The sequence below is a fragment of the Chaetodon auriga genome, chromosome 11, assembly GCF_051107435.1.
Source record: "Chaetodon auriga isolate fChaAug3 chromosome 11, fChaAug3.hap1, whole genome shotgun sequence".
In the NCBI taxonomy this organism is placed as follows: domain Eukaryota; kingdom Metazoa; phylum Chordata; class Actinopteri; order Chaetodontiformes; family Chaetodontidae; genus Chaetodon; species Chaetodon auriga.
In genome coordinates, this window is record NC_135084.1 from 1,444,804 (window position 1) to 1,575,871 (window position 131,068).

The 131,068-nt window shown below is 41.7% G+C and overlaps 1 protein-coding gene across 1 annotated transcript; it reads right to left on the reverse strand.

The window, feature by feature from the left end:
- Positions 1-14,399: 14,399 nt before the first annotated feature.
- Positions 14,400-84,419, reverse strand: zswim8 (zinc finger, SWIM-type containing 8). The gene is made up of 26 exons (XM_076743967.1): positions 82,797-84,419; positions 68,866-69,019; positions 63,296-63,390; positions 62,256-62,428; positions 54,118-54,225; positions 53,911-53,992; positions 53,519-53,639; positions 52,803-53,004; positions 51,389-51,564; positions 49,866-51,195; positions 48,321-48,452; positions 47,862-48,041; positions 44,110-44,293; positions 43,288-43,386; positions 42,965-43,089; positions 41,992-42,313; positions 40,840-40,995; positions 39,849-40,071; positions 37,283-37,572; positions 36,905-37,128; positions 34,301-34,798; positions 25,544-25,721; positions 25,162-25,335; positions 18,838-18,957; positions 17,958-18,136; positions 14,400-16,979 (listed from the first exon to the last, which is right to left on the reverse strand). Exons 1-26 carry the CDS (start codon positions 82,972-82,974, stop codon positions 16,776-16,778), a joined length of 5,907 nt encoding a protein of 1,968 aa, XP_076600082.1. The 5' UTR covers positions 82,975-84,419; the 3' UTR covers positions 14,400-16,775.
- Positions 84,420-131,068: the final 46,649 nt, after the last annotated feature.

Sequence of the window (131,068 nt, forward strand, 5' to 3'; positions counted from 1 at the left end):
AAGACACGGCATAATTTAATGGGGGTACCTCATTTTGATCATGTGTTACATTGTAAAGTAAATATTAAGTGGCTGTTTGACTGTGCAGTTGTTTTATCACCAACATAATGCTGCGCAAAGAAACGCAGCGCAACACACAATATCTGCTGGGATGTGAGGGCATGACTCCGGCTGGTAATGTTGCAAATGTAAGAACGGATTAGGTTGTTTATGTAGATGATGGACTGTGACGTGAAACGGTACCGTTCAAAAAGATAATTGTCTGGAAATGCCAGAACATCTATGCGCGGTCTGATAACCATCTCCCGATGAATATTTAATTACCTGCGCAGTAATAGAGCCCTGCACTGGAGCCCGAGGCCCGAGGGGCCCGACAGCCCGACAGCCCGAGGGCCGGGCTTCGGGCCAGTGACTGTAGCATTACCTCGGACACGGGCCGGGTTCGGGCTCTCTTTTTTTAACCTGACAATTAGAGAGATGTGTTGTGTTTGTGTTTAACGAATTTAAATGGCAATGCTTGAACGCAGCACCCGCTCTGCCCCCTCCCTCCCGCCTACGTCACTCACATCCCAGTCATGCGTCCCGGCAGACTATGGTCCCAACTCCCGCCACAAACATGGACAACATGAAGAAAAAGATTGAGAATGGCGAACTAAAGACAGTGAACAACACCAGGGGAAAAGCTACATATTGGACAAAGTTTAAACTCATTACAACCCTTCAAGATGAGCCAACTGGGTTTGTTCAGTGTAGCGTTTGCAATGTCATTCTGGCATATGACAGCAAAAAAACTGGTTCATCACATCTCCAGAGACATTTTGATCGTTCCTGTGGCGGCGGATCCAGCGGCAATGAGCAGAATATAAATCATGCAGCAGCCTGAACTTTGCCGCATCTGTGAACTAAAAGTTCATCTCCGATCTGTCTCAGTCTGACTCAACAGCCTCAAAGTGATATTTTACAATTCTTCAAATTATAAACTAACGAAATTCGTTAAGGTATGTAGTTTGGTGCTTTCAAAGTCAAGGTTTGAGCCCCGAAAAATCCAATAATCCGCTCGCATTCAGACGCTGTGGGTGCGTCAGGAGACAGGCACGGTGTGCGGTGCGGTGTCAGACAGTCGGATCAATAAAGTTACTCAGCTAAAAAGCAAAGCTATAAAACGCATCCACTATCTTGGTGTGAGTTTTCTGATGGATTCTTATTGAGATTTTTCTCTCTTCATTCATATTAGCCTTCCCTATCTTCAGTCTCATCCGCCGCCTATGACTGCACCTATGCACCATTTGTCATTAAATAGGAGAACAGTCATTAAGTTAAATAAATTCATATTTAACTTTATCCTTTAATCAAAAATTATAATGAATATAGCTTAATACCAACCCCACAATTAAACTATTTTAATGTCTGCAACATTAACAGCCTACAGGTTGTTATGGGAGGTTTAAAAAAAAGAAAAAAAAGTCGGGCTTGATCGGGCTCGGGCCTGAGAATTCTGAAAACCTGTCAGGCCGGGCGGGGCTCGGGCTCCACCACCTCGGGCCAGGGCCGGACACGGGCCCAGATAATAGGCCCGTGCAGGGCACTACGCAGTAATGCTGCACCTTCATCCACGGGATCGTTGTCAAAAGGACATGCCATGTTAGTGAAAAAAAGTGCCTACTGACTGATTTTTTTAAATAACAGACTGTTATCCCAAAACTCGCCTGCTGACGAATGAATGAGGAAATCAAATACCGTGTGTGGCTGACAGAGGGCGGAGACAGAGAGAAACTCGAGGTTCATTGAGAAAAACCTGGTCCCGACCAGGTTAGGTTCATAGAGTCTGTTATTATGGTAACTGACCGAGAGCTTAAGTTACCTCTCTCTGTGAAACAGGCTAGAGTTACCCCTCTTTCTCTGGTTTGAGTTATCTCCCTTTGTGAAACGGAAAACTCAGAGTTTCCTCCATTTCAGGCTTAACAAACTCAGAGTTTTCACTAAACCTGCTTTGTGAAACGGGCCCCAGGACTGCACGGCGTCACTCGAACAACAAACCCTGATAAAGCCAGGGTAGTCAAAAAAGATTTCTAAGGGTAAATATGTGTACTTGGGGGTTGGAATTAGTGAAAACATGTTAAGGAATCTAGTAGACAGCATTATTATTGGTAGTAGACAGCCTTGTCCCATTAAGGTAAAGTCAGACCAAGACAACTGCCAAAAGTCGCCAGAAAAATGAATCGGACAATACAGCTCAACTGTGCCCAACATATGGGAAGTGAAATGTCATCTACATGCCTAATGGATGGAATTTAGCTTGGTGGCTCAAAGTTGCACATTGGGTAATTTGAATGCAAGAGATATCACTAAATTTGGATGGGAGATTGGTAATGGAGGGGCTGTCATGCCTGCTCTAGCTACCCAGGCAGTGGCTCCAATACAGCTGCTTGATGTCACCAGCTGTAGCTGCAGCACACTGAAGGCCTGCAGTAAAGGAAACTGTAGCTGCCATGCTGCAAGTATCAGTTGCACTGACTACTGCAACTGTGAAGGGGATGAGGTCAGCTGCTGCAACCCATTCACAATTCATACACATGAGGATGATGACACAGGGAATGAAGAATCAAATTGTGAAGATGGTGAAGGCTATTGAGGGGATGGTGTGGTTGCATAGGCTACTATATATAGTTATTTAACAGCTTGTTTGCACATTTGCCGTTCATGTACATAGTTATTTTGTTATTGTTCTTTTGGATTAGTTAATGTGCGTTTGTGCATGTTGCATACTTATTCTCCATACAATAGTCCACATTGCCACCATATCAGATTCCTCTAAAGTACTTGTCATCTTGTACCCCAAAGTAGTCATGTTTACCGTAAGTAAAAATTATTTTGACTCAGGCTTTATCAATTAATATGATTTTGGGTGAATGCAAATGAGCACATATTTGGTGTTTCATGGCCTCATTTGCATAGTCCTATATGAACATTAAATTACAAAACATGCAATTCATTTTTTCTCATCTTAATATGAGTAATCAACTGATAGAGTTTCATGGTGATATTTATTATTTGACATTTTCGGCCTATTGACTATAATCACCTATTTATGCTAATTATAGGCCTACAAATTACCCAAAGTGCAACTTTGGGCAGCCAAGATCAATTCCATCCATCAGGCATATAGATGACATTTCACTTCCCATGTTGGGTACAGTGGAGCTGTATTGTCCGATATCTTTTTCTTGTGACTTTCCACAGTTGTCTTGGTCTGACTTTGCTTTAATGGGACAAGGCTGTCTACTACCAATAATAATGCTATCTACTAGATTCCTTAAAATGTTTTCACCAAATCAGACCCCCAAATACACATATTTACCCTTAGAAACCTTTTTTGACCCTGGCTTAAGCTAATGGATTTAGTTTAGAGTATATGCTAATTAGCATATTTTTGTTGATTTACGGCCTCATTTGCATATTTAAACAGAAAATTTCAAAAACATCCAATACATTTTTTTCTCATCTAGATATGAGTAATCAACTGAGAGAGATTCATGGTGATATCTATTATTTTATTTTTTTTTGCCTATTCACCTTTAATAATTTCAACTTTATCGCCTATTTGTGCTAATTAGGCAAATTGCTCAAAGTGCAACTTTGGGCAACCAAGCTAAATTCTATCCATTTGACCTATAGATGATATTTCTGCAATAAAACTTTAGGGTACTCAACATTTCTGGGTTCATGAAATTACGACTAGACTAATATGATCAGCAGAGGTTACAACCTTGTTAAACAACAACCTCAACAAAGGATCAGACTCTTGTAACATCCCGATATTTTCTGGTATTTCCCATTGAACAGAGAAAGCATTGTTTGGGGTTTCAACAGATTTGGGGCACCAGCATGTTTCTCTAGCCGCCATTGTCAAGGTGTCTTCCTGGGCCCTTTGGTCCCGGCCTCACACAGACTACAAGCTTGGCCTGGGACCATGTCATAGGAAAACAAGAGACATTAATCTTTAGCTCTAATACCAGTTCAGAAGTATTGCAGGTACTGTTACCATTACTGAGGAGATCATAAAAGACAGGCAAATCCCACCCCAAGAGCATCTCCACAGGTATATTCTCCACCACACACACACTTTCATCAAATATTTCTGTTCATCCACCTCCACAGTGAGTTCAACCTGTGGTTCTTTCTTGCAGTCACCATGTACACATAAGACCAAGATTTGTTGGCTGTAGTCAACAATACAAGGCACGCATTGTTTCCTGATGAAAGACATGGAGCTACCCATATCTAGTAAGCAGTCAGAGCTTTACCTTTAACCTTAACTTGCACAGTTCTGGACTTCCCTCCACTGTCATGGCTGTCACCCTCCTCATCGTTTCTAGGCACATAACACAAACCAGTCATTTTTGGTCTCTTTAGGGGTGCGTGCACTCAGCACAGAAACAGTGGGGAACTATGTGTTTTCTGAACTAGGAATGTATGAAAGGCCGAGTGTCAGCTTCACCAAGTGCCACCTTTGTAATCTGACGAAGCCTTCATCACATATTGGTTCTACAGGTTTCTGAAAAGTCTCGAATCGAAGTGATATTATCAGAAATCAACCCGCTGGGTACACAGTAGGTCTGGTCACAGTGGATGACTTGTTCAATCACTTTGCTCAATCTGGCTGGTGTCAGACTTCAGGCTGTGAATGAACCTCTTCTGTCCAGTCATTTCCGGTATGTAGCATTAGCGAGGAGTAACACTTCCAGCCTCCTCAATTTATTTTCACGTAATGCTGTAAATGTGATGAATTTATTTTTTTTAGACATTTAATGGAGTTGAAACTCTTTGCATTATTTCTATAAGCTTAAATGAGCTCAAGCCTGCGAAGCAAAGGCCCAGTGACCGACAACACCATCTTGCCTCCCACGTGCAAATGAAAGACCAAACAATCCAAACTGACAATGGCAGAGTTAAAGGAGCCATGAACGCTATTCGGTCTGGGAACGCATTGTCCAAACAGATATCTGGACAAATAGGTGACCGGGACAATTAAAAAGTGGCCCTGACAACTCGAGTTGAACAAGCTAAACAACGAATTGGTGCAGAGGATACCAAGTCCCATGGGCTCAAATTACGGCTGGAAATAGTGGAGAATGAACTCAAAAAACTCCGCGAGAAAAATAGAGATGGAAAGAGGAAGTCGGAATTACAAACTGAAGATTGTTGGTCTAAAAGAAGAGAGAGAGAGGGAAGCAATGCAACAGCCTTTTTTTTAAACTTTCTTTTTTACATTATTTGGTCTGTGCGAACCAGGATGCGTGGATCTCCAAGTCGCTCACCGTTCTCTGTTGGCCCTGCCAGAACCTCCACCCACAGGTAAACCTCAATCAGTGTGGGTCAGATTCGTCCGTCTCCAAGTTAAATCCAAGATCCAACAGCTGGCACAAGAAAGGGGACCTCTCACCTTTGAAAATTGCATCGAAATATATCCAGATTACCCTCAGGAGATACAAAAGAAGAGGGCTGAATTCATCAACGCCAAAGCCATCCTGAGACAACACAACATCAGATACGGAATCATCCACCAAGTGAAACTCCAGGTGGATTACAAGGGGGAACGTAAGACTTTTCAATCCAAAAAAGAAGTCGAAGAGTCGATTGAAACCAGCAAATAAAGGAAAAAGTTAACACAGACTCAATAAAAGAAAAATAAAACATGGTCAACAGGTTTGAGTCAACTTGAAATTTGGAAAGTTTCCTAAGACAAAAGAGGCACTGCTGGCTTTTTTTTTTTTTTTTTTTTGTAGATCTTGTCACTATTGCTCTCAAATGTCCGCTTATTATCTAGTATGTTCCCAAATATTTATAGGACTGTATAATTTCTACTTCCTGTCTGTCAATCACTGTGCTGTTCGGAGGGAGCCTTGAGTGTCTAAAATCAATGCACATGTCTTTTGTCTTTGACACATTCAGACTTAAGAATGATTCTTGACACCATTTAAAAAAATAATCAACTACAGGACCATGAGAGTTTTCAACACTGTTTAGCAGGCTCAGTATGACTGTATCATCTGCAAAGTTCAGGATATGATGGTTATCAAATGTGCTACAGCAGTCATTGGTATACAGAATAAACAGCAGAGCTCAGGGTTTTTCTCAAAGCACAGAGAAAACATTCATTGGTCCTCACATGCATATGCACATGCACATATACAGTACATGTACTTGTTTGTGGAACAGAGAATAAGGAACATAACTTTGACTCACTGGACATCAATGTTTTGAAGTTGAAAAAACTGTAGTATATTTAATTTGAGCAGAGAAATATAGTAGTCCTATCAACTATACCATTGATCAATGTAGATTGTATTTTGCTAATGTTGCATTATCAAGAACCTCTTTCAGCACTTTAATTAATGCATTTTCTCATCAAGGGAATTTCATTTGCATCCACTTCATCAGCAACAAAGATGTATGATATCTACTGAAAATGTGGGTTGGAAGTTCATAACAGCAAATGGAAAATGTCCAACTCACAGTTTCCAGTTCTGAAGTTCCTTGAAATGGCTGAGGATGATTTCTCACATATTACTTCCTTGTGATGACAGGGGAAAGTATAATCTTAACATAAAAGGCTTATGTTATTGAGATGTCAAAGTAATTATTTTGTGAGGAGCAATGTGTTGAAACCAAGGAGTAAACACTGAAGATAAACGTTCATTGAAATATTTGTACAGGATGTTTGTTGTGTCTGAGAAAAAAAGCATTTGCACTTGACACATAACACAATGATCTTGTTAACTCATGTGTAAGTTTTTTTTCTTTAAAGTGTGTCTACACTGGGAAGCATCTTGTTTTCCTAAACAACCACAATAAATAGATTCTTGTGTCAATCAATCAATCAATATTCCTTTATTTGTCCCGCGAGGGGAAATTTCAGAATACAGCAGCATCAGTAAAGATTAGTAAAGATTAATATAAGAAGTGCAATGCAGATTAGAAACAAAACAGTATATACAAAAGAGTGAGGATTTAAATAAAAATAAAAAGAAAGAAATTGTAAAAAAATTGTAAGAAATTGCAGATCGTATTTACAGATTGTTATGTACATGTATTATCGCACAGCTTATTGTCCAGACTATTGCACTGATTACTTGGGGTTGTTTTTATTGTACAATCTGACAGCTGCAGGGAGGAATGACCTGCGATACCGCTCTTTCACACACTTTGGATGTAGCATCCTGTCACTGATGGAGCTCCTCAGTGCAGTGAGTGTGTTTTGGAGGGGGTGGGAGTCATTCTCTGTCATGGAGGACAGCTTGGCTGTCATCCTCCTCCCCCCCACCTCCTCCACCAGTTCCAGAGGGCATCCCAGGACAGAGCTGGCCTTCTTGATAAGTTTGTCCAGCCTCTTCCTGTCAGCTGTAGTGATGCTGCTCCCCCAGCAGACTACACCATAGAAAATGGCAGGGGCCACAACAGAGTCATAGAAGGTCTTTAGGAGTGCCCCACGCACCCCAAAAGACCTCAGCCTCCTGAGCAGATAGAGTCTGCTCTGTCCTTTTTTGTAAAGTGCAGTGGTGTTATGAGTCCAGTCCAATTTATTGTTCAGATGAACACCCAGGTACTTATAAGATGTCACCATCTCAATGTCCCTTCCCTGGATGTTCACTGGTGTTGGTGGAGAGTGTGGGCGCCGGCGAAAGTCCACAACCAGCTCCTTGGTTTTACCCGCGTTAATCTGGAGGTGGTTCTGCTGGCACCAGTCCACAAAGTCCTGGATGAGTCCTCTGTATGACCTGTCGTCCCCATCTGTGATGAGGCCAACAATGGCAGAGTCATCAGAGAACTTCTGCAGGTGGCAAGTGGGTGACAGGTGTGAAAAGTCTGCTGTGTAGAGGGTGAAGAGAAACGGTGCCAGCACCGTTCCCTGGGGGGCCCCCACACTGCAGAGGACAGTCCCTGACACACAGTCCTGTGTCCTCACATACTGTGGGCGGTTGGAAAGGTAGTCCACTATCCAGCATGTGAGGTGTTGGTCCACCCCTGAAAGCTCCAGCTTGTGTCTCAGGATGGCTGGCCTGATGGTGTTGAAAGCACTGCTAAGGTCCAGGAAAAGGACCCGAACAGAGCTCCCAGGTGATTCCAGGTGAGATAGAGCTCGATGGAGGAGGAAGTTGAGGGCATCGTCCACTCCGATGCCAGGCTGATAAGCGAACTGCAGCGGGTCCATGGACGAGCAGGTGGGGAAGGACCAGCCGCTCCAGGGCCTTCATGAGGTGGGATGTTAAGGCCACCGGCCTGTAGCAGCTAGGGTCCTTGGGATGCGGGGTCTTTGGCACAGGTACCACGCAGGACGTCTTCCAGAGGCGTGGCACCCTTCCCAGTCTCAGGCTCAGGTTAAACAGATGTCCAATGATCCCGCTCAGCTGATCAGAGCAGGATCTGAGGAGCCTGGGACTGAGGCCATCCGGTCCTGCGGCCTTCCTGGTCTTTAACCTCCTGAGTTGATTTCTCACCTGGAGAGGTGTGAGGGATAAGTTGGAGCAGGGGGGCTGAGTGTCTTGTGAAGTGGATGGGGGGCTGGGAGGAGCAGTGGGGGGTGGCGTTGATTGCGGTGAGCTGAATACTGTGGGGGGGGGGGTCAGTGGGGTACTTGGGCCGGGTGCTGGCAGATCAAAAGAGGGCTGCTGCAGTGCTGGTGCAGCTGGGGGAGGGGCAGATGTTTCTTCAAACCTACAGAAGTAGGTGTTCAGCTCATCTGCCCACTTTGGATCCCCAGCCGCCTGGGAGTTTGGCTTCTGGTGACCTGAGATGGTTTTCAGGCCTCTCCAGACTCCCCTGGTGTTGTTCTCCTGCAGCTGTTCCTCCATTCTCTTTCTGTATCTGTCCTTCCCCTCCCTGATACTCCTTCTTAGCTCCCTCTGAACAGTTTTCAGCTCCTCTTTGTTTCCTGACTTGAAGGCCCTCTTCTTCTCCTTTAAGAGAGCCTTAATGTCAGGATTGATCCAGGGTTTGTTGTTGGAGTGACACCGTATAGTCCTGGTGGGTACAGTGTTCTCCACACAGAAATTTATGTAGTCCGTGATGCTGTCTGTCAGACTGTCAATGTCCTCCTCATGAGAGTCGCTGAATATATCACACACTGTTGTATTGAAGCAGTCCTTCAGAGCCTCTTCCGCCTCATCAGACCACCTCTTCACTGTGCGGGACACAGCTGGTTGCCTGTTAACAAGGGACTTGTATACAGGCAAGAGATGAACCAGGTTGTGATCGGCTCTTCCCAGAGGGGGGAGTGGTGATGATTCGTATGCCTCCTTGGTGTTGGCATAGAATAAGTCCAGTGTTTTATTGTCTCTGGTGGCACATGTGACATACTGGATGAATTTGGGCAGAGAGGAGGACAGAGAGGCATGATTAAAATCCCCAGAGATCAGTAAGAGGGCCTGCGGTTTCTGAGTCTGCAGCCTGCTGATCACGGTGTTGATGACGTCACAAGCTGCATCGGCGTTAAGCTTGGTTTAGGCTTCTGCGTCGCGGCGACGCCGTACCTACGGCGTACACCCTACGCCGTCACTGAGCATTCGTAGTTCTGCGTCGAGGGAACGCGTTGCTCCGCAATTCACCGCCAAGCCGCTAGGGGGGTGCGGCTGTGTCTTTGTATGGTTTCGGGGGGCTCTTGCTGCCGCGAAGAGGAGTTGTAGAGGTGGTCGTACTTGCGTACCTCCTCGATAATTCTTTCTTCGGCTTGGTCCAGTTTTTCTTGTAGCTCTCACCACAGAAACTTTGAAAATGGCGGTGTTGTTGTGCTGCGACCATAGGGCTGCGACTGAACCGAAAATTACGTTCTGAACGGACCAATCACAGTCCTCGACGTTCACGTCACTACGCGTCGACGCGACGCGTAGTCAGGATTTTTTGGAGGCGCGCGTCAGGCTACGGCGTAGGGTCCGCGTAGGGGTCTGCGTCGACGGCGTAGGTACGGCGTCGCCGCGACGCAGAAGCCTAAACCAAGCTTTAGCAGAGGGAGGGATATACACAGCCACCACGATGACATGCGAGAACTCCCTCGGCAGATAGTATGGCCTCAAACTAACAGCCAACAGTTCAATGTCCGGGCAGCAGTGCTGCTCTTTAATAGTGATGTGCCTGGAGTTACACCATCTATCATTCACAAACACTGCCAGCCCCCCTCCTTTCCTCTTACCGCTCCTCTCTGTCCAGTCTGCCCGTATGAGTGAGAATCCATCCAGCGCTACAGTCGCGTCTGTGTGCTGCGTTCCCAGCCAAGTCTCAGTAAACAATAGCATACTGCACCGCCGGAATTCCTGATGATGCCGGGTCAACGCCGCTAGCTCGTCCATCTTGTTGGATAGAGATCTTACGTTCCCCATGATGACGGACGGGAGAGTCGGTCTATAAGCTCTCCTCCTGTCGCGGCGTTTGATCCCAGCGCGGCACCCCCGTATCCTCCTCCTTAACTCACGGGGGACATCAGGTCGCTCCTCCGGCCGCACAGCTGTGTTACGCAGGGCCAGCAGCTGATCCCTACTGTAAACAATGGGGGCCATTGTCTCACGGACCCACAGACGTGGAGAAAGTTACACGAGTTGTAAAAAGTGATGAAAAAGTAGCACCAGAGTTACCGTGCTTGATGTCTCTAATGCACCAAAGATTTACAATCACGCAGAACTGAATGGAATAAAAAAGACGCACAAGAAAACAATAAAGAGAGGAAAAAACTAGAGAGCTGCTGTAACAGGCTGCCGCTCGTACGGCGCCACTGAACTTGAACTGCATGTGCCTCATACCTTGTACAGTAATGTATTAATTTCACTCTTCTTAAATATGCTGAAAGGTACACATTTTTTGATGTTGTTATGTAAATTTGACCTGTGTACACATTTAGTTTTTTGTCATTAAGTGTGACTCATACTGCTATAAAGACAGTCTTTGATTCATTGATGATTTTTAGCATTAATGTAATTGCTGAACATAATTTCATATTTAATAACTTAGAATATTGGATCATTTGCATTTCAGTTAGTTACATACCTATAATATAGCATTTATTTTCTTTTTATATTTTCTTCATTAAAATCTTCCAAAATGTAAATCATTTACCTTACCTTACCTGACTTGTGAGATAGTAGACACATTCTCAGTTTACAGCTACAGTTGAATCATTTGGAAAATCACAACAAGACTACACTTTTTTTTTGGGGGGGGGGGGGGGGGGGGGCAGATCTGCTCTGGTGTAGATATAATGGTAAATGGCTACAATTACATGGTTGAATGCCTAATTTGGTTTGATTTGAAAAATAAAGACTTAAACTTTGCAGTGGTGTTGTCTCCCTCTTTTGTTGTGACCGCCTGAGCCAGGTCATGACACCATCTGAAATTTACCAGGGAGCATAAAACAAGACACAGACACAAACACAATGTTATTTTATGACAAACAGCATGCATGACAACCATGCTCTTAATGGGAGGATTATTGATCACCTGTTTTACATTTCAGGAAAAAGTAAAGCCTTGAGAACACATACACACAGGTGATATAATTAGCCCTGTAGACATTCTGTGGCCATGCTAAGATGTACAGGAATTGAAAATGTCCTCCCTGAAGGACAAAAAAGTAACATAAGAAACAACTCCTCCAAAAAGAACAAGATTGGACTCACCTTTAAACTAAGTACAAGTCGAAGTACAAGTTTAGCAAGGCGGTGAAAGAGGCTAAACGGCTATACTCTGGGAAGCTCCAATACCAATTCTCAGCTAATGACTCTGCGTCTGTCTGGAAATGGCTCAGGCAGATCACTAACTACAAGCCTAAAGCCCCCCACTCCATCAACGATCGACGCCTAGCCAACGACCTGAACCAGTTCTACTGCCGCTTTGAAAGACAAAGGGACAGTCCAGCAACCATCCCCCACGACACCTCTGAACAGCTCCAGCTCCAGTCACCTCCACCAATGCCCACCTTAAAGGCCCCCCCCTCCCCCTCCCCACCCACCTCAGTGACAACTCTTTCCATCCATGAAAGGGACGTCAACAGACTCTTCAGGAGACAGAACCCCCGGAAAGCAGCTGGATTGGATTCTGTCTCCCCATCTGCCTTGAAGCACTGCGCTGATCAGCTGTCTCCAGTGTTCACAGACATTTTTAACACCTCATTAGAGACATGTCACGTACCAGCCTGCTTCAAGTCTTCAACCATCATCCCTGTTCCCAAGAAGCCAAGGACCACAGGACTTAATGACTTCAGACCCGTCGCCCTGACCTCTGTGGTCATGAAGTCCTTTGAGCGCCTTGTGCTGTCACACCTCAGAGACATCACTGACCCTCTCCTGGACCCCCTGCAGTTTGCCTACAGAGCCAACAGGTCTGTAGACGATGCAGTCAACTTGGCCCTCCACTTCATCCTCCAGCACCTGGACTCCGCAGGAACCTACGCTAGGATCCTGTTTGTGGATTTCAGCTCTGCCTTCAACACCATCGTCCCAACTCTGCTTCAGGAGAAGCTCTCCCAGATGAGCATGCCTGACTCCACCTGCAGGTGGATTACAGACTTCCTGTCTGACAGGAAACAGTGCGTGAAGCTGGGGAAACACTTCTCCGACGCTAAGACCATCAGCACCGGATCCCCCCAGGGCTGTGTTCTTTCTCCTCTGCTCTTCTCCCTGTACACGAACAGCTGCACCTCCAGTCACCAGTCTGTCAAGCTCCTGAAGTTTGCGGACGACATCACCCTCATCGGACTCATCTCTGATGGCGACGAGTCCGCCTAGAGGTGGGAGGTTGACCACCTGGTGACCTGGTGCAATCGAAACAACCTGGAGCTCAATGCTCTAAAGACAGTGGAGATGGTTGTGGACTACAGGAAGAACTCAGCCTCACCCGCCCCCATCACCCTCTGTGACTCCACTATTGACACTGTGGAGTCTTTCCGCTTCCTGGGAACTATCATCTCCCAGGACCTCAAGTGGGAGCCGAACATCAGCTCCCTCATCAGGAAAGCACAGCAGAGGATGTACTTCCTACGGCAGCTGAAGAAATTCAGCCTGCCAAAGACAATGATGGTGCACTTCTACACAGCCATCATTGAGTCCATCCTCACCTCCTCCGTCACTGTCTGGCACGCTGCTGCTACCGCCAAGGACAAGGGCAGACTGCAGCGTGTCATTCGGTCTGCAGAGAAGGTGATTGGCTGCAATCTCCCATCTCTTCAGGACCTGTACGCCTCCAGGACCCTGAGGCGTGCAGAAAAGATTGTGGCTGATCCCTCTCACCCCGGACACAAACTCTTTGAGCCACTCCCCTCTGGCAGGAGGCTGCAGTCCATCAGGACCAAAACCTCACGCCACAAGAACAGTTTTTTCCCGTCTGCTGTCAGCCTTACCAACAAGGCCTGGAACCCCCCCGACACTCTTCACATTCCACCTCGGACTCATTCTGTCACATTGATTGATATAAATATAACTCTATGCGTTACATTAACGCTCAACTTGGACTTCTTTCTGGAAAACAGACTGTGTTTCCAGTAAATAGCAACAACAAAAAACAGACTTGTGTATATATATTTAAACTGTTATATTTCATGCTCTTATTTTAGTAGATGTGTCATGCACCAATTTCACCAGAAAAAATTCCTCATATGTGTAAAAGCGTACTTGGCAATAAAGCTTTTTCTGATTCTGATTCTGATTCTAAGCCCCCAAGCCTAAGTGAAGAATTCTACATTAAATCCTTTTTTTGATTTACAATTCGATGGTTTCCCGTTTCTGATACATGTTGTTAACAATGTATTACATTAATGTATTACATTATTGTAATATTATTTTAAATATGTGTTAATGTAGTGATGATTCCTATGATTGTAACCAGTCTAAGTTTCATTGTGAACCTATATTTAGATTAGAATTCCCTTTTCCTAGTTACATACCTTTTGATGTTGTTCTATTTCACATTTTGATTGCTTTTTAAGTGAATTTATGTAAATCTTTAGAACTCATGACTTTGAATATATTACTTTTATGATTTGATTATGTACCCAGTGTAGAGAGTACTAATTTAAAAATACATGTGTGTATACCTACCTAGTTCTGCCTGAGCAGTTGAGGAAAAAGTCAGTGCACAAGTACAATCTGGGACAAACATGATGTAAACTAACACAACCTGACTACTGCTGTAATGAAAGCATCTTTTTTTTTTTTTTTTTTGTATACAAATGTGGAAAACCACATATGACTTATGCGGACATTTTGTTCCCCACTGATTATCTGATAAATCATCCTTCTGCTCCCTCTTGTGGCCACACCTGATAGTGTGCAGGCAACCTCAAGAGCAGAGCGTGTCTTGACCTCTATATGGAAATCAGAGAACTCCCACTGCCCCACACACCACTCACAGCAAGTCAGTGTTTTGAATTGTCTTTATTAAGTAAACTCTACACTTTTAGTATTGCTTTTATCTTTTTTTTTTTTTTTATTCTTTTCACTCTAAATTAGAACCTTTTGCAATCAGCACATATAGAACTTTTCAATCAAGCTACACTTTTTGAGGAATACAAAAATATCACAGTACATTTTCTACTAAGTAACCTTCACCTGTTAGGTCCAGAGCCAATCAGAGAGGCAGGTTCAGAACCACAGCAGCTGCCTAGACAGAGTTGGAACGTCAACATGTCTTAAAGTAACAGCACCATGGTCTATGAGCGAACCACACTGAAGAAAGGCGCCACTCAAACACTGATTTCTGACAGGTCCAGTTGAGTGTTTGGACTCATGTGCATTACACAGCTCAGTGAAACAGGGGTTTCCAGAGCCAAACCATGGCTGTGTTTCATTTCAGGGTCTCTGAAGGTGTGGTCTTTGGAGGTGAATAGTGTGCTATAGCTGCAATCCCCCTGTGAGACAATTGGCAGGGGAATCACTGTAGTGGCACAGCAAAATCACAAGTGCAGCCTCACAGAAACAAGTGAGTGACAAAGTGAATTTTGGGTTACTAAAAACCTCAAGGAGCCTCCAAATCCCATAGAATAAGATGGCTGGAAATGAGAAACAGCCTCTGTTTTGCCCTGTATGGGACCATCTCTGACATGCTTCCCAATGAAAACATACATTTGCCAAACCAACAACTTAATTCTCAACCATCTTTTCTCTCTTGTAAATCCAAGACATATTCTTTGAAAAGTAGTGTTTTATCAGCAGTTTTCAAATTGTATGTTTTGGTTTTATAAGATGGAAAACCTGAAAAGAAAAGGATGACCACTAACTGAGTAGTTGCAAATGTACATCTAGTTAATTTCATCATGACAAATTAAGAGCAGTGCAGCGCTGCTTTTAAATGGGATGCATCTTGGACTGTCTCTGAATTTGAACGTCAGTAAATAGGATGCTGAAGGAAGGCTGGGTACGCAATCTCAAAATTTTCTGTGTACACACTAATTAATGTTTGTATTACTGAGTATCAACAAGTGGTGGCACTGACTTCAGTGTCTTGTCATGTAAACTGGATGCAAATCCTAATTTTGTTTTTACTGTACTTCCATTTTAGCTGAGATTTTGCACAGTTGTGTTATGACAGCATTAGAGTGAGTATTTCTCATTTTATTAAATGTTTAGAAATATTTTGCATAAAAACATTTATATTCAGCAAAAAAGGTATTGAAAAACACACTAAGATTGGTACAGAAAATCCGTGGAGCCTCTAATGGGACATGAGCGAACAGATTTTTTCCACAACCACTGGATTGTGGCAAGCACTACAATCTACTTAGGAAAAAAACAAGAACAGTTATTAGTCATATGGTCCTAAGGAGGTCCAAATCAAAAAATTTAAAATGATACCCAACCCTATTAACACTTATACCAAAAGACTGATCCAGATGTTCTAACTGTTGCACACTGAGTGCTGGGCCCAGCAGTGGTTAGGTGGCCTCTGGTTCTGAGCTGGAGCTGTGTTTGCATTACTCCTCAGGCAGACTGAAATGCAAATATGGATCCCACATAACACAACAGCACCGGTAACAATCTGTCATTCCCTTCCCGTTCCTCTCTGCATACATGTCATTCTATACAAAGTATCAAAAAAACAAACAAACAAACAAAAAAAAGATTAAACAACATACTGAATAATCCTTATCTGTACTCACAATATTTCTCATATTTAACTTTTTTTCCCCCTGCACGAATCTTTCTTTTTTCCCCATTCTGCAAAGATTCGGATCCATAGTGACAAGCTTTTGGCAAATGAGGCCTCACAGTACCTACCACTCTGGACAGGAATGTTGCAGCAAGAAAATAAACCACAGAGTGGACTCATTCAAAACAAAACTAAGCAAAACTACAAAACACAGGAAAGGAGGTGAGAGATCCCTGTCAATGTCTTCAGTTTAGGACAAATGGAGGAGATGAATTAGATGAAGAAAGGAAGGAGTACAATTTAACTCCACAGTTACACAAACATGAACCATGATAAAAAGAGTGAAGAGTCTGTCTAGAATGGAGGAGAGCAGGCAGTTGACCTGGCTTCTCCTCTAAACTCTGGGTGAGTGAACACACACAAAAAAGGAAGTCTGTGGGTCGGGGTATGGGAGCTGATTGTACTGCCTGTGTGCTGTGTTTGTTTTTAAGTCCACATAGCAGGGAGCTGGGTCTCTGACAGAATCAAACAGCATTAATGTGGCCAGCTCAGTGCAAATGGCAGTAGTAATGCTGGAGGCTGAGTTGGCGCTGAATGGGACTCATCAAGCCCAGGCCCAGAGCCAGCATGCTCTCCACTGAGCAGCATGCTCAGGGGGAGAAGGTTGCCATCTCCAGTGAGATGCGCTGCCACAGCTCCTTGGTCTGCTTGCCTCTCTTCAGGTTCTGCAGCACGTCATTAAACTGCATCATACCCACAGGGGTCAGGCAGAAAGCACCTCGAGCACTGCGGATGATGTTGACAAAGTCATCGTAGTCAGCAGGGGTCAGGTGGATGAGCCGGTGGTGGATGTACTGCAGAAAGAAGGAGGAATTATTCTACAGGCAGCCTAGATGGACATGAAATTTCTGAACTCAAAGTGCACCGAGATGGAACAGCAAGGCATGAGTGAATTATAAGAGGTATTATACGATGCAGAAAATTCAAACATGGCAGCCCATTCATTCTGAGAGCTATTCACAAAATGGGCTGTATGGTAAATGGTATTTATATAGCGCTTCTCTAGTCTGACAACCACTCAAAGTACTTTTTTTTCAAACAAAAGTCTGCATTCACCCATTCACACACTCATTTGTATGATGGCCACCTACTAATTATGAGCATTAACCATTCACGCACATTTACACACCGATGGCACAACATTGGGAGCAATGTGGAGTTCAGTATCTTGCCCAAGGACACTTTGACATGTAGACTGCCGAGGCCAAGAATCGACAAGTGGACAACCGCTCTACCTCCTAAGCCACAGCCGCCCCCCATAACCCGAAAAGGTAACTCCCTGTTCCAACTGTACATACACAGAATTTTTGAGTATTCAAGTCTTGATACAGAGTTTGGACCTAATAGTTGTGCAATTAATAAATTAATTTATTCTTAAGTTTCAGAAAAATATCTCAGGTGGTAGCCTGGTTCCTGGTTTTACGGCCTGAAATTAAAATTTGTACATGCAAATGATGCCTGATCCTGACTACCTATTATATTAACAGCTCTACGCCTTGCCCCATCTAATAATTTATACACATCTAAAGGACTTTACTGGCTTCGATCAACAGACAGTTATGCACTGTTCTCGCATTTCTGATGGAACACAAAAACATAGCAAAGCAAAGACCACCTGGGGAAAATGGTGGGCTTTTTTGCTGTATTTTATAGAGAAAGCAAATTTTGACTCAACACTTATTAAGACCAACTCAACTGCTGCAATCCTTTTTCACCAGCTACCCCTTTCTGAATGCAGCTATGGTTGCAGTGTGGATGTACGTGTGTTGTACCTGCAGGTAGGCCTGTTGGCAACGCTGGACGAGCTGATGGAAAGCAGGTGTTCGGAGGTGGGCATGGATGTGGGCGGGGTTCAGCCTTTGCAGAGCCTCCATGATAATCTCCTGCAGGACAAATGGACTAAGGACACCTTTTGCTGCTCCAACACAGAACTGGTACACATAATTGACTCCTGACAGGATGGACAGCCGAAAAGAAGAAAGAGAAAGAAACAGATTGGATATGTAGATAGGGAAAAGAGGAAGTGACAGTTAAGGAAGAGAACAGAGTTCATAAGGTGTATTTTGTGTGTCAATTCAGATTTAAATTGAAGTTTAGACATTATTACATATATATCTGAGACTCTACATTTGACGTCATAGTTATTGCTTCATTTCTAATCCAGTCTTGGAGTACAGAGACAACATAAACAATAACAGCCACTGTCACACTATGACTTTCTGACTATATTTGAGCTTTGACATGTTGTCATCAATTCAATGGAGTTGGCAACAAGGAACCCTGCAATCTCTTCTTATCGTACACAATTAAAATATTACTTTTTCTTCTGTTATGATTCAGTAAATGTCTGTTTATCAGCACAGCACTGTCTCCATTCCACAGTAAGTGGTGTATAAAGGTCTCTGCCTTTTGTTCATGGTGCTTTATTGTAATACTGACAGGCATTAAAAGTACTGTTACATCAGTTCTTCTTTTGTACATTGTAGTTTGTTTGCTATAGCAGGCAGCTGTTTTGAAGATGTGTGTTTGCAGCCCTACTCAGGTATGTACTAGACGTCTTAACAATCCATAATCCAGATAACTAAATAAGAAATTCCAGCATCAGCCACGTCATCCCTTCATTATTGTCCATTCTGTTTTGTGCAGGCTCACCTAGTCTTGCAGCCAGTCCCAACAGCCATTTAACATCCTCAGTATAAGGTGGGCTCCTGGAGAAGTTGTTGGGGTGGTCATTGTGAGCCCTCCTGCCCAACATCTCCAATGCCAGCATGCCTTAACACAAAAGAACAATAGAGATTACATTTATTCAGTTAATCTGCTGAACTATAGTCAAGTGAATTTACATTTCATACAACAGGTGAAGACTCAGACCCCGTTTATACGAAGACGATTGCGAATGAAAGCGACAAAATATTTTATCGGAAGTGCCTTTCGTTTACACGGCGACGGCGCCGTCGAGGTCTGAAACCGCAAAAATCTGAAGACGCCTTCCAGAGTGCAGAGTTTTGAAGACGACTCGGGTTGCGTCTCCGTCTAAACGGCAAGAAGCGCAAAACCACGTCGCGTCACGTCACTTCGCATAGCAACTACACCTTACGTCACACTCAACGCGCCAAGCCGGTAAAACAACAACAAACAATATGTCTGACTATGTGGATCCCACCGATGTTCAAGCTGTGCTAGCAGCTGTAGTCAACGTACAAGAGTCATTTCAACAATTGTATAGAATGTGTACGGATACTATAGGCGAACAGAGACATGTATACGATTACATGTGTCAAATTTTGGATGCCCCAACACGTCATAGGCGACAGAGGCGGGACATACTGCCACTCTATCACAGTACCATCTAGCGGCCTGGCATGCATATCCAATCGAATTCGCCCACTTTTGCGTCTTCATATAAACAAACAATTCCTGCTGAGAACGCTCGTCTAAACGCGGATAAAAAATTGAAGACGACACGCCACTTTTGCGTCTCCTGTTTTCATCGCCTCCGTATAAATGTAGCATCAATGTCCTTCAAAATAAAAATGAAAAACAACACACTATTTGCCAACGTAGTCCCAACTTTTTTGAAATGTGTTGCTGGCATGTGTTGCTATCCTCAATTTTAAATGAGGATATAATTTTTAAAAAACAATAAAATTTCTCAGTGTCAACATTTGATATGTTGTCGTGCTATTTTCAATTAAATATGAAGTTACAATGCTTTGCAAGTCATCACATTCTCTATTTACATTTTACACTGCTGTAGCAGAATGTGCCGTGTAACTGACCTTCTTCCCCCGCATTCCTTCAGGAGAGCTGGAGACAACAGACATTTGAACTTCAAAGGGTTACCTATCACTTATACTGTTCTCATGGAGATGCTAATTCTTTCTTTATAGCTCCACACCAGATGAAGGCATTGAATGGACAATCACCAGGCCTCAGGGAAACCTCCAAAATCAGATAGTACTGACAAGTTGTAAATCAGACATTCCTGTAGCAAACTGTTTTATGTGTCTGTGTGCCTTATTTTCTATCACATTAGGATGCAATCTTTATGTTTGATTCAACTTTGGAGGTTCCTACAGCACTAAACTCATAAATTGTATGGTATCAATGCTTTTCCTGTGTGTCTAGCTTGTAAAATGACAAGACTTTGATCTTAATTCTCATAAACATTTTTTGCCCTGGTTTCTACCACGGAACCATACTGCCATCTAGAGACTAGTAGCAGTTAGGTTTAAGATAATTGACATGAGACAATTATTATAATAATTAGTAGTGATTAATTTGGCAAATATAATCTGCCTTCACTTGTTTCTTTGTTCTATTAGTTAGTTATACTATTAGTTATCATATATGTTAGTATGAGTATTGAAGAATGTTGCCATTAATCATCAAAAGGAGTCTGACGCATGTTGTGAACAATGTTGAAATGGGATTGAAAAATTGATCATTGAGACTATTTAACTGACCATAGTGAGAAGCAGATGAGTCCATCGCACACAATCATTAGTTAATGTTTCCTCTCTATAGGATGAAATCACAGCGTTCACTGGAAAATCATTCGAAGTGTGCGAAGGTCTGTTCGTCACAGACACGCCCCGGAGTGCCAGTATGTCCCCCGCAGCGCGCAACAAGCGCTAACTCACTCTTTTACCTCTTCTTTGTTACTCACTTTTTACTTTTTCTTTGTTTTGTACCTTGAGTTGCGTTTATACACGTTCAGTTGCTGTACTCTTTTATTCAGAAAAACATTTTTTTCTAGGTATTTTCAATCTTCGTGTAACTTCTATTTTTGCTTGCCACGTTAAACCGCAGAAATTTAAAGTTAAAGTTAAAGCCGAATCACGTAATAGTATTTTTGTAAATACTTTCGACAGGCCATCGAAAGTGTTCTCAACTTTATTATTCGCCGAGACGTTTTTGCCATACGACCGTCAGCCGCTTTGGACTGAAGTCCTGCAGCCAGCCTCAACCGATCTGTCTGGGTCAAACAGCCATCGAAAGAGACGCTCCTTGTCTGTTGCTGGCGCCGAAGGTCAAACCACTGAAGCATCTCTGTCCAACACTGGCTATCCACTGGGGTTTGACTGGTTCTCCCCTGTTGGACCACAGTGCAGGTCGAAGCCGACAGTCTGGGGCCCCCTCCCTTTGTGGCCGTTCAGGACAGGCCGACACCGGAGCGCCGCTGGCATAGAAGTAGACATTTTCATGCTGCATTTGAATAAGGGCTGGTGTCACAGGTTATAACCATCTTACCTCTCATTAGACTTGCTTAGTCATCCAGTTAAGAAATTAACAATACATTTGTGTCCTCATTTTTACTCACTATTGCCAAACTCATTCTTTTATTATTTTGCTACAGTTTTTTCATCCAGTTGTTAGTGTTACATCATATAATCCATATTATTTGTTGTTTTATTATCATTATTCATATCCATTCTCATTATTGTGTCAAATAAATAATACTTTTCATTAAAGTCATTGTTAGACGGTGTCCTTTTGAGCTGGAAATAGACAATCACTTACGCTTCAAATTATTAGACTGATCTACCATTAATTCATTAATTGTTATTAAATCAGCATCAAAATAAATAATAAATAAAATCCTTCTGAGATGAGGAAGGTTGGTGCCCCATTTATATTAACGAGTTCAACATTAAACCAAAAGGTTTAATGACCTGATATCCCTACACTGCATCCCAACTTTTTGGGAAACTGGGTGGTATATTCCAGGCCTATTTATACATTGCTCAAAAGGGAACACTTAATCATCACAGTATAACACCGAGTCAGTGTCAATCTGTCCATTTAGGAAGCACAAGTGATTGTGACTCATTTACACCTGCTTTGGTGCAAATAAAGCGACAACAGGTGTAATGGAGAGGCAAAAGCAATACAACCACCAAAAAAGGAATGGTTTTGCATGTGGTGGCCTCAGACAATTGCTCTCTCCTCATCCTTCCTGACTGATTCTTCTCTAGTTTTGAGTTCTGTTAATGTCCTTTTCACTACTGGTAGCATGAGGCAGTACCTGCAGCCCAGTCGCGAGAAGGTTTGCTGTCTCCCAGCACAGAGAGATGGCAAAGAGCATGGAGGAGATACCAGGAGACCGGCTGTTACACAAGGAGAGCTGACCAGGGCCACAGAAGGGCAGAGAACACCAGAATTGGCAGGTCCACTGCTGGCACCCCATTCTCTTCACAGATGAGAGCAGGTTCACACTGAACACATGTGACAGGCGTCAAAGGGTCTGGAGATGCTGTGGTGAACATTATGCTGCCGGTAACATCATCCAGTATGATCAGGTTGTCGGTGGGTGAGTGATGGTGTGGGGAGGCATATCGTCGCACAGACCTCCATGACATAGCCAATGGTACCCTGACTGCTGTTAGGTACCGGGATGAAATCCTCAGAGCGATTGTCAGACCTTACACTGGTGCAGTGGGCCCTGGGTTCCTCCTGGTGTAGGACAATGCCCGGCCTCATGTGACCAGAGTGTGTAGACAGTTCCTGGATGAGGAAGGCATTGATGCCACTGACTGGCCTTCACATTCCCCTGACCTAAATCCAATTGAGCACCTATGAGACATTATGTATCGTGCACCCGAGCCTGCGAAGTACCCCCACAGACTGTCCAGGAGCTCACCGATGCCCTGATCCAGGTCCGGGAGGAGATCCCTCAGGACACCATCCGTCGACTCATCAGGACATGCCCAGACGTTGTTGGGAGTGCGGGGGGCCATACACACTACTCAGTCACATTATGAGTTGCTGTGATGAAATTCATGCAAGTTGGATCAGCCTGTGATTTAATTTTTTTACTTTAATTTTCGGTGTGATTTGGAATCCTGCTGAGTTGATGATTTTGGTTTCCATTGACCGTTGTTAGATCTTTCTGTTCTCAACAAATTATACAATGTACATCAGTAAAGATTTTCTTGCTTTGAAAGTTAGTTCAAGGGCCCAATAGATATAATTAGGGGCTAGGTCATGTAAAGCCTTGAAGATCAATGATACAACTTTAAAATCAATGTGAATATGAAGGGGAAGCCAATGCACAGAGGCCAGAATTTGAGTTATGATCTCAATTTCTTAAACCAGTAATAATCCTAGAAGCAGCATTTTGAACCAACAGAAGGCAATAGTGGGAAGCCTGCGTAATACAGGGCATTACAGAAATTGGGACAGGTTACATTGGTGTAATCTGCAGACCACATTCTTTTGCAAGTAGTTGGAAGTTTAGTACAGAAACAGAAAGAGATCTTTCAGTAATATAGGTAGAAAGTCAGTTAAAAACTGTTCGATTAAGAAGGCCTTAACAGTGTTTAGAATTAGGCGTGGTTAATATGGCCAAAATCTTCTGTCACGGCATAAGTAATTTTATATCATGGCAATGGTATATATCACAGTATAGTAATTGCTATGTAAATTCAATTAAGAATTTATTTAAAATAACCTTAATGTACCTTACTTGATCACATTTGATTATATTTCTATTTTTGAAACTTGCACACAAACAAAAACAACAACACTTGATGTAAAAACAATAGCCCCAAACAGAAACAGAACTCTCTTTCAAAGTGTTTGCTTTAAGGTTTCAGATGAGAAAAACAGAGATGCATTGGAGGTACATTATTGCCACCAATTGTCACTCTCAGGTCATGTGAGAACATGGTAAGCAGCCCTGCCACCAAAATCATGTGACTTCATGAGGCATTTAGAATACTACATTGTGCAACCTTATATAAGAAGAGGCACCAAAGCCATTTTCTCATATGAACTCCAGAAAATGTCCGCAGAATTGGGTCCAGACATTGTTCAGAGTTGCCCATGTAGCACATTTGTCCATTACAGACACGTTTCACTTAATGAAAAAACACCATTTGGTTTGGGTGACTGGTGGCCTGAGTAGGTGCCACCCCTGCCATGCCTACAGCTTCAGATAGCTGAACGGAAAGACGAGTGAAAAACCAGCAGCTTCTTCTCAGCCACAGCTACTGATCTGGGTCTTTTCATTTGTTCCATTCTCACACGATTTATTAGTGCTTTTTCATAGGACTTTTGTTTTTACTCTGTAACTGTTACGGCTTAAAAAGTAGTGGCGCACAATTCTTGTGATGAAAAGTATGTGGTTGACAGTAAATTCAGTAATTTTAAAAAATACTCAAAAAAGTACAAGTACACACAAAATGACTTTGTTATAGTAATGAGAGTAAATGTAATTTGTTACTTCCACGCCTGAACATTAGACATCTTCCCAGGCTCTCAATTGTGCAGCAAAGGGACCCCGGGTCTGCATGTAATTTGCTGGAATTGATAGACGCATTTGTTTCTATTCTATTGTGGGATGCACGTCAATAAGAGCTGGAACAAGTTCAGTTAGATCAACTACCTTGCCACTGACAGACAAAAGGTTATAGCATCCAGTTAAATGCCTAATGACAGAATCACCTGGATTTCTAGATTGCTGCTTACCACACAGCTGTTGAAGATGGCTAGTTATGGTGGAAGTGGGCACACGGCACTAACCAGGCTAGCTGGAGTAACTTCAGTGTGAGTCATCCCCCTGGACCAAGGCAGTGCAGCCCCTGCCTTGGTACAAGGGGACCAAGGCTGGGCAAACACTACAGGAGGCAGTGCTCACAGCAAGAAGGTTGCTGGTTTGATCCCCGGTTCAGGCAGGGCCTTTCTGTGTGAAGTTTGCATGTTCTTCCCGTGCATGCGTGGGTTCTCTAAGGGCACTCCGGCTTCCTCCCACAGACCAAACATGCTCATTAGGTTAATTGGTGACTCTAAATTGTCCTTAGGTGTGAGTGTGAATGGTTGTTTGTCTCTATATGTTGCCCTGCAATCGACTGGCGACCAGTTCAGGGTGTACCCTGACAGCTGGGATAGGCTCCAGCCCCCCGCAACCCCGAAAGGGATAGTCGTATAGAAGATGAATGACTGAATGAATATAATCATATGGCACAAACTCACCAACTCTGTAGGCAGAATGCAGGTAGTGCAGGCCCTGTTGGCTGATTGGTTGGCTGTGCTGCTCGTCTTCTGCTGGGAAAGGAGTGCTGACCAATGACCCGGGCTGGGAGGTGAGGGAGGGAAGAGATGCTCCCTGTATGGCCTGGATAGTAGGGCCTGAGTGGACACTGCCGACTGTAAAATGTTGCACATCATACAGTTAAAGATTGACCAACAAGTACCAATTGAAGTACCAATTGAACCCACCCCATAGTACCAGAACATTTACATTTACATTTACAAAAGTACAATATATAATGGAGAGTAAATTTAGAAGAACATTGATAATTGGTGTGTTTTGACATAGACAAAAACACACACACACAAAGTGTGCAGTCCTGACCTGCTACAGTGGTGTTCAGGGGCAGGCCAGTCTCAGTGTGGTAGGGATGGACGGCGATCTGAGTCATGGACGGCACAGGAACACCAGGGAAGGTCACAGCTGTGGCTGCCATAGGTGGCTGGGGGCCAGCTGCCACAGAGAACGGGTACTGGGCACCAATGAAGGCTGGGTGCATTCCCTGGGGAGTTATACACACACACACCCACACCCACAAACACCCGCACGCACGCGCATGCACACACATGCACGCACGCACGCGCGCGCGCGCGCGCACACACACACACACACACACACGCGAATGAGTTGTGTTTCACATTAGAGGACATTGCATTGACTTACATTAATTTTCTTAAGAATTACCCTAAACATAACCACAACAACTAATTGCCTAACCGTTACCCGAACCCTAACAAACTTTACCCGAACCCTTAACCAAAATCTCCATCCTATAATTTACATTACAGGGACTTGCATTTTGTCCCCAAAAGGAAAGTCCTCCCATATGACTGTGTCATTTATGTTCCTACAGCTTGATTGATACATTTGAGGAACTGATGTCTGAATGTCTTTGGATTTTGGACTGCTAGTTGGACATCAGAAGACATCACCTTGGATTTGCAATTATAGTAGCCATTACAATAGGCTATTCTGTAGGCTGACTGATCAACTGATTATCAAGGAAGAATCAAGGAAGAATCAGCATACTAATTGATGATGAAAATAGGCATTAGTAGCAGCCCTAACACTTCCCCGAAATGCACTGCCAAGTGAGTTTTGTATTTTGAAAACTGGTCAAATGGACTTCAGTGCGGAAAACCGCCAAGATGGCAGCATAATTAAAACTCTCCTAATTTTAAACCCTATAAAAATCTTAGTAAAAAACTGTCGCAGTAGATATCAGGCTATAAAGCAAGAAAAGCACACAGCAACCAGAGATACATGACAAAGAAACTGGGCAACTTCGAAGCTATTCATGAGCTAGCAAACATGCAGGCGAAGTAATGCTCATACCTCACGGTGAGACTGCCAATTTGGAGTTGATTTTTCAGGAGCTGAGGGGTTTTTGCTATGATAATAAAGAGCAGCTTGAGGACATTAATGCAGAAATTGTGAAAACAAATAGTAAAAGCTGAAGATAGGATATATTCTGTTTTGGATTCTAACAGAAATGCTGAAGGTACAAGTCAAACTAGATGTGAAAATAACTGACTAGGAGAGCTGCTCATGGTGTGAGAACATTAGGAAATATGAAGTTCCTGAGGGCGTAGAGAAAGAGTTGCCATCCATGATCTCCTTTGTGTAAAAGTTACTCAGAGGAAAATCTTGGTATACTTAAAACAACTCCTCAAATCGAAGCCCATCGTGCACTCAGACCCCAAACACCAGATGATGCACAACCAAGATCAATCCGGGCAAAATTCCACAGTGTCAGAAGAAATACTCAAAAAAAGAAGGTGTGGAGCCATTTTTAAGAGGCTCAGACACGGTCATAGAAGAGACTTCTGTGCTGGAAACCATGTTTTTTTTGTTCAACATTAAGCTTTTGTTTATGCTGTTATTTCCTATAGGGAGGGGAAAGCTTTTTAAGTTTATGATTTTTAAGTTTATGTATATCTATCTTCCTACAAATCAGGATGCTGGAGGAGAGTGACCATACTGTTATCAAGCAGAACTCAGGGACAAAGAAGGCAGATTTGTTTTGATAATCAATATGTATGTTCCACCAGTTAGTGAATGATCAGCAATTATTTGAAAGAATGACTACCAAAAGCAGGGGGATTTTAGTCAGATGTCAAAGTATTCTTGGGCAAGCTACTGAACGCCAAATTGCTCCCAAAACTGTGCGAGTGTGTGTGAATGGTTAACACTCATCATGAACAGGTGGCTTAGCCAGGTGGCACGTGTGTGTGAATGGGTAAACGCAGATTTAAGTTGAGTGGTCGTTAGACTAGAAAAGAGCTTTATAAATACAGTCCATTTACCATTTCTTCCTCACCTCATGCAACCTGTTCCAGGAGATTATTTTTTCATTTCAGTAGAGATCTTCAAAGAATAGGACAGGGTGATCCTGTTCCAATTGTTTTTTCAGATTATAGTCCTATACTGTATATGTCACTTTATCTCAATAGTAAATCAAGATCTACACTTGGACACTGAACTCAAATATTCTAAATAATCCAGGGACCAAAGAAAGTTAAAGAATGAAACTACAAACAGATATGAATGACAATGGCATGACACCATCAGTACTTTGAGACATAAAGGAAAAGCAGTTACAGAGAGACCATGTAGCATCTGAATGACAAAATAAGATAATCTTTGATTAATTCCACAGCAGGGAAATGTGCAGTATTACAGTAAAAAAGATAAATAGTACAACCCTGTTTCCAAAAAAGTTGGGACTGTGTAAAATGTAAATAGAAAAAGAATGTGGTGGTTTCCAAAACATTGAAACACCACATTTAACTGAAAATAGCATAAAGACAACATACACCGATCAGGCATAACATTATGACCACTGATAGGTGAAGTGAATAAAACTGATTATCTCTTCATCATGGCACCTGTTAGTGGGTGGGATATATTAGGCAGCAAGTGAACATTTTGTCCTCAAAGTTGATATGTTTGAAGCAGGAAAATGGGTAAGTGTAAGAATTTGAGCGAGTTTGACAAGGGCCAAATTGTGATGGCTACACAACCAGGTCAGAGCATCTCCAAAACAGGGTCAAGGCTCACTGATGCTGTTCTGCTGGGAAACCTCGGGTCCTGCCATCCACGTGGATATTACTTTGACATGTACCACCTACCTAAACATTGTGGCAGACCATGTACACCCTTTCATGGAAACAATTCCCTGATAGCTGTGGTCTCTTTCAGCACAAATGGTTTGTGGAGCACAACAATTAGTTTGAGGTGTTGACTTGGCCTCCAAATTCCACAGATCTCACTCCAATCGAGCATCTGTGGGATGTGCTGGACAAACAAGTCCGATCCATGGACGGCCCAGCTCGCAATTTATAGGACTTGAAGGATCTGCTGCTGACATCTTGGGTGTCAGATACCACAGCACACCTTCAGGGGTCTAGTGGAAACCATGCCTTGACGAGTCAGGGCTGTTTTGGCAGCAAAAGGGGGACCAACACAATATTAGGCAGGTGGTCATAATGTTATGCCTGATTGGTGTATCACAACATTGAAACTGTGAAATTTCATTTTTTTGAAAACGATATCCTCATTTAGAATGTATACCTCATGCCAATTGCACTACCTGTATGTATTTATATTTTGGATATTATGACTATTTGCGCTTCTGGTTAGATGCTAAACTGCATTTCGTTGTCTCTGTGCTGCACTCTGACAATGACAATAAAGTTGAATCTAATCTAATCTAAAAGAATTTGATGCTGAAACTGTTGTCTATGAACACAGTTTGTCACTGCATCAACAAAAGCAAGTTGAAACTCCACCATGCAAAGAGGAAACCGTATATAAACCAGATCCAGAAATGCTGCTGCTGCTAAAGAGGAAAGGGACCATCTGGTTTGTTATCAGCGCACACTTCAAAAGCCAGCATCCGTGATGACATGGGGGGGCATTAATTTACGTTGCATGGGTAACCTGCACATTTGTGAAGGCACCATTGATGCCAAATGATATATACAAGTTTTTGAGCAACAAATGCTGCCAAGTAGCTGATGTCTTTTTCAGGGAAGGCCTTGCTTATTTCAGCAAAACAATGCCAAGCCACACTCTGCACAGATTATAGCATGGCTCTGTAGAAAAAGAGTCCGGGCAGCAAACTGGCCTGCCTGCAGTCCTTAATTGTCACACACTGAAAATGTTTGTTGCATTATAAAACGTGAAATGCGACAAAGGAGACCTCAAAATTTTGAACAGCCGGAAATCATACATCAAGCAAGAATGGGAAAACATTCCACTTTTAAAATTACAGCAACTGGTTTCCTCAGTTCCCAAATGCTGCATGTCTTGCAAATGATAACATTCTGTTTCTATTTACATTTTACATAGTGTCCCTACTTTTTTGGAAATGGGGTTGAAAGAATTATCAGTTAAAAACAAAAAAGCAAGGTATGATCAAGGCTGATGGCTGCCCACCTAAAAGGAAGTTTTTTCTTACCACTGATGGCAAGTGCTTGCTCATGAGGGAATTGCTGGGTCTCTGTAGATAAAGAGTATGGTCTGTACCGGCTCTATATGGAAAGTGTCCTGGCATATAAATAAAATTGAACTGAAACTAAATAAGTAATAATAATTGCACTAATAAAAAAACTTTATTTGCATAGAACCTTCAGACAAGAAATGCAGCAAGTGCTTCATATAAAAAAGACAGAACAAACATAAAAAGAAGGGTCATTAAGGGCTTTGTATACAAGGCGGAGGTATACAGTGTTTTTTTTCTGGGAGAGCTATTTCAGCTATGTTTATAACGAACAGGATTTCAGTTTTGTCCTTGTTTAACTTTAAGAAATTGTTTAACTTTAAGAAATTATTACTCATCCATTTACTTATTACTTAAGTCTATAGATGCAGCATCATTTGGTTCAGCAGAGATGTACAGTTGTGAGTCATCTGCATAACTATGGAAACACACATTCTAATGAGTGGCAGCATGTATAGTGAGAATAGTAATGGACCAAGGCAGGTCCTTTGTACAAGCCCAGAAGGGATGTCATTTTGCTCAGACACATGATCGTCAAGACTGACGTAAAACTTTATCCCTTTGATGCATGTTTTGAACCAGTTTAATCCACAGAAAGGCCAATCAAGTTTTCAGGATGGTATCATGATTAATCGTATCAAATGCTGCACTTAGTTCAAAGGGGACAAGAATTGAGAACTTATTTTCACCAGAATTTAGTTTGAGGTTGCTGATTAATTTAGTAAGTGCAGTTTCACTTGCAGTTGTGGTTTGTTCTACAGCCCAATTGAAATTCCTCCAGGATATTACCCTGTTTAAAAAAGGCGTTGATTATCGTATCTTACAGTAATTACAGTATTTTACTGATAAATGGAATGCTGGATATCGGCCTATAGTTGGTAAATGTATTACCATCTCAGTTTGGTTTCTCTAGTTAGGCTTTTACAAAACCTGTTTTGAAGGCATCTGAGAGTATGCCTGTTTGAAGAGATGTATTTAGAATCTTCAGGATATGACTTGAAAAACTGTTGAACACCTTTCAAAATGCAGTAGGTACCGGATCAATACATGAGGTGGAGGAGTTACATTCAATGACAGTCTTGTCGAGCTCAGTTAAATGTAATACAGGTGAATTTGCCCATGGTTCGATCTTTTTTTTTTCCCAAATGATTTTGCTTTGGTCATCTGTGTTTACATCAGCAACAACGCTGGCTCTAATTTAAGTTATTTTGTGATTGAAGAATGAAGCAAGTTCTTCACAATTTGATGTGGAGAAGTGCAGATGGGTGGGGGCAGTGTTGAGTAGTGGAGAGAAACATTCTAGAGTTCCAAGCATTCTCTGTAAAAATCTTGGAAAAGTAACCCTTTCTTGTTGGATGTATTGCTTTATACACAGTCATGGCTTCTTTGTACGTATTAGAATGAATTAAGCCTAGCAAGATTCATGCTGTGAAGTGGCGGTCCACCCCTGTGCGCTCTAACTTGTCTCTCAGAAGCGTGGGCTGTATGGTATTGAAGGCACTGGAGAAATCAAAGAACCTGATTCTCACAGTGGTCCTCATCTTTTCCAAGTGAGAGAGAGATCTATGTAGGACACAGATGACAGCATCATCCACCCCAATGACAGGTTGACAAGTGAACTACAATGGATCCATTGATAGACAAGGGCCAGCCTTTCCAGGAGCATTGGACAGGAAATACAGTGGATATGCAGAGTGGCTGTGAGCTAAATATTGTGGTAAGGGGGTGTAGGTGGGAGTGGGGCAGTGCAAAGGGGCTGCTGCTGATGGGGTTTGCTGGGAGAGAGGACTGGACAGAGGGAAGGGCAGATGACTGATCAAATCAATTGAAGAAAAGGGTAAGATGGGATGATTTTAAGGCCCCTTTAGATTCCAATGATGAGGAACTATTCTAAATCATCCTCCATCTTCCTCCTGTAGCCGTTTTTTCTAGGGTTTCTCGCTGGAAAACTATTGTACAATCTTGGTGGGTGCGGCACTCTGCACACAGAACTTGATATAGTCCAATATACAGTGTGTGAGACTGCAATGTCCTTCCTGCTTCCCACACAGTTATATCAAAACAGTATTTTATTGTTTCTGGTGTAGCACGTAACATATTGAGTGGATGAGGGCAGAGTGAACGAGTGAGAGGCATGATTAAAGTCACAAGAAATAAGAAGGAGGGCATGACAATATTGTGTCTGCAGCCTGCTTATTGCTGAGTGGGTGACATCACAGGCCATATCAGCATTTGCAGAGGTGGGAATATACACTAAACATGATAACATGCAAGAATTCTCTCGGCAGATAGTATAGCCTCATGTTAACAGCAAAAAGCTCAATGTCCTTACTGCAGAGTTGTTCTTTAATAGTGATGTGACCAGAGTTACACCCTCTATCACAGTGCTTCCCAACCTTTTTGAGCCACGGCACATATTTTACATTAGAAAAATCACAAGGCACACCACCAAACAAAAATGTCACAAAAAGTATATTTATTGAAATCTAATGAAAATCTAGTCTCAATTTATTCATTTTACTTAGTGTGAAACCTGGGCCTGTTTAGTTGAACACTAAGCTGATGTTCTTGCAGGAATTGAAGAGAGAGACACAGGAAGATTTCACCTGATTGGTGTTCTAAGCCTTACAGCACCAATCAGGTGAAACTGGATAATCTTCCACGGCACACCTGATGAATTCTCACAGCACACTTATGTGCCGCAGCACAGTGGTTGGGAGCCACTACTCTATCATTAACAATACTGTCATCCCTCCTTCCTTCTTCTGATGGCTCTTCTTTGTCCTGTCTGCCCATATCATCTTGAAACAGTCCAACACAGCGTTTGTGTCAGTGAACAGCATATTGCTCCACTCCCTGTATTCCTCCGTTGCTACCTCAGCGCTGCTGACTGCTGCTGCGGAGCTCTATCAGCTGATCCCTGGTGTAAACAATGGCGCCATGGCTGTGTTCGGGATCCCCAATGCAAAGACCAGTAGAAACATCTGGGTAAACTCAATGAGTATAGTGTCAATGGTGCAATTTACTTCAATGAAGTTAAAGTAAAAAAGCAAAGTAAGTTAGAGAAACTAGAAATAAAGCTCAACATTGAGCGAGAGCTGTTTTAACAGGCTATCACAAAGCTTCATAAATTACTATACTCGCAACTACAAATTAATTAAGACCTTCAGATCAAGTCATTTCTACCCTCATTGAATCTACATACTGTGACTAATGAACAAAATTAAAAATTGATAGCTGAAATAAAAAAGAATATTACACTCAGCGTTTGGGAGACTAAAGCAAATAAATACCTGGACGTGGTTTCAAGTCTGAGAGGTATATATCAATGTAGGAACTGTTGGGTCCAACATAACTAAAAGTCTTTAAATAGGGGCAACAGAAAAGGGAAATTCCACTGAGGGATGCTGTCAGTTTTGTCATATCAAAGGACAGGAAAGACAAACCAGATTCTGCTAATTATAGGCCCCTTAGTGTATTAAATGTGATCTATAAATTATTCACATCCATACTGTCTTGAAGAATAGAAAATATTCTACCAGAACTCATCTATTAGACCAGACAGGTTTCATCTGACATAATATCATGAGGATACTGCATATTATTACATATATCAAAATAGTGGCAGCCATCATAAGTTTAGACACTGAAAATGCATTTGACTTTGACTTAGTTAGATGGTGTTATCAAAATCTGATTTTCCCAAATTTATTATTGAAACATTTAAAGCATGATATGACACAGTCAAACTACATGGATTAGGTGATTAATCTAAACTGTTATTGTACCGTGTATATGATACAAATTTAGCTCCAAATACATCTGATGATGGATTTAAAAAATGAATCGCAAAATGCCCTACTAATTATCTTACATTTATTCAGAAGGGCTCTTTCCTAAGCTCTAAATCCTTACAGAAAAAATATGATCTGTGATGAAAAGATTTCTATAGATACCTTCAAGTTCAGCATTATTTCAACCACGACCTAGGTGTAGATTTAGAAATCTTTAGAAATTTTAGGAATCATGAAAATACTTTTGTCAATATTCAAATCCAAAACTTGTAAGAAGTTTATCTCCAGAATGTAAAATGGCATTTTTTCTGGATTTGGACCAAGTGGACTGAGTCCAATAAGCCTTATAAAGTCAGATTTTAGTTGACTTGATAGAATAAATGAGTGACAATATAATATGATCTATATTTAACTACCAGCTTACCCTATTTTTATTTTCTTTTAACTTATTTTTCTTTTTTGTAGTATCTAGGGTGAAAGCTTCCCATGTTCAATTGTAAATAACCAAAACTAATGTTAGTTACATAGTGTTACTATGTAAAATAATGAATGTGAAATGAATGCTTTTCAAGAATAAAAATAAAAATAAAAATAAAATTGGTCAAACATGTCAGGTGATGTACATTGACTGCCTGCAGCCTTTTATGAAGTTTTCAGTCATGATGTGAAGACAACAACAACACTGTACTTTTAAATTCCAGTTGTGGACATCCTCTTAATTATTTCAGAATAAAACGGAAATTCCACAAAAAGCCCAATGACTGTAAGAGGAGGAGTTCTGACCTGTGGATATGCAGCTCCAGACACAGGGAAGACAGTGGGTCGGGGGACATGCTGCAGAGGGTGTCCCAGATACTGGGGGGTGCATACAGTGGGGAGATGGGCCTGGATTGTGGTGTAGGGGTGTAGGCCCTGGCTGTGGGGGTGAGCCATGGCCTGCCCAGGCATGGCGTGCGATTGGTAGATTGTAGAGCCCACTGAGATGACGGGTACAACAGCTGCTGCAGTGACTGAGGCTGTGACTGTTGCCATCCCCTGAGACTCCATGTTGGCTCCGGGGTCAAGGACACCACAGCTGGACTCCGGGGGTCTCCTTCCCGAACCCCCATTGGCTCCACAACGCCCAGAGGTCTCTCGCAGCTGGCCTGAGCCCCCACCCACTGACTGCTCATACAGCCAGTACCACTGGTGAGCCACCTCAAAGAGAACCTCAGGGTACACACCTCCACCCTTGGCTGCTTCCTCTACTGCCATGCAGGCCTTCTCCAGCATCATATTGTCCTGGAAAGAGACAATGACAGAGAGACAGAATTGTGGGGATGAGAATGTATGATGAGTGAGAAGGCAATCAGTATGGATCATTTATTTACTTTATTTATGACAATAAATCATGTATTGTCATGTATATTGGTTTCTTTGGTTTGGTTTCTCTGGTTTCTTCTATCAGCAGTTTTTAGAAAGCTAAATACCTTTTTAGACTTTCATTGATGTTAAGACCACTTCAATAAAAAAGAAACAAGTATGTGTCTATGGGCAACAGTATTTGCCTGCATTTTGTCTTTTCTTTTGCAATTTTATCATTGCAATTTAATCATATTCTGAAATTACAAAAATATTCAGTGTACTAAATTTGAGTTCATTTTGTGATGTCAGAACTAATTTCAAATTCATATTAATGTAAGATTTAACTTTCTGACACCCTACATGGTCAAGAAGAACTAACAAGCACAGATTCAATCAGTTCACCCATCTCCATTTCCTTTTTCAAGTCACTTAATGGTAACAAGTCAGACATGTCACATTGTGCTAATGATGTGTCACTTGAAACTTGGCTTGTTTACTTTCCTACACTGAAACAGTTTTTATTCTACTAAGAGCCTTATCGGCAAAAACACATTTCTCTACAATGCAGCAGTAGACTGGAATTACTTTACATTTTTCAACTTCAGATTTAATCTTTCATGACCAAGAAAACATGAGCATATGTACATAGTCCACCTGTTGCGTGTTTTTTCTATTTATATGTTAATTGTATTGTATTTGCTTAATTAATTGTATTGTGTGCACACATGCGCGCAAACACCAACATAAAACCAACACAACACAGAACAGCTAAACTATGTAATGATTTTAATGTTCTTTTTACTCTCGTCTTTCAGTTCTTGTCTTTCTCTGACTGTTATGTCAGTGTATTGCCTTTGGTTCAACAAAGAAAAAAAAGAAAAAGAAAAAAGGGTTCAACTATACTATATTATACTGTGTTTTAATTCTATTTTAATGCATGTAGTGACTGTAGTACAGTGTTCAATGTGTTTTTTTCATACCACTATTGGACTTGGATAGAGTTCAACTCTATGTCCTCAGGTGCCCTGCTCAACTAGAGGCTGACACTGTTTCAGCCCCAGGAACATGATCATTTTGCCTTAAACTGAGTTTAAGGCAACATTTAGATTCCATTCTATCAAATTGTGTTCAGTCAGACCTTAATTCTAAAGGTTTGCTATTCTTTTATCAGCCTGTATATCCTGGTAAAGAAAGTTCAGAAACTAATGTATTTCTGAAGGAAAAAAACAAAAATTCCCATGCCAAGTTCTTGTCAACTTTTACAGAGGAGTGATAGAAAGCATCAGGTTCAGGACAGGAGGGCTCTGCAGTGGGTGATTAAAAACAGCCACAACATCACTGGTACCCACCTTCTGAGGATCAGTGATTTCAGTGATGTGAGGTGCCTGAGTCTGAAGGAAACTAAAAGACAATACCCACTCCTGTAAGAGCCTGTTAACCCTGCTGCCGTCTGGCAAACCATACAGAAGTGATCTGATGCTGTACCACCAGACAAAAGGTCAGGTTCTCTCCTCAGGCTGTAAGACTCCTCAACTTATCCTCCACACCCCACCGTAAATAATAGTTCTTCATTTTGTTGCAGCATTAAGGGACTACAGCTTGCATTTACAGTAGACAGTAGACAAGTTTGCCTTTCTGGTTTTTCTCTGGAGCATGACATTCAATGTCACAAAACATGCCGTTAAACAGGGAATGATAGAAAGCAGCATGGAAGCCAGTGACAATATTGGTGGTTACTTTTTTATATCTTTTGTGAGATGACGATAATGACATGGAAGAATGCAATGAATTCAAAATTCTGTCTGTTATTGGGCAATATCCAAGTGCCAACGTCCAAATCAACATCATAATCATGTCAGAAAAGGGGCAGAAATTGATTAAGTTGATTGTACCCTTTCCTACTGAAGACAAAAGCTAGATGTTACTGGGTGTTTGTGGGTTTTTGTCTAGTGTGAAAGTGTGAGAAACAAATTCAGAAGTACCTGACCTGCTCAGCAACATGTTGACCAATTATCATGAACTGTAAACCCTCTTCCACATTACCTGCTCTTTGCACTGCACCAGGGCTCTCTGGATTTCATTAGGATTGAGGGCGTGAGCATGAGGCAGGCAGCTCAGGGCTAGCTCTGCTGCCGCTCTAACCATGTTGGGGTCCCTGGCCCGTGACGCTCGGTCGGCCAAGGATGCCACCTCTGGAGGGGTGAGGTGACCGTCCCAACACTCAACCAAAATGTTGAGGGCAGCGCTGCCGATCTCCATGGCCTGGCCTGAGAGAAGGAGAGAAGATATAGTATGTGGGCATGAAGGGAAGTGTGTGAGTGGATGGAGGAAGGAAAGCAAAGAAAGAAAACACTGGATTTGAAAATCTGCATCTTTATGTTTTTGTTTAACTCTTTCACTCTGGCACATACTCCCCCTCACCAGTGATCCAGGACACATGGGAGGAGTAGGTCCTGGACAGCCAGTTGGGTGACACAAAGTTGTGGAGGCCAAGAGCATATAGGCCAATCTCAAAGGCACACAGGTGCAGGTTTCTGTGGGGCCCTTGGTGGCCACCGCTGGCTGAGGGCTGGGTAAAAATAGAGGTGGAGGAGTTTCCTCCAGCTTTGATCAGCACGGTCTTCGCCAGTTCAAAGTAAAAATGGGCTGCTGCCTCTGATGGCTGGTTGGGCACATGGGGCGCATGGCACTCAGGACGTCGCCCTTTGTACCTGAACACATGGAAATATACAACATTCAATTAGAATTCATCTATGTTAAAATGAAGACGCAAACAGAGCTATTGTAAATCGGATTTGTTTTCAAGAAAACCTGCTCAACAGAACGGGCTGATCTTTCCAGGCCCGTCTGGTTCTAGAACTTACCTTTACCCAATCTCCGAAGTATATTTTTATTGTTAAACTGTACCATTTCCTGAGGCCTCATGATTATTGTAGGCCTCTTTACGTTTGTATTTTCTGCTGCCCTCTTGTTTGCTATGCTATCTGTCTCTATCTGTAAGACAAGCAGTATTTTCATCATTTCCTTTCCCTTTAAATGCTAGGTAAATAACTGGACATCACATGCAACAATTTACCAAAAGTATGAGCAGCAGACAGTCAATTTAGTATAATAATTTCCATCATATGGCAATTATGTCACAAAACAAGGTCATTGGGCTGTTCACCCCTCCTTGTATCTCACCACATCACAATACTCTAATGTGTGTGGCTCCAATTCTTTGTCATTGTGAACTGATGTGATCTGTGTTTGATATCTGATGACTGTATTTTAAGAGTTCTGGACATGTAGCTAATTGACTGTTTTGAAGTAGCCTTCTGAACAGTTACATCACAGATACATTTGGCAGTTTCAAGTTGGCCTTCAAACAGTGAACGCCACAGGTGGATAATGTGAACCTCCTTAAATATGCATTACCATTCAAATGTTTGGAATTATGTGTTACATTCATGTTCTTTTCTTTCCTTAAAAAATGGCTATTTCAACAGAGATAAAAAAGAAACAGTATAATTCAATTCAATGTATCACTTACATTTGAAATTGTTTGGGCCCTAAAAGAAGAAAAATTAAATTATAAAACTTCCACCACATGGTCAATGTTCCCACAGTGTTGCTTTACAGGGCAGAATACTGTTATCACCATCTTTTTTCTCTATATATGTTTACTCTTTTGAATTTGTTTTCCAGTCCCGAAAAGCATAAATGACCCTAGATCATTAATGAACCACAATGGTGCAATTGGTCTCTAAATATTATGGGAACCGGTTTTCTTTGGGCCCTCTACTCAGTGGTTAGATTGAATAGGTTTAAATGGTGATTTGTCAGTCCGTATTATGTTCAGCTGATACTCTGTGATCCAATTCCAATAGTGCTAAACCTAGACTAACCTTCTATTTCTATTTTGAAGCTTGAAGAAATGCTTTGCTAAAACAACACACCTAGGCATGACTGTCCATTTGATTTGGAAACAGGAACCTAAATCTGTGCAGAATTTTATGCTCATCTTCCAAATTCTTTTAAATGAGTCTTAAATGATTTATGGTTCTTGTATTTTTGATTTAACTGCTGCTCAGAAGTATCTTTGTCTCTTTCTGCCCTTTCAATTGATAGTCTTATTCAATCATTGTCCAGCGTTTTGTTCTCCAAGTACAAAACATTACTGTTGAGCAAACCTTTTATACAAAATAACATCTACTTGTAAAGAGGACTTTATACAATCCAAAAGCATAAAAGGCCACTACAAACACACAGCAGTCCCCTCAGTCATCTGACTGTACCAAATCAAGCTTTTGTGGCAGGCAATTCCTAACTTTTGAGCTATAATGTAACTACACATTGGGGCTATAGCAACTACAGATAGAGCTGTGACTGGTCAGCTTGTGCTGTTTGTGTTTTCTCTTTCACATTTCTGATGGTGGAGGAGATTGTTGAGAGTGAGGACAATGTTAAGGAAATTGAAATGGCCAAGTAGTACAACAATTTTTTTTCAGTAACACACATCTAGGAAATATATTTCCACCACAAGCCTTCTTTTCACTGCAACCTCCACTTGACCCCATGTGTCAAGCATGAACCCAGCTTCAGCCTCCTTTACAAAACCAGTGCAGTGCCGTTCAAAATGCTTTTGACAACCGCTCATCCAAACTCCATCACACTCGACACTGCACTTCCTTGGGTCCTCAGTAATATAATCAAGTGTGAAGTTGACTGAAGGGATGGTTGTCAGGAAAACTGAGGGACAAACATACATACCTATGTCGACACAGACTCATTTACAGAGATTCCTTCCTATATAGTTAAATATCCTACAGGGAGTTCACTGCCTGAGACTCAGCAGATTCAAACTGATGAAGAATCAGTCACAATTACACTGGTTAACAAGCAACATTTGTTTTTAGCTCATCTCTTTTAATTTAATTTACTATTAACCCAGCTAGTTTGCTTTTACTTGTCTTAGAGAGCTGATAAGGGAGAAGTGTGTGTTCACCTGCTGGTGTCTGTGCTCTTGGCCCTGGCCCCACCCCCTGCTCTGCGAGAGCCGCTAGAAGATGAGGAGCCCAGCGAATCAGATGATGAACTGCTGATGCTGTCACTGTCCTGGCCCCGTCCCCAAGATGTTGCTGCCCAACCACCCCGGAGTGGCCGTCGGCTGAGAGTTGGGGAACTGTCTGAGGTTGTCTCCGGAGCACTGCTGTCAATACTCGCCATGCCTGTCCAAACAACATACACATCACATTCACATCACTATTATGTGTGTTGGCTAATTTTGGATTTGAAGCTGTTTAAATACATTGTACAACCCAAATTCCACAAAAGTTGGGCCACTGTGTAAAATGTGCTTTAAACAGAATGCAATAATTTCCTAATGCTTTTTGACATACACTCAACTGAAAACAGTAGAGTGACAAGACAGTATATTTAATATTTTACCTCATCAATCTTATTGATATGCTCATTCTGAATTTGATGCCAGCAACATATTTTAACAAGTTGGGACAAGGGCAACAAAAGACTGGGGAGGTTGTGGAATACTAAAAAACAACTTTTTGAAACACTCCATAGGTGGTTAATTGATAACAGATGATAGTATCATGATTGGATATGGGCTATCCTCGAAAGGCGTAGTTGTTCGCAAGCAAGGATGGGGCAAGGTTCACTGCTTTGTGAAACACATGACTATATAAAGGATATGTAGTAACATGGCTGGGGAACATTTCTTAAAAGTGTTGTTGGTAAACACAGTCCGTTTGCAAATTACATTCTGCTTTCATTTATGTTTTGCACAACATCTCAACTCTTCTGGAATTGGGGTTGTACATCTGATATAAACTGTATTCTATATGTATGCATGTGTGTGTGTATATTTCTTCACACACACACACACACACACACACACACACACACACACACACACACACAGAGTAGCGACAGTGTTGAATCTATCTTCCGTGTAAAAAACATAGCCTTTAAGTGTTTACCAGTGTGTTTCTTCTTCTGCCGGACAGGTGAGCCCCAGCAGCGTTGGCTGTATCCACAACGCGCCCCCAGAGCCAGTCGACTGGGCACTGTAGCCTCCAGCTTAAATGGAGCCGTTTCATTCGGCTGTTCGCTTGATGAAGGAGGTCCATCTGATACTGCAAGGAAAGAAAATAATCAGACATCTATGTCTATCAAACAATACTGCGTTACCATAAAGTGATAACCTAATGTAAGGTAGCACAGGATCTAGGTCTAGGTTTCAGAAATGTAAATCAAATCAAAAATCTGAATTTCTCACCGACTGCTACTGGAATACAGCAATTTTGGCCATCAAGTGATACTAACAAATTCGAAGAGAAATGATAATGCCAGCCCTGTTCTGGAAATTCTCTTCATTTGTTACCTGACAATTTTCCATTTGACTTTACAAATGTTTTCAAAGCACTTCATGGACTGGCTCCGAGTTATATTACTACTACTACTACTATTCCCTTCTTTTTGTGTCTTTTTATGTAATGAAGGTGCTGAATATATGTAATATACAAATAGAGTTAACTACCTGTATGTTTTCAACCAAGACAAAATATGTAAAGACACCTATTACTCTATGGTGAAAACAGAACAAGTCTAATTATAAGCTACAGCACAAATATAACCCTGATTCCAAGAAAAAGTTGTGTCGCTGCATAAAATATAAACAGAATGTGATCATTTGCTCATCCTTTTTGATACATACTCAATTAAAAATGGTATAAAGACAATATATGTGATGTTTTACCTCATCAACTTCATTGATTTGTGTAAATATATGATTATTCTGAATAACAAGGGACTGTGCAAGTTGTGGAAGAAAACAAACAATAAAAACACTTGTTTGGAACATTCCATGGGTAAACAGGTAACAGTATCATGATTGTGTGCGAAAGGGGCTTGAAAAAGGAACGGAGAAAAGGCCTCAGAAGGCTAAGCCGTTCACAAGCAAGGATGGGGCAAGGTTCACCACCTCATGAAATGCACGATTTTGTAAAGGGCATTACTGCATGAATTCTTCGGACAACTGCTGTTAGTAAACACAGCTCATTTGCAACTTACTGCATTCTGTTTTTATTCACGTTTCACATGCCACCCAGAGAAGTGGTGGGTGTTCTCACCGTGCTCTCTGGTCTCAGTTGTATTCTCCCCCGCTGAACTGTTCTGCACTGGGTTCAGTTCAGCCTGATGAGCCACCTCTTCACCAGCCAGTGCTACAGCAGAGGAAGAACTGGAAGAAGAGGCCGCCATAGTGGTGGCAGATGAGGATGAGGGTGTGTGTTTGGAGACACCCCCTGTGGCCCCACTCACTCCACTGTGGCTGGTGGCAGTATGTTTGGATGGGCTGCGCTGGCTGCCAGCTGCTGGCTTGCTCGAGTAGAAGGAGCTCAGGGTCTGGGGCTTGTGGGTCTGACTCTCTCTATCCAATAACTTATCTAGTATCTAAAGATTGGAGGAGTGAGAGGAAGTGTGTGTGAGAGAGAGAGAGAGAGAGAGAGAGAGAGAGAGAAAAATTCATTTTAACATAGAGTAGTCAATCGATCCAAATGCTAATTAGTGTAACTTAGCATTCATATTTGTTTTGTTTTGTTTCCATATTCATTTTTTTCCTAGCATTAGCCATTCAGTGTATTTGTGTTCTGTAAAAAGCTCTCTATATAGCATTTTCCACTGTTTCTGATTGCTACTGTGTAGGCTTGCCCAGGAACTCAGAGGGTTTGAATCTTACACACAATGCACTGTGCATGCCGGATAAAGAGAAAAGAGAGAAAATCTGGTGATGAGCTCACAAACTGTTGTCTCTAGGGTAAATAGTGTGCCAAAAATAAAGTAAAAGTATAGAGAACAGTTTGTAAACATTGTAAAGTGTGCACTGCTCCCCAGGCACAGTCTTTGTCTCATCCTATTTCTAAAGCCAGTGGGCACCTCTGCTACAGCAAGAAGAAAATGTGGGCACTGTTTTGCTTTGCCTGGCTTACTGGAAGAATACATCTCATAGCTCTCTCTCTCTATCAGGCATACCAGTCATATTTGAAATGTTTGCTTTTTTCTTATCAAATTGACAAAATGGTCACAGCAGTGATTGATGGCTACCTTTTTGAGTTTGCTCTGATCATCCTTATAGGTAATCATGAGAGCCAGAGCCAGGTCACCTTTCACCCGTCTAGTGCCTTCACATAGCAGAGGATGCTCCGCTTCACTTACTGTTGTCTTCATACCTACAGACACACAGAGGATGGAGACAAGAGAAGGAATTACAGCAAGTGAAGATAAGGTACAGTGGACAGTATACACAAAGTCAGGGAGAAGTGAGATAAGTGGTGAGGAGAGAAAAGGAGATATTGAGAAACGGAATGGACAAGGTGACTGAACGTAATCCAGACAGAAATGAAGGAAGAGGACAAGAACAAATTTACCGAGTGCAGCAACAGCAGCCTCGAAGCCCAGCTCCTCATCACCAGGCATCTCATTATTACGGTTGCGGCTTGGTGGACGGGAACCCGTTGGGGACACAACTGCACAAACAATATGGAGAAAAGTGAAAGGGATGTTAACTCTTGAAGTTCCTATTTGAAATGTCTTAATTTAGGCCTTAAAAAATAATAGTGTAAGTCACTGTGAGCAAATCAGGCAAGCAGTATATTCCAAAGAGTGCAGCATTACACTTCAACAATTTAACAAAATCATAATTCTTTCATTAGGATAAGTAAATCTTAAATTGTTGTATCAAAAGATAATCTTGTCAAACTTCATTTGCATTAGGTTATAAAACTTGTTGGGGACATCCACTGGCCTAGTGATTCAGACACCAGTTATAACCACAATGTCTATGGTTTGATATTGACAACGGACCTTTGTTGCCTTTCAGACCCATCTCTGACCCTAAATTTCCTGTCTGCATCTAAACTGGCAAAAACTGGCAAAAATGCCATGAAAAATAGTCTTTATTCAAAGACAAACAAATAAAAATGATAAAACTTTAAGAGAACTGATTTCTCTTTGTAGGTTATCTGAACTAGTTTTTGAGCTTGAGCTGACAAGAAACAACTGTGGAAAAACCCTGCATGTGAATTATATGACCAAACACCTATATAGAGAAAAACAAATGGCTAATTGGATAAAAGACAGTCTTCACCGCAAAAAAACAAAACAAAAAACACACACCCAAGTAAACTGAGTTCAACATTTTAAATCTTATACTTAAAATGTCCAACAATCAAACAATAATTGGTGCTTACCTGGGGTACAGAGTACATCAAAGATAAAGCTAGCCAACATGAGAGGCAGCACAGGTCTGTAATCACAGAAGTTTCCATCTCTGAGCTGCTCGGCTCTCTCTCTGATGGTCGACATCTCCACCAGGCCCAGAGGAATCTTCTTCAACAGAGCCACCACCTCCGACTCCTGGTAAGCCAGTTTCACCTGGTCAACACACACATGCAGTCAGTATGACACACATTTATGTCTCCATGTTGTATAAGCATGTATACTCATAGTATGGATACACAATTTACATTAGACATTCTTGGAGTTTATACGGGAAGCCCATCACAAAATGACAACTCTTTATCTACATGTAAAGCATTTGGCACACTACAATTTTTTATTTAAGGGTAGGGAAAATTAATTTGATGTGGGCAGACCATAGCTGAAATGAAAATAAAAACACCCCCTGAATTTTTTTTGAATGTTGAATGTGATACCCCAGGTGATCTCATTGTATAAACTTGAAATCTTTGGAACACCTCACCAGCATGTATAAAAGTGTGTATTTATTTCTGCGTTCCATGTGTTCTCAATCCCTATCACTATGGGTCAGGTTGTGCATCTTACTCTATAAACTGCAGGACTAATTAATCAGGCAGTACATTAATACAAACACTACAATCCAAAACAATAGGAATGGCCTCAAATTGTTTATTTTAGATTTTAAAAAATGGCATGAAATTAGGGTTGAATTGGTTAGTCAATCAATAGAAAAATAATCAGTAACTATTTTGATGACTGACCATTTCATTCTGTAGTTCGAACCTCTCATCTGTGAGGATTTGTTGCTTTACTCAGTTTCTATGTCAGTGTAAGCTGAATATCTTTGGGTTTTGCACTGCTTGTTGGACAAAACAAGACATTTGGGCACATCACCATTCGATTAATTGAAGAAATAATTGGTACATTAATCCATAATCAAAATGACTGTTAGTGGTATCCCTACATAAAATGAAAATAAATTAGCCAACATTGCTCATTAAGCACAACCTGAAACCACATAATTGCATTGTTTGGGAAAACTCTCCACAAATGGCCAATCACCGTATAGTACCCAGCAGATTCTGTCTTCAACGCTAATGATGCAAATGGATCATAATCAGAATAGGAATCAGAATTGGCTTTCTTGGCCAAGTGTGTGAGTGTCCATACAAGTAATCTGACCCCAGTTTATACATTGCACTCAATGTACTTGCATAGGAAAAAAAGACATAAAGATCAAGGAAGACAAAAGACAAAAAAAGAGACTAAACAATAGATTAAGTAGTGCAAAAAATAATAAATAAATAATAAATGATATATACAAAGAATGATGAGGCAATAAACAATATGCACAATTAAATTAACAATACGCAGGTATTTACGTTGACAGTGACAGTGAGTGAAGAAAGCACATAGAAAAACTGTGCATTATTGGATGATAAATGGCCAGTCAGTGGATGATTTGTTGTAAGAATTACATTGTAATACTAGCTAACTTTTCATCATAGTGACCGGTTGTTGAAAGACGCTGTTTTTGTGCCTGGATGTTTTGCCAGTCAGTGATCTGCAGCGCCTACCAGAAAGGGAAGTTGGAACAGGTTGCGTCCAAGATCCAAGAGGTGTCTGTCGTGATGCTTCCTGCCTGTTTCCTCAGTCTGGAGATGTTTCATTCCTGAATGGACGGCGAACCATCAGTAATTTTTCTCAGCAGTCCTTCTAATCCATTGTAGTCTGTTCTTGTTCTGTTTGGTGGCAGTCCCGAACCAGACGATGATGGATGTCCATATAACAAACTGGATTATTCCTGTGTAGAACTGGATCAGCAGCTTTTGAGGCAGGTTGAACTTCCTGAGCTCATGCCAGAAGTACATATTCTGTTGTGCCTTTTTGACGATTGAGGCTATGTTTGAAGACCACCTTAGGTCCTTAGGAGATAGTGGATCCCAGAAATCTGAGGGTTTCCACAGTGCTGTTGAGGATGGTGATAGGGGGCAGTGGAGCTTCTCCTAAAGTCCACTGTCATCTCCACAGTTTTGAGCATGTTCAGCTCCAGGCTGTTCTGACTGCACCAGAGGATCAGCTCTTCAACCTCCTGTCTGTCTGCAGACTTGTCACTGTCTCGGATGAGGCTGACGACCGTGCCGTCTGCAAACTTTGAGAGTTTAGCAGATGGGTCTCCTGTCACCAGTCATTGGTGTAGAGAGAGAAGAGCAGGGGGAGAGCACACATCCCTGGGGGGCTCCAGTGCTGATGGTATGGGTGCTGGACATCTGTGAGGAAGTTTGTGACCCACTGACAGATGAAGGCTGGCACAGTGAGCTAAGGTGAGTTTTGAGTGGAGGATTTCTTGGATGATGGTGTTGAACACTGAGCTGTAGTCCACAAACAGGATCCTTGCATATGTCCCTGGGTGGTGAAGTTGCTGCAGGATGTAATTCATTCCCATGTTGACTGCGTTCTCCACTGATCTATTTGCTTGGTAGGCAAATTGCAGGGGGTCCAGCAGGGGGCCTGTGATGTCTCTCCGCTGAGTCAACACCAGTCTCTCAAAAGATTTCATGACCACAGAAGTCAGGGCGAGACAGGATCTGAAGTTACTTAAGCCTGAGATGGAAGATTTTCTTGGCACCAGATTTATTATGGAGTGTTTCTGCTGTCTGTATTTTTGCAATTCGTGGCTGAGATTTGCTCTGCTGAAGTCCCCAAGAACAATGAGCACAGAGTCTGGATGTTTCTGCTCCATGTTAGTAATCTGGTCAGCCACGTGTTGTGCATCCTCACTAACGCAGGCCTGAGGTGGAATGTGAACACCCACCAGAAAAAACAATAAGAACTCCCGCGGTGAACAAAAGGGTTTACAGTTCATGAATATGGTCTCCAGGTGAGGGCTGCGTGATATCTTCAACACTGTGACATCTATACACCAACCTTCTTTAATGTAGAAATAGATGTCACCTCCCCTGGCTTTCCATGAAAGTTCCTTTACGTGGTCTGCTTGGACAAGGTGAAAGCCGGCAGATGTAATGCTGTGTCTGATGTGTGCTCACTGAGCCAGGTGTCCATGAAGCACAAGGCAAAAGATCTGCAAAAGTCTGTTTGTTCTGTTTAGGAGCAGGAGTTTGTCTATCATATTTGTCAGAGAGCGGACACTGACCAGATGTAAAGACACAAGTACTGTACAAAATCTCTGCTGTCTCATCTTAATGAACGCTCCGGCTTGCTTCCCCCTTCTGCGTCTTATGCAAATCCCATACAGAGCTGCTGCTCCTCCAACAAGAAGTTCAGAAAAACTTTGCAGCTTGATAGAAAGAGGAGAAAAGATCTGACCAGTAGATTTACCAGTGTTTAACAGTTCTTTCTGACTGTATTGTATTGGAGTGGGACAGCACAAAATGAGACAAATAAACAAAAACAAAGCAAGTACTAGAGAGTGCAGTACCAAGTCTGCTATCCACTGTGCCATCTTGGATAATATGATGCTATGGATGGCGCCATATGGTACAACCTTTTACAATGCTTGGCATACACATGATTTAATTTTCCTTCATTTGCACTTTTGCATTAACTGCATATCATGTGATAAAGAATACATTAAAACCACAGTGGTTTACAACATGATGATCTGTTAACAGACACAATAAATTTAACTCTACAACCATTTAATGCGATTGACTTCCTCAAGGATTTTTCAAGTACCTGTGTATACAAAGCATGTGTGTGTATTTATGTGAGTTTGAGAGACCTCCAGAGCTTTGGTAGATGCCGGTGGTCTCTGGAGTTCAAGGGAGAACATGCCAGTGCTGAAGGCCAGGTTGTGTAGCTCCAATCGTTCACTGAGGACAGTGAGGAGGAAGGCGGCTTTTGACAGTGTGTTAGTGGCTACCTGCGTCTGACGGCTGGTTGACACCTTGCTCTTCTTACCCTAAATCCAACAATCAGGGAAATAATAATGTTAGAACATGAAACAAAACTGTACTGCTTTGAATTTCTTATTATTTGTGAGAAGTTATATTTGTTGCTCATTTACAAATTGGCACAGTAACAATTTGGTAGAGTAACAATGCAAATATCAAACAGCTATTCAAAAAAAAATTATGGTTTTCCTTCATAAAGGAAGGCTCAATGCTTGACAATAGCTCAAGATGCTGACTGAACATAGGAGAACGTGTTTCAGGGTGCTGGGACTTGTGACTGTATCTACCTTAGTCTGTGGTTGCTCCACTTTCAGGTCAGGAGGGTTAGCTAACAGGTCTCTGGCCAGCTCCACAGCCAGTCGGCACGCCTCATTACTGTAGCCATGTGCATAGAGGGCCTCGGCACACGCAAACAGCACCTGCGCATGCATACAAACACTATTCAGATCAGGAAGAAGAGTACTTGGGTTTTCACATGCTGCTGAGCCTTAAAGTATTTTTGTCCAGTGGCATTAGGTCCAATTAGATGTCAACACAAGTGAAAATGAAAGACACTATGCCAGTAGAACTACAATGAGCAAAGGAGTTCATTCTCCAGTAGTCAAGACATTTTCATCAGTTTGATTTAATAATCACACATTCTCTTCACTAGTGGAAAATTCATGCATCTTTTACAACCCCGATCTTAAAGTGGCACTCTCAAAGATTTCAGTCCTGGTTGATATGGCAACACCTGAACCAGTGTGGTTTAATATGGCAGATTCCATAATTTTTGTGGCAGCAAAACAAACTGTTGTCTTTTCAGGTCAGGCAATAATTGGTATTTTTCCATCATTCTGTGATCAACTGTCATCTGATTTTCTGCTGCATGCATGAGTCTATAAAAAACAAGGCACAGTTTAAGGAGTTAGTTACATCACAGAGAAGATGGTGTGCAGCCTATCTCCTGCAGTTCTTCATCTAACAGCTCACTGTGGTTGCTCCTTGTTCCATTACTCCCAACAATGTTTCATACTGACCTGCTATCAAAAAATGCCAAAATTTACTCTTGTCTGCTTTTGTACCTGCATTTTTGATCAGTGATAGCGGTCGGTATCAAACTCAGACACACACATTGCATTTCCACTGACTACTTCATAGTAAAGGTCAACTTGCGTTTGGCCAGTTTAAATGCCTTTAATGTGAATGTTGGGTTTGCATTAGCAGTAACTTAATACAGCATTTTTTGGAGGAATGTCACTACAGAGATCGTAATACTGAAAATATATAAATATCGCAATCATCAGTGAGCCATGGTGATAGATAGTGACTCAACAGACAACTATTTAAATAAAAATCTTCAAGATTATAACTTTTTATCTTGTAGTTTGTAATCATTCCCATCACATAAAATAACATTTCATTCACAAGCTATGCTGAAGAGGCAGCTGGACACTAACAAAACTAAAGGAAAGCAAGTCCACATATGGTGATGGCATGTAACTAGACTGTCAAAACTCAAAGCTGTGACCTCACCTGTACATTGCTCTGTGATTTGTGCAGAATTATTAAGTAATGGCTCCATGACAGCTCATGTCTGCCTATTTTTACTGCTCACCCACACAGGTACTGCACCAATCAAATTACAGTGCCAACATTGTCAGTATGTACCAAACTGCCAACTGGAGAACACCAATATAGGTGGCACTGTCACAGCAGAAGATAAATTAAATTTTATGGATTTTGGTAATTCAAATTTTGACAAAATTGTTTGAAGGTGTGTTATAACAACAGACATTTTATGTTCAATGGCATGACAATTCAATGATAAACAATTTGTCTTCCTTCCTTACCTCCATACGCCCCTCCTGCTCCAGTGGTTTCATGCCTGCAAAGATGTCTGGCTCCTCGTCCTGGTGGTTGTCACCCTGCTGTCTGTCTCCTCCCTCCTCTGAAGCAACACTCAGGTAGTATGCCTGATAGTCATCCTCACCCACAGCCTCGCCTCCTGCTGCTCCACCTGCTGCCTCTGCTCCTGGGTTAGCTAGTCCACCTGCAGCTGCTGCCCTGCTCCCTGCTACTGCTGCTCCAGCAGATGCTGCTACTCTACAGCCTTGCATTGGCTTGGTAGACATTTCAGTGGTACCTGATCTTGCCATAGCGGTGGAGGTGGAAGGCTGGTTATTACCAGCTGAGTCTACATCTTCATCTCTGTTCTGGACAGGTTCCACCTTCAGTACTGCTTCCTTCTCTGCAGTGCTAGGCATGTCCATAACAACCACAACTGTTTCTTTGGAAGGGAAGCAAGATGGAGCAGGCTCTGCAACAGGAAGTGCAGCTGAGGCATGGTTGACACGCTTTGTTTCAAATATCTTGCTCCCCCCACTGCTGCTGCTGTACTTGCGTGAGTCTCGAAGCAGTGGGCTCGGAGAGGGCAGCATCTCTGGCGGTGGGGGGAGAAACTCAAAAGTGTTGCTGGCCTCAGCCCCCAGGGCCAGACTGCAGCCATCATCCAGGCTGAGCTCAGCCAGGTCTGGTTCCAGGGAGCTGTCCTCACTGCTGGTTCTTCTCTTGGCACTGGCATGCTTTCCACCTCCTAACCCTCCACTTCCTCCAGGTCCTCCTACAGATGCACCCTTCCCACCCCCCTGTGTCAGTTTCAGCTTCCCCCCAGAGGAAGAGGCTGGCCCTTTGTACATGCACTTGCCTCCTCCATCCTCCAGGGACAGAGAAACACTTCCTCCCAAACGGACCAGCATCCCTCCCCCTCCACTCACTGACAGACCCTTCCTCTTGGTCAGCATGGTCTCCTTGGGTCGCACTGCCACTTCCTGTTGGGACGAATGACCACTTCCTCTTCCTTTATAGTCTCCCCCTGCTCCAGCTTCAACTCTCGCCCCTCCCCCTGGTTCAGAAGGCTCTCCACCCCCTCCTGCAGCTGCTTTGACTCCTCTTTGGAGCTGTACTGCCCTGGACCAGCAGAATGTGGCGCTCTTCTTATCAACGCTACAGTAGGTGATGCCGTCCAGTGGGTAGGCCACCTCCCAGTTGAAATAGCAGGACTCCACAGCAGGCTTGAAGCCCTGGAACAGTTTGTCTAGGGACTTGCGGTGTTGTCCCCGCTTCACTATCTCTATAACTTTCAGGTGCCACTGCTTCAGCTGGCCTGCCAGTTCAAGACGCCTGGAAGACAGCATACATAATTAATTTGGCAACTTAATATTTACTCCCATCTTAAATATGTTGTCTAATGCAATCTTTTAAGTGAAAATGTGCTATATAACTTTCCCATGGGATTTATCATATTTCATGACCAAATTATGTGGCACTTTAAGAAATCCATAAACAGTGTGGAGCTTGGTGCTACTGGGCTGACCTGCAGGGGCTCATAGTGGGGTCTAGCACTGCCAATCTCCATAGTACCACCATCTCATCACACATGCTGGCACAGGCATGAGCTGCCACCTCGGACTGGCCGTTGCTGCGCCCGGTGTGGCCACTGGCGCTGCTGTGGGATGCTGAGGTTCGAACACTATACCACCAGCTGATGATCTGAACACACACACAGACAACTCAGTAAGTAATGTGTCAAACTTTTTTTAAATAAAGAACAACATATCGAACATAACATTTGCAACATGCAGACATACAGTAAATAAAAGTCATAAAGTTGTCCATAATGTAACAAAAACAACATGCATCCTCAGCCCATCATAATATAACATGTACTTAATAGTGAATTAGAATTGGCCACCTGTCAAAGACCACTCCAAACAAATACAGGGAAGCATATTACTGTATCACAACATATGGCATATCATCATGTCTTTCTTGTTTAATAAGGAAAACAAGTGTATGAATATTTCCATTCTTTACATATTGTGAATTTACTTTGTTTAATTTTGACACAAAAAAAATCGAAGAGAGCTTGTGAAATGTAGCAAACTCGCTGCTGGTGTACATCTACCAGCTGAAACTTCGGGGGCTGTACTATCATATTATCACCTCTTAAAATCCAAAGTGGTATTACGAGACAGGAGGGCCGGGCTAACTGGTTAGCATGCTGACTTCACAACACATAGGTGTCTCTGATGTAATGTCAAAACTATTATTCATTCACATTCTGTTGATATTTTTAGTTAGTTTTAGTTTATTTTGGAAAGTTTGCACCTTTAATAAGTGGCACATTGTCTAGTCAATGCAGATTTACAATTCAGTCCAGATCCAGACCCACCCTGTATACTTATAATGCAATTGGTGGAATCAAAGCATACAAAATGAGTGTGTGTGAATATATAATGAGTGCGTGCAGTAGACAGAGGGGTAAATGAGGAGAGTATGTGGTGTTGGCTGGTACACAATATTAAAGGAACTCAAATCAGGTTATGGGACAATAAAGTGATAGGGACATCTTTAGTTTTGGTTGTGTGAGCATTTGCAATATCTTCTGACAGCCCTCAGATTTCTAAGCATTACCTCATTTTTTCCTCGCCACTGTCGCCAAATGCTTGCTCATGAGTTAGGTCTTTGCTGATAAGGAGTATGGTCTGTACCTGCTCTATATGGAAAGTGTCCTGAGACAACTTCTGGTGTGATTTGGCTCTATACAAATAATATTGAATCGAACTGAATTACAATTCAAAATATATGAATTGTTGTATGGAACATTTTTTTAATTTTCCCACTATTGTCAACTCTCACATGAACACCAACATGTTCATGTCAGTAGTTTTTAATCTTTGCAGTGGTTTACTTTCAGCAGCTGGAACTTCGTATTATTGGGGATGTACCTGTTCATAAGTGAGGCACTGCTCAGTGAGGATCTCAAGCAATGGGGCAGCATTGCTGTCTCGTCTCTTGAACATCTCCCTGACAATGGACAAAAGGTTCCAGATGCCTTCTGGCTCTCGACCCCTCAGAGGTCGTAGCAGACATGCCCATTCAGCAGCAGCTGGCGGCTCAGTGGATGACAAGTACATGGAGTTTACATCACTGCAGATAACACACACAGCACCGATTTTAGCGACACTGAGGTTCATCAATGAAAAAGAAGCAGGGAGTAAGAAGTAAAAGTAAAGTTGAAATATATTAACAATAAATCAGAGTTTCTGGACAACACTGGAGCTCTATAACACAGAGGTACTATCTATATTGTGCTTTGGACATACAGAAAATGCTAGTTGTTATTATTAGGATGACAAGTATTCCTTTAGCCTTCCCCCAATGTGACTGGATTCAATTCTGACTAAATATGTTATGGATATGTTCCATGGTCTTATTAACAGATTGCAAGTGCAACTTTTTTCTGGACTTGTGTTGTTCTCAAAGAAATAGTTGACATATAAATTTGACACAAAATTTACAGAATAAAGTGCAAGTGTATTTGAAGGGTATGTGTGAAAGGGGTTAGAGATGTGTTTTTGTATGACCCTGAAGATTAGAATATTTGTGATAAGGCCTTTAAGAAATGTGTTAAGGAACATTTTGTGAGACAAGTAGTGTGTACCTGAAGACAACAGGTGAAGGGCCACAGAACTTGTGCAGAGTCTTTTTGATGTTGTCACTGAGAGTCGACTCATCCAAGTACCAGGTACTCTGATCAGATGCTGAAGGGCCTGCTGTGGGGTCTACACACACACACACACACACACACACACACACACACACACACACACACACACACACTCTTTCTTTACATCCACAACAGGGACACCTTAGGAGCATCTGCTATTTCCTCCTCTGATACTATAGCATGACATTACTGCCACCTGGCTGCAGAAAAAAGCAATAATGTAAGCTGAAACTTATCCATTTTCTTATTTTCAGAAAAAAAGTTAAATGAATGGTCAAAATTTCTCCCCTGGTTGGTCTCTCGCTGTTATGTTACTGCTACTGTACCTGGAGCTCCACACACGGTGTTTATGGCAGTAGACTGAGAGGACAACAGCTCATCCAGCAGCCGCTGAGCTGTCGGTAGGATCTGGAGACACAAAACTGAATGAACACCAAACTTGCTTTGTCATATACAGCATATACCATTTGCATCATAGAAATATACATTTTGTTTAATAGTTTGGTCTATGATCAAATGGTTTAGGATGTTACCTGCTGAGGAAGCTCACTAATGAGATACTGGGCAAACTTTTGGAGCTGGTCTCTCTGTAGCCTGGACAAAGACTCAGAGACGGGAGCCCTCAGACACACTGCAGATGCCTGCATGCACACACAGACACACAAAGACAGACAGACACACACAACATGAGTTACACATGTCCACGCACACACGCTGCAACGGGTGCCAACACCAAATAACCTCAGTTATTAACCTCAGTAAAATATGTAGCAGTCACAGAACTTAAGGTGGGGAGTCATTCTGGTGAAAGACTGCTGATGGGCTGTGTGGCTCAGTTCGAGCCACCTTTTTGTATCTCCTTTACATCATTTTGGTACAAATTTCAATTTTATGTCACCCATCATACATGCTTTCTAGTGAGATGGACACCTGCAACGTCCCACAGCAGGGTGTACTTAACCCAGTGACAAGTCGAGGGGTCTTTAAAACAGACACTAAACATGTACGTGTCTACAAAAGCCAAAAATGGCGCGTGCCAAAAAATAATCAGACTTATAAAACTGTGCATACACAAACCTGCATGCAATGTTCCCTTTATAAGTCACAGTCCACATGGAAAAGTGCCCACATGGATCAGCCTCATATCCCACCCTCACTCTTAACTGCAGCAATTTTAAACACAAAAACTATACAGTATAAGACCTATTATAAGATGTTATTAAAAACTGTTGAGGCTCTTTTCTGCAATGCTTTAATGCTATTTGATATAATCTTGGATTTCTACGACTGATGATGATAATTTCATCAGTTAGTTAACACAGTCTGACACTCTCCTCTGCAGTCCGGATGTGGGGAATGTCATGGTGTCACAGCATTGATGAAATAATGAGGGGACTTCAATTTGAGTTAGTTTTACAGTTAAAAGGTGTTTATGGAATAGTGAGAGCTCACTACAAGCGCAGGTATAAATAACATTGCTAGTTTAAATGTTTATGATAAAGTTGATGTACAAAATTTGATATGAAGTGAAATTGAATGTGTGAGACGCATCATTAGTCAATCTGGTTTCAATTCACCACTTTCAACACCTTCGTTGCCAAATTTCCCCAGTCTTCAAAATGTTCCTACACATGGGTCAGAGTTTATGTACAGGTGAGCACATTTTCCTGCCAAGTTTGTGTGCATACAGTATCAGCCATTTAGAATTGCTACCTCCAACTGGAGGCTCTTTGGATGCCTGCCCATTTTCCAGCCACTGGGAGTCCCCCCTCCTCCTAGGGTGTGTCTGGATTCCACCGTAATCATGTCCCTTCATTCAATTGCAGAGTGTCACCATGAGATGGCACATTCTTCACAAAAACACACTCTCATATAAACCAATGACACCCATGGTACACAGCAGAATCATGTTTATTTACTTAAGCTACAGTATGGACAGTATGTTTCCCCACACTTACAGTAGTTTGTGGAACTTCAACAATGTTTGTCACCCATCTAGTTGTCAGTAGTTAATAATAATATATTTAACAACATAAACCCTGAAATTACTCTCACATTTCACCTTAGTGACTTTGAAGTTCAATGCATCATTTGAGACAGACTTCCCAAAATTCAGCAATATCATTATTGGTAGTATTTTTTCCAGCTACTAGTATTTAATTGCTGAGCAAGGATCACATTGATTCTTTTTTTTTTTTTTAATTTATACTGTATTAACAGTGACAGTGAAATAGATTTTGATGCTCCAATCGCAAAACACATTTTTTCTTATATGGGTTTGTGTTTGTTTTAAAATAAAAATGTAGATGCAGCCAGAGCTGCTTGCTTTTGTAAGGTGAGGATTTGTGTACATGTTTGTGTGTGATGGCGATTGCTATTGCTATATGCTATTCTATATACTACTTGGTAGCCAAGCTGACATCCATCATGGACAACTCCTCCCACCTGCTGCACCACACTGTGAGGACCTTGAGCAGCTCCTTCAGCACAAGACTTTTACATCCCCAGTGCAGGAAGGAGCGCTGCCGCAGGTCATTCCTGCCCACAGCCATCAGACTGTATAACAGTGCACAATAACATCAACTCAAATGCAAGTTGTACTGATCACATCTCAAATTTTTCCTGTTTTCATGTGCAATCGTCATTTTTAAATGAGTCCAATGGACACTGCACACTGCTGGGTTCCAAGGGTGCAGACCAAAGAGGACGCCACTTCTCCAGATAAGGCACACAACAGCCCGCTTGACCTTAGCAAATGCTCATCTGGATAAAGAAGACTTCTGGTCTTCTGTTTTATGGTCAGATGAAACAAAAATTGAATTGTTTGACTACAATGATTTATCGTTCATTTGGCGTAAAAAAGGAGAAGCCTTCAACCCTAAGAACACCATCCCCACTGTCAAACATGGTGGTGGGAACCTAATGCCTTGGGGGTGTTTTTCAGCCAGTGGAACCAGGGAACCTAATCACAGTAAACGGCACCATGAAAAGAGCAATACATCAAGATTCTCAACAACATCAGGCAGTCTGCAGAGAAACTTGGCCTTGGGCACCAGTGGACATTTCAGCATGACGACCCGAAACGCACAGTAAAAGTGGTGAAGAAATGGTTAGCGGACAAAACCATTAACGTTTTGCATAAAAAATATTCTGAATTTGAGGCCAGCAACATTTTAAAAAGCAGTTGGGATCGTGACAACAAACGATTGGAACAGCTGTGAAATGCTAAAACACCTGGTGAAACATCTCAGTCAACTGGCAACAGGTTAGTAACATGATTGGGTATAAAAAGTAAAATGGGGAGTGGTTCATCACTCTGTAACAGACTGTGCTTTTTCTCAACCTAAAATTGCAAGAATTTGGGGATTTCGTTATCTACAATGCATAACGCAGTTGAAAGATTTAAAGAATCTGAAGAAATCTCTGTCACGGGGCAAGGTCAAAAAAGGACATGATATCTTTGGGCCTTTATTCCGTATCAAATCAAATGCATCAAACTCTAAATGAGGATATAATGAGGAATGAGGAAATTTCTCAGTTTCAACATTTGATATGCTGTCTTTGTGCTATTTTCAATTAAGTATGGGGTTTCCATGTTTTGCAAATCATCATACTCTGATTCTATTTACATTTTACACAGGACCATGTCTTTGGCTAGGTGGATAGTGATTTGTAAGTTGTGTGTGAGTTTGTAATCTCAATCCACCGTTTGCTTTTTCTGACGTAGAGAATACCTCGAGGAAACGTGTCTCGAAGTAACATTTGGCTGGATTTTTCTTTTGCTTTTCCCGTGTTACCTGCTGATGTGGAGGGTGCTGATCTTAACTTCATGCATTCTTAATATTCCACGACATGCTTGCAGCTAAGGTGGTGGAGCAAATTGCTTGTGTTGCAGCCCCCAGAGACAACTTTAGCCCGACAACACTTTTTTCTAAACCAAAAAACCTCCAAAAAAACAGACGGCTCCTTTTTGACAAAAGTTCTTCTGTGTCATCATATTCTACTAGTTCTGCAGCTTTGATTTTGGAACTTTCAATGTCTATCCCATCCATTTTCACCGTAACGTAACACCAAAGCACTACAGTTTCCCCTCACCACACCTTGCACAATGCGTGTTTAGAAGCGCAACATTGAAAAGGTTCCCGTCTGAAACAGAGTCACACTGGGCAGCGTTCCGAACATTGTGTAATCAAATACACCGGTATGGCGGAATATTATACAAGGATACAAGCGGCTGAAATGAGTTTCCTTCGCAGGGTGGCGGGCACTCCCTTAGAGATAGGGTGAGGAGCTCTGTCTCCCGGGAGGAGCTCAGAGTAGAGCCGCTGCTCCTCCACAGTCAGTGTCCAGAGTTTGTGGGGGCAGAGGGCAGGGAAGGAAGGGGGAGGAGAGCTGGGAGAGAGTTCAGCATCCTGATGGCCTGGTGAATGAAGCTGTCTCTCAGTCTGCTGGTTCTGGCCCGTAGCCTCCTCATTCTCTTCCCAGAGAGCAGGAGGCTGAAGAGGCAGTGGCTGAGATGGGTGGAGTCACACACAATGCTGAGTGCTTTGTGTGCCAGGCGTGTGCTGTAAATGTCGTGGAGGGAGGGGAGGGGGGCACCGATGATCCTCTCAGCTGCTCTCACTATACGCTGCAGAGTCTTCTGGCAGGATACAGTGCAGCCGCCATACCACACAGTGATGCAGCTGGTCAGGATGCTCTCGGTGGTTCCACGGTAGAAGTTGTACATGATGGGGACAGGTGCTCTGGCTCTTTTCAGTCTGCAGAGGAAGTAGAGGCACTGCTGAGCTTTCCTGTTCCCACAGCCAGTGAAGAGGTGTTGCTGCTCCAGGAGAGGTCTTCAGTGAGGTGTGCGCCCAGGAACTTGGTGCTGCTCACTCTCTCCACAGCAGCACCATTGATGGTCAGTGGGGGGTGCTGGGTGGAGGCTCTTCAGAAGTCGACAACAATCTCTTTCGTCTTCTCCACATTGAGAGATAGATTGTTGTCTCTGCACCACGCGGCCAGTTGGCTCACCTCGTCCCTGTAGTTTGACTCATCATTGTTATTGATGAGCCCCACCACAGTAGTGTCGTCCGCAAATCTGATGAAGAGGTTGGTGTTGTGTGTTTGTGTGCAGTTGTGGATCAGCAGGGTGAAGTGGAGGGGGCTAAGCACGCATCCTTAGGGGGCCCCTGTGTTCAGCATGATGGTGCTGGATGCGTTGCTGCCGACCCGGACTACATGTGGTCTTCCTGTCAGCAAGTCCGGTGGGGACAACAGCTTGGCTCAGGGAGGTGTTGAAGATGTCTGTGAGGACATCTGTGAGCTCCTCTGCACATGACCAGGAATGTTGTCAGGACCTGCAGCTTTGCGAACGTTGATCCTGGAGAGGGATCTCCTCACGCTGACTGGAGACAGGGACAGCACCTGGTCATCTGGAGGGGGTGTTGTCTTCTGTGCAGGGGTGTTGTTGTCAGCTTCAAACCGTCCAAAGAAGTTATTTAAACAATGTCACTGTCACAGGTCTGTGGTCGGGGTTTATAGTCCGTGATGGTCTGTAACCCCTGCCACAGGCTCCTTGTGTCTCTGCTGTCAGTGAAGTGGAGGGTTATGCTGCTGCTGTACTGCCTCTTTCCTAGTCTGATGGCATGGGACAAGTTGGCTCTTGCTGATCTCAGACCAGCCTCATCACCCGCTCTGAAAGCAGCGTTCCGGACTCTCAGTAGCCTGTTGACTTTCCCCATCAGCCATGGTTTCTGGTTGGCCAGTACTGTGATGGTCTTGGTGTCCGTGACATCATTGATGCATTTGCTGATGTTGGCAGTAACAGTGTCTCCTGGATGTTGATCTGGTGGTTGTAGGTGGCTGCCTGCTTAAACATGTCCCAGTCTGTGGTGTTAAAGCAATCCTGAAGTTCTGAGGAGACACCCTCTGGCCACACCCGTACCTTCTGGACCGGTCTGGTGACTCTGACCTTTGACCTGAATGTTGGATTAGCATCACAGTGATGTGGTCTGAAGCACCGAGATGGGGGAGGGGTAAGGCCTTGTATGGTCCTCTCAGTGTTGTGTAAACCAAGTCCGGTGTGTTGTTTCCCCCTGTTGGAAAGCAAATGTGTTGGGACAACTGAGGAAACACTGTTTTGAGATTTGCATGGTTGAAATCTCCAGCCACAATGAGAAGTCCCTCAGATGGGCTGTCTGCTGGTCACTGATGGCGCTGTACAGTTCACTCAGTGCCTTGTCTCTATCACTGTTGTTGCAGCAGGGAGGGATGTAGACTGCAACTAGCAGGATGGCAGAACAGGCTTTAACTTGCAGATTGTTGTGTTGCCGATGTCAAAAAGAGTCCCACGGCTGTATGTGCGCATTAGGACAGACAAACGCGACAAAAACATAAAATCACTCAGGCACACAGACGAAGGCAAACATGTAAACACCACATTATCGGGACAGAGAGGAGACACTGCGCCCACACGGACTGCCAGTTCAGTATTAAAAATTCATATTATAACAAAAATATACACCAGTATTTGGTGTGAACCGGTACACTGCCCAGCACTATCAAAGGCCCAGCAGGAACCCATGGAGATTTCCTAAAGATCTGTAAATGCCCTGTCACGGACCAGCTGGTAGTTCTAGGTGCCTGTATCTGTAGATCACAACAAGTGGCAGCTTGTTACAGCAGCTCTGACGGTCTTCCTTTGTTCTAGTGTTTTGTTGTGCATTTGTTGTGTTTTTTTCTGTCACTAGTCTTGGTCAATCGTGCACACTTATGGATGTACAACTGGTGAGACTTGTGATTTGCTTTTTACTCTTTTACGGACTATTTAAAACAACATCAGGAGATCCATTCAGCCACAGCTCTATTGTTTACAGGAACAGCGGTGGGCAACATGAATGTACTCCCATTGGAAAGAACAGAGATCCCTACAGAAGGAGAAGGCGAAGGGGATGTAGAGCTGGGGCAACGTGCTGGGACAAGAAAAGACGGTACAAACCATCCACACCATCTCTTATTATGGGGAATGTGAGATCCCTCCCTAATAAAATGGAAGAGCTAATGGTGCTAACCAGACTGGAGAGGGAGTACCGTGAGTGTAGTCTCTTTTGCTTTACAGAGACTTGGCTAAACGAACTCTACTGCTGAGAGTGGACAGGAGAGAGACGGAGAACGGTAAGAGGAAAGTTGGGGGCATAGCCATGTTTGGGAACAACAGATGATGTAATCCAGGGCACATCACTGTAAAGGAGCAGTGCTGCACGAGAGACATTGAGCTGTTAGCTGTTAGCATTGAGCCATATTACCTTCAGAGGTAGTTCTCACACATCATCGTGATAACTGTGTACATCCCCCCATTGGCCAATGCTGCAGCAGCATGCAAGCTCCTACATGCAGAAGTTTCACAGCTGAAGACATCGCACCCCCAGGCACTCCTCCTCAACTCTTGAGACTTCAATCATGCTTCCCTGTCCTCCACTCTCCCCACCTTCACTCAGTTTGTTAAATGCCACACCAGAGACAATAGAACACTGGACCTACTATATGCAAAAGGTGCCTACAGTTTGTCCCCCCACCCCACTGGGCCATTCTCATCACAACCTGGTTTATCTGCTCCCTGCATACATTACTTTGGTGAACAAATAACCACCAACCATCAGGTGTGTGAGAAAATGGTCAGAGGAGTCCAGTATGGCACTGAGGGACTGCTTTGAAACCACTGACTGCGAAGTGTTGTGCAGTCCACACGGGGAAGACATTCACGGTTTGACAACCTGCGTCACGGACTACATCAACTTCTGTGTGGAAAACACTGTCTACCAGGAAGGTATGTTGTTTCCCAAAAAATAAACCCTGGGTGTCCCCAGAACTGAAAGCCCTATCAAATGACAAGAAGAGGGTCTTTTGATCAGGGGACAAAGATGAGCTGAGGAGGGTGCAGAGGGATTGACAGGGCATGCTCGGATCATCAGCAGCTGCAGCAGGATGAACAGCGGGGAGACAATGCTCCCCCCCTCTTTTTTTGTAAAGAAGGTGTGTGTGTGTGTATATATATATATGCTTGATTTTTCATTTTCTATCTTGCATTTTATTCACTTCTATGTCTCTTTTTATATTTGTGATACTATTGCTGCTGCCTGTAACACCCCGCTAAGGGGCATTTATAAAGGACTGCAACTTAATTGGGCTCAAGAATCAACGAATATTCTAAATTCCAGTATATATTCAAATTGTAGAATTATGCAGATATTTGATTGTGAAAATTAATATTCAATAGTGGGTAAAAAACAAAAAAAACAGCAAACATCATTTTGACTCATTGAAAATGAAATGTAGCTCAAGATGAAATTAGCAAAGTATTATTATTAGTAGTAGTAGTAGTATTAATAATAATAACAATAATAATAATAATAACAACAACACAGGTAGAAATATTGCGCAAAAATTAGATACTCAAATGGGTCGAACCTCTGTGGGACTAATTGAATGTCATTTTTGGCCAATGTTGACAGCTCTACAATTTTGTGTTAGATTAAGTGTCCATCACTGTCTTGATTACTTTTTCAAATAACTGATTATTATACCTTTTAAAAAAATGTTTGGGTTTTTTTTGATAAAATGAGATGGATTGGTTTGATGATAATGTGATACAGTCTGTTAGAATTCCGTTGTGTAGACAAAAACTCACATTATGTATCCTGAAGAGGCAGAGTGCCACCACATGGGCACACCATTTGGCTCCTGCACCACAGGTGCAGCTGCAGGAAGTGATACGGCAGCGATCAAACATGACTGCAACGTTGTAGGCTCCTTTAGATTGACCAGCCTGACTGGACACCACTGTAGCACTGAGATGGAACCCTGGTTAAAAGGGACAGTCACAGAAAGACAAACACAATTAGAGAACACAACAGGAATGTGTTGGACAAGAAAACATAGCTCTAGACTATCTTTAATCTAACTCAATTCGGATCTTATTACTAAAAGGTACTGCTATTAATGGAAATTTTCATGTATGAATGAGTGATTTATACATACAATAGAAGTAATTGATGTGCCTTAGAATCACATGATTTACTTAAGCTGTACATGTCATTATTATAAGCTGAAGTCGAGTTGATTTGATACTGGGCAAACTATACTGCATACTGCTGTAGTTTACAATAGGAATGAAAGCTGTCTCTGTGAGTCTATGTATGGTAAAGCTTGGTTTACGCTTCTGCGTCGCGGCGACGCCGTACCTACGCCATCGACGCAGACCCCTACGCGGACCCTACGCCGTAGCCTGACGCGCACCTCCAAAAAATCCTGACTACGCGTCGCGTTGACGCGTAGTGATGTGAACGTCGAGGACTCTGATTGGTCCGTTCAGAACGTAATTTTCGGTTCAGTCGCAGCCCTATGGTCGCAGCACAACAACACCGCCATTTTCAAAGTTTCTGTGGTGAGAGCTACAAGAAAAACTGGACCAAGCCGAAGAAAGAATTATCGAGGAGGTACGCAAGTACGACCACCTCTACAACTCCTCTTCGCGGCAGCAAGAGCCCCCGAAACCATACAAAGACACAGCCACACCCCCCTAGCGGCTTGGCGGTGAATTGTGGAACAACGCGTTCCCTCGACGCAGAACTACGAATGCTCAGTGACGGCGTAGGGTGTACGCCGTAGGTACGGCGTCGCCGCGACGCAGAAGCGTAAACCAAGCTTAAGAGTGATAACTAAACCCACCAATCTGCAGGGGGTCTTTGACAGCTCTGATCCTGTAGAGCTGCTCTCCACGTTGGAATTCATCGGGACTCCCATTAGCCAGACAGGAATATAACCTGCATCAAGAGGACAGACAGAGGGACAGAAGAACCACAGGAAACAGACAGGGGGTGAGAAAGAGGGACAGGAAGAGAAAATGACAGAGGAAGATGTAAGGAAAGATGAAGAGAAACAAGTAATCAGTGAATCACAAAACTGAGTATATCTGCACTGGTGAAGCCTGTTTATTCATCTCTCCATTTTCTAAGCCTCTTATACTGTTCAGGGTTTTTGATGGTTTAGAGCCTATCCCAGTAAACTCCGGCTGAGAGTTAGGGTATACCCAGGACAGGGCAGGAGTCTATCTGTGTTGTTTAGCTGTTAAAGTCAGAATTAATTTCCAGATAACATTTTCTCAAAGAAGAAGAAGCCAAAATGTTAAGAAAGATGCTGGGTAGCCTTGTTCACCCATCAAAATTGCACTGAAGGTGGAAGCTTCCTATGTGTCCCTCTGGATAGCTGTACTATGTAAAAATGTCAACTTCCCACCTAGGAAATGCCAACTGTTGCTTTCTGGTACACCTTATTTGTAAGAGCAGCAGTGGACAATCATTTTTCTGCAGGAACGCCTACTGAGTCAGTGTGTCTTGTTTGTGTGAGTGTGGGTGTAACAAATCTGAGAGAAGTCAATGGTAACACATGGTTGTGTTCTGATAGCTGGTTTACGTTTGGATCTTCTTCCAATTTGGCAAAAGACTCTGATTTGATAAACTCAGAAACTAAAAGGTCCATCAATCATATATTGATCCTTTTATCTCTCTGAACAATTCTAAATCAGAAAACAGCAAAATACAAAATATTTAGATAACATTAGAAGGCTCCTGCAATTTAAAACAAATGGTGCCTCAGCAGACAGCAAACGCTGATTACAGATTAAAAATAACCTTTGAGTTTCAGTTGTTTGTACATTTTGACACTTGCAAATGATAAAACCTGAACTCACCTGGATTTGTTAAGGGGTTTGAAAGGATTAGCACTGGATCAGCACATTATGATTGATTAAATGGAGATTATCTGGATCAACACCTCTGGTATCTTAATGCCAATTTAATCACTACCTGTATTACATACAAAATGCTATACAAAATATAAACGCAACACTTTTGTTTTTGCTCCCATTTTTCATGAGCTCAACTCAAAGAACTAAAATATTTTCTATACACACAAAAGACCATCTCTCTCAAATATTGTTCACAAATCTGTCTAAATCTGTGTTAGTGAGCACTTCTCTTTTACCGAGATACTCCATCCCATCTCACAGGTGTGGCATATCAAGATGCTGATTAGACAGCATGAATATTGCACAGGTATGCCTTAGACTGGCCACCATAAAAGGCCACTCTGAAATGTGCAGTTTTGCGTTATTGGGGGGCCAGAAAACCAATCAGTATCTGGTGTGACCACCATTTGCCTCACACAGTGCAACACATCTCCTTTGCATAGAGTTGATCAGGTTGTTGATTGTGGCCTGTGGAATGTTGGTCCACTCCTCTTCAATGGCTATGCGAAGTTGCTGGATATTGGCAGGAACTGGAACACACTGTCGTATACGCCGATCCAGAGCATCCCAAACATGTTCAATGGGTGACATGTCCGGTGAGTATGCTGGCCATGCAAGAACTGGGATGTTCTGAGCTTCCAGGAATTGTGTACAGATCCTTGCAACATGGGGTCATGCATTATCATGCTGTAACATGAGGTGATGGTCGTGGATGAATGGCACAACAATTGGCCTCAGGATCTCGTCACGGTATCTCTGTGCATTCAAAATGGCATCAATAAAATGCACCTGTGTTCGTTGTCCATAACATATGCCTGCCCATACCATAACCCCACTGCCACCATGGGCCACTCCATCCACAACATTGATATCAGAAAACCGCACACCCACACGATACCACACACGCTGTCTGCCATCTGCCCTGAACAGTGAAAACCGGGATTCATCCGTGAAGAGAACACCTCTCCTCACCCCAATGAGGACGACGAGCAAGCAGATGACTTTCCCTGAGATGGTTTCTGACAGTTTGTGCAGAAATTCTTTGGTTATGCCAACCGACCCATGCAGCTGTCCAGGTGGGTGGTCTCAGACGATCTTGGAGGTGAACATGCTGGTGGGGTTACACGTGGTCTGCAGTTGTGAGGCCGGTTGGATGTACTGTCAAATTGTCTGAAACGCCTTTGGAGACGGCTTATGGTAGAGACGAACATTCAATTCACGGGCAACATTCCTGCAGTCAACATGCCAAATGCACGCTCCCTCAAAACTTGCGGCATCCGTGGCATTGTGCAGTGTGATAAAACTGAACATTTCAGAGTGGCCTTTTATTGTGGCCAGTCTAAGGCACACCTGTGCAATAATCGTGCTGTCTATTCAGCATCTTGATATGCCACACCTGTGAGGTGGGATGGATTATCTCATCAAAGAAGAAATGCTCACTAACACAGATTTAGACAGATTTGTGAGCAATATTTGAGAGAGATGGTCTTTCGCGCATATAGAAAATGTTTTACATCTTTGAGTTCAGCTCATGAAAAATGGGAGCAAAAACAAAAGTGTTGCCTTTATATTTTTGTTCAGTGTATATATTTAATCTAACAGTGATTACTGGTATGCTGACTGTATGGGAATCAGTTCAGATAATTCCGCTGCATAAGGGGGTCCCACTGAAAAAATGACTAAATCTCACCCGTTGCAAGGACACAGGCTATCTGTACTGATGTTCTCACACCAACTGCTGTCTTAATAATCAAGATAGTACCACAGTGTTCTGTGCTTGGGACATTGTTATTCACAATCTACATAATTAAGTTAATAAGACAAATCAAGTCCTGGGTCTACCAACATGCTATCCTGCCCAGGATCTTGTGGCCTCTGCTGGTATATGAGGTCCCTATATCAACCATAGAGTCAGTGAAAAGGAAGATCAGCAGTTATCTCCAGAGATTTCGCCTTCCCCAGAGTGTAAGCAGTACCGCATTACATGGCAACAGTTATATCTTGTAGCTCCCTTTCAGTGGTCTGAAAGGGGAATTTATGGTATCACAGACAAGAGAGGTGCCTTTGCACAGAGACTCAAGGGACCACAAAGTGGCAGTTAGGTCAGGACAGGCAGGAAGTGGAGAGCAGCAGAGGCAATACAGGTGGCGACCATGTTGGAGCTCACTCGGATGAAGTGCATGATCGTAAACGTGCTAAGTACCAGGAGCTACTGTAACATTGTGAAGGCAGGAAAACCTGTGAACCTACTGAGATGGGATGTCAGGGCTTTGCAGGCTGGTCACTCTGCAAAGCAAACCAAACTCAGGCAAGCAGGATTGGCAAAGAGGAAGGCCATCACTGGCACTACAGAGAAAGCCACCCAGTGGCTTGGCTGAAGAGGGAGGCCCCATGGTCAAATGCTGCTGGGATGCAGGCCGGGGACTGATCACCCTGGCTGAATTGCCTAGGTGTCTGATGATCACCTAGGTGTCTGATGTTGAAAGACCCAAAACACTCAATGATCCCAGGTTACATCACTGATGATGCATCCCTGTGCATCCACAGGATGTATTTTTAAAGAAATAATATTATTATGCAAATATAGACTTGAATAATCTTTTGGGCAAATTGATACAATTTCTACATAGCCATGTGGCATCCACAATGCCTGAAAACAGAGTTACCAGAAGCTCCAGAAGAGAGAAAGAGACATCAACCAGCCAAGCTGCTACATGAAAATACCCAAGAGAAAACAATGCTTCTCCTCCTCCCCTTCAAAGTAACCTCCTGCCGATCATCATCAGAAGCACCAGGTGAAACAATACTTTCCTGAGGTACAAGGTTGTTATTATAGATTCATAAGAACACTTGGCTTGGAACGTAGCTATGATATCTAATTACTTCAGATAATTAGGGTTCAAGCCACAAAGGTGCAGAACCCAAGTCTGTATGTGCCTGTTTAATTATCATCATTTGTTGTCTTATGCTGGGGTTCAAATTGCCCTGAGCTGGAATGAGTTAGAAACATGAAACTTGGTCCAATAACTGGAAGTGATGTGCAAATGTTTCCCAAGAAATATATATATATGTTTTATTATATGTTATTGCTAATTTTCTTATTAAGCTTGTGGCAATAATGCACTGTATTTGGCTCCAAACCGCCAATTACAAAAAATTGAATTTTGCTTCTGGCAAGTACAAAAAGAGCTTGAACCCAGAACCGCCATTTGCGGAAATATTTAAGGATCAACCCCCAAGGCACAGGACCTTATTGTGTTTGTGCTGGCTTATTATTATTATTACTTATTTTTGTCTTTGTTCCCTGCCGCATTGGCTCGACTTGCCATGAGATGGAATGAGATAGAAATTTGAAACCCATGAAACCAAATAACTGGAAATTATGTGCAAATGCTACACAAGAAAAGTGGATAATGTGATCATATATTAACACAGATAACAGTTGTGCAAAAAACAGTAGGTTTATGATGAAGAAATGGGAAAAACATAACTTCATTCATTTAGTCATTTATTATTTAATTGCTCCTCATTATATTCTTTGTATTTATTCATGGTAACATTGAGTCTTTCCGTGGTCACATTTATTATTTCGTATTTATTAGCCGTGTCTGTATTCATTGTAATGGTTCATATTCATTTTACTCATAGTTACATTTTTCCATTCGTTTATATGCTGAGTAGTTATTAGTCATGTGTAGTTAACAGTTCATTGTGTCTTCCATTTATTGAGAACTTGGTTAGCCGAGTTTCTGTGTGTTAAGTAATTGGCTATCAGTTTTTCCCATTTGAATGTTAGTTCCCTGAACTGAATTTAAATTCTGTTGTTTAATACTATTTCTGATAGAAGTGAGTGTTAATTGGCTATCTTCTCATATCAAATTTAGGTTATTTGGTATAATAATTTAATATGCTTTGTTACAGTTTGCTACACTATAAATACCTGGGAATTGTTTAGACAGAAGTCTGACTTTTAAACCTCATGTGGAACAACTGGCAATGAATTTGATTTAAATTTGAAAAATGGGTTTCTTGTATCAAAATAATGCATGCTTTTCTGTTGAATAAAGGAAAACTATTCTAATATTTCAAACCAAACATGCTCACAGTTGCCTGAAACAGGATTGTTCTTTGCCATGAGTTGTCTGTGGGCATGTTTTTTGATCAGGTGCTTCACCATATTGCTTATGAGGTTTGCCAGTGTTGGTCTCAACAATGACATAAGTCAACTGTGAATATAACAGAATAAACATTTCTTATTTTTAAACCGTTTCTTGACAAGGCATCAATGAAAAACAAAAATTGTGGTTTGCAGTCAGTCTACAGGTGTTTCTTTTAAAAGAGCTTTGTTCTCTAGATAGATAAGGAAAAACATCTCATAGCAGGAAGGGCATCAGCAAATTATACTCATCTCTTCTACCGTCAAGAGTCGACAGGATTTTCACATTTGTAATAAAAGGTGAAGAAAAAAAATTGGGTTTGTCAGATTTCTAACCTGATGTCCTCCTCATTTTCGGGGAAGCTCCAGTAGGCAATACGGAGTTGGAGTTGTTCTGGGACTGGGGGGTAGACCTTCTCCACAACCTCAAATGGGATGTGGAATGCTACTTGCTTTGCTGACAGCTCCACGAGTGGAATCACCTGGCCATCTGGGGAAGACCAGAGAAGAGAGGAAGATTAGCTCAGTCAACTGGATAGGAGAAGAAATTATTCAGGTAATGTGTGCATTTATGTTCCTTCACTCTAGAATCACATGATTGAAAATTGTATGCTGAATGCCTAAACTACCTGAAAAAAGTAATTAAAGAATAACTTAACAGCAGGCTGAACAGCAGTGTTTCTCAGCCCTCTATGGTTGAAAGTGTCTGTCTGTATCACATCTGAAACAGGTTTGGTGTGATCAGAAGTGTGCTCTGTCCTGTCACCCCTGTAACCACACCCAGCATTGATGTCACCATGTACTGACCCACCTGGAGTACACTTCTAAATCACTGCATCAAAGTGAGAACTTAAACAACTGGGGGCCAGCAAAAACAAAACTTACAGTTGTTGTTACTCTTTAAAGCAAGAAGAATTAACATTTACAGAGCAGACTGTTCTAAAATTTTGTGAGCACAGTCACAATTTCAGAGGATGAAGTCTTTCCATTTTGGACACTATCCACAGCCCAAAATATCAACTCTGATTTCTCCTTATGACAGACAATTTGCCATTATTTTTTTTTTTCCATACTCCTCAACAATAACTGAAGGTCTTCAAGGTCCAACCTGCAACCTGAGTGAGGTCCATATTATATTTAAACTAATTGGGATTAGTTAAATCCCCTTATACTGTATTGCAGGTTGTGGAGGAGGTTGTGTGGCTCAAGTCCTTAACCAGTTGGCAACCAAAATGTAAGTCAATTTCCTCCTGGTTCCATACACTTCACTTACGTTTTACAATCCACATATATCTGCATTTTTGTCGTCAGAATTTGTATATACTGTGATTTTGTTTGGTTGGTCTCAGGCTATACATGAACTTTTTTTGGACATAGCACTGGGGCTAGAGAAGTTGAAAAGTTTTGTAGCACAGATTACAAAATTGCCGCACAAGTCAATAAACATAATCACGAGTTGTGTGTTTCATCATTTTAACAGGCATGTGACTGGCAAAGGAGATTAATGTTGCATAGAGGGTACCATCCAAACCTTAACATGAAGTGTTTTCAGACAAACATTTTCTTTTTTTTCACCCATAATGGCAAAATTACATTGACATAACACGTCTTGCTATACAAAACATCCATATTTTATGCTTCAAAACTCAGCAAAATTAAATAATCATAGACACAGTATCAAATATATGAAATTCTAATAAATATAGAAGTTCCTACTAATCATACCGTATAAATCTGTAAAGTGTTTTTGTTCCCTTATTACTGATTTACACAAACATAGACAGTGGTGTAGTAACCAAAAGCAAGCATCCAAAAATTCAAGTCACTGGCCACAGTTAAGGACTGTGGTCAGACATTAAGTTAAGATAAATAACATGAGAAAAGGAAGCTTTTATTTACAAGTTATAAACCACATCCTAAATGCCCCAAAGGAGCCTGTAAGGAACAAACAAAGAGCTTAATTTTCTTGTCATCTAACTCAAGTCGCTCATAGACATTCACAGTAGACTACACTTCTGGCTTGTGAGCTGCATCTCTGCCGTTACCATATTGCAACAGGTTTTGACTCGTTCAAATAGTACTGATAAACTTTTGTGACATCTTTGAATGCTCTCATGAATGAAATGTCAAAAAAGCAACAGGGTTATACACTGTTGCGTTTCACAGGTGCAGTTATTATATAATATTGTACTCTTTCAGACATGTTGAATTTGATGTACCACAGTAAGTTACCCTTACTAAGGATAGCTAACATGACTGTCCTGATAACAAGTTAAGCTAACTTCTGTCAGATAAAGAAAAAAAGATTTAATTTTTAATTAGTTATATATCTCTAAAATACTAAAAATTATACCCATTAATCTTTTTATTCCTTTATATGAGATCAGAGCTAAATTTGTATTGTTAATTTCTTTTGTTCTTAACATGCAGCCCTAAATAATTAATTTTCAATTGTACAAAACTGTGAGATTATTTTGTCAGAATATCTCATTTTACGCTCCAATTCTGCACAACCCTGCCGATACACTGAATATACTATATTAAAATGTAAATTAGCACAATGTGAATATTTCACTAACATTGTAATTAAAACAGAACTGTGAATTGAGTTTAAACTTTAGTGTTTGTTGTATAATTAGATTATTTTTTATTCAGTGAAAATTCATAAAGAAAATAACCTCATGACATCATGTATGACAAAATAATCGCTGACTGCCTTCCCATGGAAAACATGTACCCACGTCACTCCTCCAGAACCATAATGGGAAATGTTTGAGTCAAGGATAGAAGCTGTATTATGCGTAGCTCTGATTGTGTCTGTTTTTCTTGCAGTTGGTTTGCAAAACAAACAACCAGCGGTGGTGCTGATACAGCAGACTGTGAGCTGTAGTTTTCCTAGTAAACACACCGACCTCTTCGGTTGTCAGGGTCCCTCCTGCCTGGCCTGTTTCTCATGGTCACTCCTCCTCCTTCATGCCAGACTGTCTCTGGTCTAGGCAGAGAGGACAAGCTGGGTGTCCACAGTGCAGACTGCTGACGGCTTGGACCTACAGTCACCTCATGGCCCACATCCGCCACTGAAACCAAGTAACACTAGTCCTGGCTATCGTTTTTCAAAGCTCAATGTGTGTGGAAGGGCAGGCCATCCACAGCTTGCCCTGCGTACACCCAGCTTGTCTGCTCTGCCCAGCTCAGAGACACAGCAGCGATAATCGAAAGAGGTTGGTGTATTTACCATGGACACTATAGCTCACAATCCACTGAATCAGCACTGCCACAGGCTGTTTGTTTTACAAACCAAGCGCAAGAAAAACACAGACACAACTAGAGAATACAACCTCTATGCATGACTCAAACTGTTAACTCATAGTCCTTCAAAATTAACGATTCCCATTACTCAACTGTAACATTAAATTAACAGCAGAGGAGTGAACCATGTGAGCAAAGTTTGCATGGGAACGCAGCCATCGAGGCAGTCATCATATCGAAGAGGGCATGGTTTCATCTAACTGGGTTAGATATGGTACACAAATACATTTTCGATTTAAAACGGCATTTGAAAAGAAAAACGATGTCCGTCCAGACAAATGTTTTAGCACCGTTTCAGACTGCCACACATGCACTGCAAGTCTGTATCGCTCGGGTGCTATTGCAGTAATTTCATTTATAGCACAGACTGGTTTTCACAATCCTGGATATACAGTACTGTATACACAACATCTAATGCATGTCTGTCAGTCCATGCAGAAGGGATCCCTCCTCTGGTGCTCTTCCTGGGGCTTCTTTCATTTTTTCCCTCTTAAAGAGCTTTTTGGGAGAGTTTTATCCTTAACTGAATTGAGGGTCTATGGACAGAGGGTTTTGTATGTTGTAGGGATTGGGCTACATGCATAAAACTGACTTGGCAATATGGATAAGGTCTAACCATCTTGCGGTCTGCTTTCAATCTGTTTTCTCTTTTATTTTTGACCTACTTGCTTATGCATATGAGCATATACACATCAACTAGGTTTTCGAATGGTCTGTTTCAGATTGGATCAAAAGACCTGTAAGAAATATCCACTGGATTATAACACCCTTCATAATCTTTCCTCTTGCACTAGCCACAGGACAAAGAATGGTGGGTTGACTGTGAGAGAAAACACTGAAATGGCAAACCAAGTTTTAAAGTTTCAAATTTCTACACCAATACAAAAAACCTTGAAAATCTGGTAAGGAAGCTGATCCAAAGCTTGAACTGAAACAGCATTTCAATGAAAGCCTGTGAGCATAGCTTTATCAATAACATATTTCACCAGGATCCTTTTTTTTTTTTTTTTTTAAACCATAATGACATCTGGTACTGACAGACTAGTCCCAGCAAAAAAGAGCAAAATTATCAGCGTCCTGTTCTTTCTATCCAAAACTTCACCATAGAGGACTATAATGAATCTAGCAGCCTCTGGAGGCCAAAAGCAGAGACTGTTAAATATTGTTGATACAAAAACTGCAGGAAACAAAGAAATTAAATCAAATAGTGTTTGTATGTGTCTACTGAAGAAAGGGAAGCTTAAGCACAATGACAGAAGTCTTATTGAGAGCACAGTGGTCTGCCACTGAGAGAAGAAAAAGTGATAGGTCTCAGATTACAGACCTCATTTCCAAGCCACTACTACCACTGCTTCTGTTTACCATATATGGAGGAAAGCACTCCGTTCATATGATGCCATCATTGGTGTAAAGGCTCAGGGGCTCATGGTTACAGGCCAAAGGAAACCCATCAAGACAACCAGACTACCATCACTCATATGTTAGAATATGGTTGTAAATCAGTGAGCTAAGCCATAGTGTGACAAAAAGCACAAAAAAATCGAACAGGATCGAATTGAACAGGTATGTGTACACATACAAGGAATATGTGTAATGCACTTACCCAGAAATAAACACATAATTAAGAGCAAGGTTAACAAAGTCAAACAAAGGTAAACATAAAGCACAATTAGCTATTATGTGCATACAAATAATGCCTTCAATGTTACAGACTTAGATTTATTTATCAAAGAATACAGAAGTAGCTATAGCCGAAATCTGCACTGTTACAAAATTGTTAAGTGTGAGTGGATCCAAGCAAATTTTATCTTTCTTGCCTCATCTCAACATCAAGACTCTTCTCATTAAAGTTGAATTTGTCAGGAAAGCAATTGTGATATCATCTCAGTCTGAATCCATCGAAAACTTGGTTGGACTGTCAGACACAGGTCTATAGTGGATGAAGTCTTCCAGGAAAGAAGCTATTATGAAGGCCAAATACTGAAACCTTATGTCTTGATGATAAGTGTGACAGCAGAAGGCTGAGTGAATTAACAACCATGGACAAAGTAAATTCTGAGTGTGATCTTCCAGGAGAAGACTTCTGTGAGAAGCCAGAAAGAGTCCTGAGTGGCACTCAGTTGAAGACCTTAAGGAGGACAAACTTTACAGAGTCACATCATTTGCCTTTCACCGTTTGTCACTCAACACACAACTAAACAACACTTGCCTGTGAATGTGTACATGTTCTTATTTAAGTCTTTCACTTTCTGCCTCTTTCTCACTTGAAATGAGAAGAATATGCTATCAACATGCATGTTATGTACATCACAGCATTAGTATAAAGTAAGAAATTGGGACAATCCGACTGTCTGAACAGTAGAGCTAAAACCTGAAGAGTGTAGTAAGAGTTCATATGGCCAGCCCGTAACTGGCTGTGGCAGGTGAATGACAACAAGATGTTCACCAATCAGCTCCCAGCTCAGAAGGATGCCATTTCAACAGCTGTTCCTTTGTATCTCGTCCATGAAGAGCTGAGGACTCATACAGCCTTTTCCATATTTTCTCCATCTGAAAGTGGTGAAGGCTTTTTATAGTCTCTGGAAGAAGTTTTTGGTATATTTTGAAATAAGTAAAGAAATTTAGAAAGCATATTCATTTGTAGGTTATTTTTGCCAGTTAAGGAAAAGAGTAACACTGTCTATCATTTTAGCAGCTTAAACACATGCTCCAAAATGGGGTTGTACTAGTAGTTGTTTGCAGTCATATGATTTTAAATCTAGGTCAAGGGCAGGATGTGAATACCGCAATGGACAAGATGAAGGAAATTTCTTACTGTGCTAATTTAATTTATATTACGAGAGAAAGGTAAAAACAAAAAATCAGAACATATGTTGGATGTGGCCCTTATGTTATGTAGAGGAGTGATTTTTCAACTGAACTGAAAGATTTGCTTGCTATTGAGGCAGTAGATACAATCAACTACCTGGTCATTCAGACATCGGCTTACTCTAGAAACCAAATGAAAGCATACAAAAGTATGGAGGCATACAACTTTTTTGTTAGTGGTTCATTCGGTTTGTCAGGTCCATGACCTCAGTACCAAGTTGCACTGGGATGACTGTAGTTTCGTTTTTGCGAGGGTGCATAACTTTTATTGTCCTGTGGATTAACCTAGCAGCAAACATTCAGTCGCAGTGCTGAATGTGGACATATACATTACGGTTTCTAGTAATGTAGTTTAGCCACTCTGAAAGGTCCATGAAATGCCACTCAAGACGTGGATCGTTGTGAAACAAGACAGGGTAAGTTATTTATATCCCCCTGTCTTATGTGAAACTGTTATTGCCAATTTAACAAGTGTTAGTAGTGTTGCTTGTAGCTATTACTTTAAAGCTATCACTATAGATTTAAACTAATAGCTAATGTTACACCATTTCTACCATTATCTGACTAGGCTCCTCCCGACTGCAGATGCTAAACAAGCCATTTTTTCAGGCATTTTTCAGGCAATTTCTTGCACTTTTCACCCTTATGAACAACAACTTTTGGTAGTTGATAAAAGCTTGTAGTGGTTTCTCGGTTGGATTGATTTGAGCAATCATAAACGATGTAAAGCATAGACATTTTGAGTGTATGTTATGGAGCTTCCTATACAGAAAATCACTTCCTGCCCTCCATATGCAGCCCGCGCCACAACAGAAGAGTGCAGTGACATCACATGCAAAAAAAACCTATTTTTTCTTTTTCTTTTTCTTTTTCGTTTTTTTTTTTTTTTTTGACCAGGCATGCGAAATTGTCAGAGGCAATTTAGGCTTTTACCTCTCTCTTCTACTAAGCAGCATGACGGATAATTTAATTTTTATATCCTGATATCTCCCCAAATGTTTCACTAAGGGTTTGTTATGATGGAATTGACCTATTTAAAAAAAAAAAAACAAGTTAAACGTAATTAAAAACAAAGCAATCATTTTCAAATGAATTGTGTTCAAAGAAATGTTTTACAAAGCATTCCAGAGCCCATGTAGTAATATCCTTTAAACAATCATGTGTTGAATGTCACCCCACTCTTGCTTGTGAATGACTGAGCCATTCCTGGATGCCCCTTTCATGCCGAATAATGCTACAATCACCTGTTCCAATTAACCTGTTTACCTGTGGAATGTTCCAAATAGGTGTTATTTGAGCATTTCCCAGTCTTTTCTTGGCCTGTCCCAACTTGTGTGAAACCTTTTTTTAGCATCAAATTCAAAATAAGCATATATTTACAACAATCAACAAAGCTGATGAGGTAAAACATTAAATATACTGCTTTGTACTGCTTTCAATTGAGTATATGTAAAAAAATATGTTTTACAAATGTCCCAACTGTTTTGCAGTCAGGGTTGTATGTTCTCACTGTGACTTAACCACCCCTCTACAGTGTTCAATGGCTAAAATGAGAAGGTGGGGACATAGGGCATTGCTGGCAATATCCTCTTGATAGAAGAATTCCCAAGAAAACCCATTCTTGTCCTCACCTATTATGTTAGGGAGTAACTCCTCTAGCCATCTATCTTGCTGGCACCTCTATAAGAATTTTTGTGTCTGAAATTAGGAGATTAATTGCACGCATACTCTGGTCTGGTCTGGTCTTAGTGGTTTTTCGAGTTCTGGTAGTAAATTTCTTAAGGAATGGCAATCCAGAAGCCATCAATGGCTGCAACTTTTCCTGCCTTCATAAAGTCTACACCATCTGAGATTTCAGGTAAACTAGTCTAAGTCTAATTTACGTTCTTCTAATATGCTTGAGAAATTCATGTTATCGAGGAATTGGTTTTGCTTTTCCAAATTTGAAAAGGATTCCCTAAAGTTTTTTGTAGTAGCATTTGAATGCATTATTTATTTGATATTGATCTATTTCTACAGGATCAATGATTGTATAATCTTTATCATCCTTGACAAAGCTAATAGCCCTATGTGATTGCTGTTGCATAATATGCAAGAGTCTCCCTGCCTTTTCCCCTTGGTCATAATATGACTGCTTAAGTTTCATTAAGCTTGATGCAGCTCATCTTGCTCATTATATTGGCCTTTGAGTAAGAGCAGTTGCTGGTGTGTTTCTAGGTCTTTACACTGGTTTTTAGCTGGTCTTCTGCATTTTGTCATGGTAAAACCTATAATAGGGCATAGGAATCACCTTATATCTGTAAAAGCTAGTTCCAGAATAAAGTAATGGATTATTTTTTTGTATTAACATGTGTTATTTAACAAGGAAAAGTACAGAAAGTGCTCTGGTCATCACTATCCTCTCGAAATAGGATAGTGTTGACCATGCCAAAAGAGTTGAAAAGAAGGGTTCAATTCTGGCTTTACTGGCAGAGGGATACAGTGAGCATCAGGTTGCTTCCATCCTTGAAATTTCTAAGTTGGCAGTTCATAAGAACAATGTCAAGCAGCAGACACTGGAGACAACAAAGCTACAGACTGGCAGAGAGTGAAAATGATTCTCCACTGACCGGGATGACCGTCATCTCATTTGAATGTCACTCAGCAACCGTAGGACGACATCAAGTGACCTACAAAAAGAATGGCAAATGGCAGCTGGGGTGAAGTGCACCATGAGAACGGTGCAAATCAGACTCCTAGGGACAGGGCTCAAGTCATGTAAAACTAGAAAAAAAGCCCTTCATCAATGAGAAGCAAAGAAGAGCCAGGCTGAGGTTCGTAAAAGACTTTAAGGATTGGACCATAGAGGACTGGAGTAAAGTCACCTTCTCTGATGAGTCCAACTTTCAGCTTTGCCCAACACCTGGTCATCTAATGGTTAGAGGGAGACCTGGAGAGGCTTACAAGCCACAGTGTCTCTCACCCACTGTGAAATTTGGTGGAGGATCGGTGATGATCTGGGGGTGCTTCAGCAAGGCTGGAATCTGACAGATTCATCTTTGCAAAGGACGCGTGAATCAAGCCACGTACAAGGTTATCCCGGATGAAAACTTCCTTCCTTCTGCTCTGACAATGTTCCCCAACTCTAAGGATTGGTTTTTCAAATCACTGGGCTGTCATGGCCAGCCCAATCTCCAGACCTGAATCCCATTGAAAACCTCTGGAATGTGATCAAAAGGAAGATGGATTGGCACAAGCCATCAAACATAGGTACGCTGCTTGGATTTTTGCGCCAGGAGTGGCATAAAGTCACCCAACAGCAATGTGAAAGACTGGTGGAGAGTGTGCCAAAACGCATGAAAGCTGTGACTGAAAATCAGGGTTATTCCACCAAATATTGATTTCTGAACTCTTCCTAAATTAAAACATCAGTATTGTGTTGTTGAAAAATGAATACATACTTGTTTTCTTTGCATTATTTGAGGTCTGAAAACTCTGTATCTTTTTTGTTATTTTGACCATTTGTCATTTTCTACAAATAAATGCTCGAAATAACAATAATTTTATTTGGAATTTGGGAGAGATGTTATCAGTATTTTATAGAATAAAACAAAAATGCTGATTTTACTCAAACACATACCTATAAATAGTAAAATCAGGAAACTGGTAATTTTGCAGTGGTCTCTTAGTTTTTCCAGAGCTGTATATATTATTTATTTTCTTAATTAGTAGAATACCTTGGGCTGTGAGAAATCTTTCCTCTGGTGTTTCATTATATTTTGCAGGGCTCCAGACTGCCGGCCATTTAGTCTTTAGTATTTGTAGACAGTACAGCTAAATTTTATAACTAGGTGTTTTTTGTTTTGTTTTTAAAATCACTGTATACATGTGAAACACCAGAGGCAGTGTTTCTGCTGGTAATGTTTTGTGATGGTAGGCCACCACAGCAATTAAAAACGAAAACAAAGCATTCTACAGTCAATCATTTAATCCACTTCCTCAATATATAAGCAGTTGATGCTGATGTGCAATGCATTTGGTACTCTTTGTAGACTGTTTGTTACACTTTGTTAGAGCAAGCTCATTTGCCAGACCTATTTTATAATCAAAAGCTATAACCAAATCACAAATCCAAGTGTCATTGTACACAGCAGTACAAGCAGTTTTGTTATGAACTCTCCCCAGGGGTCTGTGAGACCCTGATGTCTATTACTTGAATTCACTGGGACGCTTGTAAAACTTCCTCTAAAACACCTCAATCTTTTTGTGTGCGATAAAGTCAGAATCACAAGGAATCTAATAATAAACTGATACATATGATAACAGACAAAAAAAAAACAAATCAAATCCTCTCTGCTACCATAAATACTTGTAGTAGCCTGTATCCCAGAGAGAAAGTTTAAACTTTTTTTCAATCAATTGATGGTTTATATAATATCTGGTTTCAGGAGGTGCTGTAAATGGAAAATGACTTTCTCTTATAGCACTACACTTCATGATTATTTCCCTTAAAATAAAAAGGCACATTGTTATATCTTTAAGTTGTCCATTTATTACCAAGGCCTTTATCAGTAATACAAGTCAGATTGCACATACATGACACCTTCCCACATCAGGCCCTCCTCCTCCTCCTGAAGGTCCAGATACCAGACTTTGCAAGACTCAGTTGTCTGGGCAGCTGTAACAGAATTGTATTTCTTAGTGAACTCCAAGCAATATGACATAACACAAATACATAGCAGTTTCACATTGCAGTACAACTACTAAAGCTTCTCACAGATAACTGTTAAAATGTTATCAAGAGTAGTCCTAATATATCAGGCTACAAACCTGTATCTCTGATGATGAGTCCTCTGCTGTCCTTGGTTTATCTCTGTTGTGGGTTAGGCCTATATGCAGGAAACAGTTTACTCTTACATCATATAAAATGTGTAGTTACAAGTATGGCAACATCTATAGCTAAAATGACGTGAGTACCAAAGGGCATGTCTATCAAGCATATTTACATAAAGCAACAAACATACATATAAGCGAGAAGCAGAAGGGGCTTCCGTACAAGTCAACAACAAAGCTAGCTGAGCTAACATTGCAATATTTCATTTTAAAGATCCACAAAAACAACATGGAAAAACAGTTACACACATTCAACTTACTGCTGTCATTATTTAATTGGCTTCAAATGGGGGTTAACATTCATTGAGTTTCTCTTGACTGTGCCTGAATATTAAATATTCCAACATTAATGCAGCTCATGGGCCTACAACAAATGCTAAAAACAGTAGTCGTGCAACACGCTAACACCAAGTTCAACAGGCTAACATGCAAAACAACCATAGCAACAGAAAAATAACTAAACTTACAGCTTCCAAGTTTGAAGTTGGTATCAATCCATCCTTGAGCTTCATTAATCCTTTCTACTGGCCCTCATTGAGAAGCTGTCCGAAATAAAATGGTTTGGGCAAACAAAAGAGTTTTCCCATTGTTGACAATCCAAATACCCAAACGTATGTGTGCACAAGGACTGAAAAAGTGAATTTTTTTATAACGTGACCCCTTTAAAAAATACGTCTTCCAAAGGCAAAGCAAAAAGAAAAAAAAGTCCTTGACACACAAAATAGGATACATTTCTTTTGTTTTTTTTTAGCAACCTGCACACAGTGCTAGTACAGAAAAAGTCACTATACACCCAAACACATTCAAAATAATGTTACAAGTAATGATTGAGGACCAGTTGATTTTCTTCTCCTATCTTTCACCTGTGCAACCTTGGGATAAAAATCTGATTGCAGATCTGTTTTTTTTATAGTGTCGGTACTTTCAATAGTATCTAATGTATAATAAATGGAGATTGTATCATTTTAGTGTGGTATTGAAAAAGTACTGATGCATCGATACTTTTGACAACTTAACGGCTATGAATTGTTAAATTCCCTCTGGGGACTGATAAAACCTTATAGATATCATAATTTATTTACCAATTACATTTCGTATTGCTAATCTGAATCTGTAAATCAACTAATGACTAAAACTGTCCGATAAATATAGATGAGTAAAAAATACAACATTTGCCTTTAAGTAAAATTGTGAAGTACAAGTACCTCAAATTTGTATTTGTACAGTGTACAGTGCTTAAGTAAAAGCATTTAGTTCCACCACTGAAAACTTGCCACCTTCATGGTAAATTGAGAAATGCCATGAAGTTAGCTAAGGCTAGCCAAACCAGCATTGCATAGGGAGGTGGCTGTCTTTACGTTACATTGTTCTGTAAGGCAGTGGCTGCTGTGCCAATATTTGCACTTTTGTTGCTCAGGCTGCAGGTAATCAAACTGGGCTCATGCCAAACTCTCATGTCATTGGGGAATCATTCTCATGTAAGTCCACTTTCCTGTAGCCTTCAAACATGACACGAGCAACAGTGCATGTTAATGTTCTCTACTAAAATAGAAGCTTGCCTAAAGCTTTGAAGGTTGAAGTTTTGTGTCTCTGGATCAACACAATTCATATGAATGACCTATTTTGACACTAAAAAAGGCCATTGTCACCCCAAAAGGTGAGGAGTTTGCAGGTATGACCTGCAGTCTATATGGGATGAAGCCTTCTTTACAGTTCAAAGCTCCTCCCCCAGTGTTTTCATTAGTGAGTTATAAAAAATCAAATTGTTTATATGACAACCATCTTAAAAATATATATTTTCACTTGTTTTTGACCTGTGTGGGTGTGATGTTCATCAGGTATTGTGGACAGTAAATTTCTCTTGTGTGTGAGACTGAAGAGTATCTGCACGTTACCACAGTCACTGTTAAGTATATGTTTCATGTAGTAAGTTATACTATTGTAAAAGTCTCCAAATAAGCTGAGGTTACAGCCCAATAGTGGTAGAAGACCATGTGTTCGCTGCTGCAGATGAAATCAAGTTCCTGTTTACAAATGCCACCACAACATCTCACAACCATCATTCATCAGCAGAGCTGAATAGTTACTTCCTCTGCATTCCTCTTTTCTTATGGGACATGTTCAGGGAATTAAATTAGCACCTCCCAAGTACAGGGTAAATCTTGGCTATGGCAGGTAAAAAAAAAAAAAAAAAAAAATTCCGGTAACCTGGCATGGCAGAGTTCCTTCTTCCTTATGTAAAGAAATATTATTTTAAAAAGCAATTCTTAAAGTAAGGAATTCAGGTTACATGATATATTTCACATTCCACATTTCTACTGTCTGGTGCCACTGAGTAGATCAGAGACAAATTAACAGGACACATTTTTTATCTTTGGAACAAATTGTGAGGAGTTCAAACAAATGTTTAAAATAGACTTTAATGGATTTCAGAGAAAATCAGTTTGTTCAGACTAAGGCATTTTTATTCTAACTAAGCTCTTATTCTGATAGTGTAGGACGCTGCCTGAAAGCAGTTACTGTCATTCACTAGCACTGGTGGCTGTTCCTGTGGCACAGAGCTTTCTACTTGTTGATTCATTTAGTAAACAGGAACATGGAGGGGTCTCTCGAGAATAACCCCAAAGAAGAGCCTGAGGTTGCTATGAGGCATCTGTAGCCAGTGGGTTCCACATTCCCAGGACGCTTCCATGACATTATCCATATAATGATTTAAAAACACAGTACAAATCCTCGCCCAAAAAGGCTTTCAGATTGGGATTGGAGGAGTAGCTTGTTGACTGACTTGTGAAAAACTGCTACTATAATTTCGGTTAAATACAAAAAAGTTCAGTGATATGTCAGTCTTGCTTTAAGGCCTACAGTATGCACAGCAACAAACTGACAAAGCTAATGAAAGTAGAGAGTGCTGGACTTTTCTTTTTTATTGTGTAGCAATAATATCAGGTACAACCATATTGCTAAACTGACAAGAAAGATTATCTATTGTATCAATACAATTAATATGTAAATTAAAATTATATTTTCATAACACTATACAAATTAATACAATGCGTTTCCCAACAACAGGTAATACTGGCAATGTCCTTTAACCCTGTTGTAACTAACACAATGCCTTTTACACTCACTGTGTGTGTTCATGGATGTATTCAGAATGAATGAAAATGATTTGTGTGTGTGTGTGTGTGTGTGTGTGTGTGTGTGTGTCCTTCTCCAACCTTTAATCTTGACAGTAGGGGAGTTGGGTCCAGCCGACTGCTTCCTCCATCCCCTCCAGTTTTGACAGAGACTCTCGGCCTCAGAGATGAAGGAACACAGAGAGTCTTCCTCGAACCGGTCCGAGTCTTCGAAGGAGAACCTCTCCCCATCCTCCCATTCGGCGAACATAAGTTCCATTACATCCACTTTTTAACTGCTTCGGAGTCCAGGGGACTGCGACTTGAGGCCTTTCTTCAGTCTAAAAACCCAGGCAAAACCCGACGAAAAGTGTACAACTCTTATGGCGAATCAAGACTCTCAAGACTGGGGGAGGGGAGGCCACTAGCAACCAAAACACAGCTGAGAGGCTTACCGATGGGCCCTCAAACACTACTACATAATACAAATTCTGACAGAGCGGAGTTCTCCATGAAATAGTCTGCACTAAACAGACAACAAAACAACAAAGTGTTAATATGTAACTTATATACTTCTCATATATTCAAATCAAACGACTGATTTATATCGATTTAACAACCCACTCCATACCGCCCGGTTGAGTCTCGGCTCCAAGCCTATTACTTACAACATAAGGTCCTGTCGTTTGTTTGACTGTACTATTGCCGACTGCTGCCCCTGAGAGGACAAACGAGCCCTACACAACGGCTAAGCAGTGTTGCTATCGAACAAACCGATAATGCAAAAGTGAAAAATTCCAACCACTATGCAGCTAAGAGAGCGAATACATCATACTAAAGCTTTACAACAACGTTGGCTCTGGGTAGGGATGTGATTAAATCTGTAAGAGGTCATTAAACAGGTTTCTTTCATCCCGACGTTTTACTCTTCTCAGCCAATCAACTGGAGTACACTTGATATCTCGATTATCTATTGTAGCATTATACCAATCCTGAAAGTATTTAATCTTTCTCATAGCAAAATATAATTTGAATAGGCCACTGTCAAAAACATGCATAGTATTGTCAAACGTCTTCTTTGTTCTACATTTAGTGCGCTAACGTTAGTTTAATGGTATTATGCTAGGCTGCTAATGCAAATAACATTTAGCCAACGTTAGCTGAGAAGCTATCTATGCTAATAACTGCATACTGAGATAACAGTTACAGCTGTCATCGACTGTAGACTACTATATTAGGATTAGGTTTGGTTTTGAACCCGACAATAGGCTTGTTTAGGTCGGTTTACCTTCGCTCTGGTAAAAATACCCTTTAGCCGTTAGCCGCTAGAAAGCTAACCCCCAATCGGCTAAGTTCAACTAGCTTGAATAGCTGTTTGTTTACATTTAATGGTGAAGCTGAACACCTGTCGTACTTACAGGACTACATGCTTATTTATATCACCGATCCTCTGGACTTTTGCATTTCCCTAAGTTGCACATGTTTCATATTTCGATATTATTCTGGGCTCCGAGCTCAATGTTTCCGTTCTTTGTATTATTGTTACTACCTTCTACCTGACATTAAAAGCTGGTATATTCCTCCCTTCAGTTCGGGCGCAAAACTTCTGATCGGTCCATCAGATATCCTTTGCGAATGAGATCGGTTGTCCTTAGTCGTCTCTTCCTTCAAATGACAACGGGATCCCCGTTTCCCTCTCGTCCAGACTCTGTCAGAGAGTATCAGTCTGCCGGGGGAAGATGGCTCACTTCTCTTACAGCGCCTCCTTCATCAGCTGATCACAGCTTCCGGCAGCCAGCTCCATATAGGCAGCGGTTCAGCTGGGTTGCGGTTAGGCTGGAAAACAATGCAGCCAGGCGATGTGACAGCAAACCAAATGAGCTTAAGCATACTGTCATGTAGCGCGCACTGACCGTTTAGACTTGATATTGGTCAGGTAGATTCTTGACATATGATTAATGTATTTTATGCCATAAATATGGCTCAGGCTGACCTCAAAAAGTACATCTTGTTTTAACTGGATGTTGCATTGACAGCTGTTCTACAATACAGCCAAAAAGGGCGCTTCTGGCTATATTACTTAATTGAGGCACACTGCATGAATAAACCCTCTTATACTCATTATATGGTTATCGGCCATATTTGTAAGCACTAGTGGAAGAACTGGTCAGAGCATTTCCTTAAACCTGGGCAAGGCAGTATTTCTTATTTTAATTTTTTATTTTATTTTATTTTGCATCAAAGGGCCACAATAATCTTTCAGCATATTATTCACCTAGTTTATTTAAGTCAGCAAAATCAATCAACCTACATCACAGCTTTTCATAAATGGGTTTTCTATTATTTTTAAAACTATATATATGTGTGTGTGTGTATATATATATATATATATATATATATATATATATATATATATATATATATATATACACACACACACACACACACACACACACACACACACATATATGTATATGTGTGTGTGTGTATATATATATATATATTGTTAAGGTTGTTATGCAAATAAGTTGTCTGGCTTGTTAACAGATCAACTAGTACTTGAACATAAAATGACTACATTTATTTATTTATTTTTAATTTACTTTTTATTCATTTTCTTTTAGTAACAAACACATATGTGCCAGCTGGGCACAAAGACATACAACATAACATAACATGATGAGGGGAGGATTTGAGCATTAAGTGAAACAGTGAGTCAACATAAACACATCATACATAAAAATATAAAGATGCTACTTGAAAATAGGGAGAAAAACATTTCTTAAGAAAGGGTTTGACCTTATCTTTGCGATCTATATGAAATCAGGTCTTACAGTTGACACATTACTGAGCCATTTTGACCAGTTTGCTTCAAAAAAATCAGTTTGGTTTCTTAGTTTGGATGTAATTCTCTCCATAACATATATATTATAAATTATGTCGATCCACTCATTTATTGTCGGTTTGTCTTTCTTAAGCCATTTTCTGGTCAAAGCCTTTTTACACCCCACTAACACTCAAAAGGTATTTGTCCCGCTTTGTATATTCAAGTCCATCCAGATCACACAGGTACATGACTTTGAAATTTAAAGACATTTTCCTTTTAAAGACAGCCTCCAAGACCCCAAGAATCTGTCTCCAAAATGGAGTGACAGAGGGACAGCTCCAAAAAATATGAAAATGATTTACTGAAGTATTCCCACAGGACCTCCAACAGGCAGTCCGATTTGAATAGTTGGACTTTTGTGCCAGAGAATGAAAGAACTGAGTCGTTTTTCCAGCTGAATTCCCTCCAGGAGGGGGAGCTTGTCACTGACCACTGCTGTCTGCAAGTCCTGTCCCATTCCTCTTGAGAGACTGTGAAGCCTCCCTCTGTTTCCTTATCCTGGTGTAAGAGTGTACAGTATGCTGTAAGTCCATTTTCTGTCCAATTTTTGAACCTTGTGTCATATTTATTCGGCACAAAATCTGGGTCATATGCAAGCCATTTAAACATTTTGGTTCTTCTCCTCAGTTGATATTTTTTATTTAATTCACCCATGCTGTCAAAGAGCCAATTATCCATGTGTTGTTGGGGTCCGAGAGGTGATTAATTAGTGAAGGATCTCCAACTAAATTATTAACTAGTAGTCCCTTTCTCATTGCCATTTCTATTTCTTTCCATTTTGATCTATAATTAGGGGTACACCATCCCACTAATGACCGGATTTGAGCTGCTTTATAATAATTTTTCAAACAGGGGAGGGCTAATCCACCTTTCTCTTTTGGTAATTGCAGAGTTTAATATTTAATTTTTGGCTTCTTCCCTGCCCATATAAATCTGGAAAGAATTTTATCCCACTCTCGAAAATACAGTACTGGTTTCTCTATTGGTATTGAGTGAAATAGATAAAAAAGTCTTGGTAAAATTTTCATTTTAACCAAATCTATACAAGAAATGATATTTAGATAAGGGTTCAAGTTCCATCTATTGATATCTGCTATAATTTCTTTTTTTTTTTGTTTTTTTTTTTTGGAGGGGGCATAGTTAATTTCTTCTAGTTTTGATATGTCTAAAGGAAGGAGAATTCCCAAATATTTTATAGAGCTTTGTCCCAGTCTAGATGGTACCTGGAGTGGAGACACTGAGGGGGATCAAAGTGAAAACTGAGGATCTGAGTTTTTTTTCTTATTTAATTTATACCCTGAGTATGACCCATACTCATCTAAAATAGACATCAATGCTGGCAGAGATTCTGTTGAGTGAGAAAGGCCAACGAGCACGTCATCCGTGAACAGGGCCAGCTTCTGTTCGCCTGCTGCCATGTTTATACCTGTGATCTTGTTGTTCTGTCTAATCCAGTGTGCCAATGGCTCAATAAAAATTGCAAATAGGATAGGACTTAGGGGACAGCCCTGTCTTGTTGATCTCTCCAGTAAAAATGAGTCTGTGAGCGCCCCGTTGATTTTTAGCTTAGCTAATGGTTTATCATAAAGGGCTTTTAATGTATTAATAATTACTTGATTGAAACCGAATTTCTCCATAGTGTCGAATTAGAATTTCCATCTGACCGAGTCGAACGCCTTTTCGGCATCTAAACTAACCAACACGGCTTGTATTTTATTTTGATTTATATATCTGATCATTTGTAGAGATCTTCTAATATTATGGTGTGTCTGATGCGCAAGAACAAAACCTGTTTGATCCATATTGATTATTGAACTAAATAATTTATAGTCCAAATTAACCATACTAATTGGTCTGTAATTTGCACAGTCTAATTTGTCCTTACTTCCCTTAGTATATAACTGATATATCACTTCCTTCCATGATGCAGGGGTTTCCCCTTTAGTCAGGACCCAGTTGAATGTTTTTAATAAAATAGGTGTCAAAGCCTCCTTCAGTTTCTTTTATCACTCTGAACTGAATCCATCCACACCTGGGGAGTTATTAGCTTTGAGTCTTGAAATACCTGAGTAAATTTCTTCTTTTGAAATATGTGAAGCTAATATTTTATTTTCTTCTTCCGTGAGTTGTGGTAGATTTAAGGATTCGAATAATGACTCCATTTTCTGGTCAGTATTGACTTGAGGTTGTGAATATAATTTTTCAAAATATGCTTTAAAACAGGCTTTAATTTCCTGAATTTGGTGGTAAATTATCTTGGTTTTTGGGTCCCTTATCTTGTATATTGCATTGCCTGCCTGTTGTTTTCTTAGCTTGTATGCAAATAGTTTTGAATATTTGCCGCCTCCTTCGTAGTGTTTTTGTTTTGTGTATAGCAATTTCTTTTGAAACTCTTGAGAGTATAACTCTTCAATGTGATTTCTTTTCTTTTTTACTTCTATTTTAACTTTTGGGTCTGTTGGCTCTTTATGTTCAGATTGTAGGTTTTTGAGTTCCGTCTGGAGGGTCTTAATTTCTACCTCTCTTTGTTTCTTAAGATGTCACTGCAATCACCCTCCCTCTCATTACTGCCTTGCAGGCATCCCAGAGTATGGGCGGAGAAACCTCTCCATTATCATTAAACTCCAAGTATTCTTGAACTTCTCTTGCAGACTGTTCTGTCCTTTTGTTGTTGAGTACACTAGGGTTTAGTTTCCAGTGTGTAAGCTTCCTTCTATAGGTCATTTTTAGGGACAAATAGAGTGGGCAGTGATCTGAAAGGTCCATTACTCCAAAATGGCAGTCTTGTACTTTGCGACTGTCTGTTCCAAATATTAAAAAATAATCAATTCTAGAATATGTTGAGTGTAGGGATGAATAGAAGGTATAATCTTTAACTAATGGATTTAGGTATCTCCAAATATCAATTAATCCTATTTCTGACAGTAGTAAATTAATTTTCTTTGTTATTTTTGGGGGGCAAGACATTCTTATTCCAGCTGAATCTAGGTTTGGATAAAGCATAGTATTAAAGTCACCCGCACATGTTAAAGTCCTCTGTGCTTCAGTTGCGATCCTCTCTATTACTTGGGCATAGAAATTTGGTTCTGAAGCAGGAGGGATATACACATTGTATTGGGTAAACAAATTTCCATCAACTTTCCCACAGATCATTATGAATTTACCTTCCTTGTCTTTAATAGTAGACATATGTTCATTCACCCTTCCTGAAATTAGTACTGCTACTCCCATAGTGTGTTTAGATATTTCTGAGGAGGAGAAGATATATTTAAACCCCTGTCTTTTGAGTTTTTCATGTTCAGCTTCCATAAGGTGGGTTTCTTCCAGATATGCAGTATCTATGTTTTCTCTTTTTAGTTTAAGACGGATTTTGCTCTGTTTGACTGGGCTGCGAAGCCCATTCACATTTAGAGACACTACTTTCATTATCTGGTCCCTGTATATACCCGCTTACATCTGGAGTTGTATGATGCTGTAACCTCAACAAAACCAGACTTCCCTTGTAGAAAAAAAAAATCCTCCCCTGTTTTGAACATAGAACAAGAACAAGCATTTACACTCATCATAACAAAAACAATAAATGCAAGAACTTCCTGTAACTGTAATTTACAGTAATTTCAACAGATTAAGTTTTGAACAGTGGCGGCTGGTGAATTTTTGTCTTGGGGGGCGCGCAATTAATTTACCAAACCAAAAAGCGGAGTTGGCAACGTCGGACCACAAGAATTAATGTATATTATGTTTACAAATAGACAGTTAAATGCAGGTGAATGTTACCAGTTAGTGAATTTGAATTTATCTCCCCAGTGTTTGATATGTTTGGCTCCAGATAAGATATAATTGGTACACACAAACCCTTAAAATCTCCTTTTCCATCATTAAACAAACCAAGAATGTATAAATCAAAAGTAAAAAGAGAAACAATTCATTTTCACAGCTTCCAAGAGTACCAAGTTCTTCTTCTGTCCAGCTAATTGTTTGGAACAACATATTTATATTTACATACTCAAATAAAAAAAGAAAAAAACAGCAAATACATACACATGAAACCAACAAAAACTGGACATTTTGTTTAAAAAAACAATCAAACTATCAGGCTTAAAGCCCAAAGTGCTTCCGTTAGCTAACATTTATATTAACAACCTTAAATGACATTGAAAACACAGCAAATCCTCATATTTAAGACTATCAAAGCAACAAAAAACTTTGTATAAAGAAAATAACGGAAACCATTAGGCTTTAAGCCAAAAGTGCTTGATCACGCTTGATCAGTTCCCTTGGTTTGGAAAAGCAGGCAAGGGAAGCAAAATAAAACACCTGCCTCACTGCATCCAGTTAGCCAAGACTCATACCAGCTCCGTGAAAAAGAGCGAGTGTATCTTCTCCCTCTGTCTTTGGACTGCTGTCTAATTAAGACGTCCAGCCGGTCAGGTCCGAGCTCCTTCACTCTCAGTTTCTCCTGCAGTGTTCTCCTCTCGAACGGCGTTGTTTTCAGTGATTTTCTCTCTTCATTTTCTCCTTTTTCGGCTCTGTGACTAGCTAATGATCTTGTTTGCTAATTATTCCGGCACTCTGTGCTCAACGTCACTCGCTTTGCAGTTTTAATTACAGGCTCGTGGGTGAACAAACCGCTCGCTCTCTGCTGCCACCCCATGGCCGGTGGTGTGTGTAGCGATGAGAGGGAGAGCAGTCAGCCTGCGCCCCGCTGTCTCGTATCTCTTGTATTGAAGAGGAACGAACTGCGCATGTCAAAGTTATAACGGGAGTCAATGGCCGGATATATGTCAGCTATTAGTAACTGTAGACAAGGACATTTCTAATCTGACTATTTAGTGCAGATTTTACATTTTAGTAACTCACCTCAGACTATATTATTCATTTTGCCTTTTTAAAACATAGAATATACTTGTAAAAGTCATTTTAAAAAACGTTGTATTAAAGGAAGGGCTGTGTAATTCTACATGGTGTGAGACAGAGGGGGCAGCGCCCTAGCGCCCTCTTTCGGCCAGCCGCCCCTGGTTTTGAAGTAATTAAGTAAAGAGAGAGAGTAAAAAGGAATGGTTCACCTCTGTTGTTATCCAGTCGTGCTGTTTTGTACGGTTTTTAGTACTTTAGTACGTTTTCCATAAACTTTATCATCGACTTGCCCTCCAAGCCCTCTGATACACCATAAACCTGGATGTTGTTTCTTCTGGACCTACTTTCCAAATCTGTGACTTTTTCTTGCAGCCTGCATTGCTCTTTCAGCAGACTCAGCAGAGCCTTTTTCGTTGCAGTGCCGCTTGTTTCCATATCCGAAATGCGCTCCTCTGCCTCGGTAATCGCCTGGTCGTGACCTTGGAGTCTGGTCCCGACTTCAGTTTTGTAACGGGCTAGTGGAGGACCCAATTACAGTACCAGCCGATTTACAGGGAATACGGGGAAACGGACAACCTGAGCAACAATGTGCCGTACTGAGCAGAGAGCCGGCTCAGAGGGAGTTAGTGTGAAGGGAGCGGATTGAACGCGAAAATCACGGACAGATTTCGGCGTGGTTGAAACCACTCTCAGAGGAGGAATATGCTCTTTGAAACCACCGAGGTGGTAAGATCTGCACACCCGCAGACACAGGGCTAGGACAGAAGGAGTAGTCGGGAACAGACGAGGTCGGACACCGGAGATCAGTCTGGACAAGAACGCTGGAGAGTCTGGCATGGCGCAAAGACAATCTGGCAACTGGGAAGAGTGACAGCGTGGCTTAAATACTCTCCTGATGACTCTCATTGGCTAGGTGTGCAGATAGGCAGGTATGGGGCATGGCTGAAGAGCTGCAGCAGGTAAGTGCTCTGCTGGACTGTGACACAGTTAGCTTCTGGTTTAGCTCATGTCTCAGCGTTGCTAGCCCGTCCTTGAAGTCTTTCTTTAAATCTCCCTTGAGGTCGGAAATAGCTGAGTGAACGTCATTTTTGAAGTCGCAAAGTAGTTTGGTGGTTGAGATGCGACGGATGTCACAGAGATGGTCATCATTTTGGTTCTCAATCTACTTTTGTTCAGCATCATCAGAGAAAATGCTTGCTCTGAGCCGAACAGACTGATCATTCGTTTTACGTGGCGTCTCATCAGAGGAAATTTGGCTTCTTCCAGGCTCTGGTAGAAGTCAGGCAAGGAGAGAAGCTGATGTTGACTCTTCAGAGATCATCCCACTGCATTTCTATGAGTTCTAATTGCAGACTCTCTTTCACCTCTGTGTTTATCAAGAAGGGAGTTGCAAACAGCTTGATTTCTTTCTCAATGACAGAAAAATCTTGGAAGCACTGAGAAAACTCTGTCATGAGAAATGGGATCACAGACACATAATTCGCCCTTTTTATCAGGGAGATTGGCCTTTGGAAAAGCAGATTTGATTTTGGACAGTGTGGGGAAGTTCACAACATTAAAGGTGCATCTCAAAGAGTCAGAGCTTCACACAGAATGCTTTCATGTGCACGTAAAGCTGCGATACAAGTTGGTCTTTGCCTTGTAGGCTCTTGTTCAGTGTGCTAAGGTGATCAGTAAGATCAACTAAAAACGCCAGGTCTGCCAACCATAGAGGGTTACTCAGCTGAAGAGGTCGGTATTTCTCTTTCAAAAACTTGTTGATCTCTGATCTCAGACAACAAAACCACCGAAGCATGGAGCCATGACTTAGCCAGCACACTTCTGAATGGTAGAGCAGGTCCCTGTATCCAGCATCAACATCAGTTAAGAAAGTTTTAAAATCTCTGTGGTAGAGTTCTCGTGCTCAAATTATGTTGACTGTTTTCACAACGGTGTTCATCACATCGCTAAGCTGGACTGTCTTGGCACAGAGTGCTTCTTGGTGGATGAAGCAGTGTGTTTCAACAGCCTCACCGCCACTCTCCTGCACCTTTGCGCACACCATGGAGGCCATTCCTTTGCACTCGTCTGTCATAGCTGGAGCCCCATCCACTGTAACTCCGCACAGCTTGTCTCATTGAAGTCCCATCTGTCTTCGATTCACCGCACAACTGTGTTTCTTGACAGGCTAACGCTGTCGAATTCCTGCAACTTCAGTGAGGCACTGTTTTATGAAGTCACCATGTTGGGCAATGAGTTGAGCTCCCTCATAGCTGGCTATAGTGGTTTTTGAGCTAGCAAGCTAGTTGCCATTTGCTTTGCCTTCTGTTCTCGTTCCACACCAGTGTAGGACATGTAGGTCTGATGTTTGGTTTCATAGTGTCGTTGTACATTATACTCTTTCATCACTGCAACACTTTCATTGCAAATCAAACAGACACACTTCCCCTTGACTTCCATAAAGAAGTATTCATTTTGCCACCGTGTCTGGAATTTTCTACACTCACGTGCTATCTTGCATTTCTTTGGTTCTGGCATTTTTGTACCACAAACCTTATTAATTTTGTTTAGTGGAGGAGCTGCCTTGTTCAATCCATTAGCTCCACCTAGTGTTAAAACTAAGAAATTAAATACTGCCAAGCCAAGTTTCATGTGTGGGCCATATTCCAGCACATTTTTAGAATTAGCTGGGGGCCAATTAAAAATGGATCACAGGCCAAGTGCAGCCCACAGGCCAAGTGCTTGAATTTCTATCAAGATCATGGAAATGGCAGCTACAAAGATGTTACAGCACATTTTGCAGCACTACATAAAATAAAAATGTATGTGCTGACATATTGGTATGACATGACTCACCCATCGTTTCTCTCTGACTTCTCCAACTTTCTAACCCAGCTCTGTTCTTTCTCCCCTTTAATCCTATTCTCCTCTGTGGTGATTTCAACATCCACATTGACTCCACAGACTCCATAACAACTGCTGACTTCACTGAAATACTCAATTACTCAACTCTCAAGTAAGCTCAACTCTGTTTCCCCTACCTCACTCTCATCCTCCCTCTCTGAAAAATGTCCACTTCTCCCTTCATTGACTCACAGCCCCTTCAACCTCACTGACTACTACAACCACACTCTCTCCTCCTGCCTCGACCAGCTTGCACCCATTAAACCCAAAACAGTTTCCTTCAACCACTTTGCTCCCTGGTACACCCCCGAACTCTGCTTGATGAAAACTCACACCCGGCTACTCCCAAGTAGGGATGGGCCATACCACACTTTTAAAATTCGATATGATACCGCTACTTTTTCTCACAATTTCATTGATACCGATACCAATACTTATCGTTTCTTCTTGTTTTTGGGCAATTTTCTAAAATACATTTCATTTAAATTCACTTAAAGGCAAAACACATGACACAAACTGGCCATTTATATTAAATTTATTATGCTTGCAGTGTAAAAGCTTGTGATTTTGCAGAAACACTATGATTAAATAAAAGAAGAATAAATAACACAGACATGAATGAAATAAATTTAAAAAGTAAGAACAGAAAAATATGTACATTTGCAGTTTCTTTTCTTATCCTTAACCTGGCTTAACTTTTTCAGAGCAGCTCTTACATTCTACATATAGAATTATTTAACCTTCCGAACAGCAATGTAACTGTCAATGAAATCAGCAATTTTCCTAAACTATGACATTCCTCGGAAAACCAAAAGGAGAGTGATCTTTCTTTCGATTAATAAAACAACATTATGTAGAAATTGTTATTTCACCATTATTAATACAAATCCTGGGTCTGTAACAATCTGTCAGATGTAATCAAGGAGCTAACTACAAACAAAATTCATTGTATCATAACAATATTATTTCTTGTAAACACTTGTTGAAGTAAACCTGCATGTAACACTGTAATTCTACCTTCTCTCGAAGTTACATACAGTATTGCAGAAACTAGAGACAGGTTTAACAAAAATTTGCTCTTAACAAAATTCAACACGTGATAGCGGTGTTAGTAGAAGTTCGTTAGTGTGTTAGTTCTCGTGTCTTTAGACTCTGAGTCTATGCCAAATGTCTTGGCATTTTACTCAAGTTTAAGATTAGTGTTCAAGAACAGTAACATGTTAACATTTTCAGCCTTAAGTTGACTTCGCCTCTGGCTAATTATCTCTCCTGCTTTGGAAAACAGCCTCTCTGCTGAAACAGGTTGCAACTGTTCCAAGATATCTTTTTGCCACTTTGCTGAGTACTGGAAATGTGCTCTCATCAAAAGGGTCCTCACTCCTGGGGATCACTTGTTCTTCTATGTATCTGCGCATTTCAATGTATGCGTCTATGTTTGCTGTGCGATTGCTCTGAAAAGCCATTACACGTGTGCCAAACTCCTGCCATAATCCTCCCTTCGATGTTGAACACTCTGCATCACTCCTTTCAGTGTTTGTAGCAGGTGATCCTTGTGTCACTGACAAGGCTGTTCACATAGAGGCTTCACTGCTGGTTGCCTGTCTCTCACAACTGCCCAGGCCTTGCATCTCGCTGATGATCCGTGATTTGATTGTTTCCACATTTGCAGTATCACAAAAGACAATGTTTTTGAAACTTATATCCAAAAATGTGCTGGCTGCAAGAGTGTGGTTGTGCTCAATGTTTTGAAAGTGCTGGGGTCGCAACAGGGGTGGCAAATGCTGTTTTCTCCCTGCCCTCGACCTCAACCTGCCAATGTGCACCAGCCAGGTCTAACATGAGGAAGGGGGAAAGCATCTTTGTGTGTGATGACATAAAATCACCAAGCTCCGCATTTGTTTGGACTAGCACTATAAGGGCAACCCATTGACATCTACGCTTCCTAAGAACCCCTCCCTCCTGCATACTTTGCAATAAACTGCAGATCCCATTATAAAATTTGGGGTGTACAGGCCACAGCACTCTGTGTTTGTTTACATTGGTGCTTCCATAGTCTTCCTCCTGCTTGGAGATGAGACACTCCCACTTCTGAACTAACTGTTCCAGCTGAAGCTGCTGCTCTTCTGTCAGGCCATCACCTGATAATGAAGGCAAAACCCAACTTCTCCCCAACTGCTTCATTCAGCTCTTTGCCAGCGTCAACAAGGTCAACTTCCACAACCCTGGACTCCTGTAAGAGAAACAGAGGGTAGCCACTCTCTGGAACCAATTAAGGACCATGGCAGCTGATGTTCCTCACTCTAATAGAAAATCTGTCCTTTGTACTTTGTCACTTCTCTCTGGGGAAGCAGCTGGGATGCGTTGACAGTGGATAAAAACAGTACTTCACCCATTTCCTAGAGTTTCCTAAATGGGGGAGCCTTTGGCCTTCATGTATTAATATGCTCATCCCAACAGTCCCAAATCACATTCATTCCCAGGATTGCTTTTTTTTGTCACCAATAACATACTTAGACCATGTACTACTCTGAGCTTAAGCCAGGAAAACACTCCACCCTGTTCCTTACTCTTAAAGAGTTAATTAAAAGACTTTCACTAAAGAGGGCGACCAGGGAACCAGTATCAAGTAAACATTGTACATCTACATCAAGGGTGTCAAACTTATGGCCTGCGGGCCTGATCACGGTTTTAATCCGGCCCTCAAGATGATTTTGCAAAGTATAAAAATGAGCTGCAGTTTTTCAATGAAAGAAACTGCCATTCTAAATGTGTCCACTGGATGTCGCAATAGCAATTCTGTTAAGCAAGCAAACTGTTTATACCTGGGCTGAGCAAGTATAGCAAGTACAGCTAGCACGGAACTACCTTGTCGTTCTGCCTATTGCGTCTTCTGCTTTGAACATTACGCACTTTGGCACCCTCATTGCCCCAAAATGTCTTTGTCAAAAAAGAGAAGTGGACACAGAGTGCAGAGTTGGTGGTCATCGTCCTTTTTATTCACGCAAGTGAATGGGAAACCTGTGTGTTTGGTGTGTTCACAGCATGTTTCAGTGCTGAAAGAATATAACCTTTGGCACCACTGTGAGACTCTTCATGCTAAAAAATACAACAACAAGGACAACAGAGAAGAGAGAAGGTGAATGAATTATTGGCGGGTATGACGAAACAGCAGGCTATGTTTACTCATCGCCAAGAGATCAGTGATGCTGCAGTGAAAGCTATCTACCATATTATGAAATTGCACTGGCTTCAAAACCATTTAGTGAGGGTGAATTTGTGAAGACATGCATGCTGAAGGCTGATTGTGTGCCCTGAAAAGCGTCAGGCTTTTTCAAATAGTCTGACACAAAACACAGTTTCAGACAGGATTTCTGATCTTTGGCGGATGTGGACAGCCAATTGAAGCGCAAAGTAAAGTCATTTATTGCTTTTTCAGTTGCAATTGATGAAAGTATGGACATTACAGATGTTGCGTAACTGGCCATATTCATCTGCAGAGTTGATGACACTTTGACCGTCACCGAGGAGTTCGTGCCAATGACGGATACCACAACAGCAGGTGATATCTTCACTGCCCTCATCAGAGCGCTGGACAGGGACGGAGTGGACTGGTCCTGTGCTGTCAGCCTGGCTACAGATGACGTGCCATCAATGATGGGAAAAAAGCACGTGTTGTGACAAAATTCAGAGAGAAGTCTCCACTTTCTCTCTGAATTTGTCACAACACGTGCTTTTTCCCCAAATGCAGGATGTGATTTTTGGACTTTTCACTGTATTTTGCATCAGGAGGCATTGTATTGCAAGTCATTAAAGATAGATAATGTCATGGAGGTGGTCATGGATTTGTTTGATAAAGGTGTAAGTTTCCTTTTTGGGTTCAGAGTTAAAGTGTGATGAGGTTCGATGTACTTCAGTTCAACAAATTGTAAATAAAATTGAACAGATAGTAAACTGCTATCAAACCCTGAATATATTCTGCTTATTGGTTACAATGTCACGCAGTATTATGACAGCATATGTGCATCCAAGTTGAAGCTGTCATTGTGGGAGACACAACTCACGGGTGGTGATGCTGCTCACTTTCCTTGTCTGAAAGACGTGTGCATGACCCAACATGCTGCAGACATGAAGTGGTTCAAAGATAAAATAACGGGACAACTGGGGGTGTTTGAGCAATGCTTTCAGATTTTTGGTGAACTGGAGAAAGACTTTAAAGTTTTTTGCTTCCCGTTCACCGTGAATGCCTCTGATCTGCCGTCAACATCCAACTTGAAATTATAGACTTGCAGTGTGACTCAGATTTGAAGGGCAAATTTGCGGCATTTGGCTTGGACACATTTTATCAGTATCTCTTGCCAGGTTACCCCAACTTGACAGCTCTTGCTGCAAAGGTGTTGTGCATGTTTGGAACCACATATCTTTGTGAGCAAGTTTTCCCTGTAATGAGCATCAATAAAACAAAGCTGCACTCAAGGCTCACACACAAGCACTTGAATGACATCCTGAAATTGGCTGCCACTCAGGATGTGACACCTGATAATGATGCACTTGTGAAAGCTAAAAAATGCCAGGTTTCAGGAGTAAAATAAACACTGGGTTGAATGCACTTAAAATGCTGAATGAGAGTTCTGTGAAAATGAATATCTTCTGTGGAGATTTAAAGAACGTGAACAGTGTGTGATTTACTGTAATAATTCATATTTCATAAGTTTGGTTTGTTGAAATTATTCATACATTGCACAGCTTTTATTTTTCTATCAATAAATAGTGTAGCCTACAAAGCAGGGAGTAACTTAACCCTCTTGAATAGTTTCAGTTTGTATGGTGTGGTGAGTTAGCTCAGGATTAAGATGTGGAAATGACAAATCAATCCCAGATAGGCTGTGACTTAAAGTTGTATGCCTTTGTAGATACACCGAGACAAAGTCTATGTTCCAATCAATGAGGCATTGTGTTCTTGAAATTGCAGCAATTTTGTCCTCAGAATTTTCAACTAATTTGAAGTGTTTTGTCAAGAGGATTATTTGTGATGTGTACATTTTCAGAATGTGCTTGTACTATTTTGGACCGAACTAAAATAAAGAAAACAGTCTTTTAAGTTTTTTAAGTTATTATGCCATGATTTTACCGGTCCGGCCCACCTGGGAATAGATTTTCCTCCATGTGGCCCCTGAGCTAAAATGAGTTTGACACCCCTGATCTACATCGTCTACTTTTGCAATTACTTTGGGCCAGATTCCAGTGAGTTTTACATTGGGATGGGAGCTAGTTGGGTTGATTATGGAAACCAAAAGCACAGGTGGATGATCTGGAGGGGCAATTGAAACTAAAATGTTCAGCTTCAGTGCAAACATTGCAAATTGCGCATCCCTAGAGTCCCATTTATGTCTTGGACAGACACCCACAGTTCTTGCTCTCTGTACTAGAATTGTTTCAATATGCTGTCTGACGTGGGATTTGTGGTGAGTACGCATCATATCTGCCATTGTCTCTTAGCTCTGAGTCATTTCAATCATTTTAGTTCAATTCAGTTCAATTCCATTTTATTTATATAGTGCCAAATCACAACAGACATTGCCTCAGGACACTTTCCATATAGAGCAGGTACATACCACACTCTTATGAGAGAGAGAGAGAGACAGAGAGAGAAAGAGAGAGTGCGACGTGTGTACAGGAAGAGCCAGGGCCCAGTTGCAGAGTCGAGTACAAAAATGTTTATTGAACAGAAAATCACGTTTACAGGGGAAAAACTCCTGCAAAGTAAAACAAACTAAAAAATCACTGTACAAAAACACAAAACTACCACACGGGCGAAAACTCACTCGAGCAGGAGAAGAACTCAAAATGTCCAGGAGCAAACTCACTAGAGAACAAGAGAAAAACCATGAATGCTAAATAACGCTGAGAGAGGCAGGAGACTGTCTCGGAGAGCAAGGCTGGTAAGGCTAGAGCATAGAAAATAGTCTGGCACAGGAATCACTCTGGAGGTGGCTTAAGAAGCCGGCTGATTGCTGATGAGGAGCAGGTGTGTCAGGTGAGGCTTGCTCCTGAGGAGATCGGCCCCCCGCCTCTCTCTCACGTGCTGCCTGTTGACAGAGAGGGAGGAAAGAAAACAATATCAGAGGGAGAACAAAAACTGAACCATGACAGAGAGAGGTGTACAGCAATGACTGAAATATTCACAGCAGTAAAGTAACTAACAATAACATAGTACATGATTTGTATGTGTATGTAAAATATATACCATATTATATACATATATGATATATTTATGTGTGTAATATATGTACATATTAGTGTTACGGTAGAAGGTAGGCAGTAAGCTCCACCCCTTCAATGATGTGCACCTATTGATGGCACCTGCACTCATTAGTGCAGCTGGAACTAATCAACTGGACAGCTCTATAAAAGGAGGCTTGTGGCTCTGCTTTAGTTGGGTGTGTGATACCGGAGAGTTAACACCTTCAGTTGGCTCTCCTGGTTTTGGGTGTGGCATTGATGAATGAGTGTGTGAATGTTCTTAAACTGTAGTGATTCTTTCTTTTCCAGAACTTCACTCCCTCCTTTTTAGTGACTCTCAATTTTTGTTTTTGGGCTCATTTCTTTTGTTCTTCTATTGTTTTGATAGAATTAGTGGGTGTTTGTGGATAAGTTATTCCCCATCACCTTTTAGCCCCGAAGAGGCCCATTTTGTGTTGAGTGCAGTTTGTTTTTTTGTTAGTTTCCCTTACCGGTGACTGCCATTAATTTTGTTTTGAGGGGAAACGTAACATTAGTAAGTATATTAGTGTATGTACATGTTACGCCCCAGTCTAGGGGAGCAGGGATGCAACATAAAAGAATGAAAAAAAGAAACGCCAGAAACACACAAGCCACTGCCGTCAAGCCGAGTCCCCCGGAGAATGAAAAATTCATGGTTTAAAACTCGCTGGATATGGCAGCAGGGACTAATGGGACAGCGACACCACTTGCTGTATGGAGGAGGGCAGGACCAGCACAGCTGCTAAAAAAACAGAAGAGCGCACACTTACACACAGAAACATGGACCAGAGAAAAGGACACCACAGGACTGCACAGGAACAAATAAACAGAGCGGAAGCAATACGGCCAGGGCCGTAACAGTACATAATGAATCTAATAAAAATGTAGTATGATTTGTAATAGCAATTGCAGTGAATGTCAGGCAGGGCCATGGCAATGAGACGCAACCATAATCCACAATCCAGGTTCAGATGCTATTTATTAGAATCTGAGAGATGAGAAAGCACAAAGACATGGACAGTAGGACATGAATGCATACAGATGGAGAGGGAGAGAAGAATAAAGGGAAGTCCCCCAACAGTCTAAGCCTATAGCAGCATAAGGGGCCAGACTGGAATAATTCCACAGGAGAGGAGCTTGATAGCTAAAGGCTCTGGCTCCCATTTTGCTTTTGGAGACTTAAGGAACCATAAGTAAGCCTGCATTCGGGAATGCAGTGTTCTAGTGGGGCAATGGGGTACTATGAGCTCTTTAAGATAAGATAATGCCTGACCATTTAGAGCTTTGTCTGTAAAGAAGAGGATTTTAAATTTCATTCTAGTTTTTAAAGGGAGCCAGTGCCAAGCGGGTAATGTGGGAGAAATGTGATCGCTTTTCCTTGTTTTAATACGTATGAATACGTGCTGCAGCATTCTGAAGCAGCTGGAGAGCATTTACCAATGGGGCATATTGGGGCAGCCTGATACTAAGGAATTGCAGTAAGCCAGCCTGGAAATAACAAATGCATGGACTAGTTTTTCTGCACGGTATTGAGACAGGATGTTGTAACGGGCTAGTGGAGGACCCAATTGCAGCGCCGGGCCAATTTATGGGGAATATGGGGAAATGGACAACTGGGGTAACACTGTGCCGTGCTGAGCAGAGAGCCGGCTCCGATGGAGTTACTGTGATGAGAGCGGATCGAATGTGGAAATTACTGACAGATTTCGGCATGGTCGAAACCACTCTGAGGAGGAATATGCTCTTTAATTCCAGGTGGTGAGATCTGCACACCCACAGACACAGGGATTTGATGGCGTAGGGGAATTACCTCTAAATTAATGTTACATTCGTTAATATTACTAGGGGCACCAACCTTCTTCAGCTAAGAAGGATTTTGTATATTATATCTGTTAAAGCTGATGTAGGGAACGAATGAATCAACAGTAGATCAGTCTGATAATCTAAGGCGTGAACTCTCAGTACGGGGATTGCTTATATCCAGCTCAAAAGGACACCGTCTGACAATGACTTGTATGCAAAAGATTATTTATTAAACACAATAATGAAATGAATATGAATCATGGATAATGTAAAAGATTATATGGATGAGGTAAATTAACACAAACACTGCACAGAGGAACTTATGGCAAGAGGATGGTAAAATGAGTTTGGCGATAGTGAGAAGTAGGTTTTAAAGGGAAAATGGGGACGCGAATATGAAGTTAATTTGTTGAATGAACGATTCAGAGAATTTAGACAAATTAACAATATCTCAACCTCACGGACCAACTCTTATTCAAAACCGCTTAAGTATGCCTACTTTGTCAGCGATGTTCCTGTAGAGGTCTGCTCCGAACTAACACGAAGAGGCTCCGCGCCGTTGTCTGTCACTCTGGCCCGTACAGCAGTCTGCAGGACGAATCAAGCGAACCGCTGATGAGAGCTGGTGCTGGACAGGGATGTCTCGGGAGCTGAGGGTCTTCGGTGTCGGTTACAGACGAGGAACGGCTTCTGATGGTTCTTTAACCCGGACCAGTGGGTCAGCAGCAGGCTACAGGTCTTCGGTGCGGTCAGTTAGTTGTTGGCCGTTTGGCAAGGCTTTTGATTACTAATAATAAGATTGAGAAACTCTTCGATGGCCGGTCGAAAATGTCTTCAAAATTATTATTACGTGACTAGACTTTAACAACAAAAATAGGAATTATGCGGCTTGGCGTGGCAAGCAAAAATGAAAGTTTCACGAAGATTAGAAAAGTGCGTTTTCTGCAGAATTAAATCAGGCCACTCTGTGTAGTTGTGAGCAGCAACAAAAAGACTGAGAAAACGACTGAGCGGAAAAATACTTAAAAACTAAAGACAAAGAACTTAACACAAAAACTAGACTAACTGAAAGAAAGGAAAAACAAGAAGTAGACGAAAAGGAAAGAACTAGAACAAGACACGAACGGAAAAAAAACTGAAGTGTAGTCCGCTATGTGTGACTACTTTATCATCGCTCCAGGGCGTGTCTAATCAATAGGACGTCACGCATGTAGGATGGTTCGCAGACGCGCAACGTGATTTCATCCTACAGAGTGAAAATTAATTAATGATTCATACGAGGGACTCATCTGCTTCTCACTATGGTCAATCGAATATATTTTAAATGATCAATTTTCAATGACACTTCAACAACAACATGCGCGTTCACTACATGCGTTAGACAATTCTTATGAATAACGACAACATTAAACAATGAACATGGTAACATTTTCTAACACTAATCCTAATAAACATGATGACTAAGGGTATAACAACTTTAATATGATGAAGGAATAAAGAAGGGCAGACTATATTTGCCGAAATGATTATCGCTATTATGGTTACTTATTAATAAATGTCTTCCGCTAAGCACATTCAACCTAACTGTTATGAACCTCTAGATGGCGGTATGGTTACATGGTAGAAACTCAGAGAAAACCTTTGAAATAGTTTAATTCACAGTTTCGTCATTCTGTAAGTTAGAAAGACTGGGAAAGCATTGTTATTGTGCAGATCACAAGCTTAGTAATGTAACAATATCTACGGTTAAATCAAACATAGAGATTTGGTTAATTTGGTAGGTTAAGCAAAAGGCACACAGACATACAGAACAGTTTGCTTCAGGAATGTTTAATTTACAACCCATCAGCATTATCTGGTCTGGAGATTCCTTTGAGACATGGCATTCGTCCATCCAGGCAGCTTTATTGTCCTTAACTCCCATGGGCTATCAAGAAAGAGTTAGCACCTCCATGAGAACGTCTTGACCAGATGTAAATTAGAGGTAAAAGTGTTATCAGTGACTCTTGTTGCCCTGAAAGGGTGTGAGACGAGGTCTCTAAACCAGACATCCTGTCTCTGCCTGGGTTCGCACCTTTCTGTGAACCTTCCAGATGGTCAATAACTCTTAAAAGTCTGATTATTTTATCACTACACTTCTCCTGAGCAATGCAAAGAGGCGAGAGGAGGGTCAGCTACAGACCAGTTCTGCTACAATGGAGTAGTCAGGAACAGGCGAGGTCGAATACCGGAGATCAGGTTGGCAAGGAACGCTGGAGAGTCTGGCATGACGCATAGACACTCTGGCAACCGGAAGGAATGACAGCGCAGCTTAAATACCCTCCTGATGAGCCTAATAGGCTAGGTATGCAGATGGGCAGGTGTGGGGCGTGGCTGAAGAGCTGACTGTGATAGGATGTACCTGCTTTTACAATGTTACATTGTTACGAGTTAAAGGACATATCCTATTCAAAGATAAGTCCCAGATTCCTTACAGAGGTGCTGGAGGCAAGTGCAATGCTGATCCAATTTTACACAGAAATAATCCAATCTGTTCTATGCACATCCATCAAAGCCTACTTTGGGTCTGCCACTGAACAGGACAAGAACAGACTGTATATATACAGTATATATTGTTTGTTCTATATTTTTGCACTAAAGTTGGCATTTGCTATCATGAATTAGATGTTTTAGCAAATTTGGTTCCAGAAGTTGGCATCAGGAGAATTAGATAGGTCTCGTTCCAATTTTTTGATGTTGTGAACAACTTTTTGTTGGACTGTGATATTATTCTGTTTATTTTGGGGAGGAGTTAATTAGCTCTGAGCTTGAGGGAGTAAGGTTAAAGTTCGTGGTTGTGATGTTAGAAACTGATTCCCGATACCGTACCAGTGCATTGCTATGGCAGATGTGTTTGAGGTGTGTGATGCCTTTTTCAGACCATGTATGGAAATGATTTGTTTGTTTGTTTGTTTTTTGTTACTTACAAACTCAGGATTGTTCCACATTGGGACAAGATGATGGTACAAATGTAGTGTTTGTGACTTTGTGGAATTTCCACCAGGCTGTCAGAGATGCTGCTATTGTTTTGAAACAAGGATGCCGGGGGTGGATCCATTTGAGTATGTACTGTTGTAGATTTGCCAGAAAGTTTTCGGTTTTTGGTTTTTACAGTTTGATTCTTGGTGTCTTGCTTTTCCAGTAGAATTTAGTGAAAGATTTATTCAAGTTAATGGTCAGAAATTTCGCTTCAATACATTTAATGGATTTTTGTAAATGGTAAATGGCAAATGTATTGTGCTTTTCCACCACTCAAAGTGCTTTCACAACACATTCTACATTCATACTCATTACAAGCGTTTCCCATTCAAACACACTCACATGCCGACTCACAGCATTGGGGGCAATTCTGGGGTTCAGTATCTTGCCCAGGAACCACCCAGCTTCTGATAGGTGGACAACAACTCTACCTCCTGGCTGCGGTTAATGATAAAATAAATGGTGAACAGGAAGGGAGGGAGTGGGCATCCTTGGCTAGTCTCCCTGTGCAGAGTGAAACTTTTTGAGGCTTGTCCATTGGTAAAAACACTGGCTGAAGGTGATGTGCACAGACCTTTGACCCAGGTAATCAATGACTCAGTGATGGGCTTCCTGCTGAATTCTTAATGGAGGAGATTGTTGTTTTTTCTTTGTTTTGTTTAATTTGATTTGTCAAGTATTTGCCAGATTTATTATTATGGTGGAAATTTCAAAGATATCAGGAATTGAGTTTTCTTGTTTATAATTTCATTTATTTGGAATTTTTACTTTCTTATTTCATTCTGGGATTCCTCTGTTGGGTTACTTGCAATAATGTTCTCAAGATTTTTCATTCCGGTTCAGCTTCTTCTTCTTCTTCTTCTTTTTTTTTTTTTCGTTATAAACGTACTCGGCAGGTTGGATCTTCCTAATCACTCCTCCTCATCTCCTGATCACACCTGACACTCATCTGCAATCAAGACTCACCTGCTACAACTGTGTTTAAGCACCAGCTCTCAATCCAATATTTGTCAAATTGTCTGTTATGCAATGTGGTAACACTGAGTCTCCAGTCTCTGAGTTAACCCTGTCTCACTGTGGCTTACCAGCCTTCCTGATTCCTGTGTGTTTTCTCATCTGCATCAGGTCAACCTACAGCCACTTGCTCCACCTGTCTATCTGATGTTCGTGAGTACATTGACTGGATTTTCTACCTCCCTGCCCACTCTATGCACAAGCATAATTAACTGAACTGGGTCAATAAAAATTATTGTTCTTCACTACTTCCTGTCTCTGCATCTGAATGCAGCCTTTTGAGTTTGAGAACTTGTTAAGACATTAGAGGAAGAAGTCAACACATGAATATGAGTGGTGAACTGGTGAGAAGAATGAGTATTCTCTTGTGGCTTAGTGCTGCAATCGCCAACTATTGCCAAGATCACCCATGAACTGTTTCATTGTTTCTGTTGACTGCCAGATACACTTATTGTTTGAAATGTTAGTTCTGTCTCCTCGGGGGTTGATGACTGTGTTTAAGTCACCTCCTATTATGATTGGATAATTGGAAAGTTTTGAGATGGAGGGGGAAAAAATTATGAAAAAAAGATGGGTCATCAGTATTTGGGCTATAAACATTGCTGATTTTTTTTTTTTTTTTTTTTTTTTTTAAGATTTTATTTTAATTTTTTTATCATTAAACAAAAAGGCTCAAATGCTTAAATTTTCACCAGTCAGTTACAAACAGATGCACAGTACAGAGGAGAGGCAGGAGACAGAGTTGTTGGGACAGGAGCACAGTTAACCTATTTTGGCTTTTTCAAAATGAGCAAGAAATGGATTCCACAAGCTGGCAAAAGTGTTCATTGAGCCAGTGTGGAGTTTTTCCATTTGTATTAACAATAATATGTCAGTGGCCCACAATTGGAAGGAAGGAGGATCAGGAGACTTCCGTTCTTTCAATATTAGTCTCTTTGCAACAATCAGTCTCAGTTCCAGTGGTTGCTGCATTGTAGCAGGGATAGTCCTCATTGTTTGTGTGCAGCCAGAGATGACAAGTCCAGGCTCAGGCTGAAGGGGCCATTTATAAGCTTTGGATTACCAGTCAAATATTTTTGACCAGAAGCCTGTCACTGAAGAACAGGACCAAAAAGCATGAGAGTGTACCTTCTGAAACATTACACCTGTCACACACTGGGGAGACTAAGGGATAAATACTGTGCAATCTGACTTTGGAATAATGCAGGCGATGGACAACCTTAAATTGAATTAATTGATGTCTGCTGTTTATAGAACAGGAATGAATCCTAGACAAACATTTGGTCCACACGGGTTCAGACAGTTCTATACCCAACTCTTCTCTCCAAGCATCCCTAATCCTCACAGTGTACGCAATAATGCAATCATCAAATAAGTCTACAATTTCGGAAATAAGATGTTTGGAGTCAGGAGAGCTCTTAAAGACTTTATAAATTTCATGCTCTATTGGAAGATTTTTGAAATTTTCAATTTTTGATTGGATGTAATGCCTAACCTGTAAATACTGAAAGAAATGTGAATGACATAAATTATATTTTTCTTTCAGCTGATGAAATGATGCAAATTTACTATCAATGTACAAGTCATTAATTGACATCAAACCCTTGTTCTGGCAATTTTTACACCCTTCTCTCTCCATTCATGGTAAGACTTGTCATGCCAAGGAGGCATGAAACAATGGTTATAACATATAGGCCTTTGTACTGACGTATTTGGTAGTGCCAAGAAGCTCCTAATCTGGTTTAAAATTCATATAGACTGATTTAGCACAAAGCACAGATTCTTAAAGGACTTTAAGAATGGTTTTTCGAATTTGGAAAATAGCATAGCTGGCAAAGAGGAATTATTTACATCTTAAGCCACAGTGGGGCTGTAAGTGTCTGAATGTCTAGGGTTCTCTGCTGCCAAAACATTAGTGCCCTAACGTTGGCAGCCCAGTAATAATGTTTAAATACTGGCAGGCCCAACCCTCCCTCTGCCTTAGGTTTTTGTAGGTGTATCTTCGAAATTCTGGCATTCTTGTCATTCCAAATATAGGAAAGGATAATTGAATCCAAATCTTTTTAAAAAAAGCTGATGTGAGATAGATGGGGAGATTTTGACTTAAGTACAAAAATCTGGGAAGAGAGATCATTTTAATTGAGTTTATGCGTCCAACCATTGATAGGGGTAGAATTTTCCAGCATTCAATATTCTGTTTTAATCCTGATATAAATTCTGCAAAATTCAATTTGAATATCAAGTTTGGATCTTTAGGTATAGTCAAACCAAGATAGGTCAAATGGTCATTGACTACTTTGAATGGAACACTTTGTAAAAAATCTTGTGAATCAATATTGGAAAGCGGCATAAACTCAGTCTTTGATCAGTTGATGGTGTACCCTGATATTTTACCAAGAGATGTGATCAGGCTGAGAAGTGGAGGAACGGATTCTTCAGCATTAGGCAGATATAATATTACATCATCAGCATATAAACTGATAAGCGCTTCTACACCCCCAATTTGAAGCCCCTTTATATTTGGGTGCTCTCTTATTGTTACAGCAAGAGGCTCCAATGCGATAGTAAAGAGCGCCGGGGACAGTGGACAGCCCTGCTGAACTGAGCGCTGTAAAAGGAACGGGGCTGACCGATCACCATTCGTCAGAGCAGAACATAATGGATTTGCATATATCAGTTTCACCCAAGATATAAAGGTTCCACCGAATCCGAACCTGCACACTGACTCAAACATATAAGGCCACTCAACCTGGTCGAAAGCTTTATGTGCATCAAGAGACAAAATAGAAGCTCCATTAGTGCCACTATAATCAGAGTGGATAGTATTAAGCAGCCACCTGATATTAGAAAAAGAGAGTCTGCCAGGAATTAACCCCATCTGGTCAGGGTGAATGATAGAAGTCAAATGCTTGTTCAATTTAGTTATTACCTTACGATCAAAAGTTTGAAGCGCAATTGGCCTGAAACTAGCAGGATCTGTTTCATCTGTGCCCTTTTTTAAAATAAGTGAGATGTTGGCTTCATAACGGGTTTTTGGCAATTATTCATCATTTTTAGAATTTCGCATCATTCTGAGTAGAAGTGGTGTGAGGAAATTACAAAATTTCTTATAAAATTCTGAGCTAAAGCCATCAGGCCCAGCTGCTTTGCCCGATGGAAGTGACTTTATGGCAGTGATGACTTCCTGCAGGGTAAAGTCAGAGTCAAGGGATTGCCTGGCAGCTCTAGTCAACCTGGGTAACAAAAGTCAAAGAAATCATTAAGATTGGACTGTGAAACGATGTGTTTAGAGGAGTAAAGTTCACAATAGAACTCGCTGAAACAATGGTTTATGTCAAGAGGATTGGTTAAAAAAATGCCAGTTTTAGATTTAATTTAATTTAATCGCTCTAGAAGCCTGAACACCTTTAAGATGTCGTCAAAACAATGTCCAAGGTCCAACTTAAAGCGTCTTCATGGAGTGACCGGTTAATGTAACCTTAACCGGATTATCAAAAAAAAGTCCAACATAAAGTGTCCACTTCCCTTTAAAGGGGGGTTCTTTCAACATTCCTTCTCGCGCTCAGGGGCTTCCCACCACTTGGTTGTCCAGCTCCTTCCAGCCCCTTGCTCTCTGTCCTCCCACTCTCTTTGTGTAATGTAGTGTCCCTCCACTACATGTCCCCTGGTGATGCCACAATAGCAAGGAATGCACAGACCTACACAATGGGGCCACAAAACATCCACTGAACAAGTGCATGGCCCCATCAGCTATTTTAAACTGGAACAACCATCATACAGGAAGATGTCTGCTACAACACTTCCAAGCCATGTTCAGACCAATAAGACAAGGGGGTTACAACCATGCTACATTTAATAATAATTCTAACAATAAAAATAAGGATGAAAGCAGAAGCATCTAAAGCCTGCACATTCTTCTATTCCTTTACTAAAGTGACAGTCCGTAATTTAACTTAATTGGTGAGAACTGAGAAACTATTTTTGCCACTACTTCAAAATGTGTCAAAGTAAACAAGCATAACAGAGTCTCCCAATTTCCCAGTGGGCACAGATGCATCATTGGTCTTCATTTACTCCCCCAGGACACCATGGGTAACTCACCACACACACACACACACACACACACACACACACAAACACACACACACACACAAAAACAAACAAACAAAGAAACAAAAAACTGTTGTGCTGTTGTGCTGTGGGGGTTAAAAATCACACACGACAGTCGTTTACAAAGAGAATGCAAAACATAAGATGGAAAATAATTCTACTGTCTTCGATATCTTTGGGCGTAATTGACAATGGCCACATTCACCATTTTCTTTTTGCTGTTGCTGGGAACCTCCAATAAACCAGCAGCAGGTAATGCTAATAAGGGGGTTAGCAATGTAGCTTGGTCCTAGCCCATTAAGAACTTTGTATACAAAGAGGAAGACCTTAAAAATAAATTCTAGAGCAGCTAAAACTGAGCTGAATAGTGTTCTTTCCTCTTGGTTGTGGTTAATGGTTGAGCTGCAGAGTTTTGAGTGAGCTGAAGTTTCTCTGTGATCTTTCTCTGAGACCAGCAAATAGTTGGTTATAGTAAGCAAGTTGTTTTGAAATAAAGGCATGATGCAATTTTTCAGCATCTTTTTGATTTAGAAATGGCCGTACTTTAACTGTGTACTTGTGGAAAAATTAAGTTTTTATCATCTTTTATTCATTCATTTATTTATTGCCAAAAGACTGAAAGATGTACAATTATATGTCATCCACATAAATATGGAAATGCATTCTAATGATGTCACCAAGTGGCAGCATGTATAGTTAGAACAGTAATAGACCAAGGCAGCTCCCTTGTGCACCCCCAAATAAGATGCCATGTTGCTCAGACACATGATCCCAGACACATGATGATGGGGGTGGGGGTGGGGGTGGGGTGGGGTGGGGTGGGGGTAGCTTTCCGACAGCCTGTTTTGAGTCTTGAGTTTGTGCAGGAAGTAGAGGTGCCGCTGAGGTCCTCACTGATGTGCACCCCCACAGCAGCACCATTGACGGTCACTGCCAGGTGTTGGGTGTGGCCTCTCGGGAAGTCGACAACAATCTCCTTGAGTCGACAACAGTCTCCTTGGAGATGTAGTCTAGTCGTCATCCCCATAGGCCCAATACTAAACCCAGAAATGTTGAGTACCCTAAAGTTTTATTGCAGAAATATCATCTATAGGCCTATTGAAGGGATTTTAGCTTGGTTGCCCAAAGTTGCACTTTGAGCAATTTGCATAAATCGTGATAAAAGTGAGATTTTTACAGCTGAATAGGCAAAAAAAAAAAAAAAAAAAAGATATGACCACGAAACTGTACCAATTGATTAGTCATATCTAGATGAGAAAAAAATGTATTGGATGTTTTTTTAAATTTGGTGTTTAAATATGCAAATGAGGCTGGAAATAAACAAAATATGCTAATTAGCATGCACTCCGTTTGATAAAGCCAGGGTAGTCAAAAAAGATTTCTAAGGGTAAATATGTGTACTTGGGGGTTGGAATTAGTGAAAACATGTTAAGGAATCTAGTAGACAGCATTATTATTGGTAGTAGACAGCCTTGTCCCATTAAGGTAAAGTCAGACCAAGACAACTGCCAAAAGACGCCAGAAAAATGAATCGGACAATACAGCTCAACTGTGCCCAACATATGGGAAGTGAAATGTCATCTACATGCCTAATGGATGGAATTTAGCTTGGTGGCTCAAAGTTGCACATTGGGTAATTTGAATGCAAGAGATATCACTAAATTTGGATGGGAGATTGGTAATGGAGGGGCTGTCATGCCTGCTCTAGCTACCCAGGCAGTGGCTCCAATATAGCTGCTTGATGTCACCAGCTGTAGCTGCAGCACACTGAAGGCCTGCAGTAAAGGAAACTGTAGCTGCCATGCTGCAAGTATCAGTTGCACTGACTACTGCAACTGTGAAGGGGATGAGGTCAGCTGCTGCAACCCATTCACAATTCATACACATGAGGATGATGACACAGGGAATGAAGAATCAAATTGTGAAGATGGTGAAGGCTATTGAGGGGATGGTGTGGTTGCATAGGCTACTATATATAGTTATTTAACAGCTTGTTTGCACATTTGCCGTTCGTGTACATAGTTATTTTGTTATTGTTCTTTTGGATTAGTTAATGTGCGTTTGTGCATGTTGCATACTTATTCTCCATACAATAGTCCACATTGCCACCATATCAGATTCCTCTAAAGTACTTGTCATCTTGTACCCCAAAGTAGTCATGTTTACCGTAAGTAAAAATTATTTTGACTCAGGCTTTATCAATTAATATGATTTTGGGTGAATGCAAATGAGCACATATTTGGTGGTTCATGGCCTCATTTGCATAGTCCTATATGAACATTAAATTACAAAACATGCAATTCATTTTTTCTCATCTTAATATGAGTAATCAACTGATAGAGTTTCATGGTGATATTTATTATTTGACATTTTCGGCCTATTGACTATAATCACCTATTTATGCTAATTATAGGCCTACAAATTACCCAAAGTGCAACTTTGGGCAGCCAAGATCAATTCCATCCATCAGGCATATAGATGACATTTCACTTCCCATGTTGGGTACAGTGGAGCTGTATTGTCCGATATCTTTTTCTTGTGACTTTCCACAGTTGTCTTGGTCTGACTTTGCTTTAATGGGACAAGGCTGTCTACTACCAATAATAATGCTATCTACTAGATTCCTTAAAATGTTTTCACCAAATCAGACCCCCAAATACACATATTTACCCTTAGAAACCTTTTTTGATCCTGGCTTTAGCTAATGGATTTAGTTTAGAGTATATGCTAATTAGCATATTTTTGTTGATTTACGGCCTCATTTGCATATTTAAACATAAAATTTCAAAAACATCCAATACATTTTTTTCTGATCTAGATATGAGTAATCAACTGAGAGAGATTCATGGTGATATCTATTATTATTTTTTTTTTGCCTATTCACCTGTAATAATTTCAACTTTATCGCCTATTTATGCTAATTAGGCAAATTGCTCAAAGTGCAACTTTGGGCAACCAAGCTAAATTCTATCCATTTGACCTATAGATGATATTTCTGCAATAAAACTTTAGGGTACTCAACATTTCTGGGTTCATGAAATTACGACAAGACTAATGCATCCATCAATCAAAGACCTGGATGACCTGCACTTTTTTGTTACTAAATTTGGACAAAAATGAAGTTGTAGCCCTAAACACCATAGAAACTCACTATCTGATGATATAGCAACTACAGATGGCATTGCACTGGTCTCAAGCACCACTGTAAAGAATCGGGGGGTTATCTTTGATCAGGATATGTCCTTTAACTCCCACATAAACGAAATTTCAAGGACTGACTTTTTTCACCTGCATAACGTTGCAAAAATCAGGCAAATCCTGTTTCAAAATGCCGCAGAAAAACTAGTCCATGCATTTGTTACTTCCAGGCTGGTCCAGAACACTGCAGCATGTGTTCTGACAAAAACCTGTTTTATTTGCAGATGTTTTATAGTACGCCAATTTTTCTTTTGTTTGTCTTCTGATATCTTGATGTCTTCTTTTCACTTCATCCACTATTCGCATTGGTTTGCCAACAGCATTTACTTTTTCACAAATTTCTTCCCATATAGCGTTCCGTGGGGGATCAGTAAAGGATTCCCTTATCTTATCTTACCTTACATTTTATAAACTGATGTATTTTGATACAGTTGTTGGTTAAAACAGAGGCCAAAAAAGGCGCAATATTTCTATGTGAAATGTAGTGAGGCAAAAATGGATGTAATAAGTTGCTTCAAACCTAATGTAAAACTAAACGTATTAGTAATAATATGTATCACATGTATAAGCAGTAATATTCAGCACTTGGCCAAACAAGCATGGGCACTTCAGGGGCCAATCAGATTTCAGTTGTGGCAACTGGCCCCATGGCCCCGCTACTGGATCCACCCATGTTTCAAACTAAAACTGCAAAAATTGAAAAAAAATTCAGATTGGTTGTAGTTTTGCCATCAGTGTTTCAATACTGTTCACAACAGTGGTTTTGACTAGTCATCTCCACATGTGCATTGTCATTAGAAACATGTCTGGCTCTGTGACACTGCCCTCACCCCGGTCTGAGCTGTCTTAATATGACGCTGGCATCACGGTCGGTGGCTGATGACATCTGTCTGCACTTGCAAATAAACAAATAACTTTTTTCTAAAGTCTGGTACCTTTAAAAATAATGAGTGCATTCCTGGTTGTTCCAGCCACTGTGTCATTAGCACACTGGCTGGAACAGTAATGTATTATATCTTGCAGCTGTGACAGAGCCAGAGAACAATGTAGCCATGCCAAGAGGAAACTATGACCGATTGCTCTTAAAATTGAAATTAACTTGCAACAGGAAGTAGCTGCCAACAAAGATATAGGAAGTAATGTGTGTTGTACAATTTTGTCTGAAGGTCATTGGGAAGCTGCTTCATTGATTTGTCCTCACCCATCCCTTGCAATGTGCATTCGGGCCTGCCCTTGTGATGGACCACAAGATCCATTCACAAAAACCCCAGCTCACACACTCAAAAAGGACAGACCATGCCCACAATAGCAGATTATTAGGATGCGGCCCTGTGATGAACATTTGGCCCTACACATCACAAGCTCCATCTTGTCATCAGAGACCCACCTGTAATATTATATTCAGCCCTGCACTTGTCATGGAAACAGGCCCCACCTCCTGCAACAATTGCAAAGCCCAGACCCCATTGCCACCCCCTCTAATAGTAGTTGTTAAAACAATTAGCAGATCACACTCACTACAAGGAAAATTAACAACCACCCAAAGTAAACTGTCCCAGGACTGCCAAACACCAGAGCACCTAAAAATTTCAGCTGACATGATAACAACCTTATGGTTCTGATTTATCTCCTGATCCCGAGGACCTGTCTTAAAGAGGTTTCCTGAGTCAAAATTAAGTTTCTTAATTATCTTATCCATCCATCCATCCATTTCCTCCCACTTATCCAGGACCAGGTTGCGGGGGCAGCAGTCTAAGCAGGGACGCCCAAACTTCCCTCTCCCTGGATGCTTCCTCCAGCTCAACCAGGGGGATCCTGAGGTGTTCCCAGGCCAGCCGAGCGACATAGTCACTCCAGCGTGTCCTGGGTCTTCCTCGGGGCCTCCTCCCGGTGGGGCATGCCTGGAACACCTCCCTAGTGGGGCGTCCAGGGGGCATCTGATAGAGATGCCCGAGCCACCTCAGCTGACTCCTCTCGATGTGAAGGAGCAGCGACTCTACTCTGAGCTCCTCCCGGGTGACAGAGCTCCTCACCCTATCTCTAAGGGAGCGCCCTGCCACCCTGCGGAGGAAACTAATTTCAGCCGCTTGTATCCGGGACCTTGTTCTTTCAGTCATGACCCAAAGTTCATGACCATAGGTGACGGTAGGAATGTAGACTGACCGGTAAATCAAGAGCTTCGCCTTTCGGCTCAGCTCCTTCTTCACCACGACGGACCGATAGAGCGACTGCACTACTGCTGCCACTGCACCGATCCGCCTGTCAATCATGAACAAGATCCCAAGATACTTAAACTCCTCCACTTGAGACAGGAACTCTCCCCCAACCCGGAGGGAGCAAGCCGCCTTTTTCCAGTCGAGAACCATGGCCTCGGACTTGGAGGTGCTGACTCTGATCCCAGCTGCTTCACACTCGGCTGCGAACCGCCCCAGTGCATGCTGAAGGTCCTGGCTCAAGGGAGCCAACAAGACAACATCACCCGCAAAAAGCAGAGACGAAATCTGCCGGCTCCCGAACCGAACCCCCTCCGGCCCCTGGCTGCACCTAGAAATTCTGTCCGTAAAAATAATGAACAGAACTGGTGACAAAGGGCAGCCCTGGCGGAGTCCAACATGCACCGGGAACAGGTCCAACTTACTGCTGGCAATGTGGACCAAGCTCCTGCTCCAGTTGTACAGGGACTGTACAGCCCTCAGCAGAGGCCCTCCAACCCCATACTCCCAGAGCACCTCAAAACAGAATGACATGAGGGACACGGTCGAATGTCTTTTCCAAGTCCACAAAACACATGTGGACTGGTTGGCCAAACTCCCATGAACCCTCAAGCACCCAGTGGAGGGTATAGAGCTGGTCCAGTGTTCCATGGCCAGGATGAAAACCTCATTGTTCCTCCTGAATCCGAGGTTCAACCACCGGCCGGATTTTCCTCTCCAGTACCCTGGAATAGACTTTCCCAGGGAGGTTGAGGAGTGTGATCCCCCGATAGTTGGAACACACCCTCCGGTCCCCCTTTTTAAACAGAGGGACCACCACCCCAGTCTGCCAGTCCAGAGGCACCGTCCCCGACTGCCTGACAGGACAGCCCTGCAACATCCAGTGACTTGAGGTACTCAGGGCGGATCTCATCCACCCCCGATGCTTTGCCACTGAGGAGCTTGCAAACTACCTCAGTGACTTCAGCCCAGGTGATGGATGAATCGACCTCCGAGTCCCCAGTCTCTGCTTCCTCTAGAGAAGACATGACAGTGGGATTGGGGAGATCCTCGAAGTATTCCTTCCACTGCCCTATAATGTCCCCAGTCGAGGTCAACAGCTCCCCACCTCCACTGTAAACAGTGTTGACAGAGAGCTGCTTCCCCTTCCTGAGGCGCCAAACAGTTTGCCAGAATTTCTTCGAGGCTGACCGGTAGTCCTCCTCCATGGCCTCCCCGAACTCCTCCCAGACCTGAGTTTTTGCCTCTACAACCGCCTGAGCTGCCGCACGCTGCCAGTACCCGTCAGCTGCCTCAGGAGTCCCATGAGTCAACCAGGCCTGATAGGACTCCTTCTTCAGCTTGACGGCATCCCTTACTTCCGGTGTTTTTCCATCTATCTATCCATCCTCAGCTATCAAGGGTCAGATGTATAAACAATGTGTACATGTGATACACTCAAAAGGTGCAACCACTTTTGTGTAAAATTATTATTTACATATTATTAATGTAATTATTTGGGAACACTTTATTTTTTGTTATTATTATTTTTGATAAGCAAATAATATTGCAGTGTTGCGGGTTTAGACCCAAAGTAATAAATATCACAGGTACTGTGAGATGGGGGTTTCGGGGAGCGGGGAAGCGGAACCAAAAAAAGTTTGAGTGGCGTTGTGGCCGGTTTCCTAGGGTGGGCACCTCCGTTCTCCCGCCAGAGGAAATTCAGGAAGAAAGCAGGTGGTTCGGCTCTTCGTTCCTCTTGATAACTTTCAACTGTGATTACAGGTCAGTACACTGTGAAAGCCAAGAAACGGGTGATATTATCGCCTAAAATTGAACTTTGTGTCGCCCGTGTGAATGGTGTGTTGACAGATTTGAATGTTGATTTTGTTCGGGTTTTAATGTAGATTCGCGAACGGCGACGTAATAGAAAAAAACAACAAATGGCAATTACCGCGCTGTGAAAGCGGAGTAGTGTTGGCGAGTATATATATATATATATATTTTTTTGATATTTTACAGCAACATTTTCAGTGCTGACGGCCCTAAATACCTGGTGAATGGTGTACACTTGTATTTCTACTTATAGCCTGTAAAACAATAGTTTTGTGTAAGCTTGCTATGGAAATGTATTAAACTGAAGTTCAAGTTAAGAAACCTCCATTTTGTGAGTTTGACTGAAACGGACAATATATTTTATGTTGAATGAGTATTCCCAGTGCAATGTATCAAGAACTATGTAAATAGAGTGTGTTAAATGTTGTTATTCAGTAAAATTAGTAGTACCTGAAAGGTGCAGTGAACAGATTGTAACAGCAGTCAGGAATAACAGCAGTGGCAGGCTAGTGTGTGTTTTATTGAGATGATGCGTGGGCAATGAACTACACTATGGACAATAACACAATGGGACAATATTGCACCTGGGAATGTTTAATGTTTATTGTTGGTTATATTTTGACTGTTGTGAATCTTCTAATAAAGCCAGAGGAAATTCAGGAAGAAAGCAGGTGGTTCGGCTCTTCGTTCCTCTTGTTAACTTTCAACTGTGATTACAGGTTTGACTTCCAGCTTAAAAAGAAAAAAAAAGAATAATTCATTTGTTACGGTGGAACCAGCCTTGGGACCCGTAACATACACACAAAACATACATACACCTTTTACACAAATAAACTGGTGCTTATTAAAGAAGAATGGACAGTGAGAATGTGTGCACCTTTATGCATACTTCAGACCAGGCGTACACATGATTTTCAAGAGATAGCTGTGGGTGAAATGATGAAGAAGGCATAAAATATAAGGTGAGAGATGGTGTAGTATAATTTTTTCCGACAGATATGTGACAAATTGAGTCAGACACTGTAATCAATGGTAGTTTTTAGCAACAAGTGTTGTAGCAGAAGCGTAATAGTTCATTTGCTTGAAAGTACAAGGGCAATGGAGAAATGGAGAAGAGGCACATGTAAGGTTAAGATGATGATGCTGTGCAAGGCTGGCACTGCGCAGCAAAGATCAAGAGATCACAAGGGCAGGGCTTCTGTATCATGGATCTTAGGTGTTTTCCATGGTCCTGCAGGTATCTTTGCAGCAGTATTAGCTGGTCTTAGCCGGTTTTAGCCGGTCTTGTCTGTGACCTTACCAATCAATCAATCAATCAATATTCCTTTATTTGTCCCGCGAGGGGAAATTTCAGAATACAGCAGCATCAGTAAAGATTAGTAAAGATTAATATAAGAAGTGCAATGCAGATTAGAAACAAAACAGTATATACAAGAGAGTGAGGATTTAAATACAAATAAAAAGAAAGAAATTGTAAAAAAATTGTAAGAAATTGCAGATCGTATTTACAGATTGTTATGTACATGTATTATTGCACAGCTTATTGTCCAGACTATTGCACTGATTACTTGGGGTTGTTTTTATTGTACAATCTGACAGCTGCAGGGAGGAATGACCTGCGATACCGCTCTTTCACACACTTTGGATGTAGCATCCTGTCACTGATGGAGCTCCTCAGTGCAGTGAGTGTGTTTTGGAGGCGGTGGGAGTCATTGTCTGTCATGGAGGACAGCTTGGCTGTCATCCTCCTCCCCCCCACCTCCTCCACCAGTTCCAGAGGGCATCCCAGGACAGAGCTGGCCTTCTTGATAAGTTTGTCCAGCCTCTTCCTGTCAGCTGTAGTGATGCTGCTCCCCCAGCAGACTACACCATAGAAAATGGCAGAGGCCACAACAGAGTCATAGAAGGTCTTCAGGAGTGCCCCACGCACCCCAAAAGACCTCAGCCTCCTGAGCAGATAGAGTCTGCTCTGTCCTTTTTTGTAAAGTGCAGTGGTGTTATGAGTCCAGTCCAATTTATTGTTCAGATGAACACCCAGGTACTTATAAGATGTCACCATCTCAATGTCCCTTCCCTGGATGTTCACTGGTGTTGGTGGAGAGTGCGGGCGCCGGCGAAAGTCCACAACCAGCTCCTTGGTTTTACCCGCGTTAATCTGGAGGTGGTTCTGCTGGCACCAGTCCACAAAGTCCTGGATGAGTCCTCTGTATGACCTGTCGTCCCCATCTGTGATGAGGCCAACAATGGCAGAGTCATCAGAGAACTTCTGCAGGTGGCAAGTGGGTGACAGGTATGAAAAGTCTGCTGTGTAGAGGGTGAAGAGAAACGGTGCCAGCACCGTTCCCTGGGGGGGCCCCCACACTGCAGAGAACAGTCCCTGACACACAGTCCCGTGTCCTCACATACTGTGGGCAGTTGGAAAGGTAGTCCACTATCCAGCATGTGAGGTATTGGTCCACCCCTGAAAGCTCCAGCTTGTGTCTCAGGATGGCTGGCCTGATGGTGTTGAAAGCACTGCTAAGGTCCAGGAAAAGGACCCGAACAGAGCTCCCAGGCGATTCCAGGTGAGATAGAGCTCGATGGAGGAGGAAGATGAGGGCATCGTCCACTCCGATGCCAGGCTGATAAGCGAACTGCAGCGGGTCCATGGATGAGCTCACCAGGGGGCGCAGGTGGGCAAGGACCAGCCGCTCCAGGGCCTTCATGAGGTGGGATGTTAAGGCCACCGGCCTGTAGCAGCTAGGGTCCTTGGGATGCGGGGTCTTTGGCACAGGTACCACGCAGGACGTCTTGCAGAGGCGTGGCACCCTTCCCAGTCTCAGGCTCAGGTTAAACAGATGTCCAACGATCCCGCTCAGCTGATCAGAGCAGGATCTGAGGAGCCTGGGACTGAGGCCATCCGGTCCTGCGGCCTTCCTGGTCTTTAACCTCCTGAGTTGATTTCTCACCTGGAGAGGTGTGAGGGACAAGTTGGAGCAGGGGGGCTGAGTGTCTTGTGAAGTGGATGGGGGGCTGGGAGGAGCAGTGGGGGGTGGCGTTGATTGCAGTGAGCTGAATACTGTGGGGGGGGGGGTCAGTGGGGTACTTGGGCAGGGTGCTGGCAGATCAAAAGAGGGCTGCTGCAGTGCTGGTGCAGCTGGGGGAGGGGCGGATGTTTCTTCAAACCTACAGAAGTAGGTGTTCAGCTCATCTGCCCACTTTGGATCCCCAGCCGCCTGGGAGTTTGGCTTCTGGTGACCTGAGATGGTTTTCAGGCCTCTCCAGACTCCCCTGGTGTTGTTCTCCTGCAGCTGTTCCTCCATTCTCTTCCTGTATCTGTCCTTCCCCTCCCTGATACTCCTTCTTAGCTCCCTCTGAACAGTTTTCAGCTCCTCTTTGTTTCCTGACTTGAAGGCCCTCTTCTTCTCCTTTAAGAGAGCCTTAATGTCAGGATTGATCCAGGGTTTGTTGTTGGAGTGACACCGTATAGTCCTGGTGGGTACAGTGTTCTCCACACAGAAATTTATGTAGTCCGTGATGCTGTCTGTCAGACTGTCAATGTCCTCCTCATGAGAGTCGCTGAATATATCCCACACTGTTGTATTGAAGCAGTCCTTCAGAGCCTCTTCTGCCTCATCAGACCACCTCTTCACTGTGCGGGACACAGCTGGTTGCCTGTTAACAAGGGACTTGTATACAGGCAAGAGATGAACCAGGTTGTGATCAGCTCTTCCCAGAGGGGGGAGTGGTGATGATTCGTATGCCTCCTTGGTGTTGGCATAGAATAAGTCCAGTGTTTTATTGTCTCTGGTGGCACATGTGACATACTGGATGAATTTGGGCAGAGAGGAGGACAGAGAGGCATGATTAAAATCCCCAGAGATCAGTAAGAGGGCCTGCGGTTTCTGAGTCTGCAGCCTGCTGATCACGGTGTTGGTGACGTCACAAGCTGCATCGGCGTTAGCAGAGGGAGGGATATACACAGCCACCACGATGACATGCGAGAACTCCCTCGGCAGATAGTATGGCCTCAAACTAACAGCCAACAGTTCAATGTCCGGGCAGCAGTGCTGCTCTTTAATAGTGATGTGCCTGGAGTTACACCATCTATCATTCACAAACACTGCCAGCCCTCCTCCTTTCCTCTTACCGCTCCTCTCTGTCCGGTCTGCCCGTATGAGTGAGAATCCATCCAGCGCTACAGTCGCGTCTGTGTGCTGCGTTCCCAGCCAAGTCTCAGTAAACAATAGCATACTGCACCGCCGGAATTCCTGATGATGCCGGGTCAACGCCGCTAGCTCGTCCATCTTGTTGGATAGAGATCTTACGTTCCCCATGATGACGGACGGGAGAGTCGGTCTATAAGCTCTCCTCCTGTCGCGGCGTTTGATCCCAGCGCGGCACCCCCGTATTCTCCTCCTTAACTCGCGGGGGACATCAGGTCGCTCCTCCGGCCGCACAGCTGTGTTACGCAGGGCCAGCAGCTGATCCCTACTGTAAACAATGGGGGCCATTGTCTCACGGACCCACAGACGCGGAGAAAGTTACACGAGTTGTAAAAAGTGATGGAAAAGTAGCACCAGAGTTACCGTGCTTGATGTCTCTAATGCACCAAAGATTTACAAACACGCAGAACTGAATGGAATAAAAAAAGACGCACAAGAAAACAATAAAGAGAAGAAAAAACTAGAGAGCTGCTGTAACAGGCTGCCGCTCGTACGGCGCCACAACACAACACAACTTAACACAACTTAACACAACTTAACATAACCCTGTGTGTCCTTATATAATCTTACTGTATCCAATTCATATTTGCTTATCTGTCATTAATCATAAAAGGATAGTAATGTTATAAATCACACTATGATTTGTTATGCTTTAGTGAATGCTGATTTCTGGTAATTCAATATATTTACTATGGTTAATATGACTTCCAAGTGCACTTAAAAGTAATGTGATTATACTTTATGTGCAATTATGACAATAAATTGTGATTTGGTAAATACTTTTTAAAAAATAGAGCCCACGACAATCAGAAGCTAATGGTGTAATTTCAAGAGGTAAATACTTTTTAAAAAATAGAGCCCATGACAATCAGAAGCTAATGGTGTAATTTCAAGAGAATAGAAGGAAATAAAAAGTACCTACAAACCCAGGCTAAGCAGTGGTCAAAAGATAATGTAATGGTGTAAAAATAGAAGAATCATAGAAAAAAGAGAAGATGCCCCAAGGGCGGGGGATAACCTTGAGCAGAACTGTATAAAAGACAAAGCACTGACCCTTGTAAGTTGGAGAACTTCATTGGAGTTACACCTTGTGTGTCTCTGAGTGTTTTTCCCCTTTATTGTCGACAATAAAGTTGCTTCTCGGACTTCGACTCCTGCAGCTTCTTTTTGAGCATTTTTCTCGGACAGCTGAATTTGATTTACAACAATGGATATAACCATGAAATATCATTATATTATTACTTTGCTGTGTCCTGTAAAATGTTACTCAATGACACACTTCTAAACTAAATTTTTAATTATTTGAGTGCTTAATTTTATCATTCTTTTCTGTTCTTCTCATTGACAGATCTAATGAGTGATAGAGGAGGTCGTGATGTATTACAGAGCTGTCTGTGTGTCATGTGACAGGGGTTGCTCCAGTGAGGCGCAGGGCTGGGGGCATGCGCAGTCGAGCCACGCTCAGGGAGTGGGAGGCACGAGTTGTTCGGTGTTAAAAGTTGAATAAAGAAAGCCGTAAACAAAGTACCGAGAGCTGCCTCATGATATCCACCAGAAATAACACAGAGGTGTAGTTCGATATGCAAACAGCCCAGATACTGCTGCATGTAGTCTGGGAAGTCTGTCTTCTTCAGGCAGGGGGAGCCTGAGTCTGTGTGGGAAACTGAGCCAGTAGCTCAGTTGTGTAAAACCTTCTGGATAGGAGATCAGAGATGCTGACACAAAATATCACTCAGTCAGTTACACACCCATCCATCCATCCATCCATCCATCCATCTTCCACCCGCTTTATCCGGGACCGGATCGCGGGGGCAGCAGTCTAAGCAGGGACGCCCAAACTTCCCTCTCCCTGGACACTTCCTCCAGCTCATCCAGGGGGACCCCGAGGCATTCCCAGGCCAGCCGAGCGACATAGTCGCTCCAGCGTGTCCTGCGTCTTCCCCGGGGCCTCCTCCTGGTGGGGCATGCCTGGAACACATCCCTAGGGAGGCGTCCAGGGGGCATCTGGTAAAGAGACTGTCAATCTCACGCTCCATTCTTCCCTCACTCGTGAACAAGATCCTGGTCTGCCGCGGAGGAGGGACGACCAGGATGGGTGAAATGCGGAGGACAAATTTCACCTCGTGTGCAGTGTCCTGCATGTGCATGTGTGTGACAAATAAAGGGGAATGTCTCCCCCCAATTCTTCTTCTTCTAAATAAAGTATTACAAAACACTAAGCTTTAAGATAAAATACAAATTTCAAAAAACACAGACAACACCAAATCTAATGAGATGAATGAAGATGTGTCTTTGTAATTCAGTCAAAAATGTACTACAGTCTTTATAAACCAATTTTCTCTCAAAGAATTTTACACAAAAACACAGTGGGGCCCAATAGTGGCAATTGTGTTGTCTGTCCAACACTTTAGTTCAGAGCAAGTTTTGGATTTTAGTGAGTATACTTATGATAAATTTTGTTTGAGAAGTGTATGACGTGTCTGACCCTGTCAGCTTTTTGTATTTTGTATTACACGGGGAGGGAACAGGTCTGTGTTAATTGTGTGTGTGTGTACGAGAGAGAGAGTCAGAGAGAGAGAGAGAGAGAGAGAGAGAGAGAGAGAGAGAGAGAGAGAGAGGCAAACAAACAAAAGCTCCTTATTGAAAATAAAAAAAATTACATTTTTTTTCTAAACGACGATAAAAAAAATACAATTATAAACAAATCTGTAACCTAACAATCTGAGTGAAAACTGGATTTTAAACTCAAACATTTCTTGTTGTGAATCTTGGTGTCCATTGTAATCCACTGCAACTGACCACAGTAACATAGTTCATATGATTGAGCCAGCTGTAGACTTTTTAAATTGCCACTTTTCCAACCTACAGGAGGTGAGTGTGTAATGGCTTTGGTGGAGTACACTGGCCCCAGGTCAGGTATTCTTGAACAGACTTGAAAAGAACCCAACTGGATAACAGGTCACTGGGCTAAGCAGCTTGGCACGCACAGAATGCATTCCTGCCAGATGCGAGGCCTTTTGTTGCTCCCCTGACACAATGACATGTAGTATTACCGCTGGACGTCGGACTGTTTGGCTTTTGCCAGCTCCATACAATGCATCCATACATTGGAGTCAGGTATTTATCAGGTATGTACCAAAGTGGCCCCACTCTAAACCACAAACAGACTAATGCAACGCACAAAGAAAAATATACAATTTAATGTGGCTGGAGCCCTAACAGTGCTCATATACAGTTAGCCCATTTGGATCATCGCAAACTAAGAAGCTGCATGGGGCCACAAGACAGCCCCAAACAGAAAAATTAAAGCCTTGTGGTCATTTTTGTACGAAATACAAGTAACCTATTTTGTGTTATTTGAGCTTTTTTGGTGGACAGGTATTGTTTTGGTTTTACAATGTTAATGTAGTTTCTTTTACATAATTCTATTTGGATTTGATCAAGGTTTGGGGGATTAAGGGGTCATAAAATCCCTTAAAGTCACTCTGAAAAACTTGGACCAGCCTTACATGAAAGAGCTGTTAAACTGTGGTCTTTCCCTTTCACACTAACCCACAGTGATGTAATATACAGTCAAAAAAAAAAACGAGTAAAGACTTTGACCTGCTGATAATATGAAGCAAACAGACCAACTGACAAAGAAGGAAAGAATGAATGACTGAATGAACAGAGTGTATTTGGACATTTGTCTCAATTGGACATTGGGTCTGAACTGAGACCATGACTATGATCTTAAAGCGCTGACTCTCAGCTTGAATTTGAGGCTGTTTAAATGCTTTACATACCAATTTGGAGCAAGCTACAAATTTGTTATTGCATCGCACAGGTTGCTTGGCGGTCAAATCTGGGTGACTTGTTGGATAATAATCCAGAATCTGGAACTTCAAAAACAAAACTATGAGGTAAAAATCCTAATAAACTGATCACATAACCATATTATTATTATTATTATTATTATTATTCATGGTTAAACACCTACTCCTTAATACCTTTTTAGCTGAGCCAACGATAACAAAAAGCTAAGCTAGGCGATATGGAAGGTGAGTATTACAAGCGTCCACGCTGCCCCCCTCCCTGCTTTAGAGCTTTCTTTTATTCCTGCTGAAAGCTGTTGCTTTTGGTTATACTAGTGACCACCTCTGATTTCCTAAAGGGATTGATCAAATTTTATGCTTACTTACTTAAACTTTGACAGCATTGTTATATTCTATGTATCTATCATCTTTAAAGAAAAAAACTACTTGAGAGAAGCTGTGGATCTATCATTTGGTTTAATTTTTTTAATTATTTATTTTTCAGGGACAATGATCAACAGTGATGATCAACATCACTGGGGGCCTGTCACAAGGTTGGGTTTTGGGCCCAAGTGCAGAACCACCACAACTCGGATATATTTTATACTGATTTTAATCTCAAACTTGGCAGGACCAGATTAGCAGCAACAAGACAGTCTCTGGTATCATACAGTGAATCAAACACCCAGCAGTCACAGGCAGGCAAAGATTCAGGACGTGCTGAATATGAAGTCTTAGAGTCTCTTTAAGTGTTTGGTGTGGCAAACACCAAAACACTCTCAGGCAAACAAAAAACCCAGGAAGGGTAAGGCAAGACTCGTGGTCAGGGACAAAAGGCTAAGATATTTAGCAGGGTACAGGAGAAGAGGTGTGGTCAGAAACAGGCAGGTTCAGCAACAGGAGATCAGTCCATAAGAAATAGCTGGAGAGTCTTGCATACAAACAATGAGAGTCTGGCAAAGAGTGAGTGTGGCAGAGCAGCTTATATACTGCACTGATTACTATGAGTCTCAGGTGTGTGATCAGGTGCGTGGCAGGTAGGCGTGGTTGAGTGTTGAAAAATACTGAGGGCACTGGTAAGCAGATGAGGAAATAATGGCAGCAGGTCAGAGAACTGATTATACTGTGACTCATCATACTGTGAGTCAAATGGCTAATTTTGAACTGTCGTTCCTTGGCCAGACCATACATTGACCATTCTTATAGATTCCTTGAAATGATATGATATATCACTAGAGTTTCTTCTAAATGTTCCTTGAAGGGACAGTGTACTTAATTTTAAGTTGCAACAGTCAAAGACCTAACCTTATCTCATACAGCAAGTATGAGATAAACACTCAAAGGCACTGACCTGAACTCAACTCCAGACATCCAACCCAACTTCCTTTCTTTGCGCTGACGTTTCTCTTGTAAATCAAAGGTGTGAAGGCCTCATATTTAGTCTTTAGGACTGATATTAGTGCCTCTGTAAATAACTAATCCTAATCCTATCCTAACTAATACACTTTAGAATAATCTATATAGTCTTATAATAGTCAGATTATGACAGTCTATTTTAAGATGCCAGATATATAATGCAGCTTGATATAGATAATATGACACAGCCAACATGATACAATACGAAAAGGCCCTGAGGTCCTTGAGGACTTCACAGAGAGCAACAGAGAAGAGCTGACAACAGCAAGGGGAAAAGGATCTTAAATTATGCCTGAGCAAACCAATGAGACTAAAACCTGCTGAGCATGTATCCACCATACTCAGGATTCACTGGAAAACAGTGTTGACCCCAAATGGTTTATCATGGTGAAAACCGATAAAACAACCAATAATGTCCAATGAATCTGATGAATTTAGATTGGAGTTGACAAAACTGGACTTTGACTGAATTACTCATGACCCCACGTAAACTTTAGCCTATTGACTTGGAAAGACCTGATATCCTCCCAAAGCTCATAAGTTCAAAATAAGTATTTAGCCAATTAAATCTGACAGCAGATGTGCTTGGAATCAACCCAGTTTATAAGGTCGACCTAGCTAAAACTAATGCATTATAATCCAACTGTCCTGTAATAAATCCTGAGTTGCTGAGAGGCATGATGTTGTCAAAAGCATGCTTCCTTCTGGATAGCTTCCCAGAAAGTGGCTCCAGGGCATGATCAGACAGGGTGATCTGGCTGGGTTCAAGCTAGCTGACTAGTCAACTGGCTAAAAGCCAGCAGTCTGGAGGCTGTAGGTCCAGCAGAAAAGAGACCAGGGAGTTGGATGAAGGGGAGTCTCGCTTTTTTGCGTGAGCTAGCTTCATAGCTAGATTGGTCCCCTAGACAAAAGACTCCTGGGAGTCCTGGAAGGTGGAATCATTCAGGGAGCTAGTCTACTCAATTAGCAGGCTGGAAGCTATCTGACTCAGGAGCTGGAACTGGCTGGAGGCTAGTAGGCTGATGGCTTGCTGGTGCAAGAAAGGAAGGAAGCTTGCCAGAAAGAGTCAAGCTGGCTGTTAGCAGTCCAGGAGGTTTGTTCAGGACAGGAAGGCTTGCGTTGGAGTTACTTATCCAGAGCTAAGACACCATCATGCAAAGACAGAGCTGCCACTCTGTATTGGCAAAAGGAGCCCTCTTTCAAATATCCTTGACGCAGAGGAGATCAAAACATGACTCATACAGTCCATAAAAAGAGGTGTCTGCTGGATCCATGCGTGATTGGCCAGTTCGAACTACTACACACTGCAAGCATGTACAGGAAAACAAGAGGTGGGACCTAAATGCGGACTACAAAGGTGGAGCTGTTGCAGTTGAAATTATTCATTACAAAATGGCAATTAAGAAAAGGCTTATGGGATGATGAGGCAGGCAAAGGTCAAATCCAGAAGAAGCAGTCCAAACAAAAAAAGAAATCCATTAAATGGGCCACTGGAAAGGGCAGAAATGCTTGACATAAGGTGTGAAGGACCAGACTTAAATACACTAGGGAGGGAAGGCAAATGAGGGACAGTCGAAATTAATCGACAATGACAAAGGACGGAAAATGCACAAAGACAGGAGGTAAAACAGTGCACAACACACAAGGAGAAACTCTTTCAACACAAAACATAACTATAACTAAACTAGAAACCAAAATCTTGATAAGGTGTGTCCTGGATGTAGGAACACATTCAATGCTTCCTCTAGAGTAGTGATTCTCAATTGATGGGTCACGGCCGACTCGTTTTCAGTGGGTCGCGGGCAGTGGTGTAGTGCAGGGTATATGCAGGTATACAGCATGTAGGAGCCATTTCTGTGTGAGTATTTGTGTAATGTACCAAAGTGGGCCAGTAGGGGTCCTCATGGCGTTGGGTAACCATTTATCAGAGTAAACCAATCAGAGGCAGAGTAGGGCGGGTCATACGTTGCCAATGCCATCCTCGGAAAATAAATGTCGCCTGTGGCCTATCTGCTTGCCCTGTTGGGTCACAAAGTCAACTAAAAAATTTCCCCCCAGTGGGAAATTTTGAGAGTGATACAGTGCGCAAACGCCGGGGTGCGTGGCTGCAGTGCTATTAAAAGCACATTTCAGCTGTGTGTGTTTGTGTTAGTACATTGGGTTTATCCTGAGAGAATGGTAGCTCCTATCAGAAAAAAACACAGACCATCATTGCTGTAAGGACTCCCTGAATCCTTTGGTGTGCTTCTGGTGTTTCTACACAAAATATTTTGTCGACACTTGCGAGTTAAAAAAAGGGGTCCGTTCTGCTTCTCTCAGAAAATCTTTGTATTGGAGTCAATGAGGAGCAGAGACAGACGTGAATTCAAATTCTGTAAGTCTCTCTGATTTTTGGAGCACAAGTGAGAGACCGAATAAATTTGTCTACAAATGTGGAAAAACCATGCGTCTAGAGCGTAAATTGTGGCTGGGAGGAGTGTGGAAAGACAAAAAATCTGGAGTTTTTTTAGGCTCTCTACCACTCTGACCGATGACATCACGCACTCTAACACGAACATTCCATGCAATACACACCCATTATAATCTCAAAATTTCTCCAAAATTGATCACGGTCATTGAACAGCGATTGATCAAAAACTATACGACCTATCAAAACGTGGAATAATAAACCAATACACAAGACTTGTGTCTACGTTTTAAAGTTGGAATGGCGTCTCTAGGTGAACGTATGCCGGAGCAGTAGTCCTTTGAACAAGGTGGAATTTTTTTCACTTTTTTAGCCTCGTCCCCATCACTTTGAATGGGAAATTTTTGTGCGTTTTTCGCGTATTCTGTGGAGATAAATGATAGCACACTGAGTCTGATCGAGTCACACGTTTTAGTGTATCATGTGCCTGGGTGCTCACTATTGTTTTTGACAAGTAGCGAATCAAAATTTATACGGAAGATGAATAATAATAATAATAATAATAAGAAGAAGAAACGCGCAGAATAACAAGAGTGTTCAGTGCTCAGCACTGTATCACTCATAATAATAATAAGAAACACGCAGAATAACAAGAGTGTTCTTTGCTCAGCACTGTATCACTAATAATAATAAGAAGAAACGCGCAGAACAACAAGAGTGTTCAGTACTTTGCACTGAATCACTAATTATTACATTAATGACAGAAAGAAGGAAATGAAGCAAATATGAAGCGAACAACTCAAACAACAATCTGCTTTCAGAAAAAATGACATTGCGATGCTACGTCGGTGCTATTGGCCAGCAGCTCAGCTAACAATAGCTTATTTCCCGTTCCTGCTCATGGATCTGTTGCTGTCCCTCCGTCTTTCTATGGCTAATGTTAATTTCATAATGATCGTTACTCCCTGAAATCAAGCAGCAGAAATTAAGTAACAATGTGCAAATACTACTGGCACATTTTTAGGTGAGATAAATATGCAAAAGTAGTTCTACATGTCAGTCTTAATAACACAGGGCATCTATGCTTTGCTTGACGAGTTGCTCTAAAAAAAGAAAAGGGGGCATAAATTAAAGCTACAGTAGGTAATTTGTATAAAGTAATTTTTTGTCATATTTGCTAACGCTGTCCCTATGCCCAGACAGCAGTACATGAAACATGTAATCTGTGAAAAAAAACCCGGCTCCATTTGTCCCACCTACTGCTCCTACTGAGATTTGCAAGAATCCACCGAGGACGACACAAAACAACCAATCAGAGCCAGTGTGTGAGGGAGTGTCTGACATCTGTCAATCACTACGAACTGCCCCCTCCCTCCGCTCATGCTGTCGGCTGCCTTTCAGTCAAACAGCTCTGTGAGTGGCGTCAGGAGCCTAGTGAAAGCTGTGGCGGAGCAACAGCCATCTGCAAAGGACAAACTGCCCATACCACCGCTGCCAACAACAGCATATACAGTTAAGACAACAAATAACCATAAAGCTAATATGTTATGATTAATAATGTAATATGATTATTACAGTAACACTCCGCAGCATGTACGATATGTTAGCGACTGTGATGTAGCGGTTGGGCAGAGTTAACTTGTTTCCGATGCTAAGGCTAACATTACTGGTTGTCATGGCAGCCACGCAGATGTCGCAGGGAGGAGGGGCTTTGGAGGCAGGGCATGAGTACAGTGGAGAAGGAGTGGGAGTGACTTGGAACTTGTGTTGGTTCAAATTTTCAGGTTTTCAAGTCTCCTCTCTTCTCGATCTTACCCACTGCAGCTTTAAGAGTATACCACTACACCACTGGTCGTGGACCTTTGCCTGGGCAAAAAAAAAAAAAAAGAAAAAGAAAAAAAGAAGTGCTTTTATTTTGAAGATGAAGGTTTTTTTATGCAGCCAAGTGCCCTCTATTGGTGTCGCAGCTTGGGTCGAGTCTTGTCATTAAGAGGTGTTGGTGGGTTCTGAAGCCAGACCATTTGAGAACCACTGGTTTAGAATACATACAAGAATTTCACTCAATGTCCTTTACATTAAAAATAACCTTTTTTAGGCTTTTATCCCCACTAAATGTCACATAAAACAAGCACTTAAAATGCAGGTAACTTCTAAGGCAACATGTAAACTAAAAACAGACTACATAATGTATAGGGACCTATAGGCTCCACTATTTAGACAACAAGGGCACTCCCAGTAAAATATGTCCTAATCCAAAAATGACACAAGCTATCATACAAAGTGAACTACTGAACACAAAAGACTGAAAAATCTACACATAAAAACAATACAAAAGTCAAAATGAGAAGTGAATTCAAAGAGCATGAGGAGCAAATCATTACAGCTGCATCCACGCATATGACCCCTGAGCCATTCCTAGAGTAGAATCAGATTCTGGCAGCCACCAGCAGTAAATGCAGAGTGCAGAAGATTGGTCTAAAGGGGTAGAACTTG

Coding starts and splice junctions, on each gene's coding strand:
- zswim8 (XM_076743967.1), bottom strand. CDS start 82,974: ATGGAACTTATGTTCGCCGAATGGGAGGATGGGGAGAGGTTCTCCTTC. Junction 62,429..63,295: donor CAAAGACCCCCTGCAGATTG/GTGGGTTTAGTT, acceptor CCTTTTAACCAG/GGTTCCATCTCAGTGCTACA. Junction 53,005..53,518: donor CCTTCACCTGTTGTCTTCAG/GTACACACTACT, acceptor TGTTATCTGCAG/TGATGTAAACTCCATGTACT.